The following is a 122,500-nucleotide window of genomic DNA, read 5'->3' as shown; positions in this document are numbered from 1 at the left end:
CAGTCGAGCTCACATGACTCATTGTGGGTGCTCGGGATAGTGCATCTGCTAACACCATGTGTTTGCCTGGTGTGTAGATCAGTTCAAAGTCATATCTTTGCAGCTTCATCATGAGTCGTTGAATCCTTGGAGACATCTCATTCAGATTTTTTTTAATGATGGCAACCAGTGGGCAGTGGTCTGTCTCAACTGTGAAGGTGGGAAGTCCATGAAATTTTTCTAGTCCAACTACCAAGCCTAGACATTCCTTTTCAATCTGGGCGTATCGACACTCAAAATCAGTCATAGACCTGGAGGCATAGGCAACAGGCTTCCAAACTTCACCCTCTGCTTGTAGCAAGACCGTGCCTAGGCCATCTTTTGATGCATCCGTTGACACTTTGATTCTCTTTGTTGGGTCAAAGAAGGTGAGTACAGGTGTGGTTGTCAGCACTGTTTTAAGGTTCATCCACTCCTGTTCATGTCTTTCTGTCCATGCAAACTCATTTGTTTTATGTAGCAGGTCTCGCAGACAGACTGTCTTGGCTGACAAGTTAGGAATGAACTTTCCAATGAAGTTTATCATCCCCATGATGCGTAGCACTCCTTTTTTGTCAGTGAGTCGGGGCATGTTGAGTATGGCGTTTACTTTTTCCATATCTGGCTCTATTCCTTTACCAGGTAGATTATCTCCTAGGAAAGTGACTTCCTGGACGCCAAACTGACACTTGGCTTTGTTGAGCTTCAGTCCATTCCGGCATATGCTCTGTAGCACTTTAGTCAGTCTCTCATTGTGTTCTTTCAGTGTGGAGCCCCAGATGATGATGTCATCAACATAGACCCGAACTCCTTCCAGACCTTCAATTATGTGTTCCATCGCTCTATGAATGATTTCAGATGCAGATATTATCCCGAAAGGCATTCTGAGGAAACAATACCTGCCAAATGGTGTGTTGAAGGTACAGTATTTGGTGCGCTCTTCATCCAGTTTTAGTTGCCAAAATCCTTGTGAGGCATCGAGCTTTGTGAAGTATCTGGCACCTGACATTTCACTGGTGACTTCTTCTCGCTTGGGAATCTGGTAGTGTTCACGTTTTATGTTTGTATTTAAGTCCTTTGGATCCATGCATATTCTTAGATCATTGTTCTTTTTCTTTACACATACCATGGAGTTAATCCAGTCTGTCGGCTCTTCGACTTTCCTGATGACTCCTAGTGTGGTCATTCTGTCCAGTTCATTCTTGAGCCAGTCACGCAGGGGTGCTGGAACTCTTCGTGGAGCATGTACCACTGACTGAGCATCCTCCTTTAGCTGGATCTTGTAAGTGAATGGTAGAACTCGAAATCCTTTGAACACATCCTGGAAATTATTCACTACAGAATCCACTGAGTCATCTGGTCTGCTTATGGCACAGTTTATACGGTAGACTCTCTTGACCAGTTCTAAGTCCTCACAAGCTTTGTCACCCAGTAGTGAATCAAGCCTTTCAGCCACAACAGACAACATGAGATGATGCACTTTGTCTTTGACTGTCACTTTAAGTCTGCATACACCTAAGCTATCTATTTTCTGTCCATTATAGTTCTTCAGTAGTACTGACTTTTTCTGTATTTTGGGCTTTTCTTTCATATTTTTAATGTCACTCATACTGATTAAGTTTGCTTTTGCCCCGGTGTCAATTTCAATGTAACTAATGCTCCATTTACCTGCAGTGACATTATCCATTTGTCCTCTTTTACTGCATTAACTTTATGTTCAGCATTGTCCATTCCTGAGGGCTGCACATTTTCTGTATCCTTTTTGATATTGTCACATGACACCATTCCTACAGAAAATGTCTCACTTAAATCAGTGTCCTCAATCACATTAACTCGTTGCCCTTTCTTAGTTTTTACTTTTGAAAAGCATTGTTTGGCAAACTGATTCATTCCATGACATTTTGTGCACATTTTCCCAAATGCTGGGCATTTTCGTGACTGGTGTTTGTAACCACAGCGTTTACAATTAAAAATTCCTTCCTCTGATTGCTGTTCATTTTTGTTCTGCCCACGTTTCTTCCCCTTGTAGGACACAGCACCAACAGCAGCACTATCACTTACTACAATCGCATTATTATTAATTTCACTGAACGTCTTCGCGTGCTTTTGAGCTAGCTCACTGGCTTGGCATATTTTCACAGCATTTTCCAATGTTAGTTTGGTTTCTCTCAACAGAGTTCCATGACCTTTTTATCATGAATACCAAACATAATCTGGTCACGAATCATGGATGATTTCAGTTCAGAGAAATTACATGTCTGTGCTTTCAGTTTCAGATCGGTCACAAAGCTATCAAAAGTCTAATTTTGCTGCTGTGTCTGTGAACGGAACACTTATCTCTCATAGGTCTCATTCTTTTTGGGAGAACAATATGTATCAAACTTCTTTAGTACATCATCCAGTTTTTCTCTGTCCTCTTGATCAAATACAAATGTATTAAATACCTCTATCGTCTGCGGGCCTGCAACCGTGAGCAGTAATGCTATTTTCCTTGCGTCTGGATTCGTACCGAACCCGACGGCAGCAATGCAGAGTTCGAATTGTTGTTTGAAAGTCCGCCAATTGCAGTCGACATTCCCCGTGAGTTTCAAACCCTCCGGTAGCTTCAAATTCTCCATGTCGCGTTTCACTATATTCAGCAGATTTTACCAATCCTGGTCCAATGTTATGTTCATTAATAACTAGTCGTTTTCATTATGAACAGCTAGCTTCTAGCTAGTCACTTTATTCATGCCATGTGGACTTGTACAGCATCCATCTTGATTACTGCCTTGTGGGTAGCCTAGTGCACCATGGGTAGCCCCACTCTTGTATACATACAGCTCCACCTAGTGTACCATTCTAGAATGATATATTACTGATTATTACACCTACAACACTCCCTATCTCTGTAATCTCCTCCAGCCCCTACAACCCTGCTATCTCTGTAATCCCCTCCAGCCCCTACATCCCTCTGTATCTCTGTAACCTCCTCCAGCCCCCTACAACCCTACCTATCTGTGTAACCTCCTCCAGCCCCTACAACCACCCCTATCTCTGTAACGTCCTCCAGCCCCCTACAACTCTCCCTATCTCTGTAACCTCCTCCAGCCCTTTCAACCCTCCCTTTCTCTGTAACCTCCTCCAGCCCCTACAAACCTCCCTGTCTCTGTAACCTCCTCTAGCTCCTACAACCCTCACTATCTCTGTAACCTCCTCCAGCCCCTACAACCCTCCCTATCTCTGTAACCTCCTCCAGCTCCTACACGCCTCCCTATCTCGGTAACCTCCTCCAGCCCCCTACAACACTCCCTATCTCTGTAACATCCTCCAGCTCCCTACAACCCTCCCTATCTCTGTAACCTCCTCCAGGCCCTACAAACTTCCCTATCTCTGTAACTTCCTCCAGCCCCTGCAACCCTCCCTATCTCTGTAACCTCCTGCAGCCACTAGAACCCTCCCTATCACTGTAACCTCCTCCAGCCATACAACCCTCCCTATCTCTGTAACCTCCTCCAGACCCTACATCCCTCTGTATCTCTGTAACCTCCTCCAGCGCCTACAAACATACCTATCTCTGTAACCTCCTCCAGCTCCTACAACCCTCCCTATCTCTGTAACCTGCTCCAGCCCCCTACAACCCTCCCTATCTCTGTAATCACTTCCAGCCCCTACAACCCTCCCTATCTCTGTAACCTCCTGCAGCCCCTACAACCCTCCCTATCTCTGTAACCTCCTCCAGCCCCTACAACCCTCCCTATCACTGTAATCACCTCCAGCCCCTACAACCCTCCCTATCTCTGTAACCTGCTCCAGCCCCCTACAACCCTCCCTTTCTCTGTAATCTCCTCCAGCCCCTACAACCCTCCCTATCTCTGTAACCTCCTCCAGCCCATACAACCCTCCCTATCTCTGTAACCTCCTCCAGCCCTACAACCCTCCCTATCTCTGTAACCTCCTCCAGCCCCCTACAACCCTCACTATCTCTGTAACCTCCTCCAGCCCCTACAACCCTCCCTATCTCTGTAACCTCCTCCAGCCCCTACAACCCTCCCTATCTCTGTAACCTCCTCCAGCCCTACAACCCTCCCTATCTCTGTAACCTCCTCCAGCCCCCTACAACCCTCACTATCTCTGTAACCTCCTCCAGCCCCTACAACCCTATCTCTGTAACCCCCTGCAGCACCCTACAACCCTTCCTATCTCTGTAACCCCCTCCAGCCCCTACAACCCTCCCTATCTCTGTAAATTCCTTCAGCCCCTACAACCCTCCCTATCTCTGTAACCTCCTCCAGGCCCTACAACCCTCCTAGATCTCTGCGCTCCTCCAATTCCGGCCTCTTGCACATCCGCCCGATTTCCATCGCTCCACCATTGGCGGCCGTGCCTTCAGCCGCCTGGGCCCCGAGATCTGGAATTCCCTCCCTAAACCTCTCCGCCTCTCTCTCCTCCTTTAAGACGCTCCTTAAAACCAACCTCTTCGACCCAGCTGTTGGTCACCTGTCCTAATATCTCCTGATGTGGCTCGATGTCTACGTTAAAGGCGCTGGACAAATGGGAGTTGTTGTAACCATTTTCCTCTCCTCTGGTAGCCAAGATATTTTTCTTCACTTGTCCCACCACTCACCCCCTTTCTCAATGAAGCTCTCCTGCTCCCCAACCCATCACAGGCCTCTCCCCTCCCTCTTTTCCTCTACTTCTTCAAAAGCCATTCATCCCGCTAACATCTCCCAGTTCTGAGAAAAGGTCACCCACCCGAAACGTTTCTGTCTCTCTCGCTGCACCGATGCTGCCTGACCTGCTGAGTGTCTCTCCAGTGTGCTCCATCGTCGAACCACACAGCATAGGAGGAGGCCATTCGCCCCTATTGAGTCTGCGCCGGCTCTTTGAACGAGCTCGCCAATTAGTCCCACTCCCCCCTGCTCTTTCCCCACAGCCCTGTGAATTTTTCCCCTTCAAGTATTTCTCCACTTCCCCTTTTGAAAGTCACTATTGAATCTGCTTCCACCGCCCTTTCAGGCAGCGCGTTCCAGATCACAACAACTCGCTGCGGAAAAACATTCTCCTCATCTCCCCCTCTGGTTCTTTTACCGATTATCTTCAATCTGTGTCCTCTGGTTACCGACCCTCCTGCCACTGAAAACAGTTTCTCCTTATTTACTCCATCAAAACCCCTCATGATTTTGAACGCCTCAATTAAATCTCCCCTTAACCTTCTCTGCTCTAAGAAGAACAATCCCAGCTTCTCCAGTCTCTCCACATCACTGAAGTCCCTCATCCCTGGGACCATTCTGGTCAATCTCCCCTTAACCTTCTCTGCTCTAAGGAGAACAACCCCAGCTTCTCCAGTCTCTCCACATCACTGAAGTCCCTCATCCCTGGGACCATTCTGGTCAATCTCCCCTTAACCTTCTCTGCTCTAAGGAGAACAACCCCAGTTTCTCCAGTCTCTCCACGTCACTGAAGTCCCTCATCCCTGGAACCATTCTGGTCAATCTCCTCTTAACCTTCTCTGCTCTAAGGAGAACAACCCCAGCTTCTCCAGTCTCTCCACATCACTGAAGTCCCTCATCCCTGGGACCATTCTGGTCAATCTCCCCTTAACCTTCTCTGCTCTAAGAAGAACAACCCCAGCTTCTCCAGTCTCTCCACATCACTAAGGTCCCTCATGCCTGGGACCTTTCTGATCAATCTCCGCTTTGCCAAGGAGAACAATCTTAGATTTCTGTATGAATGATTCTACCTGGTCGTGTGGCCGAGGAATCTTCTCGAACAGGGCGCACCTGCCGTGACTGTACGCTGTACGTGATCGGACTGCAGACTCGGGCAGACTAGAGAGATCTGTCGCTGTTATTGTGCTCATTCGATGTCTCTCACCAGCAGGAAATGACGGGTGATCTGGCACCGAGCGACGTTTCAACATCCGAGATGTGGTTTCCCCTCTTTCTCTCACTGATCTCAAATAATAAAACGCCTAAGCAGATGTAAAAATAAGCGTGGTGACGGGGATTCTTTATAAAGCGCTGGTTAGGTCACAACTGGAGTATTGCATCCAGTTCTGGTCACCACACTTTAGGAAGGATGTGAAGACCCTTGAGAGGGTGCAGAGGAGATTTACCAGAATGGTTCCAGGGATGGGGGATCTTAGCTACCAGGACAGGTTGGAGAAGCTGGATTTGTTTTCATTAGAGCAAAACAGGTTGAGGGGTGATTTGATCGAGGTGTACAAGATTATGACGGGTTTGGATAGGCTAGACGGGGAAAGGCTGTTCCCACTAGTTGATGGTACAAGGACTAGGGGACACAGATTTAAGGTTTTGGGCAAGAGATACAGGGGGGATGTGAGGAAAAACTTTTTTACGCAGCGAGTGGTGAGGACCTGGAACTCGCTGCCGACGGAAGTGGTGGAAGCGGAGACACTCGATGTTTTCAAGGGGAGACTGGATCGGCACTGGAGGGAAATAAACTTGCAGGGCTACGGGGATAGAGCGGGGGAATGGGACTGACTGGATCGCTCTACAGAGAGCCGGCACAGGCTCGATGGGCCGAATGGCCTCCTTCTGTGCCGTTATGACTCTATGGGCTGGATTTTATCAAGTAGGAGTCGGGACTACAACTTTCGGGGTTGTAGTCCCGCCTCCATCGAGATGCGGCCAACACATGCGATTTTGACTTGATTGACCTTGTTAAGGGCCGCCCGGCAGCAGGTGACGTCACAGATTGACATTTCATCTGTCAAGACCCTTTGACAGATGAAATATCAGAGTTTCACAGCTGTTTGAAGCTGTCAAACATTGACAATCTGTTCTCCAAGTTAATTCCTTCCTGTCAGGATGATTTAGAGATCTCTCCAGAACAGAAAGCTGAATGCTGCAGATTTTGACAGCTCCCGGCCATTCTGCTTTCTGTGCCGGTGAGATGAGGGACTCCCGAGACCTGAAGGAAGGAAGGCTGTAAAGGTAAGTAAAGGTAATTAAACTTCTTGAAACACTTTACACACACCAAACACACTTACCTCTGCACTCGTGCACCCATTACTCACCTGAACACTGGACATCTCGACCCCTCCAAGCCCTTCATCCCAACGATCCGCCTCACTAACTTGGCGTGGTTTGGAGCCATCAGGAATCCCACATTTAAGGGATAAAAATAGGGATTAGGCTAAAAGCTATCTGTTAACTACCTGTTAACAGGCAGTTAATTGGCAGTAAACCCCTTCCTGCCTCGGGGAGGTGGTTCCCAGTGCGGGGGGGTACCCGCCTCCTTCAAAACTGGCATGGAGGCGGGTTGGGGTGGGATGGGTTCGTGCCCCCCAATTTCAAGATTTTATGGAGAAGCTGGATAAACACATGAGGGAGAAAGGAATAGAAGGATATGGTGATGGGGTGAGATGAAGAGGGGTGGGAGGAGGCTGGTGTTGATGGGGTGAGATGAAGGTGGGTGGGAGGAGGCTGGTGTTGATGGGGTGAGATGAAGAGGGGTGGGAGGAGGCTGGTGTTGATGGGGTGAGATGAAGGTGGGTGGGAGGAGGCTGGTGTTGATGGGGTGAGATGAAGAGGGGTGGGAGGAGGCTGGTGTTGATGGGGTGAGATGAAGAGGGGTGGGAGGAGGCTGGTGTTGATGGGGTGAGATGAAGAGGGGTGGGAGGAGGCTGGTGTTGATGGGGTGAGATGAAGAGGGGTGGGAGGAGGCTGGTGTTGATGGGGTGAGATGAAGAGGGGTGGGAGGAGGCTGGTGTTGATGGGGTGAGATGAAGAGGGGTGGGAGGAGGCTGGTGTTGATGGGGTGAGATGAAGAGGGGTGGGAGGAGGCTGGTGTTGATGTGGTGAGATGAAGAGGGGTGGGAAGAGGCTGGTGTTGATGGGGTGAGATGAAGAGGGGTGGGAGGAGGCTGGTGTTGATGGGGTGAGATGAAGAGGGGTGGGAGGAGGCTGGTGTTGATGGGGTGAGATGAAAATGGGTGGGAGGAGGCTGGTGTTGACGGGGTGAGATGAAGAGGGGTGGGAGGAGGCTGGTGTTGATGGGGTGAGATGAAGAGGGGTGGTAGGAGGCTGGTGTTGATGGCATGAGATGAAGAGGGGGTGGGAGGAGGCTGGTGTTGATGGGGTGAGATGAAGAGGGGTGAGAGGAGGCAGGTGTTGACAGGGTGAGATGAAGAGGGGTGGGAGGAGGCTGGTGTTGATGGGGTGAGATGAAGAGGGGTAGGAGGAGGCTGGTGTTGATGGGGTGAGATGAAGAGGGGTGGGAGGAGGCTGGTTTTGATCGGGTGAGATGAAGAGGGGTGTGAGGAGGCTGGTGTTGACGGGGTGAGATGAAGAGGGGTGGGATGGGGCTGGTGTTGATGGGGTGAGATGAAGAGGGGTGGGAGGAAGCTGGTGTTGACGGGGTGAGATGAAGAGGGGTGGGAGGGGGCTGGTGTTGATGGGGTGAGATGAAGAGGGGTGGGCGGAGGCTGGTGTTGATGGGGTGAGATGAAGAGGGGTGGGAGGAGGCTGGTGTTGATGGGGTGAGATGAAGAGGGGTGGGAGGAGGCTGTTGTTGACGGGGTGAGATGAAGAGGGGTGGGAGGAGGCTGGTGTTGACGGGGTGAGATGAAGAGGGGTGGGAGGAGGCTGGTGTTGACGGGGTGAGATGAAGAGGGGTGGGAGAAGGCTGGTGTTGACGGGGTGGGATGAAGAGGGTGGGAGGAGGCTGGTGTTGATGGGGTGAGATGAAGAGGGGTGGGAGGAGGCTGGTGTTGATGGGGTGAGATGAAGAGGGGTGGGAGGAGGCTGGTGTGGATGGGGTGAGATGAAGAGGGGTGGGAGGAGGCTTATGTTGATGGGCTGAGATGAAGCGGGGTGGAAGGAGGCTGATATTGACGGGGTGGGATGAAGAGGGGTGGGAGGAGGCTGGTGTTGATGGGATGAGATGAAGAGGGGTGGGAGGAGGCTGGTGTTGATGGGGTGAGATGAAGAGGGGTGGGAGGAGGCTGGTGTTGATGGGGTGAGATGAAGAGGGGTGGGAGGAGGCTGGTGTTGATGGGGTGAGAATAAGAGGGATTGGAGGAGGCTGGTGTTGATGGGGTGGGATGAAGAGGGGTGGGAGGGGGCTGGTGTGGATGGGGTGAGATGAAGAGGGGTGGGAGGAGGCTGGTGTTGACGGGGTGGGATGAAGAGGGGTGGGAGGGGGCTGGCGTGGAGCATAAACACCGGCATGGAGCTGTGGGGCCGAGTGGCCTGTTTCTGTGTTAAAGTCCAGAACCATAAGATTCAGCAATGTTGAGACGGTTGATGCGACATTGATGAATCCCCTTTCTCCCCAGCTCAATGCAATTTCTCAAAAAGTTGGCGTAAAATTCTTTCCCAATCTAAACCATCTTAGTTATCGAGATAGGCTGAATAGAGTTGGGACTCCACTCTTTAGAGAAGTGTGGACTGAGGGGTGATCTGATTGAGGTTGATAAGATGATGAAGGGAATAGATTGTGTTGCGGTTCAGAGTTTGGTTCCAATTTAATGGGTTAGGGAAGGACCAAGGGTCACAATTTTAAATTGTACGATGCCAGATCTGGGTTGGATGTCAGGAGGTGGTTCTTTTCCCAGAGGATAGAAGACCTCGGGAACAGGTGAAGGACACCGATCCGCACAATCGCTTCGAGCGTGAGCTGGACTTGTTTCCCGTTCACCTGAAGCCATTGTGCTGTGGACTCGATCCTCGGTGACTGGGTTGTGTTTCCTTACGGAAGGTTGAGCGCAGACTGCCCGAAGGTGGGGCAGCTGATTGTCCGCGAACTTGCTCGGGTTTATCACTAGTGCCGGTGCCGTCACTGGACACCTGGCCACTGGGTGAGGAAGGTTCCTCCACATCCTGAGCTGGACTGAGAGTCCGTTACCATGTGGTCACAAATAAAGGACACGAGACACAATTCTGCTTCATACCTCGAATATATTGTGGATGATCATCATTACAACATCTCCCGCTCGCTCTGTGAACATCTCCTCCACAATGATAGGACATAAAATATGAACACACCCGACACAACACCCAGTGCCCACCACTCAGTGCCCAACATCCAGTGCCCAACATCCAGTGCCCAACATCCAGTGCCCCAACACCAAGAGCCCAACATCCAGCGCCGAAAACCCAGAGCCCAAAACCCAGGGCCCAATACCCAGGGCCCAACATCCAGTGCCCAACACCCAGTGCCCAACATCCAGTGCCCAACACCCAGAGCCTAACATCCAGTGCACAACATCCAGTGCACAACATCCAGTGCCCAACATCCAGTGCCCAACATCCAGTGCCCAACATCCAGTGCCCAACACCCAGAGCCGAACATCCAGTGCCCAACATCCAGTGCCCAACACCCAGAGCCGAACATCCAGTGCACAACAATCCAATGCACAACATCCAGTGCCCCAAACCCAGTGCCCAACATCCAGTGCCCAACACCCAGTGCCCAACACCCAGTGCCCATCATCCAGTGCACAACATCCAGCGCCCCAAACCCAGTGCCCAACATCCAGTGCTCAACATCCAGTGCCCAACAACCAGTGCCCAACATCCAGTGCCCCACATCCAGTGCCCAGCATCCAGTGCTCAACACCCAGTGCCCAAAATCCACTGCCCAATATCCAGTGCTCAACACCCAGTGCCCAAAATCCACTGCCCAATATCCAGTGCCCAACAACCCGTGCCTAACATCCAGTGCCCACCACCCAAAGCCCAACAGCCAGTGCCCAACATCCAGTGCCCAACATCCAGTGCCCAAAATCCAGTGCCCAATATCCAGTACCCAACACCCAGTGCCCATCATCCAGTGCCCAACACCCAGTGCCCAACATCCAGTGCCCAACATCCAGTGCCCAAAATCCAGTGCCCAACATCCAGTGCCCTACATTCAGCGCCCAACACCCAGTGCCCAACACCCAGTGCCCAAAACCCAGTGCCCAACATCCAGTGCACAACATCCAGTGCCCCAAACCCAGTGCCCAACATCCAGTGCCCAACATCCAGCACCCAACATCCAGTGCCCAACATCCAGTGCCCAACATCCAGTGCCCAACATCCAGCGCCCAACATCCAGTGCCCAACATCCAGTGCACAAAATCCGCTACCCATTATCCAGTGCTCAACACCCAGTGCCCAAAATCCACTGCCTAATATCCAGTGCCCAACACCCAGTCCCCACCACCCAAAGCCCAACAGCCAGTGCCCAACATCCAGTGCCCAACATCGAGTGCCCAAAATCCAGTGCCCACTATCCAGTACCCAACACCCAGTGCCCAACATCCAGTGCCCAACACCCAGTGCCCAACATCCAGTGCCCAACATCCAGTTGTCAACATTCAGCGCCCAACACCCAGTGTCCAACATCCAGTGCCCAACATCCAGTGCCCACCACCCAGAGACCAACATCCAGTGCTCAACATCCAGTGCCCAACACCCAGTGCCCAACATCCAGTGCCCAACACCCAGTGCCCAACATCCAGAGCCCAACACCCAGTGCCCAACACCCAGTGCCCAACATCCAGTGCCCAACACCCAGTGCCCAACATCCAGAGCCCAACACCCAGTGCCCAACACCAAGTGCCCAACGTCCAGTGCCCAACACCCAGTGCCCAACATCCAGAGCCCAACACCCAGTGCCCAACACCTAGAGCCCAACATCCAGTGGCCAACACCCAGTGCCCAAAATCCAGTGCCCAACACCCAGTGCCCAACATCCAGTGCCCAACACCCAGTGCCAAACATCCAGTGCCCAACACCCAGTGCCCATCATCCAGAGCCCAACTCCCAGTGCCCAACACCCAGTGCCCAACACCCAGGGCCAAACATCCAGTGCCCAACATCCAGTGACCAACATCCAGAGCCCAACATCCAGTGTCCAACATCCAGAGCCCAACACCCAGTGCCCAACACCCAGGGCCCAACACCCAGTGCCCAACACCCAGTGCCCAACATCCAAAGCCCAATACCCAGTGCCCAACATCCAGAGCCCAACACCCAGTGCCCAACATCCTGAGCCCAACACCCAGTGCCCAACATCCAGTGTCCAACACCCAGTGCCCAACACCCAGTGCTCAACACCCAGTGCCCAACACCCAGTGCCCAACATCCAGAGCCCAACACCCAGTGCCCAACATCCAGTGCTCAACATCCAGTGCCCAACATCCAGAGCCCAACACCCAGTGCCCAACACCCAGTGCCCAACACCCAGTGCCCAACATCCAGAGCCCAATACCCAGTGCCCAACACCCAGTGCCCAACACCCAGTGCCCAACATCCAGAGCCCAACACCCAGTGCCCAACATCCAGTGCCCAGCATCCAGTGCCCAAAATTCAGTGCCCAACAGCCAGGGCCCAACACCCAGTGCCCAACACCCAGTGCCCAACATCCAGTGCACACCATCCAGTGCCCCAAACCCAGTGCCCAACATCCAGTGCGCAACATCCAGTGCCCAATATCCAGCGCCCAACATCCAGTGCCCAACATCCAGTGCACAACATCCAGTGCCCAACATCCAGCGCCCAACATCCAGTGCCCAACATCCAGTGCCCAACATCCAGTGCTCAACACCCAGTGCCCAACATCCAGCGCCCAACATCCAGTGCCCAACATCCAGTGCTCAACACCCAGCGCCCAACATCCAGCACCCAACATCCAGTGCCCAAAATCCAGAGCCCAACACCCAGTGCCCAACACCCAGTGCCCAACACCCAGGGCCCAACATCCAGTGCCCAACATCCAGTGTCCAACATCCAGAGCCCAACATCCAGTGTCCAACATCCAGAGCCCAACACCCAGTGCCTAACACCCAGTGCCCAACATTCGGAGCCCAACACCCAGTGCCCAACATCCAGAGCCCAACACCCAGTGCCCAACATCCAGTGTCCAACACCCAGTGCCCAACACCCAGTGCCCAACACCCAGTGCCCAACATCCAGTGCTCAACATCCAGTGCCCACCACCCAGGGCCCAACATCCAGTGCCCAACATCCAGTGCCCAACACCCAGTGCCCAACATCCAGAGCTCAACACGCAGTGCCCACCACCCAGGGCCCAACATCCAGTGCCCAACATCCAGTGCCCAACACCCAGTGCCCAACACCCAGTGCCCAACATCCAGTGCCCAACATCCAGAGCCCAACACCCAGTGCCCAACATCCAGAGCCCAACACCCAGTGCCCAACACCCAGGGCCATATTGCCTCCCACTGACCAGCCCACTGGTATCTATTACAAGTAAGTAAGGAGAGAGAGCATCAGACATGAGGCCATTGCGCTGTAGATGCTAGGATGGCTCCAGCGCCCGGCTCCAGACGTAGACATCTGCGGTGTGGTAAACGTCGGCGCTGTGGTAAACGGCTCCAACCTCAGCACGCACCGCCCGACATTCCCGACCCCGTCGACCCCGATCAGCTCCACCCCGGGGAAACAGCAGGAAGCGGTGTAATTCACGGTGCTCGTGTTGCTCCCCAACTCGCCCGTCTCCAGGGTCCCGTTGCCGTGGCGACTGTATATGCGGACGAGGCCCGTCCCCGAGTCGGTGAACACGGCCTCCGCCCGCCAGCTCTCCTCGCTGCAGTTGGCAAGAGGGTTCCGCGGGCAGCCTCTGTCCAGCCGGGTGACGAGGCAGGTTGGAGAGCTGAGGTCCTGGACCTGTGGGCAGAGAGGTCAGGTTGAAGTAGATGGAGAGCGAGGAGATCTCAGCCCTGGTTACACCCAGCCACGAATCGGAGGTACCGACATCCCATCAATCCAATCACAAACTCTACTCCTGACCCGCGATCGGTGCTAAACCGAGACTGTAACAGTGCGGCGCTGACTCAGTACTGCCCCTCCGACAGTGCAGCGCTGACTCAGTACTGCCCACCCGACAGTGCGGGGCTCACTCAATACTGCCCCTCCGACAGTGCGGTGCTCCCTCAGTACTGCCCCTCCGACAGTGCGGTGCTCCCTCAGTACTGCCCCTCCGACAGTGCGGTGCTCCCTCAGTACTGACCCTCCGACAGTGCGGTGCTCCCTCAGTACTGCCCCTCCGACAGTGCGGTGCTCCCTCAGTACTGACCCTCCGACAGTGCGGTGCTCCCTCAGTACTGCCCCTTCGACAGTGCGGTGCTCCCTCAGTACTGCCCCTCCGACAGTGCGGCGCTCCCTCAGTACTGCCCCTTCGACAGTGCGGTGCTCCCTCAGTACTGCCCCTCCGACAGTGCGGCGCTCCCTCAGTACTGCCCCTCCGACAGTGCGGTGCTCCCTCAGTACTGCCCCTGCGACAGTACGGCGCTCCCTCAGTACTGCCCCTCAGACAGTGCGGCACTCCCTCAGTACTGCCCCTCCGACAGTGCGGCGCTCCCTCAGTACTGACCCTCGGACAGTGCGGCACTCCCTCAGTACTGCCCCTCGGACAGTGCCGCGCTCCCTCAGTACTGACCCTCGGACAGTGCGGCGCTCCCTCAGTACTGCCCCTCACACAGTGCGGCGCTCCCTCAGTACTGCCCCTCCGACAGTGCCGCGCTCCCTCAGTACTGCCCCTCCGACAGTGCCGCGCTCCCTCAGTACTGCCCCTCCGACAGTGCAGCGCTCCCTCAGTACTGCCCCTCACACAGTGCGGTGCTCCCTCAGTACTGCCCCTCCAACAGTGCGGCGCTCCCTCAGTAGTGATCCTCCGACAGTGCGGCCCTCCCTCATGTAAGATTCTAGAAACTGTAATAAAACCGCTGCTACCATGTGGAGATTGAAGTTCAGAATGAATTGTGAAATGGTATAAAATGTAGGAGGTGAGCGTATGTTCTTTGTTTGTGAAGACACAAAGTGGTGGAGGGCAGCAGGGGATTCTTTGCCTAGTGGTCAGCACGGTCCTTTGTTTGTAAGACCACACGGACAGGAAGGAAAAACACCGGGTGATGAGCAAGTCCCACCCCCCTCCGCACCTCACAGGAACATGAACGTGTCATGCGGAAGGAGCGCCAATCAGGGAAGGTTTGGAGTGAAACTGACCTATCAGAGCGATGGCAGACAGTGATCTACGAGGGAGGCCGGCGGAGGGCACTATAAAGAGTGACCCAGAGGCAGGAAATTCAGAACACAGAAGAACGCAGAAGAAAGAAAGAAGACAGAACTGGAAGTACAGACGAACAAAGCAAGCTGGCCAGTTTATGTTTCGATTTAGAACTTTTCTGGACTGATCCCCCACAGATAAAGGAGTATGTATGAGAGTCGGACATAGAGCTTATTATTAAAGGGTACTTTTATGTACGGTTGACTTGGAATATAAATTGTCCGGAGGTAGCGTGTAAGTTGCTTGGGAGATACCTTTATCTACGGGTAAATTGGAAGCATATTTATTGTGATTGTACACTTGAATTTTGAACTATAGTGTGAATAAACTACAGTGGGATCACATACTTGCCATGGAAGGAGTTCAGCGAAGATTCACCAGACTGATACCCGGGATGGCAGGAATGACGTATGAGGAGAGATTGGGTCGATTGGGCTTATACTCGCTGGAGTTTAGAAGAATGGGAGAGGATCTCATTGAGACTTATAAAATTCTAACAGGACTAGACAGACTAGATGCAGGAAGGATGTTCCCGATGGTCGGGGGAGTCCAGAACCAGGGGTCACAGTCTAAGGATAAGGGGTAAGCCATTTAGGACAGAGATGAGGAGGAATTTCTTCACCCAGAGAGTGGTGAACCTGTGGAATTCTCGACCACAGAAGGCAGTAGAGGCCAAATCATTAAATATATTCAAAAAGGAGTTGGATATATTTCTTAAGGCTAAAGGGATCAAGAGATATGGGGAGAAAGCAGGGACAGGGTACTGAATTTGGATGATCAGCCATGATCTCATTGAATGGCGGAGCAGGCTCGAGGGGCCGAATGGCCGACTCCTGCTCCTATCTTCTATGTTTCTATGTCATTGTTACGCTTATTCGTAATTCTCAAAGACTGAAAAGTAGTAAGAGAAAGGACTACATTCAGTACTGACCCTCCAACAGTGCGGCGCTCCATCAGTACTGGTGCTGGGATTGTCGGCCTGGATTATGGGGCTCGTGTCTCTGGAGTGGGGACTCAAACTCAGGACCTTCAGACTCGGAGGTGAGAGAGGGAGAGAGGGTGATCAACCCACTGAGCCATGGCTTATACTGGAGGGACGTACACGACAACAATGGTATGTTGGCCTTCGTAGCGAGAGGGTTCGTGTACAGGAACAAGGATGTCTTGCTGCAGTTGTACAGGGCCTTGGTGAGACCACACCTTGAGTATTGTGTGCAGTTTTGGTCGCCTTATCTGAGGAAGGATGCTCTTGCCATGGAGGGAGTGCAGCGAAGATTCACCAGACTGATACCTGGGATGGCAGGAATGACGTATGAGGAGAGATTGGGTCGATTGGGCTGATATTCGCTAGAGTTTAGAAGAATAAGAGGGGATCTCATTGAAACTTATAAAATCCTAACAGGACTAGACAGACTAGATGCAGGAAGGATGTTCCTGATGGCGGGGGAGTCCAGAACCAGGGGTCACAGTCTAAGGATAAGGGGTAAGCCATTTAGGACTGAGATGAGGAGGAATTTCTTCACCCAGAGAGTGGTGAACCTGTGGAATTCTCTACCACACAAGGCAGTTGATGTCAATTCATTAAATATATTCAAGAAGGAGTTGGATATATTTCTTAAGGCTAAAGGGATCAAGGGACATGGGGAGAAAGCAGGGACAGGGTACTGAATTTGGATGATCAGCCATGATCTCATTGAATGGCGGAGCGGGCTCGAGGGGCCGAATGGCCTACTCCTGCTCCTATCTTCTATGTTTCTCTGTCTATGTAACAGCCAATAGCCTCAGGGCTTTGGGCAATGCAGCTCATTCAGCGGCCACTGTGTAGGGTAGAGTGTATCTGTATGATTTAGTAAACATTATTGGCCCAGTAATTCCGGGCACAACGCGTGAGTACGGACGGGGTACTCACGCGTGTGCCCGGAGGAATTGCCGGTTTTCAGCATGCACAGCGCATGCGCTGAAAACCGGCATTTCCTGTCCTCTGTCCCAAGGGGTTAAGAGGCAGTACGCGCGCGACTGCACAGGCAGCGCGTGTGCAGTCAAATTCCTTTTTTTTTCCCGGTCTTTACGCGTGGAAAAACCAGACGTAAGTATTTAGTTTTTCAGGTAAGTGGGCTTTTAGTACAATTTTTTCCCACAGGTTTGTTATTTTTAAAGAATTTACAGTAAGGTAAGTTTAGTTTTAGATCCTATTTTTAAAAAATGTATTAATTGTTTAAGACATTTTTTAAAACTTATTTATGGTTAATATAATCAGTGGGATGTTTTTAAAATTTTTATTTAAAGTTAAAGTAGTGTTTTGGCAGCCCATACTTTTCATGAGTTTGACAGCTCTTACTGTCAAACTCATGAACGAAGTTTCCCCTCCCCTGATTGGCTGCCCAGTGCTCACCTGATCCCAGCCGGCACATCGCACTAACTACGCCGCTGGATCAGGTAAGCACATCGCGTCGACATCAGAACCGGGCCTGTGACAGGAAATGCAAGCAGGCCCGGGCTTCAGATGTCGGCGCGCCGGGTGAGTGCACATCGGGGGCTTGCACGCGCGGCAAGCCCCCGATCCTAATTTCAGGGCCATTAAGATTCTAAAATAATTTTTGTATAACTGTAATATGTGAAATTATATGTTAAAAACCTAAATGCCCGTATAAAATGGCGACTGGCTGAGAACAAAGCAGGATGGGAAAATTATGCCAACTTGACTAAAAAAACCTCTGTTTTCAATTACTGAAGTAATGAAATGTAGTGCTAAGTCTACGGAGACTGTCAGGGACATGGTGTTCGGTAATGTTATAGCAAAGAGATAAGAGTTAGAGAAGAGAGATAGGGATTTGAAGGCATCCCTCAGTGATACCACTTCGTCAGCACTTCACCTGACGAAGGAGCAGCGCTCCGAAAGCTTGTGATTTCAAATAAAGCTGTTGGACTATAACCTGGTGTTGTGTGACTTCTTACTCTAAGATGGGCAGACTGTTTAGACAACATCTTGATAAATGGTCTTTGAAAAGAGAACATCTAAAGATGAAGGTCAAATAACAACAGAAAACGCTGGAAAAACTCAGCAGGCCAGGCACCATCCGTGGAGAGAGAGAAACAGAGTCAATGTTTCAGGTCGAAACCCTTCGTCAGGACTGAGAGAAAAAGCAGGAAGTGAAACAGATTGAAAGGCCAGTTTGGGGGCAGGGAAATGGGGGAGGGGATGAAAGAACAAAAGGGGAAGGCCTGAGAGAGGTGAAGAGACGCTGGGGGAAAAAAATCAGTATCGCCCCATTTGGGGCGCCATTATCGGCCGTGCGCAAAGTTTAGCGCCTGGCGCTAATTATTGCCTCCGACGGCAAACTTGGCTTTTATCGCCCCTGGAGGTGATTGGAGTGCTAAATCAGACGCTTCACACCTGTCTTAAGGCGCAAAGGCCGAGGAGCGAGGCGCTACCTCAGAGCGCTGGCGAAGCTCATGTGATGTCAGTCAGCAATGGAGCTCAGACACACTGGCGCCAGCCAGATGTTAAAGGGGAGGGTCGATCTTGCTCTCCATCCACACCCTGCTCATTGCAGCCTTGAATCGTGGCCTGGAGAGACCTGTGCATCAAATCTGCTGGAAAGAACAATGGAGAGGCCCAGGGAAAGAGCTCAGAGTGCAGCCCCCACAGTCTCTTCTAAATCGATGCCAGGAAGGGCAAATCAAAATGAACCTGCAAAGTGCTGCTCAGCACCCAAAACTCCTTCACACAGCGTTGAATCTCTCCAGAAGTCTCTCTCTCTCTCAGAATGCGTGGCTCAAAAATGTCACCGACAAAAAAAGGCAGGAAGCGGTCGCCATTAAATAGCGCTCCCCCAGTCTCTTCCTGACTGCAAAACGCTCCCCTCAACCTGTCGTTGCTAGCGGCAGGTGGTAAGGCAGGGGGCGCCACTCAATATCCGGTCCGGGGCGCTACCGGGGTCGTTGCACGCTCGACTGATGTCACGATCTGCGGGCGCAGGGGATCATGGCGGTAGTGTTTAGCGCCGCCGCAAAATGTCTCGTTAATGTCGCGAGCGGTGCAAACATCGCCGCACCCGGGCGCTAGTTGCTTTACGCCCCATTAGTGCCCTCTTAGAGCACTAATGGGAGACGCAAAGAACTGCATTTTTCCCCATTAAGAGATACTCAAGACGAGACGAGATGGTAATAGGACAGGTAAAGAGACAAAGGATGGCTCTAGATGAAGTGTGAAACGCGCTGGCAGAGTGAGAGACAGCTGCCGTGTGGGAGAGAGAGATAAAAGGAAAAGGCACAAACCAAAAGTGTGGATAAAAAATATATAAAAATATAATAATAGGGGCCGAGGTTATGATCTGAAATTGTTGAACTCGATATTGAGTCCGGAAGGCTGTAAGGTAAGGGCACTTTGTTATGCACGAAGGGAGACCTAGTGGAATCAACAAGGTCATAAAATGTCATGAGGTGACTGACAAGGAAAGGAGGGACATGTGCCAGGTGTCAGAGTGCTGATTCCTGTTAGGTAGGCAAAAGGAAGAAAAAGGGTATAAAGATACAGATGTTGAACACCGAAAGCAGCGCGCACCACGTAATCAGAGTTGAAGGAGCTTCAGTCAACAGAACACAGCAAGAGAATAAAGACACTGCGCCACAGTCACACGGAAGGAACACTGGGGTTCAATGAACAGTCTGCGACTATCATCTTAAGCATCACTTCTTTGTACCAGATGTTTAATGCTTAATCAACCTGTTTTACTGATACAAAATGGCCCAGAAATTCGGGTCCCCACGGGTGAGCACGCACGGGGTACTCACCTGTAAGTCCAATGGAAGTGCCGGTTTCCTGCATGCACTGCGCATGCGCGGGAAACCGGAACTTCCGTTCCCCTGAACGAAGGGGTTCAGAGGTCGAACGCGTGCGCGGGAGAGGCAGCGCATACGCCTGGAGCTTATGTTTTTTTTGCAGGTTTCTCCGGGAGGGTAAGTCTCCAGAAGTTACGCTTTTAAAAAGCAGGCACAAGGCCTGCTTTTAACAAGGTAAGTGGTGAATTAATTAAAATTAAAATATTTTTTCCACAGGTTTATTATTTTTAAATACTTCAGAGAAAGGTAAGTTTATTTTTAGCCCTGTTAGAAAATAAAATTATTTTTTTCAAAAATTTAAATTATTGTTTAAAATAGTTATTTCATGTAATTTATAGTTTATTTAAAAAATGTGATTTAAAAAAAATGTATTTGAAGATTGAGTGATGTTTTGGGGCTTATAGTATTTATAGGTTTGACAGCCCTTCCTGTCAAACTTATGAATGGATCATTCCCTGCTACCATTGGCTCCCCACGGCCCACGTGATCCCAGGGGACGCTTCGAACTAACTGCGCCCCTGGGATACGCGAGCACTGCGCGCCGGCAGTTGGAGGAGGCCCAGGATCGGAATCCCACGCGGGCCCACAGCTCAACGGGCCGGCGCGCTAGGTAAGTGCAGGTCGGGGGCTTGCACCCGCGGGAAGCCCCTGACCCGAATTTCTGGGCCGATATACCTGTACCCAAAGTGGTTTGTGTAGTCACGGACAAATTATTATAAAGAGCTTTTGGAAGCTACAACTGTGAGAGGTCGTGGAGAGTCCCAGCCGCCACCCACCCCACGGCCCCTCCCCCCCATCCCGCCCTCAAGCCGGTATGGTGTAGCGGGGCTGGGGAACGCTCAGGGCTCGAATTTCCAAGCCCCGTGGAGGCGGGTTTGGAGGCAGAAGTGGGGGCGGGGGGGGGGGAAATTGCAGAAGCGGGGGGCATGAACCTTTCCCGCCCCCAACCCGCCTTCATGCCCGTTTCCCAGGAGGCAGGTACCCGACCCGCACTGGGACCCCGCCTCCCCGAGGCAGGAAGGGGATTAGTGCCAATTAACTGCATGTTAACAGGTAGTTAACAGGCAGTTTTTAGCCTAATCCCTATTTTTATTCCTGAAGTGTGGGATTCCCGACGGCTCCCAACCATGCCAAGTTAGCGAGGCGGACCGTCGGGCTGAAGGACTTGGAGGGTTCGAGATGTCCGGTGTTCAGGTGAGTGATGGGTGCACGAGTGCAGAGGTAAGTGTGTTTGGTGTGTGTAAAGTGTTTAAATAAGTTTGACTTACCTTCACTTACTAATGCAGGCTTCATTCCTTCTTTTAGGTCCCAGGAGTCCCTCATCTCATCGGCACAGAAAGCAGAATGGCCGCGAGCTGTCAAAAGTGACAGCCTGCAGCTTTCTGTTCTGGAGAGATTTCTAACTGAGTCTGTGGAGAAGGACTCAAGTTAGAATCAGACTGTCAGTGTTTGACAGCTTCACACAGCTGTCACACGCTGATATTTCATCTGTCAAAAGCTCTTGACAGATGAAATTTCAATCTGTGACGTCACCTGTTGCCGGGTGGCCCTTAATTGGCCTGCTGAGCCCGCTGGGCGGGCTCAACAAGGTCAATCACGGGAAAATCGCGTGGGTTGGCCACAACTCGATGGAGGCGGGACTACAACCCCGAAAGTTGTAGTCCCGCCTCCATCACGTCCCCATTGATAAAATCCAGCTCTCAGTGTCTGTCGGTACCTGGTTCCTGACGGTGATTTGGAGCAGTCCGTAGTTGAAGTCGGCGGTTTCCGTGGAGGAGGCCTCGATGGTAATGGTGACAGTCGTTCCTGGGGCCGTCGTGTTGGGTACGAAGAAATAGGCCACGCCTTCGACAGTCTGGTTCATTCCGACAGTCGCCCTGAGAGATTGAGAGAGTGGGAGAAATACATGGAATTCACAGCACAGAAAGAGGCCACTCGGCCCAACTGTTACACACCAGTCTTCTCCCACCCCTCTTCATCTCACCCCGACAACACCAGCCTCCTACCACTCCTCTTCATCTCCCCCCATCAACACCAGCCTCCTCCCACCCATCTTCATCTCACCCCATCAACAGCAGCCTCCTCCCACCCCTCTTCATCTCACCCCATCAACACCAGCCTCCTCCCACCCCTCTTCATCTCACCCCATCAACACCAGCCTCCTCCCATCCCTCTTCATCTCACCCCATCAACACCAGCCTCCTCCCACCCCTCTTCATCTCACCCCGTCAACACCAGTCTTCTCCCACCCCTCTTCATCTCACCCCGACAACACCAGCCTCCTCCCACCCTTCTTCATCTCCCCCCATCAACACCAGCCTCCTCCCACCCCTCTTCATCTCACCCCGTCAACACATAGCCTTCTCCCACCCCTCTACATCTCACCCCATCAACACCAGCCTCCTCCCACTCATCGTCATCTCACCGCATCAGCACCAGCCTCCTCCCAACCCTCTTCATCTCACCCCATCAACACCAGCCTCCTCCAACCTCTCTTTATCTCACCCCATCAACACCAGCCCCCTCCCACTCCTCTTCATCTCACCCCATCAACACCAGCCTCCTCCCACTCCTCTTCATCTCACCACATCAGCACCAGCCTCCTCCCACCCCTCTTCATCTCACCCCATCAACACCAGCCCCCTCCCACTCCTCTTCATCTCACCCCATCAACACCAGCCTCCTCCCACCCCTCTTCATCTCACCGCATCAGCACCAGCCTCCTCCCACCCCTCTTCATCTCACCCCATCCACACCAGCCTCCTCCCACCCCTCTTCATCTCACCCCGTCAAAACATAGCCTCCTCCCACCCCTCTTCATCTCCCCCCATCAACACCAGCCTCCTCCCACCCCTCTTCATCTCACCCCATCAACACCAGCCTCCTCCCACCTCTCTTCATCTCACCCCATCAACACCAGCCTCCTCCCACCCCTCTTCATCTCACCGCATCAGCACCAGCCTCCTCCCACCCCTCTTCATCTCACCCCATCCACACCAGTCTCCTCCCACCCCTCTTCATCTCACCCCATCAACACCAGCCCCCTCCCACTCCTCTTCATCTCACCGCATCAGCACCAGCCTCCTCCCACCCCTCTTCATCTCACCCCATCCACACCAGCCTCCTCCCACCCCTCTTCATCTCACCCCGTCAACACATAGCCTCCTCCCACCCCTCTTCATCTCCCCCCATCAACACCAGCCTCCTCCCACCCCTCTTCATCTCACCCCATCAACACCAGCCTCCTCCCACCCCTCTTCATCTCACCCCATCAACACCAGCCTCCTCCCTCCCCTCTTCATCTCACCCCATCAACACATAGCCTCCTCCCACCCCTCTTCATCTCACCCCATCCACACCAGCCTCCTCCCACCCCTCTTCATCTCACCCCATCAACACCAGCCTCATCCCACCCCTCTTCATCTCACCCCATCAACACCAGCCTCCTCCCACCCCTCTTCATCTCACCCCATCAACACCAGCCTCCTCCCACCCCTCTTCATCTCACCCCGTCAACACCAGCCTCCTCCCACCCCTCTTCATCTCACCCCATCACCATATCCTTCTATTCCTTTCTCCCTCGTGTGTTTATCCAGCTTCCCCTTAAATGTATCTCTGCTCTTCCCCTCAACCACTCCCTGTGGTAGCGAGTTCCCCATTCTCACCACTCTCTGGGGAAAGAAGTTTCTCCTGAATTCCCTATTGGATTTATTAGTGACTCTCTTATATTTATGGCCCCTAGTTCTGGTCTCCCCCACAAGTGGAAACATCTTCTCTACGTCTACCCTATCGAAACCCTTCATAATCTTAAAGACCTCTATCAGGTCACCCCTCAGCCTTCTCTTTTCTAGAGAATGGAGCCCCAGCCTGTTCAATCTTTCTTGATTGGTGTAACCTCTCAGTTCTCTTACCATCCTTGTGAATCTATTTTGCACCTTCTCCAGTGCCTAGATATAACTTTTATAATATGGTGACCAGAACTGTGCACAGTGCTCCACGTGTGGTCTAACCAAGGTATACGGAGACCAGAAGTGTGCACAGTGTTCCAAGTGTGGTCTAACCGAGGTATATGGTGACCAGAACTGTGCACAGTGCTCCAAGTGTGGTGTAACCGAGGTATATGGAGACCAGAACTGTGTACAGTGCTCCAAATGTGGTCTAACCGAGGTATATGGAGACCAGAACTGTGCTGTACCTGCCCTGGGAGTGTTTAATGGGACAGTGTAGAGGGAGCTTTACTCTGTATCTAACCCCAAGCTGTACCTGCCCTGGGAGTGTTTGATGGGACAGTGTAGAGGGAGCTTTACTCTGTATCTAACCCGTGCTGTACCTGCCCTGGGAGTGTTTGATGGGACAGTGTAGAGGGAGCTTTACTCTGTATCTAACCCGTGCTGTACCTGCCCTGGGAGTGTTTGATGGGACAGTGTAGAGGGAGATTTTCTCTGTATCTAACCCGTGCTGTACCTGCCCTGGGAGTGTTTGATGGGTCAGTGTAGAGGGAGCTTTACTCTGTATCTAACCCGTGCTGTACCTGCCCTGGGAGTGTTTGATGGGACAGTGTAGAGGGAGCTTTACTCTGTATCTAACCTGTGCTGTACCTGCCCTGGGAGTGTTTGATGGGACAGTGTAGAGGGAGATTTTCTCTGTATCTAACCCGTGCTGTACCTGCCCTGGGAGTGTTTGATGGGTCAGTGTAGAGGGAGCTTTACTCTGTATCTATCCCGTGCTGACCTTTGATCTGTGCTGACCTTTGATCTGTGCTCACCTGGTCGTGTTGAATCGTTGAGTGAAGTTCTGGTCACTTCTTACGGTCAGGGTGTAAGTTGAAGGCGGACCCTCCGAACTCATTGTAAACGTTACATTGAACTCCTCCCCTGAAAAGACGATGTCATTGCCCTGTACCTGGATGGAGACACACACCGATTGGACAGTCAGGCGGCTGAACTTTAACCTGGATTTCGTGATCATTTTATCCCTCCCTACACTGACCGATGCCGAGAGAGAGAGAGAGAGAGAGACAGAGACATCCTATATTAACCAGGTACCAAGAGAGAGAGATAGAGAGAGACCCTATATAACCGGGGTCCCGTGGAAGAGATAGAGAGAGCCCCAGGAATGCGAGAGAGACTCCCTCTTTAAAAGGGGTCCCTGATGGAGAGACTCCCTCTTTAAAAGGGGTCCTCGATGGAGAGACTCCCTCTTTAAAAGGGGTCCCTGATGGAGAGACTCCCTCTTTAAAATGGCTCCCTTATGGTGAGACTCCCTCTTTAAAAGGGCCCCACTATGGTGAGACTCGCTCTTGTAACTCAGTCTTTCGGATGAGACGTTAAACCGAGGCCCCGTCTGCTCTCTCAGGTGGATGTAAAAAATCCCACGGCCACTATTGGAGTTCACCCCGGTGTCCTGGGGCCAATATTTATCCCTCAACCAACATCACTAAAAACAGATGATCTGGTCATTATTACATTGCTGATTGTGGGAGCTTGCTGTGCGCAAATTGTCTGCCTCGTTTCCTACATTACAACAGTGACCACACTTCAGAAAGTCCTCCATTGTCTGTGAAGCGCTTTGGGACGTCCTCCAATAGTGATTGGGGTTCTGTACCTTCAGCGTTGAGTTGGAAGTGGAGATCAAAGTCGAAGACTGTCGCTGGAACTCATTCCCCGTCCCATCCTGCCCTTTGAGCTGGACAAAGAACGAGGCTCTCGGCACCTCCTCAATCTCCACCAGGTAGGTCTCGTCCGATTCCGTCTCATTCAAGATCGTTCCGTTCTTCACGGTCCGCCCGTTAATATCGACCAGGCGTAATCCAGTGATCGATGAGTTCGGGAAGATGGAGAGACCGGTCATCGTGACCATTAGTGTGGCATTCCGACCTGAGAGAGGGGTCAAAGCATCCAGAGAGAATCATCAGTCAGTGCCAAGGTGGGCAAGCGGCATCTCCTTGGAGCCCTTTGGACTGTATCTAACGTTAGACCTGCTCTGGGAGTGTTTGATGGGACAGTGTAGAGGGAGCTTTACTCTGTATCTAACCCGTGCTGTTCCTGCCTTGGGAGTGTATTCCCTGGGAACCGTACCCCGGTGAGAGTCAGTGTGTGTGGAACCCGTACTCCAGTGAGAGTCAGTGTGTGTGGAACCCGTACCCCAGTGAGAGTCAGTGTGTGTGGAACCCGTACCCCAGTGAGAGTCAGTGTGTGTTGAACCCGTACCCCAGTGAGAGTCAGTGTGTGTGGAACCCGTACCCCAGTGAGAGTCAGTGTGTGTGGAACCCGTACCCCAGTGAGAGTCAGTGTGTGTGGAACCCGTACCCCAGTGAGAGTCAGTGTGTGCGGAACCCGTACCCCAGTGAAAATCAGTGTGTGTGGAACCCGTACCCCAGTGAGAATCAGTGTGTGTGGAACCCGTACCCCAGTGAGAGTCAGTGTGTGTGGAACCCGTACCCCAGTGAGAGTCAGTGTGTGTGGAACCCGTACCCCAGTGAGAGTCAGTGTGTGTGGAACCCGTACCCCAGTGAGAGTCAGTGTGTGTGGAACCCGTACCCCAGTGAGAGTCAGTGTGTGTGGAACCCGTACCCCAGTGAGAGTCAGTGTGTGTGGAACTCGTACCCCAGTGAGAGTCAGTGTGTGTGGAACCCGTACCCCAGTGAGAATCAGTGTGTGTGGAACCCGTACCCCAGTGAGAGTCAGTGTGTGTGGAACCCGTACCCCAGTGAGAGTCAGTGTGTGTGGGACCCATACCCCAGTGAGAATCAGTGTGTGTCGAACCTGTACCCCAGTGAGAGTCAGTGTGTGTGGGACCCATACCACAGTGAGAGTCAGAGTGTGTGGAACCCGTACCCCAGTGAGAGTCAGTGTGTGTGGGACCTGTACCCCAGTGAGAGTCAGTGTGTGTGGAACCCGTACCCCAGTGAGAGTCAGTGTGTGTGGAACCCATACCCCAGTGAGAGCCAGTGTCTGTGGAACCCGTACCCCAGTGAGACTCAGGGTGTGTGGAACCCGTACCCAAGTGAGAGTCAGTGTGTGTGGAACCCATGCCACAGTGAAAGTCAGTGTGTGTGGGACCCGTACCCCAGTGAGAGTCAGTGTGTGTGGAACCTGTAACCCAGTGAGAGTCAGTGTGTGTGGGACCCGTACCCCAGTGAGAGTCAGTGTGTGTGGGACCCGTACCCCAGTGAGAGTCAGTGTCTGTGGAACCCGTGCCGCAGTGAGAGTCAGTGTGTGTGGAACCCGTACCCCAGTGAGAGTCAGTGTGTGTGGAACCCGCACCCCAGTGAGAGTCAGTGTGTGTGGAACCCGTACCCCAGTGAGAGTCAGTGTGTGTGGAACCCGTACCCCAGTGAGAGTCAGTGTGTGTGGAACCCGTACCCCAGTGAGAGTCAGTGTGTGTGGAACCCGTACCCCAGTGAGAGTCAGTGTGTGTGGAACCCGTACCCCAGTGAGAGTCAGTGTGTGTGGGACACGTACCCCAGTGAGAGTCAGCGTCCACAGGCTAGAGTAGCAATGCACCCTCATGAACCAGTACCCCAGTAGTGTGTGAGCGATAAACTCACCTGTGCTGGGTTGCCCGTTGATTGGAATGAGACCCGGGTGAGGTCCTTCGAAGCGTTCTACGAATTTGTAGGAGAAGTCGATCGTACTCTGACCTAAATCAGTAAAAGAGAACATTTGAATTTGTAGGGGTTCTGGGGCTTTATATATCGCTGACTTTTTGTTTGCGTGTATTTGTATTCAAGAACATAAGAATTAGGAGCAACAGTCGGCCATTCGGCCCCTCGAGCCTGCTCCGCCATTCAATGAGATCACGGCTGATCTTCGACCTCAACTCCACTCTCCCGCCCGATCCCCATATCCCTCGATTCCCCTAGAATCCAAAAATCTATCGCTCTCAGTTTGAATATACTCAACGACGGAACCTCCACAGCCCTCTGGGGCAGAGAATTCCAAAGATTCACCGCCCTCTGAGTGAAGAAATTCCTCCTCATCTCAGTCCTCAATGGCCGACCCCTTATCCTGAGACTGTGACCCCTGGCTCTAGACTCCCCAGCCCAGCGGGGAAACAACCTCTCAGCATCTACCCTGTCAATCCCCCTCAGAATCTTACACGTTTCAATGAGATCACCTCTCATTCTTCTAAACTCCAGAGAGTATTGGCCCATTCCATACAATCTCTCCTCATCGGACAATAGTCTCTTCCCAATCTAGTGAACCTTCGTTGCACCGCCTCCAAGGCAAGTAGATCCTTCCTTAGACAAGGAGACCAGAACTGTGCCCAGTGCTCCAGGTGTGGTCTCACCAAGGCCCTGTACAATTGGAGCAAGACTTCCTTACTCTTAGACTCTAACCCCCTTGCAATAAAGGCCAACATGCCATTTGCCTTCATTATTGCTTGCTGTACCTGCATGCTAACTCTCTGTGTTTCCTGTACGAGGACACCCAAATCCCTCTGAACACCAACATTTCATAGTTTCTCACAATTTATAAAATATTCGGCACTTTTATTCTTTCTGCCAAAGTGAATAACCTCACCTTTCCCTACATTCCCAGAAATTCGGGTCGGGGGCTTCCCGTGGGTGTAAGTCCCCAACCTGCACTTACCTAGCGCGCCGGCCCGTTGAGCTGTGGGCCCGCGTGGGATTCCGATCCTGGGCCTCCTCCAACTGCCGGCGCGCAGTGCTTGCGTATCCCAGGGGCGCAGTTAGTTCGAAGCGTCCCCTGGAATCACGTGGGCCATGGAGAGCCAATGGTAGCAGGGAATGCTTCATTCATAAAATTGACAGGAAGGGCTGTCAAATCTATGAATACAATTCAGCCCCAAAACATCACTAAAACTTCAAATAAATGAAAAAAAATTTACATTTTTAAAAAGCTATAAATTACATAAAATAACCATTTTAAACAATAATTTAAATTTTTGAAAACATTAATTACATTTTCTAACAGGGCTAAAAATAAACTTACCTTTCATTAAAGTATTTAAAAATAATAAATGTTTTAATTTTAATTAATTCGCCACTTACCTTGTTAAAAGCAGGCCCGGCGACTGCTTTTTACAAGCGCAGCTCCTGGAGACTTACCCTCCCGGAAAAACCTGCAAAAAAGCCGGAAGTTCCAGGCGTACGCGCTGCCTCTCCGGCGCACGCGTTCCACCTGTGAACCCCTTCCTTCAAGGGAACAGAAGTCCCGGTTTCCCGCGCATGCGCAGTGCATGCACGAAACCGGCACTTTCGTTGGGCCTACGCGCGAGTACCCAGCGCGTACTCACCCGTGGAGACCCGAATTTCTGGGCCAAATTATTTTTATTATTCATTTATGCGATGTGGGCGTCGCTGGCAATGCCCAGCATTAATTGCCCATCCCTAGTTGTCCCTTGAGAAGGTGGTGGTGAGCCGCCTTCTTGAACCGCTGCAGTCCATGTGGTGAAGGTACTCCCACAGTGCTGTTAGGGAGGGAGTTCCAGGATGTTGACCCAGCGACGATGAAGGAACGGCCGATATATTTCCAAGTCAGGATGGTGTGTGACTTGGAGGGGAACTTGGAGGTGGTGGTGTTCCCATGCGCCTGCTGCCCTTGTCCTTCTAGGTGGTGGAGGTCACGGGTTTGGGAGGTGCTGCCGAAGAAGCCTTGGCGAGTTGCTGCAGTGCATCTTGTAAATGGTGCACACTGCATTATAGTCAATCTGCCACCTTACTGCGCACTCACTTAGTCTATCTGTATCCCTTTGCAGACTCTGTGTTCTTCTCACAGCTTACTGTCCCAACTGACTTTGTATTTACTTATTGACTCACCGGAGATTCTCACTGAATACTCTCTTGAGGATAAGACTATCAGTTTCCAGGCTCCAGGTTGGATTGGGGAATGGAGTCGAATGACCTGCAGATTCCCAGTGACGTTTGTTGTTGCCAATGTTCCAGGTCCCTCAAGAACTCTCATCAATTCACCTGGCCAGAAATAATAGAGGGATTAAAGATAGATTACCAGTCACTGTGTGTGGAACCCGTACCTCAGTGAGAGTCTGTGTGTGTGGAACCCGTATCCCAGTGAGAGTCAGTGTGTGTGGAACCCGTACCCCAGTGAGAGTCGGTGTGTGTGGAACCCGTACCCCAGTGAGAGTCAGTGTGTGTGGAACCCGTACACCAGTGAGAGTCAGTGTGTGTGGAACCCGTATCCCAGTGAGAGTCAGTGTGTGTGGAACCCGTATCCCAGTGAGAGTCAGTGTGTGTGGAACCCGTATCCCAGTGAGAGTCAGTGTGTGTGGAACCCGTACTCCAGTGAGAGTCGGTGTGTGTGGAACCCGTACCCCAGTGAGAGTCAGTGTGTGTGGAACCCGTACCCCAGTGAGAGTCAGTGTGTGTGGAACCCATACCCCAGTGAGAGTCAGTGTGTGTGGAACCCGTACCTCAGTGAGAGTCAGTGTCTGGAACCCGTACCCAAGTGAGAGTCAGTGTGTGTGGAACCGGTACCCCAGTGAGAGTCAGTGTGTGTGGAACCCGTACCTCAGTGAGAGTCAGTGTCTGGAACCCGTACCCAAGTGAGAGTCAGTGTGTGTGTGGAACCCGTACCCCAGTGAGAGTCAGTGTGTGTGTGGAACCCGTACCCCAGTGAGAGTCAGTGTGTGTGGAACCCGTACCCCAGTGAGAGTCAGTGTGTGTGGAACCCGTACCCCAGTGAGAGTCAGTGTGTGTGTGGAACCCGTACCCCAGTGAGAGTCGGTGTGTGTGGAACCTGTACCCCAGTAAGAGTCAGTGTGTGTGGAACCCGTACCCCAGTGAGAGTCAATGTCTGTGGAACACGTACCCCAGTGAGAATCAGTATGTGTGGAACCCAAACCCCAGTGAGAGTCAGTGTGTGTGGAACTCATACCCCAGTGAAAGTCAATGTCTGTGGAACACGTACCCCAGTGAGAGTCAGTGTGTGTGGGACCCATACCCCAATGAGAGTCAGTGTGTGTGGAACCTGTACCCCAGTGAGAGTCAGTGTGTGTGGAACCCGTACCCCAGTGAGAGACAGTGTGTGTGGAACCCGTACCCCAGTGAGAGTCAGTGTGTGTGGAACCTGTACCCCAGTGAGAGTCAGTGTGTGTGGAACCCCTACCCCAGTGAGAGTCTGTGTGTGTGGAACCCGTACCCCAGTGAGAGTCAGTGTGTGTGGAACCCGTACCCCAGTGAGAGTCAGTGTATGTGGAACCCGTACCCCAGTGAGAGTCAGTGTGTGTGGAACACGTACCCCAGTGAGAGTCAGTGTGTGTGGAACCCGTACCCCAGTGATAGTCAGTGTGTGTGGAACACGTACCCCAGTGAGAGTCAGTGTGTGTGGAACCCGTACCCCAGTGAGAGTCATTGTGTGTGGAACCCGTACACCAGTGAGAGTCATTGTGTGTGGAACCCATACCCCAGTGAGAGTCAGTGTGTGTGGAACCCGTACCCCAGTGAGAGTCAGTGTGTGTGGAACCCATACCCCAGTGAGAGTCAGTGCGTGTGGAACCCGTACACCAGTGAGAGTCAGTGCGTGTGGAACCCGTACCCCAGTGAGAGTCAGTGTGTGTGGAACCCGTACCCCAGTGAGAGTCAGTGTGTGTGGAACCCGTACCCCAGTGAGAGTCAGTGTGTGTGGAACCCGTACCCCAGTGAGAGTCAGTGTGTGTGGAACCCGTACCCCAGTGAGAGTCTGTGTGTGTGGGACTCGTACCCCAGTGAGAGTCAGTGTGTGTGGAACCCGTACCCCAGTGAGAGTCTGTGTGTGTGGAACCCGTACCCCAGTGAGAGTCAGTGTGTGTGGAACCCGTACCCCAGTGAGAGTCATTGTGTGTGGAACCCGTACCCCAGAATCAACAGTTGTTATAAAGGAGCGAGTTGTTCTCACCGTTGGGTTGGATGAGGTTTATGTTTCTGGGGTTGTCCATAACGTAGATGGTCAGGTTGTCGATGGAGGCGTCCACGTGGAAGGTGATGGTATTGTTCGCAATGGAGGCGTTACTCGACATTTGTAACAATGTGACCTGCGGAAGAGAAGAATCAATTAGTGGCGTTCAATCACTCTCCACTTCATAGAATCACAGAAAGTTACAGCACGGAAGGAGGCCATTTCGGCCCATCGTGTCCGCGCCGGCCAACAAAGAGCTATCCAGCCTAATCCCACTTCCCAGCTCTTGGTCTGTAGCCCTGCAGGTTACAGCATCCCAGGTGCACATCCAAGTACTTTTTAAATGTGGTTAGGGTTCCTGCCTCTACCACCCTTTCAGGCAGTGAGTTCCAGGCCCCCACAACCCTCTGGGTGAAGAAATTTCCCCTCAAATCTCCTCTAAACCTTCCCCCAATTACTTTAAATCTGTGCCCCCTGGTTTTTGACCCCTCTGCTAAGGGAAATAGGTCCTTTCTATCCACTTTATCGAGGCCCCCTCATAATTTTATACACCTCAATAAGGTCTCCCCTCAGCCTCCTCTGTTCCAAGGAACACAGACCCAGCCTATCCAGTCTTTCCTCATAGCTAAGATTCTCTACTCCCAGTAACATCCTTGTAAATCTCCTCTGTACCCTCTCTAGTGCAATCACATCTTTCCTGTAATGTGGTGACCAGAACTGCACGCAGTACTCTAGCTGTGGCCTAACTAGTGTTTTATACAGTTGAAGCATAACCCCCCCCTGCTCTTGTATTCTATGCCACGGTTAATAAAGGCAAGCATTCCGTATGTCTTCTTAACCACCTTATCTACCTGGCCTGCTACCTTCAGGGATCTGTGGACATGCACTCCAAGGTCCCTTTGTTCCTCTACACTACTCAGTGACCTACCATTTAATGTGTATTCCCTTTCCTTGTTAGCCCTCCCCAAATGCATTACCTCACACTTCTCCAGATTGAATTCCATTTGCCACTGTTCTGCCCACCTGACCAATTTATTGATATCTTCCTGCAGTCTACAGCTTCCTTCTTCAGTATCAACCACACAGCCGATTTTAGTATCATCGGCAAACTTCTTAATCATACCCCCTATATTCAAGTCTAGATCATTGATATATACCACAAAAAGCAAGGGACCTAGTACTGAGCCCTGCGGAACCCCACTGGAAACAGCCTTCCAGTCACAAAAACACCCTTCAACCATTACCCTCTGCTTCCTGCCTCCGAGCCAGTTTTGAATCCAACTTGACACTTTGCCCTGGATCCCATGGGCTTTTAACTTCGTGACCAGTCTGCCATGTGGAACCTTATCAAAAGCCTTGCTAAAGTCCATATACACTTCATCAAATGCACTACCCTCATCTACCCTCCTTGTTACCTCCTCAAAAAATTCAATCAAGTTTGTCAGACACGACCTTCCCTTAACAAATCCGCGCTGACTATTCTTGATTAATCCGTGTCTTTTTAAATGAAGATTTATCCTGTCCTTCAGAATTCTTTCCAATAATTTTCCCACCACCAAGGTTAGGCTGACTGACCTGTAATTACTCGGTCTATCCCTTTCTCCCTTTTTAAACAAGGGTACCACATTAGCAGTCCTCCAGTCCTCCGGCACCACACCTGACCAGAGAGGGTTGGAAAATGATGGTCAGGGCCTCTGCTATTTCCTCTTTTGCTTTGCTTAACAGCCTGGGATACATTTCATCCGGACCTGGGGATTTATCCACTTTTAAAGCTGCTAAACCCCTTAATACCTCCTCTCTCACTATGCTTATTTCAGCTAATATTTCACACTCCTCCCCCCGATATCAATGTCTGCTTCGCCCCTCTCCTTTGTGAAAACAGACGCAAAGTATTCATTGAGAATCCTACCGACGTCTCCCGCCTCCACACACACATTACCCTCATGATCTCTAATAGGCCCTACCCTTTCTTTGGTTATCCTCTTACTCTTAATATATTTATAAAACACCTTTGGGTTTTCCTTGATTTTACTTGCCAAGAATTTTTCATGCTCTCTCTTTGCTTTCCTAATATCCTTTTTAATTGTACCCCTGCACTTTCTGTACTCCTCTAAAGATTCTGCAGTATTTAGCCCTCGGTATCTGTCATACGCCTCCCTTTTTTTCTTTATCCTACCCTGTATGTCCCTAGACATCCAGGGGGCTCTAGATTTGTTAGTCCCACCTTTTTTCTTTAAGGGCACATATTTGGTCTGAACCCTCCGGATTTCCTCCTTGAATGCCTCTGACACTGATTTACCTTCAAGTAGCTGTTTCCAGTCCACTATGGCTAAATCCCCTCTGAGCTCAGCAAAATTTGCTTTTCCCCAATTTAGAATTTTTATTCCTGGTCTATCCTTGTCCTTTTCCATAACTACCTTAAATCTAACAGAATTATGGTCACTAGCACCAAAATGCTCCCCCACTGATACGCCTTCTACCTGCCCAGCTTCATTCCCTAAAACTAAGTCCAGAACCGCCCCCTCCCTTGTTGGGCTTGCTACATACTGGCTAAAAAAGTTCTCCTGGATGCATTTTAGGAATTCCGCACCCTCTATACCCTTCACACTAATTTTATCCCAGTTACTACTGGGGTAGTTGAAATCCCCGACTATTACAGCCCTATAGTTTTTGCACTTCTCAGAAATGTGTCGACATATTTGTTCTTCTATCTCCCTCTCACAGTTTGGGGGTCTGCAGTACACTCCCAGCAGTGTGATCGCCCCTTTTTTGTTTTTCAATTCGACCCATATGGCCTCGTTTGATGATCCCTCCAACATATCATCCCTCCTCACAGCTGTAATAGTTTCTTTAATCAATACCACGACCCCCCCTCCCTTTTTACCTCCCTCTCTATCCCATCTGAAAACCCTGTAACCAGGAATGTTGAGCTGCCATACCTGCCCCTCTTTCAGCCAGGTCTCTGTAATAGCTATAATATCATAGTCCCAAGTATCTACCTGTGTCCTCAGCTCATCTGCCATGTGCGCTATACTCCTTGCATTGAAGTATATACCATTTAGTACAGGCAAACCTCCTTGTTGATTACTATCTAGCCCTCGAATCCTCTGTTCTTCAAATTTACTTCTATTGTTTTTGTTTTCCAATTCCAGTTTTTCTTCCCTCCCTACTGACTCTATACTTAGGGTCCCATCCCCCAGCCAAGCTAATTAAAACCCTCCCCAACTGCACTAGGAAATTCAGAACTCCATCTTTCCTAACTCTCACTGGGGTACGGGTTCCACACACACTGACTCTCACTGGGGTACGGGTTCCACACACACTGACTCTCAGTGGGGTATGGGTTCCGCACACACTGACTCTCAGTGGGGTACGGGTTCCATACACACTGACTCTCACTGCGGTACGGTTTTCCACACACACTGACTCTCACTGGGGTACGGGTTCGATACACACTGACTCTCACTGGGGTATGGGTTCCACACACACTGACTCTCACTGGGATACGGGTTCCACACACACTGACTCTCACTGGGGTACAGGTTCCACACACACTGACTCTCACTGGGGTACGGGTTCCACACACACTGACTCTCAATGGGGTACGGGTTCCACACACACTGACTCTCACTGGGGTACGGGTTCCACACACACTGACTCTCACTGGGGTACGGGTTCCACACACACTGACACTCACTGGGGTAAGGGTTCCACACACACTGACTCTCACTGGGGTACGGGTTCAACACACACTGACTCTCAATGGGGTACGGGTTCCACACACACTGACTCTCACTGGGGTAAGGGTTCCACACACACTGACTCTCACTGGGGTACGGGTTCCACACACACTGACTCTCACTGGGGTAAGGGTTCCACACACACTGACTCTTACTGGAGTACGGGTTCCACACACACTGACTCTCACTGGGGTAAGGGTTCCACACACACTGACTCTCACTGGGGTACGGGTTCCACACACACTGACTCTCACTGGGTTACAGGTTCCACACACACTGACTCTCACTGGGGCACAGGTCCCACACACACTGACTCTCACTGGGGTACGGGTTCCACACACTCTGACTCTCACTGTGGTATGGGTCCCACACACACTGACTCTCACTGGGGTACAGGTTCGACACACACTGATTCTCACTGGGGTACGGGTCCCACACACACTGACTCTCACTGGGGTACGGGTTCCACACACACTGACTCTCACTGGTGTACGTGTTCCACACACACTGACTCTCACTGGGGTACGGGTTCCATACACACTGACTCTCACTGTGGTACGGGTTCCATACACACTGACTCTCACTGGGGTGTGGGTTCCACACACACTGACTCACTGGGGTACGGGTTCCACACACACTGACTCTCACTGGGGTATGGGTTCCACACACACTGACTCTCACTGGGGTACGGGTCCCGCACACACTGACTCTCACTGGGGTACGGGTTCCACACACACTGACTCTCATTGGGGTACGGGTTCCACACACACTGACTCTCACTGGGGTACGGGTTCCACACACACTGACTCTCACTGGGGTACGGGTTCCACACACACTGACTCTCACTGGGGTACGGGTTCCACACACACTGACTCTCACTGGGGTATGGGTTCCACACACACTGACTCTCACTGGGGTACGGGTCCCACACACACGGACTCTCACTGGGGTACGGGTTCCACACACACTGACTCTCACTGGGGTACGGGTTCCACACACACTGACTCTCACTGGGGTACAGGTCCCACACACACTGACTCTCACTGGGGTACGGGTTCCACACACACTGACTCTCACTGGGGTATGGGTTCCGCACACACTGACTCTCACTGGGGTACGGGTCCCACACACACTGACTCTCACTGGGGTACAGGTTCCACACACAGTGACTCTCACTGGGGTACGGGTTCCACACACACTGACTCTCAGTGGGGTACGGGTTCCACACACACTGACTCTCACTGGGGTACGGATTCCACACACACTGACTCTCACTGGGGTACGGGTTCCACACACACTGACTCTCACTGGGGTATGGGTTCCACACACACTGACTCTCACTGGGGTACGGGTCCCACACACACTGACTCTCACTGGGGTACGGGTTCCACACACACTGACTCTCACTGGGGTACGGGTTCCACACACACTGACTCTCACTCGGGTACGGGTTCCACACACACTGACTCTCACTGGGGTATGGATTCCACACACACTGACTCTCACTGGGGTACGGGTTCCACACACACTGACTCTCACTGGGTTACGGGTTCCACACACACTGACTCTCACTGGGGTATGGGTCCAAACCAAGTCCTGGAACTCCCTCCCTAACAGCACTGTGGGCGTTCCTTCACCACACGGACTGCAGCAGTTCAAGATCATAGGAACATAAGAAATAGGAGCAGGAGTCAGCCATTCGGCCCTTCAAGCCTGCTCCGCCATTCAATGAGATCATGGCTGATCTTCTGCCTCAACTCCATTCACCGGCCCTATCGCCATATCCCTTGATGCCCTTACTAGTCAGAAATCTATCGACTTCTGTTTTGAATATACCCAATGACTGAGCCTCCACAGCCCTCTGGGGTAGAGAATTCCAATGATTCGCCACCCTCTAAGTGAAGAAATTTCTTCTCATCTCAGTCCTGAATGGCCTACCCTTTATCCTGAGGCTGTGGCCCCTGGTTCTAGACTCCCCAGTCAAGGGAAACATTCTCCCAGCATCCACCCTATCAAGCCCTGTAATAATTTTGTAAGCTTCAATGAGATCCCCTCTCATTCTTCTGAATTCAAGAGAATACAGGCCTAGTTTACTCAATCTCTTCTCATACGACTGTCCCGCCATCCCAGGAATCAACCTGGTGACTCTTCATTGCACTCCCTCTGTGGCAAGTATATCCTTCCTTAGGTCAGCAGACCAAAATTGTACACAGTACTCCAGGTGTGGTCTCACCAAGGCCCTATATAATTGGAGTAAGACTTCTTTACTCCTGTACTCAAATCCTCTTGTAATGAAGGCCAGCATACCATTTGCCTTCCTAATGGCTTGCTGCACCTGCACATTCACTGCCAGTGACTCATGTACAAGGACACCCAGGTCCCTTTGAGCATCTACATTCCCCAATCTTTCACCATTTAGGAAATACTCTGCCTTTCTGTTTTTTCTAACAAAGTGGATAACTTCACATTTATCCACATTATATTCCATCTGCCATGTTCTCGCCCACTCACTGAGCCTGTCGAGATCCCCTTGAAGCCTTTTCACATCCTCTTCGCAACGGACACTGCCACCTAGCTTTGTATCATCAGCAAATTTGGAAATGGTACATTTAGTCCCCTCATCCAAATCATTGATATAGATTGTGAATAGCTGGGGCCCAAGCACCGATCCTTGCGATACCCCACTAGTCACAGCCTGCCATCCTGAAAAAGACCCGTTTATCCCTACTCTTTGTTTTCTGTCTGTTAACCAATTCTCAATCCATGCTAGTATATTACCCCCAATTCCATGTGCCCTAATTTTGTTCACCAACCTCTTGTGTGGGACCTTATCGAAGGCCTTCTGAAAATCCAAATATACCACATCTACCGGTTCCCCTTTGTCTACTCCACTAGTTACATCCTCAAAGAACTCCAATATGTTTGTCAAACAGGATTTCCCTTTCAGAAATCCATGTTGACACTGCCCAATCTTACTATTAGTTTCTAAGTGCCCAGTTATTGCATCCTTTATAATAGATTCCGGCATTTTCCCAACTACTGATGTGAGGCTAACAGGTCTGTAGTTCCCCGTTTTCTCTCTCCCTCCTTTCTTAAATAGCGGGGTTACATTTGCTATCCTCCAATCTGTAGGAACCGTTCCAGAATCTACAGAATTTTGGAAGATGACAACCAATGCGTCCACTATTCCAATGGCCACCTCTTTCAAAACCCTAGGATGTAGGTCACCCGGTCCTTGGGATTTATCGACTTTTAGTCCCATTAATTTTGCTAGTACTGTTTTTTTACTAATAATAATTTCTGTAAGTTCCTCATTCTCGCCACACCCTTGGTTTTCTCGTATTTCTGGGAGGTTTTTTGTGTCTTCCTCCATGAAGACAGAAACAAAGTATTTATTTAATTTCTCTGCCATTTCCTCATTCCCCATTATAAATTTTCCCGTCTCTGACTGTAAAGGACCTACATTTACCTTCGCCAGTCTTTTCTTTTTCACATACCCATAGAAGCTTTTACAATCCGTTTTTATATTTTTCGCTAGTTTGTGCTCATATTCCATTTTCCCTTTCTTTATCAATTTCTTGGTCCCCCTTTGCTGATTTCTAAAAAGATCCCAATCCTCAGGCTGACCGCTTTTTCTGGCAACTTTATAAGCTTCCTCCTTTGACTTAATACTAGCTTTAATTTCTTTTGTTAGTCATGGTTGGATCACTTTTCCTTTTGGGTTTTTATGCCCTAGAGGAATATAAGTTTCTTGCAAATTATGCATTATTTCCTTGAATGTTAGCCATTGTATGTCCACCTTCATACCTTTTAGTGTAGTCTCCCAATCTACCATGGCCAACTTGTCCCTCATACCCTTGTAGTTTCCTCTGTTTAGATTGAAAACCTTAGTTTCAGATTGGACTACATCACTCTCAAACTTCACAGATCACAGAAATCACAGAAACCCCACAATGCAGAGAGAGGCCATTTCGGCCCATCGAGCCTGCACCGACACATATCCCACCCGATCCCCGTAACCCCTACACCAACACATATCCCACCCTATCCCCGTAACCCCATGTATTTAATCCCCCTAACACTAAGGGTCAATTTATCATAGCCAATCAACCTAACCCGCACATCTTTGGACTGTGGGAGGAAACCGGAGCACCCGGAGGAAACCCACGCAAACACGGGGAGAATGTGCAAACTCCACACAGACAGTCACCCGAGGCGGGATTCGAACCCGGGTCCCTGGCGCTGTGAGGCAACAGTGCTAACCACTATGCCACCGTGCTGCCCGTTACTTAATGTAAAATTCAATCATATCATGGTCACTTGTCCCTAAAGGCCCCTTTACCACAAGATTATTGATCAGCCCTTTCTCATTACACAGTACCAGATCCAGAATAGCCTGTTCCCTGGTTGGTTCCTCCACATACTGATCCAGGAAACCATCTCGCATGCATTCCAAGAATTTGTCCTCCACACCATTAGTGGTAATTTGATTTGCCCAGTCAATATGTAGATTACAGTCCCCCATGATTACCATATTGCCCTTGTTACATGCACTTCTAATTTCTTGATTGATACTGTGCTCTACATTACCATTACTGTTTGGTGGCCTATACACAACTCCCACCAATGTTTTCCGCCCTTTGCTGTTTCTTAGCTCCACCCAAACTGATTCCAGTTCTACATCACGATCTGCCGAGCCAAGATCTTTTATCTCTACCGTACCGATCTCATCCCTTATTAACAGCGCTACGCCACCTCCTTTTCCTTTTTGTCTGTCCTTCCTAAATGTTGAGTGCCCTGGAACGTTCAGTTCCCAGCTTTGGTTACCCTGCAACCACGGGCAGGATTTTCATTGGGCCGTGGGGGCGGGATTGGAGGCGCGTGGGGGGTTAAAATCGCAAAATCGGGGGGCACGAACCCATCCCGCCCCCAACCCGCCTCCATGCCAGTTTCAAAGGAGGAGGGTACCCGCCCCGCACTGGGCCCCGCCTCCCCGAGGCGGGAAGGGGATTAGTGCCAATTAACTGCCTGTTAACAGGTAGTTAACAGGCAGTTTTTAGCCTAATCCCTATTTTTATTCCTGAAGTGTGGGATTCCCGACGGCTCCAAACCACGCCAAGTTAGCGAGGCGGCCCGTCGGGCTGAAGGGCTTGGAGGGTTCGAGATGTCTGGTGTTCAGGTGAGTGACGGGTGTATAACTGCAGAGGTAAGTGTGTTTGGTGTGTGTAAAGTGTTTAAAGAAGTTTTACTTACCTTTACAGCCTTCCTTCCTTCAGGTCTCGGGAGTCCCTCATCTCACCGGCACAGAAAGCAGAATGGCCGCCAGCTGTCAAAATCCGCAGTATTCAGCTTTCTGTTCTGGAGAGATCGCTAAATCATCCTGACAGGCAGGAATTAACTTGGAGTTGCAGGAATTGACGAATTCCTAACCAATAACTGAGGTCGACTCAGGAGATCAATCAAACAGGTCTTTAATGTAAGACTAAACGAGTTCAAACCGTTTGTTGAGATCGATACAGGAGAACCACGAACACAGGTCTTAACAAGATGGAGATTCCACGAGGACTGCCCGGACAGTCACGTGGTTTGCAATGTGACGTCATCGCGTTGGCCCGCGTTTTCCTGCGCTCTTAAAGGGGCCACGCCCCATACATACAAACACTATAAATAAAACACAGTAACGTCTAACACAGTGGTACCGGCTTAGGCTGGTGTTAGAACATCGTTAAAGGGAATTATGTACAGTTGCCCAGAGTCAGTCAGCGGCTCCGTCACAGAGTACAGATTGTCAGTGTTTGACAGTTTCAAAGAGCCGTCAAACGCTGATATTTCATCTGTCAAAAGCTCTTGACAGATGAAATGTCAATCTGTGACATCACCTGTTGCCGGGTGGCCCTTAATTGGCCTGCTGAGCCCGCTGGGCGGGCTCAACAAGGTCAAACAAGTGAAAATCGCGTGGATTGGCCACAACTCGATGCAGGCGGGACTGCAACCCCGAAAGTTGTAGCCCCGCCTCCTACACGCCTCCTCAATGAAAATCCAGCCCCATGTCTCTGTAATGGCAATTACATCATACCCATTTACTTCTATTAGTGCCATTAATTCATCCACCTTGTTGCGAATGCTACGTGCAATTAGATGAAGTGCCTTCAACTTGCGGCTCACCACCACCTACTTAAGGGCAACTAGGGATGGGCAATAAATGCCGGCCTTGCCAGCGATGCCCACATCCCGGGGCCGAATAAATAAACCCAGAACAGGGAGCAGGAGCAGGAACCCTGGATGACCGGCTGCCCCGAGTCCCACCACGGGCGGCGCTCTCCTGCTCCGTGTGTGGGGAGCTTCACGCTGGATATTGAGGTACAGCCTACCTCCCCCCGCCATCCCCCGCAGCCCTGACTGCAGGGCCCGCTGCTTTGTTTCTAGAAATAGTAGATGCATTGCTGATCATCTTCTAAAATTCGATAGACTCTGGAACAGTACCCATGGATTGGAGGGTAGCTAATGTTACCCACTGTTCAAAAAAGGTGGTAGAGGGAAAACGAGGAATTACAGACCGGTAAGCCTGACATCGGTAGTGGGGAAAATGCTAGAGTCCATTATAAAAGATGTAATAGCAGAGCACTTGGAAAACAGTGACGGGATTGGACAAAGTCAACATGGATTTACAAAAGGTAAATCGTGCTTGACTAATCTACTGGAATTATTTGAGGATGTAACTGGTAAAATAGATAAGGGAGAACCAGTAGATGTGGTGTAGTTGGACTTTCAAAAGGCATTCGATAAGGTCCCGCATAAGAGATTAGCGTGTAAAGTTAAAGCACATGGGATTGGGGGCAAGGTATTGACTTGGATAGAGAACCGGTTGGCAGACAGAAAGCAAAGAGTTGGAATAAACGGCTCTTTTTCTGAGTGGCAGGCAGTGACTAGTGGGGTACCGCAGGGATCGGTCCTTGGACCCCAGCTATTCACAATATATATTAATGATCTATACGAGGGAACAAGATGTAATATCTCCAAGTTTGCAGATGACACAAACTGGGTGGGCGTGTGTGCTGTGAGGAGGATGCCAAGAAACTCCAGGCTGATACCTGGGATGGCAGGAATGACGTATGAGGAGAGATTGGGTCGATTGTGCTTGCACACGCTGGAGTTTAGAAGAATGAGAAGGGGTCTCATTGAAACTTATAAAATTCTAACAGGACCGGACAGACGAGAAGCAGGAAGGATGTTCCCGATGGCAGGGGAGTCCAGAACCAGGGGTCACAGTCTAAGGATAAGGGGTAAGCCATTTAGGACTGAGATGAGGAGGAATTTCTTCACCCAGAGAGCGGTGAACCTGTGGAATTCTCTACCACAGAGGGCAGTTGAGGCCAATTCATTAATATATTCAAGAAGGAGTTAGGTATATTTCTTAAGGCTAAAGGGATCAAGGGATATGGGGAGAAGGCAGGGACAGGGTACTGAATTTGGATGATCAGCCATGATCTCATTAAATGGCGGAGCAGGCTCGAGGGGCCGAATGGCCTACTCCTGCTCCTATCTTCTATGTTTCTATGTTTCTGCAGATGCAAAGACACGTTACCAGGGCCGGACTGGTGGATTCATCGATGATCGAGGTCAGTTTGAAGGTCTCTCTTTTTGAAACCGTCACAGCCTCACCCCCCGAGGCCGTGGCCAGAGTGCGATAGAGCTGGAGGCCCGACTCAGCCTCCACCTGCCGGCGGGTCCGGACACTCCTCCTCCGCCTCAAAAAGAAGTTCGTCAGGAGAAAGTGCACCTGGAAAATATCAAAACACAGAGAATCAACACTGGGGTTCCACACACACTGACCCTCCCTGGGGTATGTGTTCCACACACACTGACTCTCACTGGGGTACGGGTTCCACACACACTGACTCTCATTGCGGTACGGGTCCCACACACACTGACTCTCACTGGGGTACGGGTTCCACACACACTGACTCTCACTGGGGTACGGGTTCCACACACACTGACCCTCCCTGGGGTATGTGTTCCACACACACTGACTCTCACTGGGGTATGGGTTCCACACACACTGACTCTCACTTGGGTACGGGCTCCACACACACTGAATCTCACTGGAATACGGGTTCCACACACACTGACGCTCACTGGGGTACGGGTTCCACATACACTGACTCTCACTGAGGTACGGGTTACACACACACTGACTCTCACTGGGGTACGGGTTCCACACACACTGACTCTCACTGGGGTACGGGTTCCACACACACTGACTCTCACTGGGGTACGGGTCCCACACACACTGACTCTCACTGGGGTACGGGTTCCACACACTGACTCTCAATGGGGTACGGGTTCCACACACACTGACTCTCACTGGGGTACGGGTTCCACACACACTGACTCTCACTGGGGTACTGGTTCCACACACACTGACTCTCACTGGGGTACGGGTTCCACACACACTGACTCTTACTGGGGTACGGGTTCCACACACACTCACTCTCACTGGGGTACGGGCCCCACACACACTGACTCTCACTGGGGTATGGGTTCCACACACTGACTCTCACTGGGGTACGGGTTCCACACACACTGTCTCTCACTGGGGTATGGTCCCACACACACTGACTCTCACTGGGGTACGGGTTCCACACACACTGACTCTCACTGGGGTACGGGTTCCACACTCACTGAATCTCACTGGGGTACTGGTCCCACACACACTGACTCTCACTGGGGTACGGGTTCCACACACACAGACTCTCACTGGGGTACGGGTTCCACACACACTGACTCTCACTGGGGTACGGGTTCCACACACACTGACACTCACTGGAGTACGGGTTCCACACACACTGACTCTCACTGGGGTGCAGGTTCCACACACACTGACTCTCACTGGGGTGCAGGTTCCACACACACTGACTCTCACTGGGGTACGGGTTCCACACACACTGACTCTCACTGGGGTACGGGTTCCACACACACTGACTCTCACTGGGGTACGGGTTCCACACACACTGACTCTTACTGGGGTACGGGTTCCACACACACTCACTCTCACTGGGGTACGGGCCCCACACACACTGACTCTCACTGGGGTATGGGTTCCACACACTGACTCTCACTGGGGTATGGTCCCACACACACTGACTCTCACTGGGGTACGGGTTACACACACACTGACTCTTACTGGGGTACGGGTGCCACACACACTGACTCTCACTGGGGTATGGGTTCCACACACACTGACTCTCACTGGGGTACGGGTTCCACACACACTGACTCTCACTGGGGTACGGGTTCCACACACACTGACTCTCACTGGGGAACGGGTTCCACACACACTGACTCTCACTGGGGTACGGGTTCCACACACACTGACTCTCACTGTGGTACGGGTTCCACACACACTGACTCTCACTGGGGTACGGGTTCCACACACTGACTCTCAATGGGGTACGGGTTCCACACACACTGACTCTCACTGGGGTACGGGTTCCACACACACTGACTCTCACTGGGGTATGGGTTCCACACACTGACTCTCACTGGGGTACGGGTTCCACACACACTGTCTCTCACTGGGGTATGGTCCCACACACACTGACTCTCACTGGGGTACGGGTTGCACACACACTGACTCTCACTGGGGTACGGGTTCCACACTCACTGAATCTCACTGGGGTACTGGTCCCACACACACTGACTCTCACTGGGGTACGGGTTCCACACACACTGACTCTCACTGGGGTACGGGTTCCACACACACTGACTCTCACTGGGGTACGGGTTCCACACACACTGACACTCACTGGAGTACTGGTTCCACACACACTGACTCTCACTGGGGTGCAGGTTCCACACACACTGACTCTCACTGGGGTGCAGGTTCCACACACACTGACTCTCACTGGGGTACGGGTTCCACACACACTGACTCTCACTGGGGTACGGGTTCCACACACACTGACTCTCACTGGGGTACGGGTTCCACACACACTGACTCTTACTGGGGTACGGGTTCCACACACACTCACTCTCACTGGGGTACGGGCCCCACACACACTGACTCTCACTGGGGTATGGGTTCCACACACTGACTCTCACTGGGGTATGGTCCCACACACACTGACTCTCACTGGGGTACGGGTTACACACACACTGACTCTTACTGGGGTACGGGTGCCACACACACTGACTCTCACTGGGGTATGGGTTCCACACACACTGACTCTCACTGGGGTACGGGTTCCACACACACTGACTCTCACTGGGGTACGGGTTCCACACACACTGACTCTCACTGGGGTACGGGTTCCACACACACTGACTCTCACTGGGGTACGGGTTCCACACACACTGACTCTCACTGGGGTACGGGTTCCACACACACTGACTCTCACTGGGGTACGGGTTCCACACACACTGACTCTCACTGGGGTACGGGTTCCACACTCACTGACTCTCACTGGGGTACGGGTTCCACACACACTGACTCTCACTGGGGTACGGGTTCCACACACACTGACTCTCACTGGGGTACGGGTTCCACACACACTGACTCTCACTGGGGTACGGGTTCCACACACACTGACTCTCACTGGGGTACGGGTTCCACACACACTGACTCTCACTGGGGTACGGGTTCCACACACACTGACTCTCACTGGGGTACGGGTTCCACACACACTGACTCTCACTGGGGTACGGGTTCCACACACACTGACTCTCACTGGGGTACGGGTTCCTCACACACTGACTCTCACTGGGGTACGGGTTCCACACACACTGACTCTCACTGGGGTACGGGTTCCACACACACTGACTCTCACTGGGGTATGGGTTCCACACACACTGACTCTCACTGGGGTACGGGTTCCACACACACTGACTCTCACTGGGGTACGGGTTCCGCACACACTGACTCTCACTGGGGTACGGGTTGCACACACACTGACTCTCACTGGGGTACGGGTTCCACACACACTGACTCTCACTGGGGTACGGGTTCCACACACACTGACTCTCACTGGGGTACGGGTTCCACACACACTGACTCTCACTGTGGTACGGGTTCCACAGACACTGACTCTCACTGGGGTACGGGTCACACACACACTGGCTCTCACTGGGGTACGGGTTCCACACACGCTGACTCTCACTGGGGTACGGGTTCCTCACACACTGACTCTCACTGGGGTACGGGTTCCTCACACACTGACTCTCACTGGGGTGCGGGTTCCACAGACGCTTAATCTGCAAAAAGGGTTAAATTATGAGTACAGTTGGCTTAAACTTGGCTTATATTCCCTCAAGTATCGAATTGAGTTGATTGAGATGATTAAAGGAATTGATAGTGGACGTAGGGAAAAATATTTATTCTGTTTGGGGTCTCCAGAACAAAGGGGCATAACCTTAAAATCCTGGACTGCTTCCGTACCCGGGATTGAGTGTCCTGGATCAGGGCGAGTATGGTGTTCCTCAGGTGGATGTCCTTGGCTGGTGCATCAGTGAAGACGAAGATTTGTGAGTTGGAGCCGGAGTTTGTCAGAGCGAGCTGAAACAGGAGAGAGGAAAGAACCTTCGTGAACCAGAGACATCCGGAGTTAACACTCTGAGAGTCACATTCCCACTAATGCCGAGTTAGAGGGACCTCCCCAGATACAGGAGTGAGAGAGAGGGGTTAGAGGGACCTCCCCAGATATAGGAGTGTGAGAGAGGGGTTAGAGGGACCTCCCCAGATACAGGAGTGAGAGAGAGAGGTTAGAGGGACCTCCCCAAATACAGCAGTGTGAGGGAGAGAGGGGTTAGAGGGACTTCCCCAGATACAGGAGTGTGAGAGAGAGAGGGGTTAGAGGGACCTCCCCAGATATAGGAGCGTGAGAGAGGGGTTAGAGGGACCTCCCCAGATACAGGAGTGAGAGAGAGAGGTTAGAGGGACCTCCCCAAATACAGCAGTGTGAGGGAGAGAGGGGTTAGAGGGACTTCCCCAGATACAGGAGTGTGAGAGAGAGAGGGGTTAGAGGGACCTCCCCAGATACAGGAGTGTGTGAGAAAGGGGTTAGAGGGACCTCCCCAGATACAGGAGTGTGAGAGAGAGGGGTTAGAGGAACCTCCACAGATACAGGAGTGTCAGAGAGAGGGGTTAGAAGAACCTCCCCAGATACAGCAGTGTGAGAGTGGGGTTAGAGGGACATCCCCAGATACAGGAATGTGTGAGAGGGGTTAGAGGAACCTCCCCAGATACAGGAGTGTGAGAGAGGGGTTAGAGGGACCTCCCCAGATACAGGAGTGTGAGAGAGAGGTTAGAGGGACTTCCCCAGATACAGGAGAGTGAGAGAGAGGGGTTAGAGGAACCTCCCCAGATACAGGAGTGTGAGAGAGGGTTTAGAGGGACCTCCCCAGATACAGGAGTGTGAGAGAGGGTTTAGCGGGACCTCCCCAGATACAGGAGTGTGAGAGAGAGGGGTTAGAGGGATCTCCCCAGATACAGGAGTGTGAGAGAGGGTAGAGGGACCTCCTCAGATACAGGAGTGTGAGAGAGGGGTTAGAGGGACCTCCCCAGATACAGGAGTGTGAGAGAGGGGTTAGAGGGACCTCCCCAGATACAGGAGTGTGAGAGAGGGGTTAGAGGGACCTCCCCAGATACAGGAGTGTGAGAGAGAGGGGTTAGAGGGACCTCCCCAGATACAGGAGTGTGAGAGAGAGGGGTTAGAGGAACTTCCCCAGATGCAGGAGTGTGAGAGAGGGGTTAGAGGGACCTCCCCAGATACAGGAGTGTGAGAGAGGGTAGAGGGAGCTCCTCAGATACAGGAGTGTGAGAGAGGGGTTAGAGGGACCTCCCCAGATACAGGAGTGTGAGAGAGGGGTTAGAGGGACCTCCCCAGATACAGGAGTGTGAGAGAGGGGTTAGAGGAACCTCCCCAGTTACAGGAGTGTGTGAGACAAGGGTTAGAGGGATCTCCCCAGATACAGGAGTGTGAGAGAGGGGTTAGAGGGACCTCCTCAGATACAGGAGTGTGAGAGAGGGGTTAGAAGGACCTCCCCAGATACAGGAGTGTGAGAGAGAGGGGTTAGAAGGACCTCCCCAGATACAGGAGTGTGAGAGAGAGGGGTTAGAGGTGTAGTGTATGTACCTTGCAGAAGGAACCATATTCTGCAGCCCCTGTATACTGCAGTACCAGTAGTGACCACCCCTGTATATAAGCCTGTGTAGTAACTTTTACATAGTAGTTCCAGGTTGTCTCCATTCAGTAAAGACCTGTTATAACCAACTCCTGCAGTCCGTGTCTCAATTACACACGGACATAATACTGGCGACGAGCAGATCCGAACTTACCTACAGTCTGCACCACCTCATGGGGATCCATCCCTGAAGCGAAGTTGTCAGAGGTCGAGGCCAGAAGAAAGAAAAAAAAAATTAAACGAACAGAAGAAACGGGCGTCGACCGTGGGCATCCGCCTCTGATTCATCGGAGTTGAAGATTTGCAGGAGAGGATGTCGAGAGCGGGGCTTGGTTATCCTGTCAATGGTGTTTCAGCTAATCAGGCTGGTGGCAGGTAGTACACTGATCCTTCCTGGGCTGCGGCCGTCTAGAGTTCGAGCGGGTGGCTTTTCAACGGGGCCGAGCAGCGTTGTCGGGAAGAGGAGAGAGAGAGGGGGCGGAGCACACAGGGCGCGGCCGGTGCTACGAAGCCGGGCAGCGTACAGACCCGAGAAGAGGGAGGCAAGTGTCCCGCAGGGTTGCTCCGACGACGGGGAAATAATAAAAATTAGAAGCGCAGAAAGCCGCGAGGAGCTGCAGTTTGCTACAGGAACCGCGGAGAGCGGCGTTAGCAGCAGCGCGGGGGGAAGTGCGCGAAGACCATAGGGCGTCGCCATCAACGCATAAAACGCCAGCAACAGTGCTAGCAGCAGCGGAGAAGGCAAAGTGCGGGAGGCGCCATCTTAATCCAGCGGGGAAGAAGGCAAAGCACGGGAGGCGCCATTTTGTTAAATCGAGGAAGAAGGCAAAGCGCGGGAGGCGCCATCTTAATCCAGCGGGGAAGAAGGCAAAGCACGGGAGGCGCCATTTTGTTAAATCGAGGAAGAAGGCAAAGCACGGGAGGCGCCATTTTGTTAAATCGGGGAAGAAGGCAAAGCGCGGGAGGCGCCATCTTAGATTTCCAAGATGCCGAAGACTGGCAATATCACTGCCTTCGATAATGCAATAGAAGACTGGACCACGTATGTGGAAAGAGTCAAGGTATATTGAGAGGCAAACGAAGTAGCCGATGAGAAAAAGGCATCGGTACTACTAAACTTAATGGGCGCAAGAACGTACGGCCTATTGTGGAACCTAATTACTCCAGTCAAACCGAAGATGAAGAGTTTTAACGAAATTGTTGATATCCTACAGGAACACCTAAATCCTACACCGCTGCTGATAGCAGAAAGATTTAAATTCCACAGGAGAAATCAGCATAAAGATGAGAGCAATGCTGATTACCTTACGGAAATATGCAAGCTATCAAAGCACTGTCAGTTCGGAGCAGGACTGGCAGATACCCTACGGGACAAATTTGTCTGTGGACTCCTGAGTGAAGGAACCCAGAAGAGATTACTCTCAGAGAAAGAGCTGACGCTAGATAAGGCTTTCAGCGTGGCAGTATCGTACGAAGCAGCAGCAAGGGGAGCTGCGGAAATTCAGCAAAAGCCACAGGAATACGGCACCCACGAAATGACACGGGGATTTGAAAAATGTTATCGCTGCGGCAGAACAACCCATGACCAGAAGGACTGCTGGTCCAAGGACAAAATATGCAGGCAATGCGGAAAGATGGGACACATTGCACGAGTTTGCAGGTCTGGGAAGAAGACTAACGACAACAAAAAAGCTACTAAGGAACAGTACAGGAAAGTACAAAAGATGACGGACAGTAGTTCTGAAGACCAGATGAGCGATAGTGAATCCGGGAACAAGAGGCTAAGCTGTCTCAAACTTCACAACGTAATCGCAAAAGAGGATCACTGAACCATTTGGGTCACCCTCACGATAGCAGGGTCCCAAGTCAAAATGGAATTGGATGCAGGATCAGCTCTGACCGTCATGAATCGACGAGACTACGAGCGGCTATTCTCACACATACCCTTGAAAGAGACATCCATTGTCTTGAAGACGTATACGGGGCAAAAAGTATACCCCAGAGGAAAAATAAGGGTGCCTGTCGAATACAACGGCAAGGAAATACAGAAATTGCATCTGTACATACTGCAAGATGGGGGACCACCGTTATTGGGACGTGAATGGATCAGAAAGATAAATTTAGACTGGCACTCCATTCAGGCACTGACGGTGGCTGGTAAATAGGATGACGACATCACTCCTGGACGATTGTCAACAATCTTAGCTAACGCCAAAGAGGTATTTCAACAAGAACTGGGAACTCTTAAAGGCGTAACCGCCTCGATAAAAATAGAAGAGAATGCAATTCCCAAGTTTTTCAAAGCAAGACCGGTACCATATGCAATTCGCCCAGCCATCGAGGCAGAGCTGGAGAATCTGGAGAATGCAGGCGTGTTATCTAAGGTAGACTGGAGCGAGTGGGCGACACCCATCGTTCCTGTCATGAAGAAAACGTTAAACAATAAGTCTGAGGAGCCAAGGAAGGTTCGCATCTGTGGGGACTTCAAGGTGACGGTGAACCCAGTCCTTCACACAGTACAATATCCTCTTCCGAGGAGAAGATATTTTCGCCTCACTATCTGGAGGGAAGCGTTTTACAAAAATTGACCTAGCACAAGCATATTTGCAGGTGGAGGTTGAAGAATCCTCTAGGAAGTATCTCACGATAAACACTCACAAAGGTCTTTACCAGTATAATCGACTGGTATTCGGAGTAGCATCAGCTCCGGCGATATGGCAAAGAGCGATGGAACAAGTCCTGCAAGGGATTCCGGGGACTCAGTGTTACTTGGACGACATCCTAGTGACAGGTGACGATGACAGTGAACACCTTGCCAACCTAGAGCAGGTGCTCACTAGACTAAGAGAACATGGGCTACGAGCCAATCGCCCCAAGTGAACAGATATCGTATTGTGGCCACGTGATTGATGAAGAGGGGTTACATAAGTCCCCTGACAAAATTGAAGCGGTAGTTAAGGCTCCAGCGCCTGAAAATGTGTCGCAACTGAGGTCATTCCTCGGATTGGTGAATTACTACCATAAGTTTTTGCCGAATTTGTCCACAATTCTGCACCCACTGAACGCCCTACTACAAACTGGAGTAGCATGGAAATGGAGCGATGAATGTAAGCGGGCCTTTCAGAAGAGTAAGGACCTAATCACTTCAAGAGAAGTATTGGCTCACTACAACCCATCACTACCGATAAGACTGGCGTGTGATGCGTCTCCCTACGGCATTGGAGCGGTACTGTCACATAAATTCCTTGAAGGTTCAGAGAGGCCGATAGCTTTTGCGTCACGCTCGTTAACTTCAGCCGAGCGTAACTACGCCCAGATTGACAGAGAGGCCCTTAGCCTGGTGTGGGGGGTGAAGAAGTTCAATCACTACCTGCACGGTCAGAAATTTACTCTGCTAACTGATCATCAACCTCTTGTCTCCATTTTCAACCCTCAGAAGGGCGTACCGATAATGACAGCACAACGGCTACAGAGGTGGTCCCTTTTCCTAGGGGCACACCAATATGACATTGAGTACAAAGGAACTAAACAGCATGGGAATGCTGATGGATTGTCGCGCCTACCGTTGCCGACGGTGGAAGAAGCACCTGCAGTGGATCCAGTGGAGATATTCCACTCGACCATAGTCGAATGTCTCCCTGTGACGAATGCAAACATAGAAAAGGAAACGCCAAATGACCCGACACTCTCCTGGGTCTATGATTTAACGGTGAAGGGATGGCCAGCACATGGCGAACCAATGCTGCCAGCATTCTCGCCGAGAAGAGAACAGCTGTCAGTGTGCAGAGGAACCTTGATGTGTGGATCCAGAGTAGTAATTCCACCCAAATTGAAGGATAGAGTGCTCAATGAGCTTCATGAGGGTCATCTGGGAGGGGTAAAAATGAAGAACTTAGCCAGAGCGTTTGTGTGGTGGCCGGGAATTGATAGAGAAATCGAAGAGATGGCCAAGAGCTGTACAGGATGCCAGAAGGTCCAAAACGCCCCACCACAAGCCCCACTACATCCATGGGAGTGGCCCTCATCTCCATGGCAAAGGGTGCACATTGATTTTGCTGGTCGATGTTTTTAATTGCGGTGGATGCACATTCAAAGTGGCCAGAGGTAATAAAAATGTCCTCAACCACAACAGAAAAATCTATCACAGTCTTACGAACCATATTCGCCAGAAATGGGCTGCCTGAACAGATTTGCTCCGACAATGGACCACAGTTTGTGTCTGAAGAGTTCCGGAGGTTCTTAATGTGGTGTATGTAACCGTTCCACCTTTAAGAGAACTATTTTAAGAGATGCACTACTTTATCTCGGCTGCTGTATACTGTAATACCGGTGGTGACCACACTGGTATATAAGTGCTGTGTAATGATTTATTGGGCAGTTCAGCCTGGCCTCCGACTAGTAAAGACCTGTTGAATTTACTCTTGTGGTCTGTGTGCAGTGATTCTTATTAACAATAACTAGAACACACAGACTTAACAGTGGCGACGATGACGATCTTACCCTGCGGCAGAGATATATCCAAGGCAGTTTAATGGGCGTCGAGAAGAGGCATCCGCCCTCATCATCCTGCTGAGAAAAGACTCGGGTCTGAAGAGCAAGGAAGAATCCTGACACAAAGCCTTCCATCAGCAACAGGCAGTGATCATCCCTTCTATCACGGTGGTGGGTAAGCCGATCAGCGACGAGCAGCAAGTCGGCCACGTTGGCTGTGAAGTAGGGGAGGGAAAATCGGAGGATATAAGGGCGGAGAACTCGACCACGGCCGGGGAAAAGAGCCGGACAGAAGTCGGGGCCAGAGGCGCTGAGACTGGGGCAGCGTAAGGCACGGGAGCCGCGGTGAATGCAAACGCAGCCGGTGTAAAAGACCGGGCTGCAAGCGGGCTGGGAGACACAACAGTGTCGAGAGAGAGCTCGACCGCGACCGGGGAAAAAGGCCGGGCAGCTACCGAGGCCGCGAGGCGCGGGATAAAATTCAAAAAAAACGTGGAGAACTCAGCCGCAGCCGGGGGAAAGGACCGGACTGCAAGAGGGGCTGGGAGGCACGATTTGAGAACAGCTGGGGAGGGCGAACGCAGCAATACGGCAATTGCCATTACAGCCAGCGGGGGAGAAAGGCAAACGCGGGAAGCCGCCATTTTCATAGGCGGGGGAAGAAGACAAGCGCGGGAAACAGCCATTTTGAAAAAAAAAAAAATTCTTTTTGTTTCTCAAGAAGATTGCGAGGATGCCTAAGCATGGTAACATCAATGATTTCGATCCCGTTGTTGAAGATTGGGCCACGTATGTAGAACGCATAGAGATTTATTGTAAGGCAAATAAAATATCAGATGAAGTTAAAGCACTAACCTTACTAAACTCAATGGGTGCGAAGACATACGGGCTATTGAAGCATCTTCTATCACCAGCTAAACCGGCGGATCAGGCTTTCGCTAATATTGTTGCTGTCCTGAGAAATCATTTGAACCCCACACCGCTGATGTTAGCGGAACGATTTAAATTTTATGCGAGAACGCAACTGAAAGAGGAAAGCAACGCGGAGTATTTAATTGAACTGCGTAAGCTAGCGAAATACTGTCAGTTTGGGGAAAGACTGACAGAGGCACTGAGAGACAAATTCGTATGTGGATTGTCGAAAGAAGGAACACAAAAGCGGCTGCTTGAAGAGAATGATCTTACACTTGATAAGGCTGTCACTATTGCAGCATCGCACGAAGCCGCAGCGAGAGGCACTGCGGAAATGCAGCTGAAGGCAGCGGTACTCAGCGTAGATCAAATGGCTTTGGGTACAGCGAAATGTTATCGTTGTGGAAAGACAACACACGATCAGAACCAATGCTGGTTTAAAAATCAGGAATGTAGAAAATGTGGCAAGCTTGGTCACATAGCTAAAGTATGCCGGTCAGGAAAGAAGACCAGCAACAAAAAGTCACCGCAGGAAAAGTGCAGAAAGGTACATAAGGTGGCTGAGAAGAGTTCGGATGAACAGAATTCGGATTCAGACTCCAACAGCAAGGAACTGGGTAGTCTGAGAATTCACAATGTGAGTAAGGAAGCTGACCTACAAACTATCTGGGTCACACTTCAGATAGCAGGAGTCCAAGTGAAGATGAAATTGGACACCGGATCGGCGTTGACGGTCATGAATAAGCAAGATTACAAAAGGTTATTCACACATATTCCCCTACGGGATACGGAGATAGTATTGCAGACATACACGGGGCAAAGAGTATACCCCATCGGAAAGATAAAAGTCAAGGTGGTACACAAGGGCAAAGAACACCAAGGAATGGATTTATATGTACTACCTGAGGGAGGTCCACCACTTCTGGGACGGGAGTGGATCAGGAAAATAAATATGGACTGGCACTCCCTAAAAGCAATAACGGTAGATTCCGGAATAAAAAAGATGTCAAACCTGAATGATTGTCCAGAATATTGGATGAGGTTAAAGAGGTGTTCCAACAGGGACTGGGAACACTGAGAGGGATTACGGCAAAAATCAAGATTGCAGAACATGCAAACCCAAAATTTTTCAAAGCCAGACCGGTACCTTATGCGATACAACCTGCTGTGGAAGCTGAGCTGGAAGGGCTAGAACGTTCAGGAGTACTGTCTAAGGTGGACTGGAGTGAGTGGGCCACGCCCATTGTTCCCGTCATGAAGCGTTCATCGAGTAACAAGCCAGGGGAACCGGGGAAGGTCCGCATCTGTGGAGACTTCAAGATCACGGTTAAGCCGGTGCTTCACACGGTGCAATATCCGCTTCCGCGGATTGAGGATATCTTTGCTTCATTGTCTGGCGGGAAACACTTCACCAAGATAGACCTGGCGCAAGCGTACTTACAGATGGAAGTTGAGGAAAAGTCGCGCCAGTATCTCACAATCAACACGCACAGAGGCTTGTATCGATATAATAGACTGGTTTTTGGAGTGGCTTCAGCTCCAGCAATTTGGCAGAGGGCCATGGAGCAGGTATTACAGGGAATTCCAAGCACTCAATGTTACTTGGGCGATATCCTGATTACAGGAGATGACGATGAGGAACACCTTGCAAATTTGAAACTGGTGCTCACCAGGTTGAAGGAATATGGACTTCGAGTTAATCGCCAGAAATGTGAGTTCTTTCAGAAACGGATCTCGTACTGTGGTCATGTCATTGACCAGGAGGGGCTGCACAAGTCACCTGACAAGATCGAAGCTGTTGTGAAGGCTCCCGCTCCGGAAAATGTATCCCAGTTGAGGTCGTTCCTAGGGTTGATTAACTATTACCATAAGTTCCTGCCAAATCTATCCACGGTGCTGCACCCGCTGAATGCTCTTTTGCAGAAAGAAGTACCATGGAAGTGGAGCGAGGACTGTAAGAAGGCCTTTCGCAAAAGCAAGGCATTGATCACCTCAGAGGAAGTGTTGGCTCACTTCAACCCAACGCTACCTATTCGCTTAGCTTGTGATGCTTCTCCTTATGGTATTGGAGCAGTACTCTCACACAAGTTGCCAAATGGCTTGGAAAGGCCAGTCGCATTTGCATCCAGATCATTGACCTCCGCTGAGCGCAACTATGCTCAGATAGATAGGGAGGCTCTCAGCCTTGTGTGGGGAGTAAAGAAGTTTAATCATTACCTGCAGGGCCAGAAGTTTACACTGCTGACAGACCACCAGCCGTTGGTATCCATTTTTAACCCTAAGAAGGGTGTTTCGGTGATGACAGCACAGAGGCTCCAGAGATGGTCCCTTTTCCTAGGGGCACATCAATATCAGATAGAATTCAAAGGTACAAAGCAGCATGGTAATGCTGATGGGCTGTCGCGCCTGCCACTACCTACTGAGGAGGAGGCACCGACGGTTGACCCGGTGGAGTTATTTCACTCGACCATCATCGAATGTTTACCTGTCACCAATGCAAATATTGAAAGGGAGACTAGGAATGACCCGACACTGTCCCGGGTCTACGAATTGACAGTAAAGGGATGGCCAGCCCATGGTGATCCACTGTTACCGGCATTCTCAGCAAGACGAGAACAGCTGTCCATCTGTCAGGGAACATTGATGTATGGAACAAGGGTGATTATCCCTCCTAAGTTAAGAGAGAGAGTTCTAAAAGAACTACATGAAGGTCATCTGGGGGGAGTCAAGATGAAAAGCCTTGCTAGGGCTTATGTGTGGTGGCCGGGTATCGACCAACAGATAGAGGATCTGACGAAAAGCTGCTCAGGGTGCCAAAAAGTCCAAAATGCACCTCCAATTGCACCGCTGCATCCATGGGAATGGCCTTCAACCCCATGGCAACGTGTACATATTGACTTTGCTGGTCCATTCATGGATTCCATGTTTTTAATTGCGGTGGACGCACATTCTAAATGGCCAGAAGTGATTAAAATGACTACCACTACCTCGGAGAAGACGATCGCAGTGCTAAGAACGATATTTGCAAGAAATGGATTGCCAGAGCAAATATGTTCAGACAACGGACCACAGTTCGTGTCAGAGGAATTCCAGAAATTCCTGAAGAAGAATGGGGTGAAACATTATACCTCTGCCCCATATCATCCAGCTACGAATGGGCTGGCCGAGAGGTTTGTACAGACGTTCAAAAAGGCAATAAAGGCCATGAGCGAAGATCAGATTCCACTGCAACACAAGGTGGACAATTTCCTACTGGCATATCGAAACGCCACCCATGCAACAACAAACCAAAGTCCTGCCATGATGTTCTATAACAGGAGGTTGCGGTCCAGGTTGGACTTGTTAAAACCAAATGTGCGGAGGGAAGTCGAAAACAAACAGTTCCAGCATATCAATAACAAGCCCACTCGGAGTTTTGAAATAGGACAACTGGTGTTAGCCAGGGACTATAAAAACGAGAAATGGCAATCTGGAACAATTCGGGCCAGACAAGGACCCCTGATGTACACGGTAGATGTTGGTGAAAATGTAATGCGACGTCATGCTGACCAACTGGTGGGATCGAGAACAAGGGTCGAGCCCATGGTTACGACAGAGACAACCGTGGAGGAAGTTAGTGAACCTGAAGCATCTACCTCAGAAGTGAATATACCTGATGATGATGTCCTATCCATAGGGGATCAACTAGATGAGTCACCCCAGCAACGAGAACCAGAGACCCCTGAAAGGCGTTATCCGTCTCGGATCAGGAGGCCTCCTCAGAGACTGAATCTGTGAACTGTTTTTACATGAAGTTGTGTATATATGTTATTATGTTATGTTTAATGGGGAATATATACTGTTAAGCTAAAAAGGGAGGATTGTGGTGTATGTAACCGTTCCACCTTTAAGAGAACTATTTTAAGAGATGCACTACTTTATCTTGGCTGCTGTATACTGTAATACCGGTGGTGACCACACCGGTATATAAGTGCTGTGTAATGATTTATTGGGCAGTTCAGCCTGGCCTCCGACTAGTAAAGACCTGTTGAATTTACTCTTGTGGTCTGTGTGCAGTGATTCTTATTAACAATAACTAGAGCACACAGACTTAACACTTAAAGAACAATGGTGTTAAGCATTACACATCCGCCCCATATCATCCAGCCACCAATGGATTGGCTGAGAGGTTCGTTCAAACATTCAAGAAGGCTATCAAGGCAATGTGTAATGAAGACATACCCCTACAACAAAAGGTGGATAACTTCTTGTTTGCCTACCGGAATGCGACACATGCGGTTACCAACCAAACTCCAGCCATGATGTTCTTCATTCGAAGACTACGATGCCGCTTGGATTTGGTTAAGCCAAACATCAGAAGAGATGTGGAGAATAGGCAGTTTCAGAATATGAATGAAAGGCCGACCAGGAGTTTTAAGATAGGTCAACCAGTTTTGGCCTGGGACTACCGCACAGAGAAATGGCATCCAGGAACGATCTGTACACGGCAAGGACCTCTAATGTATACCGTGGACGTTGGAGAGAGCATTGTAAGATGCCATGCTGACCAGATTCTAGAGTCACTGGAAAACGTCAATTCCACACCACGATCCGATACACCTGGTGATGAAGCCGAAGTACCAATTGCATCTACCTCAGAATCAGTGATATTGGAAGCAGACGAACCAAACAACGACGTTGATCCCGAATCAACTTTGCCAGAAGAACCTGATACCCCAAAGAGGCGTTATCCAGACAGAATCAGGAAGCCTCCTCAAAGACTGAACTTATAATTGCTTAACTTCAACTAATGTATCTAGCAACTGTAATTGTAAATATGTTATTTAATTGTTAATCGAATGTTATGTACTGTTTAGCTAAAAGGGGAGGAATTGTAGTGTATGTACTTTGCAGAAGGAACTATATTCTGCAGCCCCTGTATACTGCAGTACCAGTAGTGACCACCCCTGTATATAAGCCTGTATAGTAACTTTTCCATAGTAGTTCCAGGTTGTCTCCACTCAGTAAAGACCTGTTATAACCAACTCCTGCAGTCCGTGTCTCAATTACACATGGACATAATAAGAGGGACCTCCCCAGATACAGGAGTGTGAGAGAAGGGTTAGAGGGACCTCCCCAGATACAGGAGTGTGAGAGAGGGGTTAGCGGGACCTCCCCAGATACAGGAGTGTGAGAGAGAGGGGTTAGAGGGACCTCTCCAGATACAGGAGTGTGAGAGAGAGTGGTTAGAGGGACCTCCCCAGATACAGGAGTGTGAGAGAGAGGGGTTAGAGGGACCTCCCCAGATACAGGAGTGTGAGAGAGGGGATAGAGGGACCTCCCCAGACACAGGAGTGTGAGAGCGGGGTTAGAGGGACCTCCCCAGATACAGGAGTGTGAGAGAGGGGATAGAGGGACCTCCCCAGACACAGGAGTGTGAGAGCGGGGTTAGAGGGACCTCCCCAGATACAGGAGTGTGAGAGAGAGGGGATAGAGGGACCTCCCCAGATACAGGAGTGTGAGAGAGAGGGGTTAGAGGGACCTCCCCAGGTACAGGAGTGTGAGAGAGAGGGGTTAGAGGGACCTCCCCAGATACAGGAGTGTGAGAGAGAGAGGGATTAGAGGGACCTCCCCAGATACAGGAGTGTGAGAGAGAGGGGTTAGAGGGACCTCCCCAGGTACAGGAGTGTGAGAGAGAGGGGTTAGAGGGACCTCCCCAGATACAGGAGTGTGTGAGAGGGGTTAGGGGGACCTCCCCAGATACAGGAGTGTGAGAGAGAGAGGGATTAGAGGGACCTCCCCAGGTACAGGAGTGAGAGAGAGGGGTTAGAGGGACCTCCCCGGGTACAGGGGGAATTTGCAATGTACAAACCTGGAGTCCAGTGAGGCACAATTTCGGAAAGTCTCCTGCTCCACTGGCATTCAATGATAAGATTAACTGCTTGAATTGCTCTGGGTCAGTTGTTTTGTAGACAGGCCCAGAATCTGCAACACAAAACAGAGTTGGTGATGAAAACAGAAAATGCTGGGGATGCTGAGCAGGTCGGGCAGCATCCGTGGAGAGGGAAACAGAGTTAACGTTTCAGGTCAATGACCCTTCGTCAGAACTGGAAAAAAAAGCAGGAAATAGAACAGATTGTTAAGGATGTGTCGGAGCTGGGAAAGTGCGAGGGGATGAAAGAAGAAAACGGAAGGTCTTTTTTAAAAAATTCATTGATGGGATGTGGGCGTCGCTGGCTAGGCCTGCATTTAGTGCCCATCCCTAATTGCCCTTGAGAAGATGGTGGTGAGCCGCCGCCTTGAACCGCTGCAGTCCATATGGTGTAGGTACACCCACAATGCTGTTAGGAAGGGAGTTCCAGGAGTTTGGCCCAGCGACAGTGAGGGAACGGCGATACAGGTCCAAGTCAGGATGGTGTGTGGCTTGGAGGGGAACTTGTAGGTGGTGGTGTTCCCATGCGTCTGCTGCCCTTGTCCTTCTAAGTGGTAGAGGTCGCGGGTTTGGAAGGTGCTGTTGAAGGAGCTTTGGCGAGTTGCTGCAGTGCATCTTGTAGATGGTACACACTGCAGCCACAGTGCGCCGGTGGTGGAGGGAGTGAATGTTGAAGGTGGTGGATGGGGTGCCGATCAAGCGGGGCTGCTTTATCCTGAATGGTGTCGAGCTTCTTGAGTGTTGTCGGAGCTGCACTCATCCAGGCAAGTGGAGAGTATTCCATCACACTCCTGACTTGTGCCTTGTAGATGGTGGAAAGGCTTTGGGGAGTCAGGAGGTGAGACACTCACCGCAGAATTCCCAGCCTCTGGCCTGCTCTTGTAGCCACAGTATTTATATGGCTGGTCCAGTTCAGTTTCTGATCAATGGTAACCCCCAGGATGTTGATAGTGGGAGATTCAGCGATGGTAATGCCATTGAATGTCAAGGGGAGATGGTTAGAGTCTTGCTTGTTGGAGGTGGTCATTGCCTGGCACTTGTGTGGTGCGAATGTTACTTGCCACTTGTCAGCCCAAGTCTGAATGTTGTCCAGGTCTTGCTGCATATGGACACGGACTGCGTCAGTATCTGACGAGTCTCGAATGGTGCTGAACAGTGTGCAATCACCAGCGAACATCCCCACTTCTGACCGTATGATGGAGGGAAGGTCATTGATGAAACAGCTGAAGATAGGATAGAAGGCAAGAGAGGTTACGAGACATTGAGAGACATTAAGAGATATTCAAGGTGAGAGGAGATGGTAATGGGCACAGGTTAAGAAACAAAGAATGGCTCTAGATGGAGTGTAAATTGCGCTGGCAGAATGAAGGACAGCTGCCCTGTGGGAGAGAAGATCAGAAGACACAAACAAAAACATAGAAACATAGAAGATAGGAGCAGGAGTCGGCCATTCGGCCCCTCGAGCCTGCTCCGCCATTCAATGCGATCATGGCTGATCATCCAAACTCAGTACCCTGTCCCTGCTTTCCCCCCCATATCCCTTGATCCCTTTAGCCTGAAGAAATATATCTAACTCCTTCTTGAATATATTTAATGAATTGGCCTCAACTGCCTTCTGTGGTAGAGAATTCCACAGGTTCACCACTCTCTGGGTGAAGAAATTCCTCCTCATCTCAGTCCTAAATGGCTTACCCCTTATCCTTAGACTGTGACCCCTGGTTCTGGACTCCCCCGCCATCGGGAACATCCTTCCTGCATCTAGTCTGTCTAGTCCTGTTAGAATTTTATGTTTCAATGAGATCCCCTCTCATTCTTCTAAACTCCAGCGAATATAAGTCCAATCGACCAAATCTCTCCTCACACGTCACACAAAAGTGTGGAAAAATAGTGGCCGAGGTTATGACCTGAAATTGTTGAACTCGATATTGAGTCCAGAAGGTTGTAATGTGTCTAATCGGCAGATCAGGTGCTGTTCCTCGAGTTTACGCTGAGCTTCCGTGGAACAATGCAAGAGGCCAAGGACGGTGAGGTCGGAGTGGGAATGGGGCGGTGAATTAAAGTGACAGGTGACCGGAAGCTCGGGGTCCCCCTTACGGACTGAACGGAGGCCATTGCCATTTAGACCTCCTCTAGACCCATCTTTTGTTACTTGACTTGTCTCATTAACATCTCCTTTCGCTTCGCACCATAATCCCTTTTGTTGTTTAATCTCTCCTGCCTTCCACCCTCTCACAGACCCTCCCTTTTGTTCTTTCCTCCCCTCCTCCATCTCGCTGCTTAAAAATCTGTTGCTTCTCTGAGTTTCTCCACTTCTGACGAAGGGTCATCGAGCCAAAACGTTAACTCTGCTTCTCCCTCCACGAAGCTGCCTGACCTGCTGAGAGATTCCATCTATCAATATATAAGAGAGTCACTAATAAATCCAATTGGGAATTCAGGAGAAACTTCTTTCCCCAGAGAGTGGGGAGAATGGGGAACTCGCTACCACAGGGAGTGGTCGAGGCGAAGAGCAGAGATACATTTAAGGGGAAGCTGGATAAACACATGAGGGAGAAAGGAATAGAAGGATATGGTGATGGGGTGAGATGAAGAGGGGTGGGAGGAGGCTGGTGTTGATGGGGTGAGATGAAGAGGGTAGGGAGGAGGCTGGTGGTGATGGGGTGAGGTGAAGAGGGGTGGGAGGAGGCTGGTGTTGATGGGGTGAGAAGAAGAGGGGTGGGAGGAGGCTGGTGTTGATGGGGTGAGATGAAGAGGGGTGGGAGGAGGGTGGTGTTGATGGGGTGAGATGAAGAGTGGCGGGAGGAGGCTGGTGTTGACGGGGTGAGATGAAGAGGGGTGGGAGGAGGCTGGTGTTGATGGGGTGAGATGAAGAGGGGTGGGAGGTGGCTGGTTTTGACGGGGTGAGATGAAGAGGGGTGGGAGGAGGCTGGTGTTGATGGGGTGAGAAGAAGAGGGGTGGGAGGAGGCTGGTGTTGATGGGGTGAGATGAAGAGGGGTGGGAGGAGGCTGGTGTTGATGGGGTGAGATGAAGAGGGGTGGGAGGAGGCTGGTGTTGATGGGGTGAGATGAAGAGGGGTGAGAGGAGGCTGGTGTTGACGGGGTGAGATGAAGAGGTGTGGGAGGAGGCTGGTGTTGACGGGGTGAGATGAAGAGTGGTGGGAGGAGGCTGGTGTTGATGGGGTGAGATGAAGAGGGGTGGGAGGAGGCTGGTGTTGATGGGGTGAGATGAAGAGGGGTGGGAGGAGGCTGGTGTTGATGGGGTGAGATGAAGAGGGGTGGGAGGAGGCTGGTGTTGACGGGGTGAGATGAAAAGGGGTGGGAGGAGCCTGGTGTTGATGGGGTGAGATGAAGAGGGGTGGGAGGAGGCTGGTGTTGATGGGGTGAGATGAAGAGGGGTGGGAGGAGGCTGGTGTTGATGGGGTGAGATGAAGAGGGGTGGGAGGAGGCTGGTGTTGATGGGGTGAGATGAAGAGGGATGGGAGGAGGCTGGTGTTGATGGGGTGAGATGAAGAGGGGTGGGAGGAGGCTGGTGTTGATAGGGTGAGATGAAGAGGGGTGGGAGGAAGCTGGTGTTGATGGGGTGAGATGAAGAGGGGTGGGAGGAGGCTGGTGTTGACAGGGTGAGATGAAGAGGGGTGGGAGGAGGCTGGTGTTGATGAGGTGAGATGAAGAGGGGTGGGAGGAGGCTGGTGTTGATGAGGTGAGATGAAGAGGGGTGGGAGGAGGCTGGTGTTGATGGGATGAGATGGAGAGTGTAGGGAGGAGGTTGTTGGTGATGGGGTGAGATGAAGAGGGATTGGAGGAGGCTGGTGTTGACGGGGTGAGATGAAGAGGGGTGGGAGGGGGCTGGTGTTGATGGGGTGAGATGAAGAGGGGTGGGAGGAGGCTGGTGTTGATGGGGTGAGATTAAGAGGGTAGGGAGGAGGCTGGTGGTGATGGGGTGAGGTGAAGAGGGGTGGGAGGAGGGTGGTGTTGATGGGGTGAGATGAAGAGTGGCGGGAGGAGGCTGGTGTTGACGGGGTGAGATGAAGAGGGGTGGGAGGAGGCTGGTTTTGACGGGGTGAGATGAAGAGGGGTGGGAGGAGGCTGGTGTTGATGGGGTGAGATGAAGAGGGGTGGGAGGAGGCTGGTGTTGATAGGGTGAGATGAAGAGGGGTGGGAGGCGGCTGGTGTTGACGGGGTGAGATGAAGAGGGGTGGGAGGAGGCTGGTGTTAATGGGGTGAGATGAAGAGGGGTGGGAGGAGGCTGGTGTTGACGGGGTGAGATGAAAAGGGGTGGGAGGAGCCTGCTGTTGATGGGGTGAGATGAAGAGGGGTGGGAGGAGGCTGGTGTTGATGGGGTGAGATGAAGAGGGGTGGGAGGAGGCTGGTGTTGATGGGGTGAGATGAAGAGGGGTGGGAGGAGGCTGGTGTTGGTGGGGAGAGATGAAGAGGGGGTAGGAGGCTGGTGTTGATGGGGTGAGATGAAGAGGGGTGGGAGGAGGCTGGTGTTGATGGGGTGAGATGAAGAGGGGTGGGAGGAGGCTGGTGTTGATGGGGTGAGATGAAGAGGGGTGGGAGGAGGCTGGTGTTGATGGGGAGAGATGAAGAGGGGTGGGAGGAGGCTGGTGTTGATGGGGGGAGATGAAGAGGGGTGGGAGGAGGCTGGTGTTGACGGGGTGAGATGAAGAGGGGTGGGAGGAGGCTGCTGTTGATGGGGTGATATGAAGAGGGGTGGGAGGAGGCTGGTATGGAACATAAGCCCCAGGATGGACCTGTGGGCCCGAATGGCCTGTTCCTGTGCTGTAGACTCTGTGTAACTCTGTGTAACTCTGTGACAAGCTCTGACCTGGATCACTGAAATGCACCAACACATAGAAGGAAGGTTCCTGAGGCGTTCCACGCCTGCTGTCGATGATGGAGAATGTTATCCATTTGATGGCGCTGATCTCCTCTGACATACTGCTGCTGGTGTCAATCACAAAGGTGAGGGCGGAGGGACTGTCGATGTTTAAAAACCTGCAGGATTCACATCATCAGAGATGAGGCAATCGATCGATCGATCACAACCATCAGCACGCGTCACGTGACATTCCATCTGATCAACTCCCGACCCCGACCCACCCCTCTCCCAACAGTGCTTCCTCATTCTCCCCATCAAGGGGTCTCCCCAACCTCCTAACCCAGCACAGACTGAAATATAATTAATATCTGGGCAGGTACAGCACGAATTAGATACAGAGTGAAGCATCCTCTACACTGTCCCATCAAACAGTCATTGGCTAGTTGCTGAAGTTATTAGCTGGGCGGGGTCTGAGCGGTTTGAGGACTCTGAGTGTGTTAAGAACATAAGAAATAGGAGCAGGAGTCGGCCATTCGGCCCCTCGAGCCTGCTCCGCCATTCAATAAGATCATGGCTGATCATTGACCTCAACTCCACTTTCCTGCACTATCCCCATATCCCTCGATTCCCTTAATATTCAAAAATCTATCGATCTCTGTCTTGAATATACTCAACGAACGACTGAGCCTCCACAGCCCTCTGGGGGAGAGAATTCCAAAGATTCACCACCCTCTGAGTGAAGAAATTCCTCCTCATCTCAGTCCCCTTATCCTGAGACTGTGACCCCTGGTTCTAGACTCCCCAGCCAGGGGAAACATCCTCCCTGCATCTACCCTGTCAATCCCCCTCAGAATCTTATATGTTTCAATGAGATCACCTCTCATTCTTCTAAACTCTAGAGAATATAGGCCCAGTCTACTCAATCTCTCCTCATAGGACAATCCCCCCATCCCAGGAACCAGTCTGGTGAACCTTTGTTGCACTCCCTCTATGGCAAGTATATCCTTCCTTAGGTAAGGAGACCAAAACTGTACACAATACTCCAGGTGTGGTCTCACCAGGGCCCTATAGAATTGCAGCAAGACGTCTTTACTCTTATACTCAAATCCTCTTGTAATAAAGGCCAACATACCATTTGCTTTCCTAATTGCTTGCTGTACCTGCATGTTAACTTTCAGTGATTCATGTACAAGGACACCCAGGTCCCTCTGAACACCAACATTTTCCAACCAAAGTGGATGACTTCACATTTCTCCACATTATATTCCATTTGCCATGTTCTTGCCCACTCACTGAGCCTGTCGATATCCCCTTGAAGCCTCCGTGCATCCTCCTCACAACTTACATTCCCACCCAGCTTTGTATCATCAGCAAACTTGGATATATTACATTTAGTCCCCTCATCCAAATCATTGATATAGATTGTGAATAGCTGGGGCCCAAGCACTGATCCCTGCGGTACCCCACTAGTTACAGCCTGCCAACCCGAAAATGACCCGTTTATCCCTACTCCCTGTTTTCTGTCCGTTAACCAATCCTCAATCCATGCTAGTATATTACCCCCAATCCCATGAGCCCTAATTTTGTTTAATAACCTCTTGTGTGGCACCTTATCGAATGCCTTCTGAAAATCCAAATACACCACATCCACTGGTTCCCCCTGATCTATTCTGCTAGTTACAACCTCAAAAATCTCTAACTGATTTGTCAAACAGGATTTCCCTTTCATAAATCCATGTTGACTCGGCCCAATCTTACTATTAGTTTCTAAGTGCCCAGTTATTGCATCCTTTATAATAGATTCCAGCATTTTCCCAACTATTGATGTGAGGCCAACAGGTCTGTAGTTCCCCGTTTTCTCTCTCCCTCCTTTCTTAAATAGCGGGGTTACATTTGCTATCCTCCAATCTGCAGGAACTGTTCCAGAATCTATAGAATTTTGGAAGATGACAACCAATGCGCCCACTATTCCAATGGCCACCCCTTTCAAAACCCTAGGATGTAGGTCATCCGGTCCTTGGGATTTATCGACTTTTAGTCCCATTAATTTTGCTAGTACTGTTTTTTTACTAATAATAATTTCTTTAAGTTCCTCATTCTCACCACACCCTTGGTTTTCTCGTATTTCTGGGAGGTTTTTTGTGTCTTCCTCCATGAAGACAGAAACAAAGTATTTATTTAATTTCTCTGCCATTTCCTCATTCCCCATTATAAATTCTCCCATCTCTGGCTGTAAAGGACCTACATTTACCTTCGCCAGTCTTTTCCTTTTCACATACCTATCGAAGCTTTTACAATCCGTTTTTATATTTTTCGCTAGTTTGTGCTCATATTCCATTTTCCCTTTCTTTATCAATTTCTTGGTCCCCCTTTGCTGATTTCTAAAAAGATCCCAATCCTCAGGCTGACCGCTTTTTCTGGCAACTTTATAAGATTCCTCCTTTGACTTAATACTAGCTGTTATGAATCTTATGATCCACGAAGAAAGACTCATGAAATAACACTGGACGGCCAGCTGGTGGCGCCGTCCAAGGAGTATAAATACCAGGGCGTGGGCCCAGCTTGCCCAGGACATTTTCTAAACAGGAACTAGTGAAAGATAACCAGACCTCCATGTTTTGAAACAAGTTGATTAAAGCCTTGCTTTATACTCGAACCAAGTGTGTAGTGAGTTTTATAACGTCACTAGCTTTAATTTCTTTTCTTAGCCATGGTTGGATCACTTTTCCTTTTGGGTTTTTATGCCCTAGAGGAATATATGTTTGTTGCAAATTATGCATTATTTCCTTGAATGTTAGCCATTGTATGTCCACCTTCATCCCTTTTAGTGTGGTCTCCCAATCGACCATGGCCAACTTGTCCCTCATACCCTTGTAGTTTCCTCTGTTGTGGGGTTACATTTGGTACGTTTGATCAGGATGTCTATGTCAGGGCCGTTCCGCCTCACCTTAAGAAGAGCTTGTCTCTCACCGAGTCTCTGATGTGTTCAAAGGCTTCCTCGGTTGCATCAGTGGCCACTTGTGCGGCCTGTCTATGGAGGTAGCCATGGGGAGAGCTGGCACTGTCCTTATTTATTCCACCCTGGGCGTCCAGCAGAGTGCTCAGGTCAAAGTTTCCTCCATGGCTGCATTTGCCTGTAACAGCAATTAGAGTCATCAACAACACCTTGCATTTATATAGCGCCTTTAAAGTAGTAAAACATCCCAAGGTGCTTCACAGGAGCGGAAATCAGACAAAATTTGACACCGAGCCACATCAGGAGATATTAGGGACGGGTGACTCAAAGCTGGGTCAAAGAGGTCGGTTTTAAGGAGCGTCTTAAAGGAGGAGAGAGAGAGGTGGAGAGGTTTAGGGAGGGAATTCCAGAGCTCGGGGCCCAGGCGGCTGAAGGCACGGCCGCCACTGGTGGAGCGATGGAAATCGGGGGATGTGCAAGAGGCCGGCTTTGGCGGAGCGCAGAGATCTGGGAGGGTTGTAGGGGCTGGAGGAGGTTAGAGATAGGGAGGGTTGTAGGGGGCTGGAGGAGGTTAGAGATAGGGAGGGTTGTAGGGGCTGGAGGAGGTTACAGAGATAGGGAGGGTTGTAGAGGCTGGAGGAGGTTACAGAGATAGGGAGGGTTGTAGGGGCTGGAGGAGGTTACAGAGATAGGGAGGGTTGTAGGGGCTGCAGGGGGTTACAGAGATAGGGAGGGTTGTAGGGGCTGGAGGAGGTTACAGAGATAGGGAGGGTTGTAGGGGCTGGAGGAGGTTACAGAGATAGGGAGGGTTGTAGGGGCTGGAGGAGGTTACAGAGATAGGGAGGGTTGTAGGGGCTGGAGGAGGTTACAGAGATAGGGAGTGTTGTAGGGGCTGGAGGAGGTTACAGAGATAGGGAGGGTTGTAGGGGCTGGAGGAGGTTACAGAGATAGGGAGGGTTGTAGGGCCTGGAGGAGGTTACAGAGATAGGGAGGGTTGTAGGGGCTGGAGGAGGTTATAGAGATAGGGAGGGTTGTAGGGGCTGGAGGAGGTTACAGAGATAGGGAGGGTTGTAGTGGGCTGCAGGAGGTTACAGAGATAGGGAGGGGTGTAGGGCTGGAGGAGGTTACAGAGATAGGGAGGGGTGTAGGGCTGGAGGAGGTTACAGAGATAGGGAGGGGGGTGAGGTGTCCATGGAGGGATTTGAAAACAAGGATGGGAATTTTGAACTCGAGGCATTGCCGGAGCGGGAGCCAATGTAGGTCAGTGAGCAACAGGAGGTGATGGGTGAACGGGACTCGGTGCGAGTTAGGACACGGGGCAGCTGAGTTTTGGAGAGCATTGGGGAAGGTGCAACAAATATTCACAGGGATAATACCAGAACTGAAAGGCTACAACGATCAGGAAAGACTGAACAGGCTGGGGTTTTTTTCTCTAGAAAAGAGAAGGCTGAGGGGTGACCTGATAGAGGACTTTAAAATTATGAAGAGTTTCGATAGGGTAGACGTAGAGAAGATGTTTCCACTTGTGGGGGAGACTTGAACTAGGGGCCATCAATATAACACAATAGCAAAATGCTGCAGATGCTGGATATCTGAAATAACAACAGAAAATGCTAGAAACAATCAGCAGACCAGGTTGCATCCATGACGAGAGAAACAGAGTTAACGGGGTCGATTTACCCGAACCTGTCGGGAAGAAGGCGGGACTTCCCCTTTTGGGTTTTTGACCCGCCTACTTCGATGTCTGGCCAATCTGCGCGATTTTCCCTCGATTGACCTTGTTGAGCCCGCCCAGCGGGCTCAGCAGGCCAATTAAGGGCCACCCGGCAACAGGTGACGTCACAGACTGCAAGAGTTTGTGACAGATGAAATATCAGCGTTTGACAGCTGTTTGAAGCTGTGAAACACTGACAGTCTGAGTTCTAAGCTGAGTCATTCTGCACAGACTCAGTTAGAACTCTTACCGGCACTCAAAGCTGAAGGCTGTCACTTTTGACAGATCGCAGCCGTTCAGCTTTAAGTGCCGGCTGAGTGATGGACTCCCGACGGCTACAGGAAGAAAGACTGTGAAGGTAAGTACAGGTAAGTAAAAGTTCTTTACACACTTTAGACACACCAAACACACTTACCTTTGCACTCATGTACCCATCGCTCACCTGAACACCGACATCGCGACCCCGCCAACTCCTTCAACCCGACGGCCCGCTGCTCTAACCTGGCGTGGTTTGGAGCCGCCGGGAATCTCACACGAAACCCCTCAAAATAGGGATTAGGCTAAAAACTGCCTGTTAACTACCTGTTAACAGGCAGTTAATTGGCACTAATCCCTTCCCGCCTGGTTTCGGCGGGTCCCAGTGTGGGGCGGGTACCCGCCGCCCCTGAAACTTACGTGGGGCGGGGTTTTGGGCGGGATGGTGTCGGGAACCCCAATTTTGGGATTTCCCCTCCCCCCCCGCCACATGCCTGAAATCCCGCCTGATGGCTGGGGAAAAATCGGGTCCAACGTTTCAGGTCCAGGACCTCTCGTCAGAACTGGAAATGGTTAGAACATAAGAATCAGGAGCAGGAGTCGGCCATTCGGCCCCTCAAGCCTGCTCCGCCATTCAATGAGATCATGGCTGATCATCGACCTCAACTCCACTTTCCCGCCCGATCTCCATATCCCTCGATTCCCCTACAGTCCAAAAATCTATCGATCTCAGCCTTGAATATACTCAACGACTGAGCCTCCACAGCCCTCTGGGGTAGAGAATTCCAAAGATTCACCGCCCTCTGAGTGAAGAAATTCCTCCTCATCTCAGTCCTCAATGGCCGAGCCCTTATCCTGAGACTGTGACCCCTGGTTCTAGACTCTCCAGCCAGGGGGAAACATCCTCTCAGCATCTACCCTGTCAAGCCCCCTCAGAATCTTGTATGTTTCAATGAGATCACCTCATTCTTCTAAACTCCAGAGAGTATCGGCCCAATCTACTCAATCTCTCCTCATAGGACAACCCTCTCATCCCAGGAATCAATCTAGTGAACCTTCGTTGCACCGCCTCCAAGGCAAGTATATCCTTCCTTAGATAAGGAGACCAGAACTGTGCCCAGTACTCCAGGTGTGGTCTCACCAAGGCCTTGAACAATTGTAGCAAGACTTCCTTACTCTTATACTCCAAACCCCTTACAATAAAGGCCAACATGCCATTTGCCTTTCTAATTGCTTGCTGTACCCTTATGTTAACCTTCTGTGTTTCCTGTACGAGGACTCCTAAATCTCTCTGAACACCAACATTTCATAGTTTCTCACCATTTAAAAAATATTCTGTTTTTCTATTCTTCCTACCAAAGTGAATAACCTCACATTTCCCCACATTATAGTCCATCTGCCACCTTCTTGCCCACTCACTTAGTCTGTCTATATCCCTTTGCAGACTCCGTGTCCTCCTCACAGCTTACTGTCCCACCTAGCTTTGTATCGTCAGCAAATTTGGATACATTGCACTCGGTCCCCTCATCTAGGTCATTAATATAGATTGTGAATAGCTGAGGCCCCAACACTGATCCTTGCGGCACCCCTCTAGTTACAGCCTGCCAACCAGAAAACAACCCGTTTTTCCCTACTCTCTGTTTCCTCTCCATTAACCAATCTTCTATCCATGCAAATATATTACCCCCAACCCCACGAGCCCCTTATCTTGTGTAATAACCTTTTATGTGGCACCTTATCGAATGCCTTTTGGAAATCCAAATATACTACATCTACTGGTTCCCCTTTATCGACCCTGTGCGATGCATCCTCAAGAAAACTCTAATAAATTTGTCAAACACGATTTCCCTTTCATAAAACCATGTCGACTCTGCCTAAACATCTTAAGAATCACCTTCACCACACATAGAAACATAGAAACATAGAAGATAGGAGCAGGAGTAGGCCATTCGGCCCCTCGAGCCCGCTCCGCCATTCAATGTGATCATGGGTGATCATCCAAATTCAGTACCCTGTCCCTGCTTTCTCCCCATATCCCTTGATCCCTTTAGCCTTAAGAAATATATCCAACTCCTTCTTGAATATATTTAATGAATTGGCCTCTACTGCCTTCTGTGGTAGAGAATTCCACAGGTTCACCACTCTCTGGGTGAAGAAATTCCTCCTCATTTCTGTCCAAAATGGCTTACCCCTTATCCTTAGACTGTGACCCCTGGTTCTGGACTCCCCGACCATCGGGAACATCCTTCCTGCATTTAGTCTGTCCAGTCCTGTTAGAATTTTATAAGTTTCAATGAGATCCCCTCTCATTCTTCTAAACTCCAGCGAGTACAAGCCCAATCGACCCAATCTCTCCTCATATGTCATTCCTGCTATCCCAGGTATCAGCCTGGTGAATCTTCGCTGAACTCCTTCCATGGCAAGAACATCCTTCCTCAGATAAGGCGACCAAAACTGCACACAATACTCAAGGTCTCACCAAGGCCCTGTACAACTGTAGCAAGACATCCTTGTTCCTGTACTCAAGCCCTCTCGCTACGAAGGCCAACATACCATTTGCCTTCTTAACCGCCTGCTGCACCTGCATGCTTTCCTTCAGCGACTGGTGCACAAGGACACCCAGGTCTCGTTGCACTTCCCCTTCTCCCAATCTGTACTGCACGGACTGCAGCTGTTCAAGAAGGCGGCTCACCACCACATTCTCAAGGGGCGACGAGGGGCGGGCAATAAATGCCGGCCTCGCCAGCGACTCTCGCATCTGACCATCTGGATGTTTTAAGCCCCATTTCTCCAACAGTCGCCCCTCACACACGTACCTCTCGGTTTCCCAAAGGGAAGGAGGTTGAAATAACCGGTGGTGAGGACCTTCTTCGAGATGATATTGTCGAGGATGTTATTGCGGCAGACGTCAGTTGAACAGGGAATGCAAGTCTCCTCATCCTTGGCTGTAAGACGGACAAGGGTTACATTCCGTTAAAGACTCTGACCTCATTCAATGCACTGGTGAATGTGACAACCGGATGCCTATAGTCTGAATATCCTTTCAATTGTGCCGAGAAATAGGAAGATTCGCATTTCTCCAGCCCCTTTCACCACCTCAGGACGTCCCAAAGCGCTTCACAGCCAATGAAGTACTTTTTTTGAAGTGTGGTCACTGTTGTAATGTGGAAAACGCGGCAGCCAATTTGTGCACAGCAAGATCCCACTAACAGCAATGTGATAAATGACCAGATCATCTGTTTTTTAGTGATGATGATTGAGTGATAAATATTGGCCCCAGGACACCCAATTCTTCTAATAGTGGCCGTGGGATCTTTTCCATCCACCTGAGAGGGCAGACGGGGCCTCGGTTTAACGTCTCGTCCGAAAGACGGCCCCTCGGATAGAGCGGCGCTCCCTCAGTACTGCCCCTCCGACAGTGCGGCGCTCCCTCAGTACTGCCCCTCTGACAGTGTGGCGCTCCCTCAGTACTGCCCCTCCGACAGTGCGGCGCTCCCTCAGTACTGCCCCACCGACAGTGCGGTGCTCCCTCAGTACTGCCCCTCGGATAGAGCGGCGCTCCCTCAGTACTGCCCCTCCGACAGTGCGGCGCTCCCTCAGTACTGCCCCTCTGACAGTGTGGCGCTCCCTCAGTACTGCCCCTCCGACAGTGCGGCGCTCCCTCAGTACTGCCCCTCCGACAGTGCGGTGCTCCCTCAGTACTGCCCCTCGGATAGAGCGGCGCTCCCTCAGTACTGCCCCTCCGACAGTGCGGCGCTCCCTCAGTACTGCCCCTCCGACAGTGCGGCGCTCCCTCAGTACTGCCCCTCCGACAGTGCGGCGCTCCCTCAGTACTGCCCCTCCGACAGTGCGGCACTCCCTCAGTACTGCCCCTCCGACAGTGCGGCGCTCCCTCAGTACTGACCCTCCGACAGTGTGGCGCTCCCTCAGTACTGCCCCTCTGACAGTGCGGCGCTCCCTCAGTACTGCCCCTCCGACAGTGCGGCGCTCCCTCAGTACTGCCCCTCCGACAGTGCGGTGCTCCCTCAGTACTGCCCCTCGGATAGAGCGGCGCTCCCTCAGTACTGCCCCTCCCACAGTGCAGCGCTCCCTCAGTACTGCCCCTCCGACAGTGCGGCGCTCCCTCAGTACTGCCCCTCCGACAGTGCAGAGCTCCCTCAGTACTGCCCCTCCGACAGTGCAGAGCTCCCTCAGTACTGTCCCTCCAACCGTGCGGCGCTCCCTCAGCACTGCCCCTCTGACTGTGCGGCGCTCCGTCAGTACTGCCCCTCCGACAGTGCGGCACTCCCTCAGTACTGCCCCTCCGACAGTGCGGCGCTCCCTCAGTACTGCCCCTCCGACAGTGCGGCACTCCCTCAGTACTGCCCCTCCGACAGTGCGGCGCTCCCTCAGTACTGACCCTCCGACAGTGTGGCGCTCCCTCAGTACTGCCCCTCTGACAGTGCGGCGCTCCCTCAGTACTGCCCCTCCGACAGTGCGGCGCTCCCTCAGTACTGCCCCTCCGACAGTGCGGTGCTCCCTCAGTACTGCCCCTCGGATAGAGCGGCGCTCCCTCAGTACTGCCCCTCCCACAGTGCGGCGCTCCCTCAGTACTGCCCCTCCGACAGTGCGGCGCTCCCTCAGTACTGCCCCTCCGACAGTGCAGAGCTCCCTCAGTACTGCCCCTCCGACAGTGCAGAGCTCCCTCAGTACTGTCCCTCCAACCGTGCGGCGCTCCCTCAGCACTGCCCCTCTGACTGTGCGGCGCTCCGTCAGTACTGCCCCTCCGACAGTGCGGCACTCCCTCAGTACTGCCCCTCCGACAGTGCAGAGCTCCCTCAGTACTGTCCCTCCAACCGTGCGGCGCTCCCTCAGTACTGCCCCTCTGACTGTGCGGCGCTCCGTCAGTACTGCCCCTCTGACAGTGCGGCACTCCCTCAGTACTGCCCCTCCGACAGTGCGGCGCTCCCTCAGTACTCACCCTCCGAAAATGCGGCGCTCCTTCAGTATTGCCCCTCCGACAGTGCGGCGCTCCCTCAGTACTGCCCCTCCGACAGTGCGGCGCTCCCTCAGTACTGACCCTCCGACAGTGCGGCGCTCCCTCAGTACTGCCCCTCCGACAGTGCAGCGCTCCCTCAGTACTGCCCCTCCAATAGAGCAGCACACCCTGGGGGGACGAGGAGGCCATGGAGGGATTTGAACGCAAAGATGAGAATTTTGAAATCGAGGCGTTGCTAAACCGGGAGCCAATGTAGGTCAGCGAGCTGAGGGGGCGATGGGTGAACGGGACTTGGTGCGAGTCAGGACACGGGCAGCCGAGTATTGGATGACCTCAAGTTTACGTTGGGCAGAACATGGGCGGCCAGTCTAGAGGTAACAAAGGTATGGATGAGGGTTTCAGCAGCGGATGAGCTGAGGCAAGGGCGGAGACGGGCGATGTTACGGAGGTGGAAGTAGGCGGTCTTTGTTATGCTGCGGATATGTGGTCGGAAGCTCATTTCAGGGCCAAATATGACACCAGGGTTGCGAACAGTGTGGTTCAGCCTCAGACAGATGTTCGGGAGAGGGATGGAGTCAGTGGCGAGGGAACGGAGTCTGTGGCGGGGACTGAAAACAATGGCTTCGGTCTTCCCAATATTTAATTGGAGAAAATTTCTGCTCATTCAGAACTGGATGTCGGACAAGCGGTCTGACATTGAGACCGTGGAGGGGTCGAGAGAAGTGGTGGTGACTGGGATTGTATTCCCCGGAGTTTAGAAGATTAAGCGGTGATCTAATCGAGGTGTTTGAGATGATTAAAGGATTCGATCGGGTCGAGAGAGAGAAACTATTTCCTCTGGTGGGGGGAGTCCAGAACAAGGGGGCAGAACCTTCAAATTAGAGCCAGGCCGTTCAGGGGTGATGTCAGGAAGCACTTCTTCACACAAAGGGTGGTGGAAATCTGGAACTCTCTGCCCCAAAGAGGCTGGGGGTCAATTGGAAATTTCAAAACTGAGGTCAATAGATTTGTGTTGGGTAAGGGTATTAAGGGTTACAGAACCAAAGCAGATCAGACATGATCTCAATAAATGATGGTACAGGATAGAAGGGCTGAATGGGCCTCCTCCTGTTCCTGTGTAACAGGCTCGAGGGGCTGAATGGGCCTCCTCCTGTTACTGTGTAACAGGCTCGAGGGGCTGAATGGGCCTCCTCCTGTTCCTGTGTAACAGGCTCGAGGGGCTGAATGGGTCTCCTCCTGTTCCTGTGTAACAGGCTCGAGGGGCTGAATGGGCCTCCTCCTGTTCCTGTGTAACAGGCTCGAGGGGCTGAATGGGTCTCCTCCTGTTCCTGTGTAACAGGCTCGAGGGGCTGAATGGGCCTCCTCCTGTTCCTGTGTAACAGGCTCGAGGGGCTGAATGGGCCTCCTCCTGTTCCTGTGTAACAGGCTCGAGGGGCTGAATGGGCCTCCTCCTGTTCCTGTGTAACAGGCTCGAGGGGCTGAATGGGCCTCCTCCTGTTCCTGTGTAACAGGCTCGAGGGGCTGAATGGCCCTCCCCCTGTTCCTGTGTGAACGTACCCCAATGATAGTCAGTGATTGTGATTGGGCCTCGCTCCTACCTGCCATCTTTCCGATGTCCACATCTGGTTTGATGATGTTGCTGTTTGGTTTTGTGAACCCCATTTCCATCCAGTTGCTGTGACTGTAAAAATCCTGGGCAGGGAAGGCAAAGTTATGAAAATGAGTGAGCGTTGAGCGCGTGTCCCACCAAGAGCCAAGTATCGAGGTACAGTAGGGTTCAGATCATTTCCTTTGAGGTGAGAGAGGAGGCCCAACTGAACCCCTGAACCCTTCCCCCACAAAGACACGGAGCACCCCTTCCCCGCCCCGAGGTGGGACTGATCCCCACTGACGAGAAGGGTCCCAATATCTGCTCTTGTTCTGTAATTAGCTACTGGACCGCAGTTAGGGTCTCATCATCCTCAAGATGTGGAGGGCTAAAATAATCCAGGCTTGTGTTCGGGTGATCGCAGGAGCAGGTTAACAAAGGAACAGAGGAACAGGAGGAGGCCCATTCAGCCCCTCGAGCCTGTTACACAGGAACAGGAGGAGGCCATTCAGTCCCTCGAGCCTGTTACATAGGAACAGGAGGAGGCCATTCAGCCCCTCGAGCCTGTTACACAGGAACAGGAGGAGGCCCATTCAGTCCCTCGAGCCTGTTACACAGGAACAGGAGGAGGCCATTCAGCCCCTTGAGCCTGTTGCACAGGAACAGGAGGAGGTCCATTCAGTCCCTCGAGCCTGTTACACAGGAACAGGAGGAGGCCATTCAGCCCCTTGAGCCTGTTACACAGGAACAGGAGGAGGCCATTCAGCCCCTTGAGCCTGTTGCACAGGAACAGGAGGAGGCCATTCAGCCCCTTGAGCCTGTTGCACAGGAACAGGAGGAGGCCATTCAGCCCCTTGAGCCTGTTACACAGGAACAGGAGGAGGCCATTCAGCCCCTTGAGCCTGTTGCACAGGAACAGGAGGAGGCCCATTCAGTCCCTCGAGCCTGTTACACAGGAACAGGAGGAGGCCATTCAGCCCCTTGAGCCTGTTACACAGGAACAGGAGGAGGCCATTCAGCCCCTTGAGCCTGTTGCACCATTCAATGAGATCGTGTCTGATCTGTGACCTAACTCCACCCACCCGCCTTTGCCCCGTTTCCCTCAATAACTTTGGTTAACAAAAATCTATCAATCTCGGATTTAAATGAACAATTGGCCCAGCATCGATTGCCGATTGCGGAAGAGAGTTCCAAACTTCTCCCACCCTTTGTGTGTCGAAGTGTTTCCTAATTTCACTCCAGAAAGGTCTGGCTCTAATTTTTAGACTCTGCCCCCTAGTCCTAGACTCCCCAACCAGCGGAAACAGTTTCTCTCTCTCTCCCCCATCAGTTCCCCTTAATATCTTGAAAACTTCGATCAGATCACCCCTTGACCTTCTAAATTCCAGGGAATATAACCCTCGTTTGTGTAAAAGGTCTGACGAAAGGTCATCGGCCTGAAACGTTAACTCTGTTTCTCTTTCCACAGAGGCTGCCTGACCTGCTGAAAATTTCAAGTATTATTAGCTTTTATTCCTAGTCTGGTAATCTCTCCTCGTGATTTAACCCTTGAAGTACAGGTATCATTCTTGTCCGAAGAGATGTGGAGAACAGACAGTTTCAGAATATGAATGAAAGGCCGACCAGGAGTTTTAAGATAGGTCAACCAGTTTTGGCCCGGGACTACCGCACTGAGAAATGGCAGCCAGGAACGATTAGTACACGACACGGACCTCTCATGTATACCGTGGACATTGGAGAGAGCATTGTAAGACGCCATGCTGACCAGATTCTAGAGTCACTGGAAAACGTCAACTCCACACCACGATCTGATCCACCTGGTAATTAAATCGACGTTCCAATTGCAGCTACCGCAGAACCGGTAATATTGGAAGCAGATGAACCAAACAACGACATTGATTCCGACTCAACATTGCCAGAAGAACCTGATACCCCAAAGAGGCGTTATCCAGACAGAATTAGGAAGCCTCCTCAAAGACTGAACTTATAATTGCTTAAACTTAACCAATGTATCTAGCAACAGTAATTGTGATTGTAATTCATTATCATTAGTTGTTAAATGAATGTTATGTACTGTTTATCTAAAAGGGGAGGAATTGTTGTGTATGTACCTTTAAGAGAAAAACTGGTCTCAGACTGCAGTACCGGCAGTGACCACCCCTGTATAAAAGGCGCTAGAGAGCCTCTGTTGGTTAGTTTCGTTTATGCCTTTCACCAGTAAAGACTTGTTTGTTTTCTCTCCTGCTAGTCTGTGTCTCAATCATTCACGGACTTAACAGTAACCTCCTCCAGCCCCCTACAACCCTCCCTATCTCTGTAACCTCCTCCAGCCCCCTACAAACCTCCCTATCTCTGTAACCTCCTCCAGCCCCTACAACCCTCCCTATCTCTGTAACCTCCTCCAGCCCCCTACAACCCTCCCTATCTCTGTAACCTCCTCCAGCCCCTACAACCCTCCCTATCTCTGTAACCTCCTCCAGCCCCTACAACCCTCCCTATCTCTGTAACCTCCTCCAGCCCTACAACCCTCCCAGACCTCTGTAACCTCCTCCAGCCCTACAACCCTCCCAGATCTCTGTGCTCCTCCTATCCTGGCCTCTTGCGCATCCCCCGATTTCCATCGCTCCACCATTGGCGGCCGTGCCTTCAGCCGCCTGGGCCCCGAGCTCTGGAATTCCCTCCCTAAACCTCTCCGCCTCTCTCTCCTCCTTTAAGAGGCTCCTTAAAACCGACCTCTTTGACCAAGGTTTTGGTCGCCCGTCCTAATATCTCCTTGTGTGGCTCGGTGTCAAGTTTTGTTTGGACAATCGCTCCTGTGAAGCGCCTTGTGACTTTAAAGGCGCTGTATAAATGCAGGTTGTTGCTGTAAAGCTACGCTGCACTGGGCCCAAGGTGACCCGTTCACCGTGATGCCAATCAAGGCTCGCTGTCCGAGCTCAGAGCCGAAGGATGGGCCTTTGGGAGGAAGACTCTCGGAGCCCGTGGAGAAAGGCAAAATGGAAATTAAGGGCAGAGCTGGGAGCGCGGACCACCTGAAACCCTTCATGGTGAGGACCCTGCCTACCTGCAGTGTGTGCAGCAGATACCCCATGTTCTTCCGAGCCGATCGGAAATTCTCCCGCTGAATGTTCTGGACGACACACGACAGCAGTTCCAGGATCTTGGCCTTGCTCCTCACAAAACTCTCCGAATCAAAGTGTCGTGAGGGAGTGAAGAAGTACAAAACATCCACAAACACATTGGCGTTTGCAATGGCCTCCATTGCCTGGCTGAACCTCGAGGCTGAAATGGTCCCTCCGTAGTACAACTGGAAAAGCTTCTCCGCTGTCAACTCCGCATCCTGCAAGGGATGATGATTGAGGTTAAAGTCAGCGCATTATGACCAATCAAACACTCCTAGGGCAGGTACAGCACCGGGTTAGATACAGAGTAAAGCTCCCTCTACACTGTCCCATCAAACACTCCCAGGGCAGGTACAGCACGGGTTAGATACAGAGTAAAGCTCCCTCTGCACTGTCCCATCAAACACTCCCAGGGCAGGTACAGCACGGGTTAGATACAGAGTAAAGCTCCCTCTGCACTGTCCCATCAAACACTCCCAGGGCAGGTACAGCACGGGTTAGATACAGAGTAAAGCTCCCTCTACACTCTCCCATCAAACACTCCCAGGACAGGTACAGCACAGGTTAGATACAGAGTAAAGCTCCCTCTACACTGTCCCATTAAACACTCCCAGGGCAGGTACAGCACGGGGTTAGATACAGAGTAAAGCTCCCTCGACACTGTCCCATCAAACATTCCCAGGGCAGGTACATCACGGGTTAGATACAGAGTAAAGCTCCCTCTACACTGCCCCATCAAACACTCCCAGGGCAGGTACAGCACGGGTTAGATACAGAGTAAAGCTCCCTCTGCACTGTCCCATCAAACACTCCCAGGGCAGGTACAGCATGGGGTTAGATACAGAGTAAAGCTCCCTCTACACTGTCCCATCAAACACTCCCAGGGCAGGTACAGCACGGGGTTAGATACAGAGTAAAGCTCCCTCGACACTGTCCCATCAAACAGGCCCAGGGCAGGTACAGCACAGGGTTAAATACAGAGTAAAGCTCCCTCTACACTGTCCCATCAAACACTCTGTTGTGTATGTACCTTTAAGGGAAGAACTGGTTTTAGACTGCAGTACCAGCAGTGACCACCCCTGTATAAAAGGCCCTAGCAGGCTTCTGTATTTCAGTCTGACATTGCCGTCCTGTTCAGTAAAGTACCTGTTAAACAGTTCTCCCGAAGTCCGTGTATTATTGAGGCGCGGACTTTACAGTGGCGACGAGTAAGTTCGAACTCACCTGCAGTGTGGCATCATCTCACGGGGATCTCGCCCTGAGAGGAGGGTTCTTGGAGGTCGTAGTCTGAGCAACGGGCGTCGACCGCGGGCAACCGCCGAAAGAATTCATCGGTGTTCGGAGAATTGCGGGAGAGACTGTGGAGAGCTGTGCTTGGCTCCCCAGTTAAGGTGTTCCAGCAAATCGTGCTGGTAGCAGGTAGTGCGCTGACCCTTCCGGACTGCGGCGGGCTAGAGCTCGATCGAGCGGCTCTACAGAACGGGCCGCGCAGCGTCGCCGGGAAAAGAAAACAAGAGAGAGAGAGGGTGGAGTGCACAGGGCGCGCGGTCGGTGCTCAAGAACCGGGCAGCAGAGAGAAAATAAACGGGGGGAAGGAAAGCGAGGTGCGCCAAAGCCGCGGGTTGCCGCCATTACCCCGTAGAAGGCTAGGAGCAGCGCGGCAGCAAGGGGAAGAAGGAAAATTGCGGGAGGCGCCATTTTATCCCGTTGGGGAAGAAGGAAAAGCGCGGGAGGCGCCATTTTATTCCATTGGGGAAGAAGAAAAAGCGCGGGAGGCGCCATTTTAAATCACCCAAGATGCCGAAAAGTGGCAGTATCACTGCTTTCGACAATGAGGTAGAAGACTTGAAGTGTACTGTGAGGCAAATGAGGTGGCCGATGGAAAGAGGGCGTCGGTATTATTGAATTTGATGGGCGCGAGTACGTACGGCCTATTGCGGAATTTAATTACCCCAGCTAAACCAATGGAGAAAAGTTTTGAGGAGATTGTTAATACCTTACAGGAACACCTAAACCCTACACCGCTGCTGATAGCAGAAAGATTCAGGTTCCATAAAAGAAACCAGCACAAAGATGAGAGCAATGCTGACTATCTTACGGAACTACGCAAGTTATCGAAGCACTGCCAGTTCGGAGCAGGACTGGCAGATACCTTACGGGATAAGTTTGTCGGCGGGCTCCAGAGTGAAGGAACCCAGAAACGACTACTTTCAAAAAAGGACCTGACGCTAGAACAGGCTTTCAGCGTGGCAGTATCCTACGAAGCAGCAGCACGGGGAGCTGTGGAAATACAACAGAAACCACAAGAATACAGCGTTAACGAAATGACGTATGGAGCAGAAAAGTGCTATCGCTGCAGCAGAACAACCCATGAGCAGAAGGACTGCTGCTTTAAGGACAAAGTATGCAGGCAATGCGGAAAAATGGGACACATAGCAAGAGTCTGCAGGTCAGGAAAGAAAACCAACACGACAAGAACTACTAAGGAACAGTACAGGAAAGTAAAGAAACTGACAGACAGTAGTTCGGAAGATCAGGAGAGTGATAAGGACTCCGGGAGCAGGAGACTAAGTTGTCTAAAGTTACACAACGTGATCGCAAAGGAAGATCACCGAACCATTTGGGTCACCCTCATGATAGCAGGGTCCCCAGTAAAGATGGAATTGGACACAGGATCAGCCCTAACTGTCATGAATCGACGAGACTATGAGCGACTATTCTCACACATACCCTTAAAGGACACGTCCATTGTATTGAAGACATACACGGGGCAAAAGTCTACCCCAGAGGAAAAATAAGGGTGCCAGTTAAATATAACAGCAAGGAAACACAGAAACTATATATGTATATACTACGAGATGGAGGACCACCATTATTGGGACGTGAATGGATCCGAAGACTACAATTGGATTGGCATTCCATTCTGGCGCTAACTGTGACTGACAAAAAAGATGATGATGTCGCACCTGGACGTCTGTCACAAATTCTATCTGTCACCCAAGAGGTGTTCCAACAAGGACTTGGGACTCTAAAAGGAGTAAAGGCAACCTAAAAGATTGAGGATAACGCAAACCCAAAATTTTTCAAGGCCAGACCGGTGCCATACGCGATCCGCCCAGCCATTGAAGCTGAACTGGAGAGTCTGGAGCGTTCGGGGGTGCTGTCCAAGGTGGACTGGAGCGAGTGGGCCCCACCCATCGTTCCTGTAATGAAGAAAGCATTGAGCAGCACGCCTGGGGAGCCAAAGAAGGTTTGCATCTGTGGGGCCTTCAAGGTGACTGTGAACCCAGTCCTGCACACAGTACAGTATCCACTTCCGCGGATAGAAGATATTTTCGCCTCACTATCTGGAGGCAAACGTTTTACAAAGATTGATCTGGCCCAAGCGTATCTACAAATGGAGGTGGAAGAAGCATCTAGAAAATACCTCACGATAAACACTCACAAAGGCCTTTACCAGTACAATCGACTGATATTCGGGGTAGCATCGGCCCCGGCTATTTGGCAGAGGGCAATGGAACAAGTCCTGCAAGGGATCCCGGGGACCCAGTGTTATTTGGACGACATCCTGGTTACGGGCGAAAATGACAATGAACACCTTGCCAACCTGGAGCAGGTGCTCACGAGATTACAGGAATATGGGCTACGAGCCAACCGCCCCAAATGCGAGTTCTTCAGGAGACAAATCTCGTATTGTGGCCACATGATTGATGAGGAAGGGTTGCATAAGTCGCCGGACAAGATTGAGGCTGTAGTCAAGGCTCCAGCACCGGAAAATGTGTCGCAACTGAGGTCGTTCCTCGGGTTGGTGAAATACTACCATAAGTTCTTGCCGAATTTATCTACAATTCTGCACCCACTGAACGCCCTGCTGCAAACTGGAGTGACATGGAAATGGAGTGATGAGTGTAAGCGTGCCTTTCAGGAATGTAAATGCCTAATCACTTCAAAAGAAGTATTGGCCCACTACAACCCAACACTACCGATTCGGTTGGCATGTGATGCGTCACCCTACGGCATTGGAGCGGTACTGTCACACAAATTCCGTGACGGTTCAGAGAGGCCAATAGCCTTTGCGTCGCGCTCGCTAACCTCAGCCGAGCGTAACTATGCCCAGATTGACAGGGAGGCCCTCAGCCTGGTGTGGGGGGTGAAGAAGTTCAATCACTATCTGCACGGGCAGAAATTCACCCTACTGACTGATCATCAGCCCCTGGTCTCCATTTTTAACCCAAAGAAGGGCGTTCCGGTGATGACGGCGCAACGGCTGCAAAGATGGTCCCTTTTTCTAGGGGCACATCAGTACGACATAGAGTACAAGGGTACGAAACAGCATGGAAATGCTGATGGGCTGTCGCGCCTACCGTTGCCTATGGTAGAAGAAACACCGGCAGTGGACCCTGTTGAGATATTCCATGCGACCATAGTCGAATGTTTGCCTGTTACAAACTCGAGTATAGAGAAGGAAACCTGAAATGACCCGACACTCTCTCCGGTCTACGATTTGACGGTGAAGGGATGGCCAGCACATGGCGACTCACTGTTGCCAGCGTTCTCACCAAGGAGAGAACAGCTGTCAGTGTGCCGGGGAACCTTGATGTTTGGATCCCGAGTGGTAATTCCACCCAAGTTGAGAGAAAGAGTGCTCAATGAGCTTCATGAGGGTCATCTGGGAGGGGTAAAAATGAAGAGCCTAGCCAGGGCGTTTGTGTGGTGGCCGGGAATCGATAAAGAAATCGAGGATATGACCAAGAGATGCACAGGATGCCAGAAGGTCCAAAACGCTCCACCACAGGCCCCGCTACATCCATGGGAGTGGCCCTCATCCCCATGGCAACGGGTACACATTGATTTTGCTTGTCCATTTATGGATTCAATGTTTCTAATCGCCGTGGACGCCCATTCGAAATGGCCAGAGGTCATTAAAATGTCCTCCACCACCACGGAGAAAACTATTGCAGTCCTAAGGACCATCTTCACCAGGAATGGGTTGCCAGAACAGATTTGCTCCGACAATGGGCCACAGTTTATGTCGGAGGATTTCCGGAGGTTCCTGAAGAATAATGGGGTGAAACATTACACATCTGCCCCATATCATCCAGCCACAAATGGATTGGCTGAGAGGTTTGTTCAGGCCTTTAAAAAGGCCATAAAGGCAATGTATAATGACGACATACCACTACAACACAAGGTAGATAGTTTCTTGTTTGCTTACCGGAATGCGACACATGCAGTAACCAACCAAGCTCCAGCCGTACTGTTCTTCAACCGAAGGCTAAGATGTCGCCTGGATTTGCTCAAACCAAACATAAGACGAGATGTTGAGGATAAGCAATTCAAGCACAAAAATGAGAAGCCAACCCGGAGCTTCAAGGTAGGGCAACCAGTCTTGGCCCGCGACTACCGAACAGAAAAATGGCAGCCAGGGATGATATGCACACAGCAGGGACCACTAATGTACACAGTGGACGTTGGAGAGAGCATTGTGAGGCGCCATGCTGACCAGATTCTAGAGTCACAGGAACAAGCCAAACCCGTGCCACGAGAAGGTGTACCTGGTAATCAACCTGAAGTACAGATTGCGTCTACCTCAGAAGCAGTGGTATTGGAAGCTGACGAACCAACCAGTGACCATGAACCAGAATCAGCTTCGCCGCAAGAACAGGATACTCGAGAAAGGCGCTATCCAGTCAGGATCAGGAAGCCTCCTCAAAGACTGAACTTACAAATGATTATTTCAGTTGATGTATATAATATCCAGAAAGTTGTAATTAGTTATTATTTAGTTTTTAAATGAATGTTATGTACTGTTTATCTAAAAGGGGAGGAATTGTTGTGTATGTACCTTTAAGGGCAGCACGGTGGCATAATGGTTAGCACTGTTGCCTCACAGCGCCAGAGACCCGGGTTCGAATTCGGCCTCGGGCGACTGTCTGTGTGGAGTTTGCACATTCTCCCCGTGTTGGCGTGGGTTTTCTCCGGGTGCTCCGGTTTCCTCCCACAGTCCAAAGATGTGCGGGTTAGGTTGATTGGCTATGATAAATTGACCTTAGTGTTAGGGGGATTAAATACGTGGGGTTACAAGGATAGAGTGGGATATGTGGTGGTGTAGGGGTTACGGGGATCGGGTGGGCTATGTGTCGGTGCAGGCTCGATGGGCTGAAATGGCCTCGATCTGCACTGTGGGGTTTCTGTGATTCTGTGAACTGGTTTTAGACTGCAGTACCGGCAGTGACCACCGCTGTATAAAAGGCCCTAGCAGGCTTCTGTATTTCAGTCTGACGTTGCACTCCTGTTCAGTAAAGTACCTGTTAAACTGTTTTCCCGAAATCCGTCTATTATTGAGGCGCGGAATTTACACACTCCCAGGGCAGGTACAGCACAGGGTTAGATACAGAGTAAAGCCTCCTCGACAATGTCCGATCAAACACTCCCATGGCAGGTACAGCACGGGTTAGATAGAGATTAAAGCTCCCTCTAAACTGACCCATCAAACACTCCCAAGGCAGGTACAGCATGGATTAGATTCAGAGTAAAGCTCCCTCCACACTGTCCCAACAAACACTCCCAGGGCAGGTACAGCACGGGTTAGATATAGAGTAAAGCTCCCTCTACACTGTCCCATCAAACACTCCCAGGGCAGGTACAGCATGGGGTTAGATACAGAGTAAAGCTCCCTCTACACTGTCCCATCAAACACTCCCAGGGCAGGTATAGCATGGGTTAGATACAGAGGAAAGCTCCCTCTGCACTGTCCCATCAAACACTCCCAGGGCAGGTACAGCACGGGTTAGATAGAGATTAAAGCTCCCTCTACACTGTCCCATCATACACTCTCAGGGCAGGTACAGCATGGGTTAGATACAGAGTAAAGCTACCTCTACAATGTCCCATCAAACACTCCCAGGGTAGGTACAGCACGGGGTTAGATAGAGTAAAGCTCCCTCTACACTGTCCCATCAAACACTCCCAGGGCAGGTACAGCATGGGTTTGAAACAGATTAAAGCTCCATCTAGACTGTCCCATCAAACACTCCCAGGACAGGTACAGCATGGGTTAGATAGAGAGTAAAGCTCCCTCTAAACTGTCCCATGAAACACTCCCAGGGCAGGTACACCACGGGGTTAGATGCAGAGTAAAGCTCCCTCTACACTGTCCCATCAAACACGCCCAGGGCAGGTACAGCACGGGGTTAGATGCAGAGTAAAGCTCCCTCTACACTGTCCCATCAAACACTCCCAGGGCAGGTACAGCACGGCTTAGATACAGAGTAAAGCTCCCTCTACACCGTCCCATCAAACACTCGCAGGGCAGGTACAGCACGGGTTAGATACAGAGTAAAGCTCCCTCTACACTGTCCCATCAAACACTCCCAGGGCAGGGACAGAACGGGTTAGATACAGAGTAAAGCTCCCTCTACACTGTCCCATCAAACACTCCCAGGGCAGGTACAGCACGGGTTAGAAACAGAGTAAAGCTCCCTCTACACTGTCCCATCAAACACTCCCAGGGCAGGTACAGCACGGGTTAGATACAGAGTAAAGCTCCCTCTACACTGTCCCATCAAACACTCCCAGGGCAGGGACAGCACGGGTTAGATACAGAGTAAAGCTCCCTCTACACTGTCCCATCAAACACTCCCAGGGCAGGTACAGCACGGGTTAGATACAGAGTAAAGCTCCCTCTACACTGTCCCATCAAACACTCCCAGGGCAGGTACAGCACGGGTTAGATACAGAATAAAGCTCCCTCTACACTGTCCCCATCAAACACTCCCAGGGCAGGTACAGCACGGGTCAGATACAGAATAAAGCTTTCTCTACACTGTCCCATCAAACACTCCCAGGGCAGGTACAGCACGGGTTAGATACAGAGTAAAGCTCCCTCTACACTGTCCGATCAAACATTCCCAGGGCAGGTGCAGCACGGGATTAGATACAGAGTAAAGCTCCAGCCAGACTGTCCTCATCAAACACTCCCAGGGCAGGTACAGCATGGATTAGATACAGAGTAAAGCTCCCTCTACACTATCCCATCAAACACTCCCAGGGCAGGTAAAGCACGGGGTTAGATGCAGAGTAAAGCTCCCTCTACACTGTCCCATCAAACACTCCCAGGGCAGGGACAGAACGGGTTAGATACAGAGTAAAGCTCCCTCTACACTGTCCCATCAAACACTCCCAGGGCAGGGACAGAACGGGTTAGATACAGAGTAAAGCTCCCTCTACACTGTCCCATCAAACACTCCCAGGGCAGGGACAGAACGGGTTAGATACAGAGTAAAGCTCCCTCTACACTGTCCCATCAAACACTCCCAGGGCAGGTACAGCACGTGTTAGATACAGAGTAAAGCTCCCTCTACACTGTCCCATCAAACACTCGGAGGGCAGGTACAGCACGGGTTAGATACAGCGTAAAGCTCCCTCTACACTGTCCCATCAAACACTCCAGGGCAGGGACAGCACGGGTTAGATACAGAGTAAAGCTCCCTCTCCACTGTCCGATCAAACATTCCCAGGGCAGGTGCAGCACCGGGTTAGATACAGAGTAAAGCTCCCTCCAGACTGTCCTCATCAAACACTCCCAGGGCAGGTACAGCATGGATTAGATACAGAGTGAAGCTCCCTCTACACTGTCCCGTCAAACACACCAGGGCAGGTACAGCACGGGTTAGATACAGAGTGAAGCTCCCTCTACACTGTCCCATCAAACACTCCCAGGGCAGGTGCAGCATGGGTTAGATACAGAGTAAAGCTCCCTCTACACTGTCCCATCAATCAATCCCAGGGCAGGGACAGGACAGGGTTAGATACAGAGTAAGGCTCCCTCTACACTGTCCCATCAAACACTCCCAGGGCAGGTACAGCACGGGGTTAGATACGGAGTAAAACTCCCTCTACACTATCCCATCAAACACTCCCAGGGCAGGTATAGCACGGGCTAGATACAGAGTAAAGCTCCCTCGACAGTGCCCCATCAAACACTCCCAGGGCAGGTACAGCATGGGTTAGACACAGAGTAAATCTCCCTCTACAGTGTCGCATCAAACACTCCCAGGGCAGTTACAGCACGGGTTAGATACAGAGTAAAGCTTCCTCTACACTGTCCCATCAAACACTCCCAGGGCAGGTACAGCACGGGTTAGATACAGAGTAAAGCTCCCTCTACACTGTCCCATCAAACACTCCCAGGGCAGGTACAGCATGTGTTAGATACAGAGTTAAGCTCCCGCAACACTGTTCCATCAATCAATCCCAGGGCAGGTACAGCACGGGGTTAGATACGGAGTAAAACTCCCTCTACACTATCACCTCAAACACTCCCAGGGCAGGTACAGCACGGGCTAGATGCAGAGTAAAGCTCCCTCGACACTGCCCCATCAAACACTGCCAGGGCAGGTACAGCATGGGTTAGATACAGAGTAAATCTCCCTCTACACTCTCCCATCAAACACTCCCAGGGCAGGTACAGCACGGGTTAGATACAGAGTAAATCTCCCTCTACACTGTCGCATCAAACACTCCCAGGGCAGTTACAGCACGGGTTAGATACAGAGTAAAGCTTCCTCTGCACTGTCCCATCAAACACTCCCAGGGCAGGTACAGCACGGGTTAGATACAGAGTAAAGCTCCCTCTACACTGTCCCATCAAACACTCCCAGGGCAGGTACAGCACGGGTTAGATACAGAGTAAAGCTCCCTCTACACTGTCCCATCAAACACTCGCAGGGCAGGTACAGCATGGGTTAGATACAAAGTAAAGCTCCCTCTACACTGTCCCATCAACACTCCCAGGGCAGGTACAGCACAGGGTTAGATACAGAGTAAAGCTCCCTCTACACTGTCCCATCAAACACTCCCAGGGCAGGTACAGCACGGGATTAGATACAGAGTAAAGCTCCCTCTACACTGTCCCATCAAACACTCCCAGGGCAGGTACAGCACGGGGTTAGATACAGAGTAAAGCTCTCTCTACACTGTCCCATCAAACACTCCCAGGGCAGGTACGGCACGGGTTAGATACAGAGTAAATCTCACTCTACACTGTCCCATCAAACACTCCCAGGGCAGGTTCAGCACGGGTTAGATACAGAGTAAAGCTCCCTCTACACTGTCCCATTCAACACTCCCAGGGCAGGTACAGCACGGGTTAGATACAGAGTAAAGACCCCTCTACACTGTCCCATCACACACTGTCTCGTGGTGTTTGAGTGGGATGGCGGATTATATCCAGGTGGATTGAGTGTGGAGACATCTCTGAACACAACGGAGAGATGGGGACGTGTTGGAGGGACCGTGCTGTGGGCTCGCTCAGGTAGCTCCACGTCCGACACTCACTCTCTGGGCTGACCCGTGAAGAGTGAATCTTGGTTGAGGTGCGCGCAGATCCCGTTCCGCCAGTGAGACATCGATAGAGACAGGTCGTGGTGCTGAGGCTCACCGGGATGGAGTTGGGAGGGAGCACATTGCCTTCGAAGTTGGGTAGCTGCTGGAACATTCTGTAGGTAATCCGCAGGGCTGCCTTCTTCGTGATGACCTTGTGCGTGACGCTATCTTTTCTGTTTATGTGGTTGAAGTTGAGAACTCCCCTGGTCAAGAGGAAGAGCAGGAACCCGGCCGATGAAATCTTCATCTTCACTCCGAAGAGTCAGCCTGGAAACATCAATGAAAACCCGTGAGATTCGAGGCTGTCCAATCATAGACTGTGTCCACCCGTTTAATCTCCTCCCACAGCCCATGTACACTCTCCCCTATCACGGACTCTACCCACCCGTTTAATCTCCTCCTACAGCCCATGTACACTCTCCCCTATCACGGACTTTACCCACCCATTTAATCTCCTCTCACAGCCCATGTACACTCTCCCCTATCACGGACTCTATCCATCCATTGAATCTCCTCTCACAGCCCATGTACACTCTCCCCTATCATGGACTCTACCCACCCATTTAATCTCCTCCCACAACCCATGTACACTCTCCCCTATCATGGACTCTACCCACCCATTTAATCTCCTCCCACAGCCCATGTATACTCTCCCCTATCATGGACTCTACCCACCAATTTAATCTCCTCCCACAGCCCATGAAAACTCTCCCCTATCTTGGACTCTACCCACCCATTTAATCTCCCCCCACAGCCCATGTACACTCTCCCCTATCATGGACTCTACCCACCCATTTAATCTCCTCCCACAGCCCATGTACACTGTCCCCTATCATGGACTCTACCCACACATTTAAACTCCTCCCACAGCCCATGTACACTCTCCCCTATCATGGACTCTGCCCACCCATTTAATCTCCTCCCACAGCCCATGTACAATCTCCCCTATCACAGACTCTACCCACCCATTTAATCTCCTCCCACGGCCCATGTACACTCTCCCCTGTCATGGATTCTACCCACCCATTTAATCTCCTCCCACAGCCCATGTACACTCTCCCCTATCATGGACTCTACCCACCCATTTAATCTCCTCCCACAGCCCATGTACACTCTCCCCTATCACAGACTCTGCCCACCCATTTAATCTCCTCCCACAGCCCATGTACACTCTCCCCTATCACGGACTCTACCCACACATTTAAACTCCTCCCACAGCCCATGTACAATCTCCCCTATCACAGACTCTACCCACCCATTTAATCTCCTCCCACAGCCCATGTACACTCTCCCCTATCACGGACTCTACCCACCCATTTAATCTCCTCCCACAGCCCATGTACACTCTCCCCTATCACGGACTCTACCCACCCATTTAATCTCCTCCCACAGCCCATGTACACTCTCCCCTATCATGGAATCTCCCCACCCATTTAATCTCCTCCCACAGCCCATGTACACTCTCCCCTATCATGGACTCTATCCACCCATTTAATCTCCTCCCACAGCCCGTGTACACTCTCCCCTATCATGGACTCTACCCACCCATTTAATCTCCTCCCACAGCCCATGTACACTCTCCCCTATCACAGACTCCACCCACCCATTTAATCTCCTACCACAGCCCATGTACACTCTCCCCTATCATGGACTCTATCCACCCATTTAATCTCCTCCCAAAGCCCATGTACACTCTCCCCTATCACGGAATCTACCCACCCATTTAATCTCCTCCCACAGCCAATGGACACTCTCCCCTATCATGGACTCTCCCCACCCATTCAATCTCCTCCCACAGCCCATGGACACTCTCACCTATCACGGACTCTACCCACCCATTTAATCTCCTCCCACAGCCCATGTACACTCTCCCCTATCACGGACTTTACCCACCCATTTAATCTCCCACAGCCCATGTAGACTCTCCCCTATCATGGACTCTATCCACCCATTTAATCTCCTCCCACAGCCCATGGACACTCTGCCCCATCATGGACTCTACCCACCCATTAAATCTCCTCCCACAGCCCATGTACACTCTACCCTATCATGGACTCTACCCACCAATTTAATCTCCTCCCACAGCCCAGGTAAACTCTCCCCTATCATGGAATCTACCCGCCCATTTAATCTCCTCCCACAGCCCGTGTACACTCTCCCCTATCATGGATTCTCCCCACCCATTTAATCTCCTCTCACAGCCCATGTACACTCTCCCCCTATTATGGACTCTATCCATCCATTGAATCTCCTCTCACAGCCCATGTACACTCTCCCCTATCATGGACTCTACCCACCCATTTAATCTCCTCCCACAGCCCATGTACACTCTCCCCTATCATGGACTCTACCCACCCATTTAATCTCCTCCCACAGCCCATGTACACTCTCCCCTATCATGGACTCTACCCACCAATTTAATCTCCTCCCACAGCCCATGTAAACTCTCCCCTATCTTGGACTCTACCCACCCATTTAATCACCTCCCACAGCCCGTGTACACTCTCCCCTATCATGGACTCTCCCCACCCATTTAATCTCCTCTCACAGCCCATGTAAACTCTCCCCCTATTATGGACTCTATCCACCCATTGAATCTCCTCTCACAGCCCATGTACACTCTCCCCTATCACAGATTCTACCCACCCATTGAATCTCCTCCCACAGCCCATGTACACTCTCCCCTATCATGGATTCTACCCACCCATTGAATCTCTTCCCACAGCCCGTACAATCTCCCCTCTCATGGACTCTACCCACCCATTTAATCTCCTACCACAGCCCATGTACACTCTCCCCTATCATGGACTCTACCCACCCATTTAAACTCCTCCCACAGCCCATGTACAATCTCCCCTATCATGGACTCTACCCACCCATTTAATCTCCTCCCACAGCCCATGTACACTCTCCCCTATCATGGACTCTACCCACCCATTTAATTTCCTCCCACAGCCCATGTTAACTCTCCCCTATCATGGACTCTACCCACCCATTTAATCTCCTCCCACAGCCCATGTACAATCTCCCCTATCACGGACTCTACCCACTCATTTAATCTCCTCCCACAGCCCATGTACACTCTCCCCTATCACGGTCTCTACCCACCCATTTAATCTCCTCCCACAGCCCATGTACACTCTCCCCTATCACGGACTCTACCCACCCATTTAATATCCTCCCACCGCCCATGGACACTCTCCCCTATCATGGGCTCTACCCACCCATTTAATCTCCTCCCACAGCTCATGTACACTCTCCCCTATCATGGGCTCTACCCATCCATTTAATCTCCTCTCACAGCCCATGTACACTCTCCCCTATCATGGGCTCTACCCATCCATTTAATCGCCTCCCACAGTCCATGGACACTCTCCCCTATCACAGACTCTACGCACCCATTTAGACTCCTCCCATGCATCTGTACACTCTCCCCTATCATGGACTCTACCCACCCATTTCATCTCCTCTCACATCTCATGGACACTCTCCCCTATCATGGACTCGACCCACCCATTTATTCTCCTCCCATGCATATGTACACTCTCCCCTATCATGGACTCTACCCACCCATTTACTCTCATCCCACAGCCCATGTACACTCTCCCCTATCACAGACTCTACCCACCCATTTAATCTCCTCCCACAGCCCATGTACACTCTCCACTATCACGGACTCTACCCATCCATTTAATCATCCTCCCACAGCCGATGTACACTCTCCCCTATCAAGGACTCTACCCACCCATTTTATCTCCTCCCACAGCCAATGCACACTCTCCCCTATCACAGACTCTATCCACCCATTTAATCTCCTCCCACAGCCCATGGACACTCTCCCCTGTCATTGACTCTACCCACCCATTTAATCTCCTCTCACAGCCCATGTACACTCTCCCCCTATTATGGACTCTATCCATCCATTGAATCTCCTCTCACAGCCCATGTACACTCTCCCCTATCATGGACTCTACCCACCCATTTAATCTCCTCCCACAGCCCATGTACACTCTCCCCTATCATGGACTCTACCCACCCATTTAATCTCCTCCCACAGCCCATGTACACTCTCCCCTATCATGGACTCTACCCACCAATTTAATCTCCTCCCACAGCCCATGAAAACTCTCCCCTATCTTGGACTCTACCCACCCATTTAATCACCTCCCACAGCCCGTGTACACTCTCCCCTATCATGGACTCTCCCCACCCATTTAATCTCCTCTCACAGCCCATGTACACTCTCCCCCTATTATGGACTCTATCCACCCATTGAATCTCCTCTCACAGCCCATGTACACTCTCCCCTATCACAGACTCAACCCACCCATTGAATCTCCTCCCACAGCCCATGTACACTCTCCCCTATCATGGATTCTAACCACGCAATGAATCTCTTCCCACAGCCCGTACAATCTCCCCTATCATGGACTCTACCCACCCATTTTATCTCCTCCCACAGCCCATGTACACTCTCCCCTATCATGGAACCTACCCACCCATTTAAACTCCTCCCACAGCCCATGTACAATCTCCCCTATCATGGACTCTACCCACCCATTTAATCTCCTCCCACAGCCCATGTACACTCTCCCCTATCATGGACTCTACCCACCCATTTAATCTCCTCCCACAGCCCATGTAAACTCTCCCCTATCATGGACTCTACCCACCCATTTAATCTCCTCCCACAGCCCATGTACAATCTCCCCTATCACGGACTCTACCCACCCATTTAATCTCCTCCCACAGCCCATGTACACTCTCCCCTATCACGGACTCTATCCACCCATTTAATCTCCTCCCACAGCCCATGTACACTCTCCCCTATCATGGACTCTACCCACCCATTTAATCTCCTCCCACAGCCCATGTACACTCTCCCCTATCATGGACACTACCCACCCATTTAATCTCCTCCCACAGACCAGTACACTCTCCCCTATCACGGACTCTACCCACCCATTTAATCTCCTCTCACAGCCCATGCACACTCTCCCCTATCATGGACTCTACCCACCATTTAATCTCCTCCCACAGCTCATGTACACTCTCCCCTATCATGGGCTCCACCCATCCATTTAATCGCCTCCCACAGTCCATGGACACTCACCCCTATCTCAGACTCTACCCACCCATTTAGTCTCCTCCCATGCATCTGTACACTCTCCCCTATCATGGACTCTACCCACCCATTTCATCTCCTCTCACATCTCATGGACACTCTCCCCTATCATGGGCTCGACCCACCCATTTAGTCTCCTCCCACAGCCCATGTACACTCTCCCCTATCACGGACTCTACCCATCCATTTAATCATCCTCCCACAGCCCATGTACACTCTCCCCTATCACGGACTCTACCCATCCATTTAATCATCCTCCCACAGCCGATGTACACTCTCCCCTATCATGGACTCGACCCACCCATTTACTCTCATCCCACAGCCCATGTACACTCTCCCCTATCACGGACTCTACCCATCCATTTAATCATCCTCCCACAGCCGATGTACACTCTCCCCTATCAAGGACTCTACCCACCCATTTAATCTCCTCCCACAGCCAATGGAAACTCTCCCCTATCACAGACTCTATCCACCCATTTAATCTCCTCCCACAGCCCATGGACACTCTCCCCTGTCATTGACTCTACCCACCCATTTAATCTCCTCCCACAGCCCATGGACTCTCTCCCCTATCATGGACTCTCCCCACCCATTTAATCTCCTCCCACAGCCCATGGACACTCTCCCCTGTCATTGACTCTACCCACCCATTTAATCTCCTCCCACAGCCCATGGACTCTCTCCCCTATCATGGACTCTCCCCACCCATTTAATCTCCTCCCACAGCCCATGGACACTCTCCCCTATCACAGACTCTACCCACCGATTTAATCTCCTCCCACAGCCCATGTACACTCTCCCCGATCACAGACTCTACCCACCCATTTAATCTCCTCCCACAGCCCATGTACACTCTCCCCTATCACGGACTCTACCCACCCATTTAACCTCCTCCCACAGCCCATGTACACTCTCCCCTATCACGGACTCTACCCATCCATTTAATCTCCTCCCACAGCCCGTGTACACTCTCCCCTATCCCGGACTCTACCCACCCATTTAACCTCCTCCCACAGCCCATGTACACTCTCCCCTATCATGGACTCTACCCAGCCATTTAATCTCCTCCCACATCCCATGGACAATCTCCCCTATCACAGACTCTACCCTCCCATTTAATCTCCTCCCACAGCCCATGTACACTCACCCATATCATGGACTCTACCCACCCATTTAATCTCCTCCCACAGCCCATGTACACTCACCCATATCACGGACTCTACCCACCCATTTAACCTCCTCCCACAGCCCATGTACACTCTCCCCTATCACAGACTTCACCCACCCATTTAATCTCCTCCCACAGCCCATGTACACTCTCCCGTATCATGGACTCTACCCACCCATTTAATCTCCTGCCACAGCCCATGGACACTCTCCCCTATCACACACTCTCCCCACCCATTTAATCTCCTCCCACAGCCCATGTACACTCTCCCCTATCATGGAATCTAACCACCCATTTAATCTCCTCCCACAGCCCATGTACACTCTCCCCTATCACGGACTCTACCCACCCATTTAATCTCCTCCCACAGCCCATGGACACTCTCCCCTATCATGGGCTCTACCCACCCATTTAATCTCCTCCCACAGCTCATGCACACTCTCCCCTATCATGGGCTCTACCCATCCATTTAATCGCCTCCCACAGTCCATGGACACTCTCCCCTATCATGGACTCTACCCACCCATTTAGTCTCCTCTCACATCTCATGGACACTCTCCCCTATCATGGACTCGACCCACCCATTTATTCTCCTCCCATGCATATGTACACTCTCCCCTATCATGGACTCTACCCACCCATTTACTCTCATCCCACAGCCCATGTACACTCTCCCCTATCACAGACTCTACCCACCCATTTAATCTCCTCCCACAGCCCATGTACACTCTCCACTATCACGGACTCTACCCATCCATTTAATCATCCTCCCACAGCCGATGTACACTCTCCCCTATCAAGGACTCTACCCACCCATTTAATCTCCTCCCACAGCCAATGCACACTCTCCCCCATCACAGACTCTATCCACCCATTTAATCTCCTCCCACAGCCCATGGACACTCTCCCCTGTCATTGACTCTACCCACCCATTTAATCTCCTCTCACAGCCCATGTACACTCTCCCCCTATTATGGACTCTATCCATCCATTGAATCTCCTCTCACAGCCCATGTACACTCTCCCCTATCATGGACTCTACCCACCCAATTAATCTCCTCCCACAGCCCATGTACACTCTCCCCTATCATGGACTCTACCCACCCATTTAATCTCCTCCCACAGCCCATGTACACTCTCCCCTATCATGGACTCTACCCACCAATTTAATCTCCTCCCACAGCCAATGAAAACTCTCCCCTATCTTGGACTCCACCCACCCATTTAATCACCTCCCACAGCCCGTGTACACTCTCCCCTATCATGGACTCTCCCCACCCATTTAATCTCCTCTCACAGCCCATGTACACTCTCCCCCTATTATGGACTCTATCCACCCATTGAATCTCCTCTCACAGCCCATGTACACTCTCCCCTATCACAGACTCAACCCACCCATTGAATCTCCTCCCACAGCCCATGTACACTCTCCCCTATCATGGATTCTAACCACGCAATGCATCTCTTCCCACAGCCCGTACAATCTCCCCTATCATGGACTCTACCCACCCATTTTATCTCCTCCCACAGCCCATGTACACTCTCCCCTATCATGGAACCTACCCACCCATTTAAACTCCTCCCACAGCCCATGTACAATCTCCCCTATCATGGACTCTACCCACCCATTTAATCTCCTCCCACAGCCCATGTACACTCTCCCCTATCATGGACTCTACCCACCCATTTAATCTCCTCCCACAGCCCATGTAAACTCTCCCCTATCATGGACTCTACCCACCCATTTAATCTCCTCCCACAGCCCATGTACAATCTCCCCTATCACGGACTCTACCCACCCATTTAATCTCCTCCCACAGCCCATGTACACTCTCCCCTATCACGGACTCTATCCACCCATTTAATCTCCTCCCACAGCCCATGTACACTCTCCCCTATCATGGACTCTACCCACCCATTTAATCTCCTCCCACAGCCCATGTACACTCTCCCCTATCATGGACACTACCCACCCATTTAATCTCCTCCCACAGACCAGTACACTCTCCCCTATCACGGACTCTACCCACCCATTTAATCTCCTCTCACAGCCCATGCACACTCTCCCCTATCATGGACTCTACCCACCATTTAATCTCCTCCCACAGCTCATGTACACTCTCCCCTATCATGGGCTCCACCCATCCATTTAATCGCCTCCCACAGTCCATGGACACTCTCCCCTATCATGGACTCTACCCACCCATTTCCTCTCCTCTCACATCTCATGGACACTCTCCCCTATCATGGGCTCGACCCACCCATTTAGTCTCCTCCCACAGCCCATGTACACTCTCCCCTATCACGGACTCTACCCATCCATTTAATCATCCTCCCACAGCCCATGTACACTCTCCCCTATCACGGACTCTACCCATCCATTTAATCATCCTCCCACAGCCGATGTACACTCTCCCCTATCATGGACTCGACCCACCCATTTACTCTCATCCCACAGCCCATGTACACTCTCCCCTATCACGGACTCTACCCATCCATTTAATCATCCTCCCACAGCCGATGTACACTCTCCCCTATCAAGGACTCTACCCACCCATTTAATCTCCTCCCACAGCCAATGGAAACTCTCCCCTATCACAGACTCTATCCACCCATTTAATCTCCTCCCACAGCCCATGGACACTCTCCCCTGTCATTGACTCTACCCACCCATTTAATCTCCTCCCACAGCCCATGGACTCTCTCCCCTATCATGGACTCTCCCCACCCATTTAATCTCCTCCCACAGCCCATGGACACTCTCCCCTGTCATTGACTCTACCCACCCATTTAATCTCCTCCCACAGCCCATGGACTCTCTCCCCTATCATGGACTCTCCCCACCCATTTAATCTCCTCCCACAGCCCATGGACACTCTCCCCTATCACAGACTCTACCCACCGATTTAATCTCCTCCCACAGCCCATGTACTCTCTCCCCGATCACAGACTCTACCCACCCATTTAATCTCCTCCCACAGCCCATGTACACTCTCCCCTATCACGGACTCTACCCACCCATTTAACCTCCTCCCACAGCCCATGTACACTCTCCCCTATCACGGACTCTACCCATCCATTTAATCTCCTCCCACAGCCCGTGTACACTCTCCCCTATCCCGGACTCTACCCACCCATTTAACCTCCTCCCACAGCCCATGTACACTCTCCCCTATCATGGACTCTACCCAGCCATTTAATCTCCTCCCACATCCCATGGACAATCTCCCCTATCACAGACTCTACCCTCCCATTTAATCTCCTCCCACAGCCCATGTACACTCACCCATATCATGGACTCTACCCACCCATTTAATCTCCTCCCACAGCCCATGTACACTCACCCATATCACGGACTCTACCCACCCATTTAACCTCCTCCCACAGCCCATGTACACTCTCCCCTATCACAGACTTCACCCACCCATTTAATCTCCTCCCACAGCCCATGTACACTCTCCCCTATCACAGACTCTACCCACCCATTTATTCTCCTCCCACAGCCCATGTACACTCTCCCGTATCATGGACTCTACCCACCCATTTAATCTCCTGCCACAGCCCATGGACACTCTCCCCTATCACACACTCTCCCCACCCATTTAATCTCCTCCCACAGCCCATGTACACTCTCCCCGATCACAGACTCTAACCACCCATTTAATCTCCTCCCACAGCCCATGTACACTCTCCCCTATCATGGACTCTACCCACCCATTTAATCTCCTCCCACAGCCCATGGACACTCTCCCCTGTCACGGACTCTACCCACCCATTTAATCTCCTCCCACAGCCCATGGACACTCTCCCCTATCATGGACTCTACCCACCCATTTAATCTCCTCCCACAGCCCATGGACACTCTCCCCTATCACAGACCCTACCCACCCATTTAATCTCCTCCCACAGCCCATGTACACTCTCCCCTATCACGGACTCTACCCACCCATTTAATCTCCTCCCACAGCCCATGTACACTCTCCCCTCTCATGGACTCCACCCACCCATTTAATCTCCTCCCACAGCCCATGTACACTCTCCCCTATCATGGACTCTACCCACCCATTTAATCTCCTCCCACAGCCCATGTACACTCTCCCCTATCACGGACTCTACCCACCCATTTAATCTCCTCCCACAGCCCATGTACACTCTCCCCTATCACGCACTCTACCCACCCATTTAATCTCCTCTCACAGCCCATGTACACTCTCCCCTATCACGGACTCTACCCACCCATTTAATCTCCTCCCACAGCCCATGGACACTCTCCCCTATCACGGACTCCACCCACCCATTTAATCTCCTCCCACAGCCCATGTACAATCTCCCCTATCATGGACTCTACCCACCCATTTAATCTCCTCCCACAGCCCAAGTACACTCTCCCCTATCATGGACTCCACCCACCCATTTAATCTCCTCCCACAGCCCAAGTACACTCTCCCCTATCACAGACTCTACCCACCCATTTAATCTCCTCCCACAGTCCATGAACACTCTCCCCTATCACGGACTCTACCCACCCATTTAATCTCCTCCCACAGCCCATGGGCACTCTCCCCTATCACGGACTCTACCCACCCATTTAATCTCCTCCCACAGCCCATGCACACTCTCCCCTAGCACAGACTCTACCCACCCATTTAATCTCCTCTCACAGCCCATGTACACTCTCCCCTATCACAGACTCTACCCACCCATTTAATCTTCTCCCACAGCCCATGTACACTCTCCCCTATCACGGACTCCACCCACCCATTTAATCTCCTCCCACAGCCCATGTACAATCTCCCCTATCACGGACTCTACCCACCCATTTAATCTCCTCCCACAGCCCATGGACACTCTCCCCTATCGCAGACTCCAACCACCCATTTAATCTCCTCCCACAGCCCACGGACACTCTCCCCTATCATGGACTCTACCCACCCATTTAATCTCCTCCCACAGCCCATGTACACTCTCCCCTATCACGGACTCTACGCACCCATTTAATCTCCTCCCACAGCCCATGTTCACTCTCCACTATCACAGACTCTACCCACCCATTTAATCTCCTCCCACAGCCCATGTACACTCTCCCCTATCACAGATTCTACCCACCCATTTAATCTCCTCCTACAGCCCATGTACACTCTCCCCTATCACGGACTCTACCCACCCATTTAATCTCCTCCCACAGCCCATGGACACTCTCCCCTTTCATGGACTCTACCCACCCATTTAATCTCCTCCCACAGCCCATGGAAACTCTCCCCTATCACGGACTCTACCCACCCATTTAATCTCCTCCCACAGCCCATGTACACTCTCCCCTATCACAGACTCTGCCCACCCATTTAATCTCCTCCCACAGCCCATGTACAATCTCCCCTATCATGGACTCTACCCACCCATTTAATCTTCTCCCACAGCCCATGGACACTCTCCCCTATCATGGACTCTACCCACCCATTTAATCTCCTCCTACAGCCCATGTACACTCTCGCCTATCACAGAGTCTACCCACCCATTTAATCTCCTCCCACAGCTCGTGTACACTCTCCCATATCATGGACTCTACCCACCCATTTAATCTCCTCCCACAGCCCATGTACACTCTCCCCTATCACAGACTCTACCCACCCATTTAATCTCCTCCCACAGCCCGTGGACACTCTCCCCTATCATGGACTCTACCCACCCATTTAATCTCCTCCCACAGCCCATGTACACTCTCCCCTATCACGGACTCTACCCACCCATTTAATCTCCTCCCACAGCCCATGGACACTCTCCCCTATCACTGACTCTACCCACCCATTTAATCTCCTCCCACAGCCCATGGACACTCTCCCCTATCACAGACTCTACCCACCCATTTAATCTCCTCCCACAGCCCATGTACACTCTCCCCTATCATGGACTCCACCCACCCATTTAATCTCCTCCCACAGCCCATGTACAATCTCCCCTATCCCGGACTCTACCCACCCATTTAATCTCCTCCCACAGCCCATGGACACTCTCCCCTATCACAGACTCCACCCAGCCATTTAATCTCCTCCCACAGCCCATGGACACTCTCCCCTATCATGGACTCTATCCACCCATTTAATCTCCTCCCACAGCCCATGTACACTCTCCCCTATCACTGACTCTACCCACCCAGTTAATCTCCTCCCACAGCCCATGTACATTCTCCCCTATCACGGACTCTACCCACCCATTTAATCTCCTCCCACAGCCCATGTACATTCTCCCCTATCACAGACTCTACCCACCCATTTAATCTCCTCCCACAGCCCATGTACACTCTCCCCTATCACAGACTCTACCCACCCATTTAATCTCCTCCCACAGCCCGTGTACAATCTCCCCTATCATGGACTCTACCCACCCATTTAATCTCCTCCCACAACCCATGTACACTCTCCCCTATCACAGACTCTACCCACCCATTTAATCTCCTCCCACAGCCCATGTACACTCTCCCCTATCACTGACTCTACCCACCCATTTAATCTCCTCCCACAGCCCATGTACACTCTCCCCTATCATGGACTCTACCCACCCATTTAATCTCCTCCCACAGCCCATGTACACTCTCCCCTATCACAGACTCTACCCACCCATTTAATCTCCTCCCACAGCCCATGGACACTCTCCCCTATCACTGACACTACCCACCCATTTAATCTCCTCCCACAGCCCATGGACACTCTCATCTATCATGGACTCTACCCACCCATTTAATCTCCTCCCACAGCCCATGTACACTCTCCCCATCACAGACTCTACCCACCCATTTCATCTCCTCCCGCAGCCCATGGACACTCTCCCCTATCACAGACTCTACCCACCCATTTAATCTCCTCCCACAGCCCATGTACACTCTCCCCTAGCACAGACTCTACCCACCCATTTAATCTCCTCCCACAGTCCGTGTGCACTCTCCCCTATCATGGACTCTCCCCACCCATTTCATCTCCTCCCACAGCCCATGGACACTCTCCCCTATCACAGACTCTACCCACCCATTTAATCTCCTCCCACAGCCCATGGACACTCTCCCCTATCACAGACTCTACCCACCCATTTAATCTCCGCCCACAGTCCGTGTACACTCTCCCCTATCATGGACTCTACCCACCCATTTAATCTCCTCCCACAGCCCATGGACATTCTCCCCTATCATGGACTCTACCCACCCATTTAATCTCCTCCCACAGCCCATGGACACTCTCCCCTATCACAGACTCTACCCGCACATTTAATCTCCTCCCACAGCCCATGTACACTCTCCCCTATCATAGACTCTACCCACCCATTTAATCTCCTCCCACAGCCCATGGACACTCTCCCCTATCACAGACTCTACCCACCCATTTAATCTCCTCCCACAGCCCATGTACACTCTCCCCTATCACAGACTCTACCCACCCATTTAATCTCCTCCCACAGCCCATGTTCACTCTCCCCTACCACAGACTCTACCCACCCATTTAATCTCCTCCCACAGCCCATGTACACTCTCTCCTATCATGGACTCTACCCACCCATTTAATCTCCTCCCACAGCCCATGGACACTCTCTCCTATCACGGACTCTACCCACCCATTTAATCTCCTCCCACTGCCCATGGGCACTCTCCCCTATCATGGACTCTACCCATCCATTTAATCTCCTCCCACAGCCCATGGACACTCTCCCCTATCACGGACTCTACCCACCCATTTATTCTCCTCCCACAGCCCATGTACACTCTCCCCTATCACAGACTCTACCCACCCATTTAATCTCCTCCCACAGCCCATGTACTCTCTCTCCTATCATGGACTCTACCCACCCATTTAATCTCCTCCCACAGCCCATGGACACTCTCCCCTATCACAGACTCTACCCACCCATTTAATCTCCTCCCACAGCCCATGTACACTCTCCCCTATCACGGACTCTACCCACCCATTTATTCTCCTCCCACAGCCCATGTACACTCTCTCCTTTCATGGACTCTACCAACCCATTTAATCTCCTCCCACAGCCCATGGACACTCTCTCCTATCACAGACTCTACCCACCCATTTAATCTCCTCCCACAGCCCATGTACACTCTCCCCTATCACGGACTCTACCCACCCATTTATTCTCCTCCAACAGCCCATGTACACTCTCTCCTATCATGGACTCTAACCACCCATTTAATCTCCTCCCACAGCCCATGGACACTCTCCCCTATCACTGACTCTACCCACCCATTTAATCTCCTCCCACAGCCCATGTACACTCTCCCCTATCACGGACTCTACCCACCCATTTGATCTCCTCCCACAGCCCATGTACACTCTCCCCTATCACGGACTCTACCCACCCATTTAATCTCCTCCCACAGCCCATGTACACTCTCCCCTATCATGGACTCTACCCACCCATTTAATCTCCCCCCACAGCCCATGTGCACTCTCCCCTATCACTGACTCTACCCACCCATTTAATCTCCTCCCACAGCCCATGTACAATCTCCCCTATCACGGACTCTACCCACCCATTTAATCTCCTCCCACAGCCCATGTACACTCTCCCCTATCATGGACTCTACCCACCCATTTAATCTCCTCCCACAGTCCATGTACACTCTCCCCTATCATGGAGTCTACCCACCCATTTAATCTCCTCCCACAGCCCATGTACACTCTCCCCTATCATGGAGTCTACCTTTACCATTTTTCCTGGGAATCTCTTCTCCTTTGACCCAACCTCTGCTCATGTTTGGGGCATTTTAATCTTTGGGGCTTTTTAATCTTTGGTTTACATTTATGACTTGTGATGATCTTGCATGTTTGAGTTACTTCGGCACAGGAGTAGGCCATTCAGCCCCTCGAAGCTTTTCCATTACTTAATTAGATTGCGGCTGATCTGTACCTTTACGCAGCGAGTTGTTGTGATCTGGAACGCGCTGCCTGAAAGGGCGGTGGGAGCAGATTCAATAGTACCTTTCAAAAGGGGAATTGGAGAAATACTTGTAGGGGAAAAATTCACAGGGCTGTGGGGAAAGAGCAGGGGCGAGTGGGACTAATTGGAGAGCTCGTTCAAAGAGCCGGCGCAGGCAGGATGGGCCGAACGGCCTCCTTCTGTGCTGTGTAATTTTATGATTCTATCCAGGGGCATCCGTTGCCATCCTTTATCCTTATGCTCCCCAATCTCCTCTCTTCCATTGTTTAAGTTCCCCTTGCTCTAATAGTGGACGCATTTAAGACCCAATTAGACCTAACAGCTAACTTAATTCACGACTGGCTATTCTCAGAAGCTGTCCACTGCCCGGTCCTCGACCCTTCCGACTGCCCATCCCTCGACACTGCCGACTGCCCATCCCTCGACCCTGCACATCCCTCGACCATGCCCATGCCCATCCCTCGACACTGCCCACTGCCCATCCCTCGAGCCTGTCCACTGCCCATCCCTCGAGCCTGCCCACTGCCCATCCCTCGACCCTGCCCACTGCCCATCCCTCGACCCTGCCCACTGCCCATACCTCGACCCTGCCCACTGACAATCCCTCACACCTGCCCACTGCCCATCCCTCGATCCAGCCCACTGCCCATCCCTCAACCCTGCCCACTGCCCATCCCTCGACCCTGCCCACTGCCCATCCCTTGACCCTGCCCACTGCCCATCCCTTGACCCTGCCCACTGCCCATCCCTCGACACTGCCCACTGCCCAACCCTCGACCCTGCCCACTGACAATCCCTCATACCTGCCCACTGCCTATTACGTCCGTGAATGATTGAGACACGGACAGCAGGAGTTGAACAAAACAAGTCTTTACTGATGGAAGTCAATAGTGAAACTGAAACAACAGAGGCTCCCTAGTGCCTTTTATACAGGGGTGGTCACTGCCGGTACTGCAGTCTGAGACCAGTTATTCTCTTAAAGGCACATACACAACAATTCCTCGCCTTTTAGATAAACAGTACATAACATTCATTTAACAACTAAATGATAACTAATTACAATCACAATTACGGTTGCTAGATACATTGGTTAAGTTTAAGCAATTATAAGTTCAGTCTTTGAGGAGGCTTCCTGACTCTGTCTGGATAACGCCTCTTTGGGGTATCAGGTTCTTCTGGCAATGTTGAGTCGGGATCAATGTCGTTGTTTGGTTCATCTGCTTCCAATATTACCGGTTCTGCGGTAGCTGCAATTGGAACGTCGATTTCATTACCAGGTGTATCAGATCGTGGTGTGGAGTTGACGTTTTCCAGTGACTCTAGAATCTGGTCAGCATGGCGTCTTACAATGCTCTCCCCAACGTCCACGGTATACATGAGAGGTCCTTGCCGTGTACAAATCGTTCCTGGCTGCCATTTCTCAGTGCGGCAGTCCCGGGCCAAAACTGGTTGACCTATCTTAAAACTCCTGGTCGGCCTTTCATTCATATTCTGAAACTGCCCGTTCTCCACATCTCTTCGGACGTTTGGCTTAACCAAATCCAAGCGGCATCGTAGTCTTCGATTGAAGAACATCATGGCTGGAGTTTGGTTGGTAACCGCATGTGTTGCATTCCGGTAGGCAAACAAGAAGTTGTCCACCTTGTGTTGTAGGGGTATATCTTCATTACACATTGCCTTGATAGCCTTCTTGAATGTTTGGACAAACCTCTCGGCCAATCCATTAGTGGCTGGATGATATGGGGCAGATGTGTAATGCTTAACACCATTGTTCTTTAAGAACCTCCGGAACTCTTCAGACACAAACTGTGGTCCATTGTCAGAGCAAATCTGTTCAGGCAGCCCATTCCTGGCGAATATGGTTCGTAAAACTGTGATAGTTTTTTCCGTGGTGGTTGAGGACATTTTTATTACCTCTGGCCACTTTGAATGTGCATCCACCGCAATTAAAAACATCGAGTCCATGAAGGGACCAGCAAAATCAATGTGCACCCTTTGCCATGGAGATGAGGGCCACTCCCATGGATGCAGAGGAGCTTGTGGTGGGGCGTTTTGGACCTTCTGGCATCCTGCACAGCTCTTGGTCATCGCTTCGATTTCTCTATCGATTCCCGGCCACCACACAAACGCTCTGGCTAAGTTCTTCATTTTTACCCCACCCAGATGACCCTCATGAAGCACATTGCGCACTCTATCCGTCAACTTAGGTGGAATTACTACTCTGGATCCACACATCAAGGTTCCTCTGCACACTGACAGCTGTTCTCTTCTCGGCGAGAATGCTGGCAGCAGTGGTTCGCCATGTGCTGGCCATCCCTTCACCGTTAAATCATAGACCCAGGATAGTGTCGGGTCATTCCGTGTTTCCTTTTCTATGTTTGCATTTGTCACAGGGAGACATTCGACTATGGTCGAGTGGAATAACTCCATTGGATCCACTGCAAGGTCTTCTTCTTCCACCGTCGGCAACGGTAGGCGTGACAATCCATCAGCATTTCCATGCTGTTTAGTTCTTTTGTACTTGATGTCATATTGGTGTGCCCCTAGGAAAAGGGACCATCTCTGCAGCCGTTGTGCTGTCATTATCGGTACGCCCTTCTGAGGGTTGAAAATGGAGACAAGAGGTTGATGATCGGTTAGTCGAGTAAATTTTTGACCGTGCAGGTAGTGATTGAACTTCTTCACCCCCCACACTAGGCTGAGGGCCTCTCTGTCAATCTGGGCATAGTTACGCTCGGCAGAAGTTAACGAGCGTGACGCAAAAGCTATCGGCCTCTCTAAACCATCAAGGAATTTATGTGACAGTACTGCCCCAATGCCGTAGGGAGACGCATCACACGCCAGTCTGAACGGCAGTGCTGGGTTGTAATGAGCCAATACTTCCTTTGAAGTGATTAAGTCCTTACTCTTCTGAAAGGCCCGCTTACAATCATCGCTCCATTTCCATGCTACCCCCGTTCGTAGCAGGGCGTTCAGTGGGTGCAGAATTGTCGACAAATTCGGCAAAAACTTATGGTAGTAATTCACCAATCCAAGGAATGACCTCAGTTGCGACACATTTTCAGGCGCTGGGGCCTTAACAACCGCTTCAATTTTGTCAGGGGACTTATGTAACCCCTCTTCATCAATCACGTGGCCACAATACGATATCTGTTTCTTAAAAAATTCGCACTTGGGGCGGTTGGCTCGCAGCCCATGTTCCCGTAGTCTAGTGAGCACCTGTTCTAGGTTGTTAAGGTGTTCACTGTCATCTTCACCTGTCACAAGGATGTCGTCCAAGTAACACTGAGTCCCCGGAATCCCTTGCAGGACTTGTTCCATCGCTCTTTGCCATATCGCCGGAGCCGATGCTACTCCGAATACCAATCGATGATACTGGTAAAGACCTTTGTGAGTGTTTATCATGAGATACTTCCTAGAGGACTCTTCAACCTCCATCTGCAAATATGCTTGTGCTAGGTCAATTTTTGTAAAACGCTTCCCTCCAGACAGTGAGGCGAAGATGTCTTCTATCCTTGGAAGAGGATATTGTACTGTGTGAAGGACTGGGTTCACCGTCACCTTGAAATCCCCACAGATGCGAATCTTCCTTGGCTCCCCGGACTTATTGCTTAACGTTTTCTTCATGACAGGAATGATGGTTGTCGCCCACTCGCTCCAGTCGACCTTAGACAACACGCCCGCCTTCTCCAGATTCTCCAGCTCTGCCTCGACGGCGGGGCGAATTGCATATGGTACCGGTCTTGCTTTGAAAAACTTGGGAACTGCATTCTCTTCTATTTTTATCGAGGCGGTTACGCCTTTAAGTGTGCCCAGTTCTTGTTGAAATACCTCTTTGGCGTTAGCTAAGATTGTTGACAATCGTCCAGGAGTGACGTCTTCATCTTTTTTACCGTCCACCGTCATTGCATGAATGGAGTGCCAATCTAAGTTCATCTTCCTGATCCATTCCCATCCCAATAACGGTGGTCCACCATTTGGCAGTATGTAGAGATACAATTTCCGTATTTTCTTGCCGTTGTATTCGACAGGCACCCTTATTTTTCCTCTGGGGTATACTTTTTGCCCCGTATACGTCGTCAAGATGATGGATGTCTCTCTCAAGGGTATGTGTGAAAATAGCCGCTCGTAGTCTCGTCGATTCATGACGGTTAGCGCTGATCCTGTATCCAATTCCATTTTAACTTGGGACCCTGCTATCGTGAGGGTGACCCAAATGGTTCGGTGATCCTCTTTTGCGATTACATTGTAAAGTTTGAGACAGCTTAGTCTCCTGTTCCCGGATTCACTATCGCTCATCTGGTCTTCGGAACTACTGTCCGTCATCTTTTGTACTTTCTTGTACGGTTCCTTAGTAGCCTTTTTGTTGTCGCTGGTCTTCTTCCCAGACCTGCAAACTCGTGCAATGTGTCCTATCTTCCCGCATTGCCTGCATATTTTGTCTTTGCACCAGCAGTCCTTCTGGTCATGGTTAGTTCTGCCGCAGCGATAACATTTTGCAAATCCCCGTGCCATTTCGTGGGTGCCGTATTCCTGTGGTTTTTGTTGAATTTCCGCAGCTCCCCTGGCTGCTGCTTCAGACGATACTGCCACGCTGAAAGCCTTATCTAGCGTCAGCTCTTTCTCTGAGAGTAACTTCTTCTGTGTTCCATCACTCAGGTGTCCACAGACAAATTTGTCCCGTAGGGTATCTGCCAGTCCTGCTCCGAACTGGCAGTGCTTTGATAGCTTGCGTAGTTCCGTAAGGTACTCAGCATTGCTCTCATCTTTATGCTGAGTTCTCCTGTGGAATTTAAATCTTTCTGCTATCAAGAGCGGTGCAGGGTTTAGGTGTTCCTGTAGGACAGCAACAATTTCATTAAAACGCTTCGCCTTCGGTTTGGCTGGAGTAATCAGGTCCCGCAATAGGCCATACGTTCTAGCACCCATTAAGTTTAGCAATATCGATGCCTTTTTCCCCTCCGCTATTTCGTTTGCCTCGAAATATACCTCGACTCTTTCCACATACGTGGTCCAGTCCTCTATTGTATTATCAAAAGCAGTGATACAGCCAGTCTTCGGCATCTTGCAAAACTGAAATGGCGCCTCCCGCGCTTTGCCTTCTTCCCCGATTTAACAAAATGGTGCCTCCCGCGCTTTGCCTTCTTCCCCGCTGATTAAGATGGCGCCTCCCGCGCTTTGCCTTCTTCCCTGCTGTTGTTAGCGCTGCTTTCCGCGGTTTCTTGTGCGTTTAATATATATATATTTTTTTATTATTTTCCCATCGTGGAACAACCCTGTGGGACTCTTGCCTCCCTCTTCGCGGGTCTATACGCAGCCCGGCTTCGTAGCACCGGCCGCGCCCTGTGTGCTCCACCCTCTCTCTCTCTTCTTCCCGACAACGCTGCTCGGCCCCGTTGCAAACCACCCGCTCGAGTTCGCGACCGCCGCAGCCCAGGAAGGATCAGTGCACTACCTGCCACCAGCCCGATTAGCTGAAGAACCGTCGACAGGAACCAGGCCCCGCTTCCGACAGCTTCTCCAGCAATCTTCAACTCCGCTAACACAGGGGCGGATGCCCACGGTCGACGCCCGTTTCTACTGCCTCTTACTTTCTTTTCTTTCTGGCCTCGACCTCTGCTCACTTCGCTGTAGGAATGGATCCCAGGAGGTGGTGCAGACTGCAGGTAAGTTACTATCTGCTCGTCGCCAGTATTATGTCCGTGAATGATTGAGACACGGACAGCAGGAGTTGAACAAAACAAGTCTTTACTGATGGAAGTCAATAGTGAAACTGAAAACAACAGAGGCTCCCTAACGCCTTTTATACAGGGGTGGTCACTGCCGGTACTGCAGTCTGAGACCAGTTATTCTCTTAAAGGTACATACACAATACTGCCCATCCCTCAATCCTGCCCACTGCCCATCCCTCGACCCTGCCCACTGCCCATCCCTCGACCCTGTCCACTGCCCATCCCTCGACCCTGCCCACTGCCCATCCCTCGAACCTGCCCAGTGCCCATCCCACGCTCCTGCCCACTGCCCATCCGTCGACCCTACCCATTGCCCATCCCTCGACCCTGCCCACTGCCCATCCCTCGACCCTGCCCAATGCCCATCCCTCGCCCCTGCCCACTGCCCATCCCTCGCCCCTGCCCACTGAGCACTGAGGGAGCGCTGCACTGTCGGAGGGTCAGTACTGAGGGAGCGCCTCGCTGTCGGAGGGGCAGTACTGAGGGAGTGCCGCACTGTCGGAGGGTCAGTACTGAGGGAGCGCCGCACTGTCGGAGGGTCAGTACTGAGGGAGCGATGCACTGTCGGCGGGGCAGTACTGAAGGAGCACCGCACTGTCGGCGGGGCAGTACTGAGGGATCGCCGCACCGAAGGAGGGGCAGAACTGAGGGAGCGCCGCACTGTCGGAGGGGCGGTACAGAGGGAGCGCTGCACTGTCGGCGGGGCAGCACTGAGGGAGCGCCGCACTGTCGGAGGGGCAGTACTGAGGGAGCGCTGCACTGTCGGAGGGTCAGTACTGAGGGAGCGCCGCACTGTCGGAGGGCTGTACTGCGGGAGCGCTGCACTGTCGGCGGGGCAGTACTGAGGGAGCACGGCACTGTCGGAGGGGCAGTACTGAGGGAGCGTCGCACTGTCGGAGGGACAGTACTGAGGGAGAGCTGGACTGTCGGAGGGGCGGTACTGAGGGAGAGCTGCACTGTCGGAGGGACAGTACTGAGGGAGCACTGCACTGTCGGAGGGGCAGTGCTGAGGGAGTGCCTCATTGTCGGAGTGGCAGTACTGAGCGAGTGCTGCACTTTCGGAGTGGCAGTACTGAGCGAGTGCTGCACTTTCGGAGGATTATTATTGAGGGAGCGACGCACTGTCGGAGGATTAGTATTGAGGGAGTGACGCACTGTCAGATGGTTAGTATTGAGGGAGCGCTCACCACCACCTCCAAGTTCCCCTCCAAGTCACACACACCATCCTGACTTGGAAATATATCGGCTGTTCCTTCATCGTCGCTGGGTCAAAATACAGGAACTCCCTCCCTAACAGCACTGTGGGAGTACCTTCACCACACGGACTGCAGCGGTTCAAGAAGGTGGCTCACCACCACCTTCTCGAGGGTAATTAGGGATGGGCAATAAATGCCGGCCTTGCCAGCGACGCCTACATCCCCAGAATGTATAAAAATAGAATTCCCCTGCTGAAACACAAGGTTTCACTGACTCCCCCTCTGTGAGAGATAACGCCTCACAGCAACCGATGTCGAACTCAAACACTGTGAACTTTTGAACACAATACTGCTTCAGCCCCACCTGGAACAGTACGGCACACAGAGTTCGACCCACGCACTCCCACCTCCAGATACAACTTCAGAACAGGGCCAGATCTCTCCCAGTGTTACTGATCAACCTGGCAATCAATGTATCCACAGAAAATCCACATATCCAGCGAGTAAACCGTACCCTGGATAAACAGTGACTCTGTACAGTTACACAGTGAGTGACCCTTACCCTGAATAAACAGTGACTCTGTACAGTTACAGTGAGTGACCCTTACCCTGAATAAACAGTGACTCTGTACAGTTACAGTGAGTGACCCTTACCCTGAATAAACAGTGACTCTGTACAGTTACAGTGAGTGACCCTTACCCTGAATAAACAGTGACTCTGTACAGTTACAGTGAGTGACCCTTACCCTGAATAAACAGTGACTCTGTACAGTTACAGCGAGTGACACTTACCCTGAATAAACATTGACTCTGTACAGTTACAGGAGAGACCCTTACCCTGAATAAACAGTGACTCTGTACAGTTACAGTGAGTGACCCTTAACCTGAATAAACAGTGACTCTGTACAGTTACACAGTGAGTGACCCTTACCCTGAATAAACAGTGACTCTGTACAGTTACACAGTGAGTGACCCTTACCCTGAATAAACAGTGACTCTGTACAGTTACAGTGAGTGACCCTTACCCTGAATAAACAGTGACTCTGTACAGTTACAGTGAGTGACCCTTACCCTGAATAAACAGTGACTCTGTACAGTTACAGTGAGTGACCCTTACCCTGAATAAACAGTGACTCTGTACAGTTACAGTGAGTGACCCTTACCCTGAATAAACAGTGACTCTGTACAGTTACACAGTGAGTGACCCTTACCCTGAATAAACAGTGACTCTGTACAGTTACAGTGAGTGACCCTTACCCTGAATAAACAGTGACTCTGTACAGTTACACAGTGAGTGACCCTTACCCTGAATAAACAGTGACTCTGTACAGTTACACAGTGAGTGACCCTTACCCTGAATAAACAGTGACTCTGTACAGTTACAGTGAGTGACCCTTACCCTGAATAAACAGTGACTCTGTACAGTTACAGTGAGTGACCCTTACCCTGAATAAACAGTGACTCTGTACAGTTACACAGTGAGTGACGCTTACCCTGAATAAACAGTGACTGTACAGTTACACAGTGAGTGACCCTTACCCTGAATAAACAGTGACTCTGTACAGTTACACAGTGAGTGATCCTTACCCTGAATAAACAGTGACTCTGTACAGTTACAGTGAGTGACCCTTACCCTGAATAAACAGTGACTCTGTACAGTTACACAGTGAGTGACGCTTACCCTGAATAAACAGTGACTGTACAGTTACACAGTGAGTGACCCTTACCCTGAATAAACAGTGACTCTGTACAGTTACAGTGAGTGACCCTTACCCTGAATAAACAGTGACTCTGTACAGTTACACAGTGAGTGACCCTTACCCTGAATAAACAGTGACTCTGTACAGTTACAGTGAGTGACCCTTACCCTGAATAAACAGTGACTCTGTACAGTTACACAGTGAGTGACCCTTACCCTGAATACACAGTGACTCTGTACAGTTACACAGTGAGTGACCCTTACCCTGAATAAACAGTGACTCTGTACAGTTACAGTGAGTGACCCTTACCCTGAATAAACAGTGACTCTGTACAGTTACAGTGAGTGACTCTTACCCTGAATAAACAGTGACTCTGTACAGTTACAGTGAGTGACCCTTACCCTGAATAAACAGTGACTCTGTACAGTTACAGTGAGTGACCCTTACCCTGAATAAACAGTGACTCTGTACAGTTACACAGTGAGTGACCCTTACCCTGAATAAACAGTGACTCTGTACAGTTACAGTGAGTGACCCTTACCCTGAATAAACAGTGACTCTGTACAGTTACACAGTGAGTGACTCTTACCCTGAATAAACAGTGACTCTGTACAGTTACAGTGAGTGACCCTTACCCTGAATAAACAGTGACTCTGTACAGTTACAGTGAGTGACCCTTACCCTGAATAAACAGTGACTCTGTACAGTTACACAGTGAGTGACCCTTACCCTGAATAAACAGTGACTCTGTACAGTTACACAGCGAGTGACCCTTACCCTGAATAAACAGTGACTCTGTACAGTTACAGTGAGTGACCCTTACCCTGAATAAACAGTGACTCTGTACAGTTACACAGTGAGTGACTCTTACCCTGAATAAACAGTGACTCTGTACAGTTACAGTGAGTGACCCTTACCCTGAATAAACAGTGACTCTGTACAGTTACACAGTGAGTGACCCTTACCCTGAATAAACAGTGACTCTGTACAGTTACACAGTGAGTGACCCTTACCCTGAATAAACAGTGACTCTGTACAGTTACAGTGAGTGACCCTTACCCTGAATAAACAGTGACTCTGTACAGTTACAGTGAGTGACCCTTACCCTGAATAAACAGTGACTCTGTACAGTTACAGTGAGTGACCCTTACCCTGAATAAACAGTGACTCTGTACAGTGACAGTGAGTGACCCTTACCCTGAATAAACAGTGACTCTGTACAGTTACACAGTGAGTGACCCTTACCCTGAATAAACAGTGACTCTGTACAGTTACACAGCGAGTGACCCTTACCCTGAATAAACAGTGACTCTGTACAGTTACAGTGAGTGACCCTTACCCTGAATAAACAGTGACTCTGTACAGTTACAGTGAGTGACCCTTACCCTAAATAAACAGTGACTCTGTACAGTTACAGTGAGTGACCCTTACCCTGAATAAACAGTGACTCTGTACAGTTACAGTGAGTGACCCTTACCCTGAATAAACAGTGACTCTGTACAGTTAAACAGTGAGTGACCTTACCCTGAATAAACAGTGACTCTGTACAGTTACACAGTGAGTGACCCTTACCCTGAATAAACAGTGACTCTGCACAGTTACACAGTGAGTGACCCTTACCCTGAATAAACAGTGACTCTGTACAGTTACACAGTGAGTGACCCTTACCCTGAATAAACAGTGACTCTGTACAGTTACACAGTGAGTGACCCTTACCCTGAATAAACAGTGACTCTGTACAGTTACAGTGAGTGACCCTTACCCTGAATAAACAGTGACTCTGTACAGTTACAGTGAGTGACCCTTACCCTGAATAAACAGTGACTCTGTACAGTTACACAGTGAGTGACTCTTACCCTGAATAAACAGTGACTCCGTACAGTTACAGTGAGTGACCCTTACCCTGAATAAACAGTGACTCTGTACAGTTACACAGTGAGTGACCCTTACCCTGAATAAACAGTGACTCTGTACAGTTACACAGTGAGTGACCCTTACCCTGAATAAACAGTGACTCTGTACAGTTACAGTGAGTGACCCTTACCCTGAATAAACAGTGACTCTGTACAGTTACAGTGAGTGACCCTTACCCTGAATAAACAGTGACTCTGTACAGTTACAGTGAGTGACCCTTACCCTGAATAAACAGTGACTCTGTACAGTGACAGTGAGTGACCCTTACCCTGAATAAACAGTGACTCTGTACAGTTACACAGTGAGTGACCCTTACCCTGAATAAACAGTGACTCTGTACAGTTACACAGCGAGTGACCCTTACCCTGAATAAACAGTGACTCTGTACAGTTACAGTGAGTGACCCTTACCCTGAATAAACAGTGACTCTGTACAGTTACAGTGAGTGACCCTTACCCTAAATAAACAGTGACTCTGTACAGTTACAGTGAGTGACCCTTACCCTGAATAAACAGTGACTCTGTACAGTTACAGTGAGTGACCCTTACCCTGAATAAACAGTGACTCTGTACAGTTACACAGTGAGTGACCTTACCCTGAATAAACAGTGACTCTGTACAGTTACACAGTGAGTGACCCTTACCCTGAATAAACAGTGACTCTGTACAGTTACACAGTGAGTGACCCTTACCCTGAATAAACAGTGACTCTGTACAGTTACACAGTGAGTGACCCTTACCCTGAATAAACAGTGACTCTGTACAGTTACAGTGAGTGACCCTTACCCTGAATAAACAGTGACTCTGCACAGTTACACAGTGAGTGACCCTTACCCTGAATAAACAGTGACTCTGCACAGTTACACAGTGAGTGACCCTCACCCTGAATAAACAGTGACTCTGTACAGTTACACAGTGAGTGACCCTTACCCTGAATAAACAGTGACTCTGTACATTTACACAGTGAGTGACCCTTACCCTGAATAAACAGTGACTCTGTACAGTTACAGTGAGTGACCCTTACCCTGAATAAACAGTGACTCTGTACAGTTACACAGTGAGTGACCCTTACCCTGAATAAACAGTGACTCTGTACAGTTACACAGTGAGTGACCCTTACCCTGAATAAACAGTGACTCTGTACATTTACACAGTGAGTGACCCTTACCCTGAATAAACAGTGACTCTGTACAGTTACAGTGAGTGACCCTTACCCTGAATAAACAGTGACTCTGTACAGTTACACAGTGAGTGACCCTTACCCTGAATAAACAGTGACTCTGTACATTTACACAGTGAGTGACCCTTACCCTGAATAAACAGTGACTCTGTACAGTTACAGTGAGTGACCCTTACCCTGAATAAACAGTGACTCTGTACAGTTACAGAGAGTGACCCTTACCCTGAATAAACAGTGACTCTGTACAGTTAGCGTGAGTGACCCTTACCCTGAATAAACAGTGACTCTGTACAGTTACAGTGAGTGACCCTTACCCTGAATAAACAGTGACTCTGTACAGTTACACAGTGAGTGACCCTTACCCTGAATAAACAGTGATTCTGTACAGTTACAGTGAGTGACCCTTACCCTGAATAAACAGTGACTCTGTACAGTTACACAGTGAGTGACCCTTACCCTGAATAAACAATGACTCTGTACAGTTACAGTGAGTGACCCTTACCCTGAATAAACAGCGACTCTGTACAGTTACACAGTGAGTGACCCTTACCCTGAATAAACAGTGACTCTGTACAGTTACAGTGAGTGACCCTTACCCTGAATAAACAGTGACTCTGTACAGTTACAGTGAGTGACCCTTACCCTGAATAAACAGTGACTCTGTACAGTTACACAGTGAGTGACCCTTACCCTGAATAAACAGTGACTCTGTACAGTTACAGTGAGTGACCCTTACCCTGAATAAACAGTGACTCTGTACAGTTACACAGTGAGTGACCCTTACCCTGAATAAACAGTGACTCTGTACAGTTACACAGTGAGTGACCCTTACCCTGAATAAACAGTGACTCTGTACAGTTACACAGTGAGTGACCCTTACCCTGAATAAACAGTGACTCTGTACAGTTACACAGTGAGTGACCCTTACCCTGAATAAACAGTGACTCTGTACAGTTACAGTGAGTGACCCTTACCCTGAATAAACAGCGACTCTGTACAGTTACACAGTGAGTGACCCTTACCCTGAATAAACAGTGACTCTGTACAGTTACACAGTGAGTGACCCTTACCCTGAATAAACAGTGACTCTGTACAGTTACACAGTGAGTGACCCTTACCCTGAATAAACAGTGACTCTGTACAGTTACACAGTGAGTGACCCTTACCCTGAATAAACAGTGACTCTGTACAGTTACACAGTGAGTGACCCTTACGCTGAATAAACAGTGACTCTGTACAGTTACACAGTGAGTGACCCTTACCCTGAATAAACAGTGACTCTGTACAGTTACACAGTGAGTGACCCTTACCCTGAATAAACAGTGACTCTGTACAGTTACACAGTGAGTGACCCTTACCCTGAATAAACAGTGACTCTGTACAGTTACAGTGAGTGACCCTTACCCTGAATAAACAGTGACTCTGTACAGTTACACAGTGAGTGACCCTTACCCTGAATAAACAGTGACTCTGTACAGTTACACAGTGAGTGACCCTTACCCTGAATAAACAGTGACTCTGTACAGTTACACAGTGAGTGACCCTTACCCTGAATAAACAGTGACTCTGTACAGTTACACAGTGAGTGACCCTTACCCTGAATAAACAGTGACTCTGTACAGTTACAGTGAGTGACCCTTACCCTGAATAAACAGTGACTCTGTACAGTTACAGTGAGTGACCCTTACCCTGAATAAACAGTGACTCTGTACAGTTACAGTGAGTGACCCTTACCCTGAATAAACAGTGACTCTGTACAGTTACACAGTGAGTGACCCTTACCCTGAATAAACAGTGACTCTGTACAGTTACAGTGAGTGACCCTTACCCTGAATAAACAGTGACTCTGTACAGTTACAGTGAGTGACCCTTACCCTGAATAAACAGTGACTCTGTACAGTTACAGTGAGTGACCCTTACCCTGAATAAACAGTGACTCTGTACAGTTACAGTGAGTGACCCTTACCCTGAATAAACAGTGACTCTGTACAGTTACACAGTGAGTGACCCTTACCCTGAATAAACAGTGACTCTGTACAGTTACAGTGAGTGACCCTTACCCTGAATAAACAGTGACTCTGTACAGTTACACAGTGAGTGACCCTTACCCTGAATAAACAGTGACTCTGTACAGTTACACAGTGAGTGACCCTTACCCTGAATAAACAGTGACTCTGTACAGTTACAGTGAGTGACCCTTACCCTGAATAAACAGTGACTCTGTACAGTTACAGTGAGTGACCCTTACCCTGAATAAACAGTGACTCTGTACAGTTACACAGTGAGTGACCCTTACCCTGAATAAACAGTGACTCTGTACAGTTACACAGTGAGTGACCCTTACCCTGAATAAACAGTGACTCTGTACAGTTACACAGTGAGTGACCCTTACCCTGAATAAACAGTGACTCTGTACAGTTACAGTGAGTGACCCTTACCCTGAATAAACAGTGACTCTGTACAGTTACACAGTGAGTGACCCTTACCCTGAATAAACAGTGACTCTGTACAGTTACACAGTGAGTGACCCTTACCCTGAATAAACAGTGACTCTGTACAGTTACAGTGAGTGACCCTTACCCTGAATAAACAGTGACTCTGTACAGTTACACAGTGAGTGACCCTTACCCTGAATAAACAGTGACTCTGTACAGTTACAGTGAGTGACCCTTACCCTGAATAAACAGTGACTCTGTACAGTTACAAGTGAGTGACCCTTACCCTGAATAAACAGTGACTCTGTACAGTTAACAGTGAGTGACCCTTACCCTGAATAAACAGTGACTCTGTACAGTTACAGTGAGTGACCCTTACCCTGAATAAACAGTGACTCTGTACAGTTACAGTGAGTGACCCTTACCCTGAATAAACAGTGACTCTGTACAGTTACAGTGAGTGACCCTTACCCTGAATAAACAGTGACTCTGTACAGTTACAGTGAGTGACCCTTACCCTGAATAAACAGTGACTCTGTACAGTTACACAGTGAGTGACCCTTACCCTGAATAAACAGTGACTCTGTACAGTTACAGTGAGTGACCCTTACCCTGAATAAACAGTGACTCTGTACAGTTACACAGTGAGTGACCCTTACCCTGAATAAACAGTGACTCTGTACAGTTACAGTGAGTGACCCTTACCCTGAATAAACAGTGACTCTGTACAGTTACAGTGAGTGACCCTTACCCTGAATAAACAGTGACTCTGTACAGTTACACAGTGAGTGACCCTTACCCTGAATAAACAGTGACTCTGTACAGTTACACAGTGAGTGACCCTTACCCTGAATAAACAGTGACTCTGTACAGTTACAGTGAGTGACCCTTACCCTGAATAAACAGTGACTCTGTACAGTTACACAGTGAGTGACCCTTACCCTGAATAAACAGTGACTCTGTACAGTTACAGTGAGTGACCCTTACCCTGAATAAACAGTGACTCTGTACAGTTACACAGTGAGTGACCCTTACCCTGAATAAACAGTGACTCTGTACAGTTACACAGTGAGTGACCCTTACCCTGAATAAACAGTGACTCTGTACAGTTACAGTGAGTGACCCTTACCCTGAATAAACAGTGACTCTGTACAGTTACAGTGAGTGACCCTTACCCTGAATAAACAGTGACTCTGTACAGTTACAGTGAGTGACCCTTACCCTGAATAAACAGTGACTCTGTACAGTTACAGTGAGTGACCCTTACCCTGAATAAACAGTGACTCTGTACAGTTACACAGTGAGTGACCCTTACCCTGAATAAACAGTGACTCTGTACAGTTACACAGTGAGTGACCCTTACCCTGAATAAACAGTGACTCTGTACAGTTACAGTGAGTGACCCTTACCCTGAATAAACAGTGACTCTGTACAGTTACAGTGAGTGACCCTTACCCTGAATAAACAGTGACTCTGTACAGTTACAGTGAGTGACCCTTACCCTGAATAAACAGTGACTCTGTACAGTTACAGTGAGTGACCCTTACCCTGAATAAACAGTGACTCTGTACAGTTAACAGTGAGTGACCCTTACCCTGAATAAACAGTGACTCTGTACAGTTACACAGTGAGTGACCCTTACCCTGAATAAACAGTGACTCTGTACAGTTACACAGTGAGTGACCCTTACCCTGAATAAACAGTGACTCTGTACAGTTACAAGTGAGTGACCCTTACCCTGAATAAACAGTGACTCTGTACAGTTACACAGTGAGTGACCCTTACCCTGAATAAACAGTGACTCTGTACAGTTACAGTGAGTGACCCTTACCCTGAATAAACAGTGACTCTGTACAGTTACAGTGAGTGACCCTTACCCTGAATAAACAGTGACTCTGTACAGTTACACAGTGAGTGACCCTTACCCTGAATAAACAGTGACTCTGTACAGTTACAGTGAGTGACCCTTACCCTGAATAAACAGTGACTCTGTACAGTTACACAGTGAGTGACCCTTACCCTGAATAAACAGTGACTCTGTACAGTTACACAGTGAGTGACCCTTACCCTGAATAAACAGTGACTCTGTACAGTTACAGTGAGTGACCCTTACCCTGAATAAACAGTGACTCTGTACAGTTACAGTGAGTGACCCTTACCCTGAATAAACAGTGACTCTGTACAGTTACAGTGAGTGACCCTTACCCTGAATAAACAGTGACTCTGTACAGTTACAGTGAGTGACCCTTACCCTGAATAAACAGTGACTCTGTACAGTTACACAGTGAGTGACCCTTACCCTGAATAAACAGTGACTCTGTACAGTTACACAGTGAGTGACCCTTACCCTGAATAAACAGTGACTCTGTACAGTTACAGTGAGTGACCCTTACCCTGAATAAACAGTGACTCTGTACAGTTACAGTGAGTGACCCTTACCCTGAATAAACAGTGACTCTGTACAGTTACAGTGAGTGACCCTTACCCTGAATAAACAGTGACTCTGTACAGTTACAGTGAGTGACCCTTACCCTGAATAAACAGTGACTCTGTACAGTTACACAGTGAGTGACCCTTACCCTGAATAAACAGTGACTCTGTACAGTTACACAGTGAGTGACCCTTACCCTGAATAAACAGTGACTCTGTACAGTTACACAGTGAGTGACCCTTACCCTGAATAAACAGTGACTCTGTACAGTTACACAGTGAGTGACCCTTACCCTGAATAAACAGTGACTCTGTACAGTTACACAGTGAGTGACCCTTACCCTGAATAAACAGTGACTCTGTACAGTTACACAGTGAGTGACCCTTACCCTGAATAAACAGTGACTCTGTACAGTTACACAGTGAGTGACCCTTACCCTGAATAAACAGTGACTCTGTACAGTTACCAGTGAGTGACCCTTACCCTGAATAAACAGTGACTCTGTACAGTTACACAGTGAGTGACCCTTACCCTGAATAAACAGTGACTCTGTACAGTTACAGTGAGTGACCCTTACCCTGAATAAACAGTGACTCTGTACAGTTACACAGTGAGTGACCCTTACCCTGAATAAACAGTGACTCTGTACAGTTACACAGTGAGTGACCCTTACCCTGAATAAACAGTGACTCTGTACAGTTACACAGTGAGTGACCCTTACCCTGAATAAACAGTGACTCTGTACAGTTACAGTGAGTGACCCTTACCCTGAATAAACAGTGACTCTGTACAGTTACACAGTGAGTGACCCTTACCCTGAATAAACAGTGACTCTGTACAGTTACACAGTGAGTGACCCTTACCCTGAATAAACAGTGACTCTGTACAGT

General features: G+C 50.7%; 2 protein-coding genes across 2 annotated transcripts in view; both read right to left on the bottom strand.

The window, feature by feature from the left end:
- Positions 1-5,920, bottom strand: part of LOC147110122 (CD276 antigen homolog) — a 32,703-nt gene extending 26,783 nt beyond the window's left edge. Inside the window, exon 1 of the mRNA XM_086002468.1 lies at positions 5,741-5,920. Within this exon, the coding sequence (XP_085858594.1) occupies positions 5,741-5,920 (180 nt within the window). The remainder of the gene's footprint in view (positions 1-5,740) is intronic.
- Positions 5,921-13,165: 7,245 nt separating this feature from the next.
- LOC147110121 (von Willebrand factor A domain-containing protein 7-like) lies at positions 13,166-90,040 on the bottom strand. The gene is made up of 16 exons (XM_086004054.1): positions 89,849-90,040; positions 79,350-79,625; positions 76,296-76,389; positions 72,536-72,664; positions 67,742-67,928; positions 64,801-64,970; positions 59,913-60,025; positions 46,914-47,030; positions 43,065-43,259; positions 31,727-31,875; positions 29,666-29,805; positions 27,431-27,523; positions 25,486-25,757; positions 24,647-24,783; positions 21,599-21,758; positions 13,166-13,640 (listed from the first exon to the last, which is right to left on the bottom strand). Exons 1-16 carry the CDS (start codon positions 90,038-90,040, stop codon positions 13,218-13,220), a joined length of 2,847 nt encoding a protein of 948 aa, XP_085860180.1. The 3' UTR covers positions 13,166-13,217.
- Between the last annotated feature and the right edge of the window lie 32,460 nt (positions 90,041-122,500).

This window comes from Somniosus microcephalus, chromosome 12, assembly GCF_052327205.1.
Source record: "Somniosus microcephalus isolate GS21.2 chromosome 12, FLI_Smic_1.0, whole genome shotgun sequence".
In the NCBI taxonomy this organism is placed as follows: domain Eukaryota; kingdom Metazoa; phylum Chordata; class Chondrichthyes; order Squaliformes; family Somniosidae; genus Somniosus; species Somniosus microcephalus.
The sequence above is the reverse complement of the archived record's forward strand: the minus strand, read 5'-3'. Positions and strand labels throughout refer to the sequence as shown.

Bases quoted from the DNA above. Each gene is read 5' to 3' on its own strand.
- LOC147110121 (XM_086004054.1), bottom strand. From the start codon at position 90,040: ATGAAGATTTCATCGGCCGGGTTCCTGCTCTTCCTCTTGACCAGGGGA. The intron at 72,665-76,295 runs GTAGGAGCGAGG...TCCGTCTTACAG, and splicing joins GGACATCGGAAAGATGGCAG to CCAAGGATGAGGAGACTTGC. The intron at 47,031-59,912 runs GTTTGTACATTG...CTCCTGTTTCAG, and splicing joins TGTGCCTCACTGGACTCCAG to CTCGCTCTGACAAACTCCGG.